This window comes from Vicugna pacos, chromosome 2 (assembly GCF_048564905.1).
Source record: "Vicugna pacos chromosome 2, VicPac4, whole genome shotgun sequence".
Lineage (NCBI taxonomy): Eukaryota > Metazoa > Chordata > Mammalia > Artiodactyla > Camelidae > Vicugna > Vicugna pacos.
This window is the reverse complement of record NC_132988.1, coordinates 110,985,203-111,129,381: the sequence shown is the minus strand read 5'-3', so window position 1 is coordinate 111,129,381 and position 144,179 is coordinate 110,985,203. Positions and strand designations below refer to the sequence as shown.

General features: G+C 43.5%; 1 protein-coding gene across 1 annotated transcript; it reads right to left on the bottom strand.

Annotated features, from left to right (window-relative positions):
* Positions 1-31,721: 31,721 nt before the first annotated feature.
* Positions 31,722-91,130, bottom strand: TAPT1 (transmembrane anterior posterior transformation 1). Its single transcript, XM_072945983.1, has 14 exons — positions 90,332-91,130; positions 79,712-79,842; positions 67,031-67,149; positions 56,536-56,698; positions 53,988-54,123; positions 52,331-52,428; positions 52,081-52,150; positions 46,152-46,232; positions 43,148-43,257; positions 41,670-41,729; positions 41,197-41,265; positions 38,232-38,308; positions 35,005-35,165; positions 31,722-33,840 (listed from the first exon to the last, which is right to left on the bottom strand). Exons 1-14 carry the CDS (start codon positions 91,125-91,127, stop codon positions 33,623-33,625), a joined length of 2,289 nt encoding a protein of 762 aa, XP_072802084.1. The 5' UTR covers positions 91,128-91,130; the 3' UTR covers positions 31,722-33,622.
* Between the last annotated feature and the right edge of the window lie 53,049 nt (positions 91,131-144,179).

Here is a 144,179-nt window from a genome sequence, read left to right as displayed (position 1 = left end):
GCAGCTAAGTTTTGGGGGGGCATTCTCATCTGTCATCTCACACACGTATTTGTCCAGTTCTCTCTTGCCGGCTCCCCCAGGAGAAGGCAGCCCCTGGGGAGCAGGACCTGGTGTCTGCTTGCTGGGTCCCGTGCAGAGCGCCAGCCCATGATATGTGTTGGTTAAATAGCTGAACAATACTTATCGTGCAGGTTTGAGAAGCTTGAGTAATAGACTGATTGTATACATAGTGTTGGGTTCAGTATGTACTTGGCAAATACTTCCTTGTTTCTTTCTACCCTGGTCCCCCAACTTCCAGACTCTCAGTTCAAAGTCCTTCCTGGAACACCTTTCACCCCGGGCCCCCAGTTGCCCCACTAGGCCCTCTGCCCTGCCTGCCGACCCCTGGCTCTGTCCCTGACTGTCCCGCTGCTGGCTTGGCGGCGTCCCTAGAGGAAGTGGGGTGTGTCACGATTGCCACACAGCCTGGCTGAGGCAGTTCGGACGTTAGCAACTCGAGTCATTGTCCTGCTGCCCCTGGACCCTGTGTGGTCAGGGCCTGGGTGTGGCTGTCACTTCAGCCAGCATCGAATGCATGCCAAAACATGTAGAACCGGGACCATTTTGCAGGGACAGAAAAACAAAACCCTTCCTTGAGCCTTGATTGATGGCTTCTTTTCTTCTGCTCTTGACACAGATGGACAGTTTTCACCTGAGTGTTTCCAGCAGTGACCTGGGTCAGGTGCAGAAAGCCTGATGGCCGTCCCCAACCCCTTCCTACAATCTGCCTGCAAGATTCACGGAGGCAGCAAGCTGTCAGCGGGGAGGCTCAGGCGACGTCCGGAAAGGCTCTCTCCTCCTCGCCTCTTACTCAGAACGCATGCAGATTTAAACAATAAGGGCCTACGTGAGAGCATCACTGAGAAACAGAGTCTTAGCTGCCAAGGGGTCTGGACAATCACCCAGATCAGGGGGTTGAACCCAAGGCTCCGGGTTGGCTGAGGGGTTTAGACTTGGGTGCTGAGCCTGTGTGCCAGGTGGTGTGGGCCCCTGTGCAGGTTTGTGGGCAGAGGGTGCTTGATTTTTCAGATTCTCAGAACCGACCTGTGTAAACGTCCGGCCTGGAGAAGAGAAAGAACAACCCACCCGCGATCACAGAGCGATGGCAGCTCAGTCTCCCGGGGCCCCAAGACCGCCACTCGCCAGGTCACTGGCGCTGTTCAGAGCAAAACGAGGGGCAGATAAATGCGAGCAAACACAGAAACAGTACAAACCAAGCTTAGAGAAAACAAAACAAAGCAAAAGGAGCTACACCGACACGTTCACCACAATTGTTTCTGGGACCAGTGGGACAAAGTCTTTTTCTTTTCTAGTCTTAAAAAATGTTCTGTCTTTTCCAGATTTTCTATTTAAAAAGGCTTTGCTTGGAAGCATTATCATTAAAAGAAGAAAACTTTCTTTGAAGGGACAAAAATCACTATAATTGAATTAAAATATCTCCATCCAATCCCTCTTTTTATATTTTTTTAGATTTAAAAGCTTTTTGATTGTTTCGAGTTTGTAAGTGATACATGTGGTAACCAACTTGTCTAGAAAAAAAGATGAAAGTTTAATAATGCATTAGTTTTGGAGGGGAGGGATTAATTAGGAGTTTGGGATTAACCTATATAAAATAGACAGCGAACAAGGGCCTGCTGTACAGCACAGGGAACTGTATTCAATATCTTGTAATAACCTATAATGAAAAAGAATCTGAAAAATAATATATTTATATATATGTATAACTGAATCACTTTGCTGTACACCTGAAACATTATAAATCAGATTTACTTCAATTTAAAAAAAAAGAATGCATTAGTTTTTACTCTGGAAGTATTTAGTTTAAGGGGGTCACAGAAATACTTTAAGTGGGTGGACATAGCTCAGGGGTAGAGCACACGCTTAGCATGCAAGAGGCCCTGGGTTCAATCCCCAGTACTTCCGTTTAAAAAAAAATACATAAATAAACCTAATTACTTCCTCCCCTCCCCCTCAAAAAGAAATATTTTAAAGGGTAATTTTTCTGTTCTAAGTTCTGTAAACATCAGAGCACATTATTTGGAAAGATGCTTTTTTACAGATGGTTTTTAAAAATTTTTCATATAAACTGTTTGTGAAGTTTAATTTCTTCAGGAACTGAACTAAATTCTGTTAGCTAAGTTTGCCCTGAGACACTACTTCCGGGAAACCCTCATATTTTTCTACTCTTAGCTTCAGAGGACATTTTAAAAATAAAATTTTAAATTGTAACTTCAGCTGATGAGTCCAGTGTGAGAGCTGATGAACTTGGTAATTATAAGATTTCCTAGAATAAATTTAAGTGACACATAAATACTTGCAATCAGCTGTTCTTGTTGCTGTAAACATCTCTCTTGCCTCTTCAAACCTGGGTAAAGCTACGCTAGTTGTTTCCACTTGCAGAAAAATGTGAATTAAGCATCACTAATTTATGAGACTTCATTGTAGCCAATTGTTTTGATTCATCTGGGGCAGATGTCTAGCCTCTAAACTGTCCTCTGAAAGTTTTCCTTATTCTAGTGAAGGGATACCTTTTTTTTTTTGGTCACCCTTTGCTAATATTAGAATCAAGCTTCCAAGTCCATGCCTGTTTATATCTAGTTATGTCATCTTCTAGAATTTCATTCTGAATTTATAGGGATAAAAATAATCTGACTAAGGAGGGAGGGTGTCGCTCAAGTGGTAGAGTGCATGTTTAGCATGCACAAGGTCCTAGGTTCAATCCCCAGTACCTCCTCTAAAAATAAATATATAGACCTGATTACCTCCCCCCAACCAAAAAAAATAAAATAAAATATTAAAAAAATTAATAAATAATCTGACTGAATATAAGCCATTGTGTCTTTAAATATATATGTCTGACTTTAAAACTTTGTTCTACTTCTTACTAGCTGTGTAACCCTGGGCAGCTCACACAACTTCTCTGATCCTCATCTATAAAGCAGGGATGGTAATATACATGCCATAAGATGTATATGCTGTCAGATTGCTGTTTGAGGAAATATGGGTTTGGGGAACTAAAAGTATGTGATGGCATTATTACAAAGCACATTTAATTTCTTTTCCTTTTCTCCAGCTAATTCTCAGAGAATAATGCCAATTGTATTCAGTTCCGCAAATATTCATTGAACACTTGTTATATGCAAAGTCCTGGGGATACCAAACCTCCAGTCGAGATGTTTAAGAAGCTTATCATCTTCTAAGAAGGACAGACCCCTCTTATGTCCTAATTACATGAGACTGAAGTCTAAAGAAAGTATTCAGGATTCCCAGGGAAAGGAATATTAGTTTTACCTGGTACAAAAGGGTTTTTACAAAAAAGGTTTCAGAGTCTCAAGCTAGCCCTTGTGGGATGGAGAGTTCTGACCTGAAAGAAGAGCAGGATTTGGAAAATGGAAGGGAGAAGGAACGTTCACTACAAGAGGCAAAAGCACGAGCGAAGGCCAGACGGAAGAAATGCATGTGGTGTGGCTGAGGGTCGCTGCGGGGGACTGGGTCTCCTCGGGGAGAGGACCGAGTGACAGAGAGAGGAAGATGGAAAACAGAGTGGCTAAAGGCCTAGGTAGAAACCACCGTGGCGTGTCCACGTTGCCTCTGCCACGTGCCCGCCCCTTTAAGGCAGCCTGACGTTCCATAAAGGCAGGTCGTGGAACCCGAGTGGCGGCTCAGTAGCACTTATCACCTTCAATTGTTCACTCAACAAAGACTCGGTGAGCATCTACTATGTGCCAGGTCTGTTAGAGAGCCTTAGGAGGCAATATTGAGCAAAGCACAGTTCCTGTCTTCATGGGGTTCCATTCTACCAGGGCAAACAGACAATGATAAATAAACATCCTGTAGGATACAATTTAAGGAATAGTGCCATGAAGTTAAAAAAAAAAAGTATGGGGACAGAAAGAGCTATTTTCCATGGGGTGTTCAGAGATGGCTCTCGGAGGTGATGCTGGAGCAGAGACCAGAGTTAAGTGGATAACTGTGGACCGAGGGTTCCAGGGAGGGCAGCTGGTGCAAAGGCCCTGGTGCAGGACTGCTTCACATGCTCATGCAACATCGAGGGTCCTGGTGGCTGCAGTGCAGTGTGAGGACATGAAGTCAGGGGTTTGAAGATACAGATGAAGGCTTCTAAACCCTAAACTCTATAATCCGCCCCCTAATCATGCTCTGACCTTCTGAGCTTGATCCTCCTGGAATTTGAACTTGGGCTTTCTAAGACAGATTCTCTTGACCCCTTATTGGCTCCCCCTGCCCTTATGGGAACCCCCAACCCTGATGTGGCCCATGGCATATAACCTTGGACACTAGTCTTCAGAAAGGAAACTCATGGGGAAGGGGTTTTATCATCCCGGTAACTGTGCCTCCCTGACAGCTGTCCTCATCAAATTCTTAACTTTGATTCTCCAGGCTGGTGGCCAGGGGGGAGGTTCCCTGGCGGGGAGGGCCATGGCAGTCTCGGCTGTGAGACTCTCCGTTCCCTCGTTCCCTCGGGGTCTCCCTGATGTCACCACACCCCTGCTAGTCCTTTACTTCTCTGACCTAACCCTGAACACAGACACACCCATCAGTTTGCCCCAGCCCAGCTGAGACTGGGCTGGATGGCTTAGCACAGTTTTATAGGGGATTGGGGAGCACCAAAGGGACATGAATAGAGTCACTGACACCGCCACCAACATGGCCGCTCTCAGAACCCTCAAGGTCACCCACAGCTGTCCCGTGCCTGGCTCAGCCTCTTCCCAAGCAGTAGCCACTGCTGAGCCTTAGCACCTGGCACCCCTTCTCCCTACTCCTGGGGTCCAGGTCCCCACAGCGGGGCCCATGGAGAAGCAGGCGGCCAGCTCCTTGCCAGTGGAAGGCCTGCTCTCCAAGCTACTTCCCGTTCCAGCATCTTCCCCTTTCCGCCTCACTGACATCAGGGACGTCCACTCTTACGTGGGTCACCCCGCCCAGCGGCCCAAGGGCTTGCAGCCCCAGCTTTATCACATCAGAGTGAAACCCAGTCCCTCTAAAACCGAGCTCCCTCACTGAGTTTATGATTACCCTCTCTGTCCAAACTCATTCCCTTTCTTGTTCCACTGCTGTTCCGCTCAGGACTGAGGAACATCAAAGAGAAGTGGGGACTGAAACCAAGCAGGACCCTGCGGGGCCTTCCTGAGTACAAAAGCCCCTCCGTGCCCATCTCTTATTTGTAGGAAAAAAGGCTTCTGTCTCCTAGGCCTTCCCCAAGTCCCACAGAACAGACTCAAGCAGTTAGGGATTAGGACAATGGAATCTCAGGCCTCCTGGGTCCTCCTGGAGCTAGATAACCATCTGGTGCATATCTTGCAGTTGTTCTGTAGAAACGACAACTCCTGCCCTGGGTGAGGATGCTGACTACGTGCTGACCACAAGCACGTGGACCCCAGACTGGCTGGAGCCAGAAGGCTGATGATGAAGATTCCTGCAACATCACCCTGTTGCCTGACCAGCCACCAATCAGAAGAATGTCCATGAGCTGATCACATGTCTGATGACCCTCTCCCCTCACACTCTCTTTAAAGCCCTTCCCTGAAAGTCATCAGGGAGTTCAGATCTTTTCAAATTCCAGAAGGACCCATTCTCCTTGCTTGGTACCCTGCAAATGAACCCTTATTTTGCTGCAAACCCCACTGTCAGAGTTTGGCTTTCTTTGCCTCAGTGTTTGACAAGAGCACTGTCCTCTTGGTGTCATTTAGAAATCACAGATTCTCCTGCGGTGGGGGTCTTCACAGCTCCACCTGGTGCCCCTGCCCTGAGCTGCTTAGGGCAGGAATTCCTACCTGGCCTGGCCCCTCAAAGTTCATCTCTGCTCACCAGCCCAGCACAGGGAGCCGGCAGCCTGGCGGGCTGGCCTCTTGCCCGGCACTCTGCCTGTGCTGCCGAGTCTTTGGCTCAAGGGCCCAGGGAGCTCACCATGGATGTCCTGAAGACCAGCTAGTCTCGGGGGAACATGGCTCCTTTGACCCATCATGCCTTGACTGAGGAACTCTCACCCCGTTTACCAGTTAGATGCTAAAGCAAATGGAGCAGAGAAGTTGTCCACTTTTAAAATGGGGCACAAGGCGTGGAGCCTGGATGGGCTCAGGAGGACAGAGACCAAGAGGGACACGCCACATAACACAGGGGTTTACACCGATAGTAAATATCCAAGTACACTTGATAGTGTGAAGGAAAAGCCGGGCTGGTCTAACACGATAACTCACAAGTCTAGGAACGTGAAGGAGAGGCTGGGCTGGGCTAACAAGATAACTCACAGGTCTAAGTATTGGAATACTGATCTGAGTTCTGCTAGACTAACTTGTAAATCTAGGTTAATTAGTGTTGGTTTGCTGTTCATGTTTTTTGCTAGCCAGCTGGGTTTTCAAAGATACATATCTGGCTTTGGAATGTTGGTTTGCTGCCTCCCCGCCTCCACTTTTGTGATGATAATGCTGCTAAAGCTGTTCCATGCCTATTGGCCAAACACCCCAAGCTTGTACTTTACCCTATAAAACCTCATGCGCACGTCTTGGAGGTGCTCAGAGCTTCGGAGCAGAAGCCCCTCTGAGCCCGCCGGTGCCGGTGGCGTAATACATCTGAGTACTCCAACCCTCCGAGTGGTGCTTGTTTCTTGACTGGCCTGTCGTTTCCATAACAATAGAATTGATTCAAGACCACGCTGTTTCCCAGACACAATGTATGTGGCCCACTTTCTTGATTCCCAAGGTGAAGAGACTTGGCAAAATTCCACTGCTGAGGAATGGGGGTGGGGGATTGGGTGTGGATTGGCCTGAATCCGGGCCTGGGATTTTGGCTTCCACCCCAGACTGCTTCTTGAGCAAAGAAGCCTGAAGCTTGGGGACGAGAAAGCAAAAATTCACTAAGCCAGGTGTCTGGGTCCCTGGGACATTTTACGCTGAGCTCATGACCACATCCATCATAGAGTGTACAGTGGAATCGTCTGGAATGCAGCACGGAACCACCCAGCCAGAGTCCTACAAGAGTTGCTTCTACTGCCAAGGCCAGAAGAGAACATTAGAAATGTTGCCAGATCTGCCTCGTCCCTGATGAACCAAATAACTCAGAGACAGGGTCTTGGAGCTTAGAAGGGAAGAGACAGCTTTACTGCTTTGCCGGGTGAAGGGGACTCGCAGCAGGCTGGTGCCTTCTAAACTGTGCACTCGTCTTAGGGATGGGGTGGGGTGGTTATGTAGCCAGAGCTCAGAGCTCAAATATAAACAGTCAACACATTCATTTTCTAAGTGATAAGACTTAGTCATGATGCCTCCAGGTGACCAATTCTATAGAGGCCAAAAGTTACCACTTTTTCAGTCTCTTTATCTTCTAAGAGCCCAAGGCGTGGTCTTCTTGGTATTTAGCCTGCTTTGTAAGGTTACAGTTCTGTGACCTTCTCCCTGGAGAACAAGTCAGAAACCAAGTGTGATTACTACTTTTGATCACTGGAATAAAGCAGAAACAGAATTAATAGCTTTATTTTAACAATGGGCCTGGAGCTGTGAGTAGCAGTCGGTCAGGTCGGTTGACTGTTTGAAGGGCGAGCAAAAGAATAAGCAATCTGTTAGCCTAAGTGTGGCCATTTTATTAATCCTCTTTCAATGTCCCCAAGACCAAGGCTCCCCCGCCTCTAGGAGAGACAAGCGAACACATTTATGAACAGTCACCTCCCCATCTCCTATCAGCATGGCAGCCACCCTGACAGGGTTGAATGGCACCCCCTCCAAATTCATGTTGAAGTCCTTACCCCCTTTTCAGAGGCAGGGTCTTTACAGAGTCATTAGTTAAGATGAGTCATTAGGGTGGCCCCAAATCCAGAATAACTGGTGACCTTATAAAAGGGGGACACTTGGACACAATGACAGACATAGAGAGAAGGTGACCGTCTACAAGCCGAGGAGAGAGGCCTGGGACAGATCCTCCCCTAGCAGTGCGACAGCGCAGAGCGGACACCTGCTGTCTAAGCCACCGGTTTGTGGTCCTTGGTGCCAGCAGCCCTAGCAAACGAGCGCCCGCCCCACGAGGACAGTCGTTGTCTCTATTTTGCAGATGAGGAGAGAGAGGCTCAGAGAGCTTCCGCGTCCCCCTCAAGGGTCCCTGCCTCCAGTAAGAGGCAGAGCTTTGGCTGCCAAGCCTTTCCCACTGCACGGAGCTGCTCCCCCGGGGGCCGCGGGGGCCGGGGAGCCCGGGACAAGCTGCACCCTCGTGCCGCGGCGGAGGACGCCCCGCCGGGAATTATGATCACTCGCTGCCCTCCTGCGGTTGGGGAGCAGCCCTTCCAGTGATCTCCCTGGCGCCCACGGGACAGGGCAGCGCCTTCCCGGAGGCAGGAGGGGCTCTGATTCCTGGCAGCCAGGAGGAAGAAAAAGTTTCTTTATTTACGTTGCAAAACCTTGTTGGGAGGTCCAGTTGTTTAAACCCTGAGCTGAACTCTGGGAAAGTAAATAAAGTGGCTGCAGGACGTTTTTGAAAGTGAAAGTGTTGTGGCCCTGGTGGCCGTCCCCTTTCCCACGCTGGCATCATCCCATCACAGCTCAGGGTTACCGACCCCCTCCCCAGGGCCTGCTGCCCCTCGGCCCTTCGCCCACCCCAGCCCCTCCACGCCTCCGAGAGGTGGGGGCTGCTCTTATTCCCCTGGAGAGCCAAGGAAATCCAAGCTCAAGGAAGCAGAGGAAGAGCCCAACCCACCCAGCCAGGGAGTGGCAGAGCTGAGATTCACGCACCACCTTTCATTGTCGCGCCACAGAAATCGTCTGGAGACGGTTGCTGGGCGCTTGCTGTTTGGAGGAGGGAAGGAGGGGAAATGAAAACACAGTCCAGCCTTTCTAGACTGCCTGGAGGGCCTCTGAGCTCTCTCCTGCTAGCCGCCTCACCAACTCGGTCTCCTAACTGTGGTGTTGAAATTGGAAGCAGGTTGGCCCTGTGACTGGGCCCCAGGGCCACAGAGCAGGTGCAAATGGCCACCAATTCAGGCAGCTTTTCTGGAACAGCCTTCTCTGGAGAGAGAGGCAGCAGAGCCAGGAGCAAATTTCAGGTCCTAAGACTGCTCAGGGCTTGCAGGGGCTGCCTCCTCATTTCCCTCCCGCTGATCCTGAGATGTCAGCTTTCCAGTTTGGTGCTCAGGGAGACTCACTCAACTCAAGGGATGCAGTGGGCTGAAGGGGAAAAATGACTCCCCGCAAATGACCACAGGACAGGTAAAGAGCGAAGATTAAGCCCAGCAAAGGGCCCAGCATCCACGGACCCGCCGCATGCCCTCCCCACCTGCGCCACGCCCTGGGGGCCTCAGCGGGATACGGCTGCATGGCCCCAGGGAGGGGACAGGAACAGAAGGGACAGGCTTTTCAACCGGAAAAGGCCCTCAAGGCTCCAAGGGGCCTCCTCACCCCAGAGGGTGGCGGGGCCCACAACAGGGAGGTGGCCCCTCCCTGAGCATCAGACAAAAACCTCAGGAGGAAGATTTCTCAGCTGAAGCTCCCTCTGTGACGGGGGAGGGGGACAGTCATTCGGCAGATCCAGCCATGGGACAGGAATCAACAGGGCAGAACCGTCTTCTCCTTTTTCAAAAAATTGTAGTAGAACTCACATAACATAAAACTAACCATTTTATACACACACACACACACGTCTGTTACTGAATCACTATGCTGTACACCAGAAACTAACACAACATTGTAAATACTTCAATTTAAAAAATAATTAACCATTTTAAAGTGTACAATTTACTGGCATTTAGGACATTCACAGTCTTGCACAACTACCACCCTGTCTAGTTCCAAAGCATCTTCATCTCCCCCAAACAAAGCTGTGATCCCGTTAAGCAGTTGCTCCCCACCCCTCTGTCCCCAGCCCCTGGCAGCTCCCAGTCTGCATCTGTCTTTGTGGATTCACCTTTCCTAGGTATTTCGCTCAGATCGAAGTGTCCCACCCACTCTTCTCAGTGACCTGCAGAGCATCAGTGGAGGAGGGCGGAACTGTGGTTTTCATTTTCATACATTTTAACCTTTGTTGAGAATTTTTTGTGTGATAATGAGAATTACACATTTTGTGGTAGAAAACCCGGAAACAGAAAATCCCAAAGAAGAAACTTAAAATTGCTCCTAGTCCCATCCCTCAGAATACCTAGACTAATATCTTAGAGACAAGTCTCCCATTTTTCCCCCAAGGAAATGTTGATGGGCATCTAGGTTGCTCTACCGGGCTGTGTGCCTTGGGTTGGTTTCTTAACCTCTCTGTGTCTCATTTCCTCACCTGTACGATGGAGATGATAATAGTACCTGCTTCATAGGTTCATTGAGAGGATAAGTGAGTGAATAATACACGTGAAGCACTGAAAATGGGACAAGCACGGAATAAACTCTTGGCCAATGTGTACACGTCAGCTATGATTATATTTTCCCCACAATTCAAAGTCATGGAGATTATTTTATCTGCAGAAGAAGAAACCGAGGGTCAGAGAGGTCGGGTAAAACTTCCCCAAAGACCAAAGGAAGCAAGTATTCTTTTTTGAGTAGCTGTATGTGCTAGGTCATTATCATTGTCTCATTTTACAGAGAAGGAAACTGAGATGCTGAGAGGTTAAGTGTGTCCAAGGTGTCCAAGGTCACACAGCGAGTTAGGGGCAGAGCTGGTTCGTTGCAGGTCTGGTATCTTCCTCCATCCCGCTCCACTGCCTCCTCCCATGTAATGAAGGCCCCTAATACGGGATTTAGGAACATGCGGCCAGAGGTCCTCACCTCTGTGCGGCTCCAAGCATCCGATTCTGCGTTCCTGGTTCCTCAGAGCTGCCGTTTGCTTCCTCCCTGGCTTCTCGCTCTGGTCATCTCTTGGCTGCACCTGGAGATGCTCAAGCAGTACCTCCAAAAAGCCGAGCAGGGACAAACATGCTGTGGAAGCCGGCTTGTCAGTCCCCAGGTTTCTGCTGCCGGAGCCGCTCAGGTGCTGCTCGGAGACTGTACGGAGCCCTCGGGCGATGCCTCTCCAGAATACACTAGCTGCTGCCTGCTGAGGGCCAGAAACCTGGCCTCGCCTCACAGACGCCATCCATTCAAGCCTCCCAACTCTGCCCTGGAGCAGGGTCAGCCCTGCGATACGTAGGGAAATGCCTCAGCCCTTCCTTCCTCCGCAAGGAAAACCTCTCAGACCTGAGCCAGCAGCCCTGCCAGCTCCCCTTGCTCAGGATTTCACGCTGTTACCAAAACAATTCAGTGGGCCGTGGAGCTTTCCCTGAGATTCCACAAGAGGGCTTCGAGGCTGCAGTCTTTTCCCAGGATGCTAATTAAAAACAGTACCTGACCGATACAGCATCATAAATAATTCAACTTGGAGGAGCACAGGGACCCAGGATTCACCTGCTGCTCAACTCCCCACAGAGCATCCTTGTTCCTGCCGTTTTCAGTCTTTCGGAGATCTCCCAGGATGAGAGTGCGTCTCGGCAGGAGCTGCTCCCTCATCACTGGGACTAGAGGCTGCCTGGGTCCTGGCGACCCTGACAAGCCCCATCTGGGGGTCCTGCCCGGCTTATCAAATGGGAGTTGAGTCTGGAAACAGGACATCCTTCCCTTCAATGAAGCCCGAGTGTCCTCCAGCTTGGGGCTTGGCAGGACTCAGGGAGGCCTTCTGGTTTTTGAGTTCCCAGAGTGTCCACAGGTGAAGCCTTATTTGTGAATTCAGAAATTACAGATGCCTTGGACTCTATCCCTTGAGGATGTCAGGCCCTCACTAGGTGATGAGATGACGGAGCTCATGTGGCACTGTTGGGCTGGGCTGCACAGAGCAGGGACACTGTTGGTGCTATGGGTGTGGCCTTGACACTGGGGAAGGCTTAGAATGTCCTCTGGGGGCCTCTATCTACCCAACCTATTTCTTTGGCCTTTCTGAACTAACGAAAAACTCACTTAATACACCTGGAAAAAATCTCCACCCACCGTGACCCATGGATGAGGTCCCCATGACTTGGACTTTAACTGATGGATCAGAGAACAGAACACCATGATCACTCCAGCCTCTAAATGACACTTCTCTTACACATGTGGCAGACCCTCCTGGCGGTGTTCCACAGCTGACTCTGCCCTCTTCCCCTGCTGGCAAAGCCCAGGTCTGGGCATTCCCTCTCCCACATGCTCAAGAGAGCTGCCCCTCCGTGGCCACAGGCAATGCATGTGGCTTCGTCTGAGCCATTTGTGGTCCCTTCATTCCCTGCATCCATGACCACTTAGGGTGAGCACGGGATGCAGCCTCAGCTTCTGAGGCAGAAGGAGAGATCCTTTGCGGACTTGGGGAAGGATTCCCCTCCTTAATGGAAAGGATATGTGAGGAGAAATTGCCCCTCTTGGACGTAAGTCTATGAAGATATGCATTGGAGGCTAAGGCCACCATCTTGTGACCATGAGACAAATCCTAGCACAGAAGCCAGTAAACCAAGAAGCAGTGTAGAAAGCACCCAGGCCCTTAAGGAAATTAAATTAAACAACCTGCTCCCAGCTAGCTTTGCACTTCTTGTATACAAGCTAATAAATCCTTGTTGCTGAAGCCATTGATTTCCAAATTTAGTGAGCGAGGATCTCTCAGGGAACTTGATGTAACACAGAGATATAAATTCATGGGGCTGGAGTGAGGCCGCTGGCTTTGCCTTTCCCAAAAGCTCCCAGATGATGCTGATGTTGGTCCAGGGACCACACTTTGAGTAGCCAGGGCTGAAAGTAATTTTAGTTGCATGCTCTATCTCTTGCAACCCAAAGCATCCTAGCTGATAGAAGCTTTAGGCCAGTACATGACAATGACTAATTTTACTGTGTATTGACAAAGTTCTGGTCCAGTACTCATTCATTTGATCCTCATCACAGGCCTAGGAGGTGTCTTATTTTGCAGAAGAGGAAACTGAAACTTGGAAAACTGCATTTGCCAGAAGCCTTTTGTTTGTAAGAAACAGAAACCTGGCTCCAAAAGAGTTTACATACAAAAGATGCTGACTTAGGTGTCCAGAAAGGCTAGTGGCAGATCCAGGCACAGCTGGATCCAGTGATTCAGATTCTGTTGCTGGGGCTTCGTTTGTTTCACTCCTCCTGACCAGTGACCGTCTTTCTTCAAGTAGCCAAGAGCCTGACCATCCGCAACCCCAGGCTCCCATCCCCTCCCGTCCCACTGGGTGGAGATCCTCGAGTGGAGGCTTTCTCTCGCGCAGTGTCCACACATGAAACCCCCGAACCACTCGCCGGGAGCGCAGAATGGAAACAGTGAGCATGGTTAGGAAGTGACTCCAATCGCCAGGCAGGAGATGATGCAGTTCTTAACAGGATGGGAGGATCAGGGGCTGTGAAAATCAGTTGGACGTGTTTAAATTCAAATAATTTTGTAAGATTTTTATTTAAATATATTTAAGAATCAGACAAAAATTCTCTACCAGAATCCTTGTTGTAGGGCTTGATGCTGAAAATGTGACTCCTTGTGGTCGTAGCTCTTACTTGACCTTGGAGCTTGGAGATGTTCATTATTACCTCCTCCACTAGTTATAGGGGCCCTGAGAGCCAAAAAATATTTCATTCATTCATTTCCTCAACAAATATTTGTTGGCCCTGCTGTGCACCTGGCTTGAGGAATGGCATCCGGTGAGACTTTGCTGCCGTACATACCTTTCCACCCCAGCCTCTGCCCAGAGACTCTGATGCACCCAACTCCCTACTGGAAATAATTTTACAAGTGATGTTAATGATGGACATGTCTTAAGTAAGATAACAATGTGGAGGCAGGAAAGAAGTGGAGACTAGTTAAGCTAGAAGGCTGATGGTCACATGGGCAGAATCAGGAGAGGGGGAGGTGGCTTGGGCTGATGACATTAGATTTGGAGGTAATTGAGGCATCCATGTGGTGATGCCCTTCCATGCAGTGATGCCCACCAACATGATGATGCCCATCCACATGGTAATGCCCATCCATGCAATGATGCCCATCCACATGGTAATGCCCATTCACATGGTAATGCCCATCCATGCAGTGATGCCCATCCATGTGGTGATGCCCATCAGCCAGTCAGAGCAACCATCCTGGGAGCCTGGGCAGAGAAGCTCTGCTTGAAGACTTGGGATAAAACTGGTGCATCTAGAGAAGAGAGCGGACACAAAAGAGAACTCAACTTGGAGGTACATCCAGGTTTGAAGGGCAGAGAGAAAGTAGAGCAAATGCGAATGGCAGAGACAAAGGATCAACATCTGAAGAAAGGGGCAAACCAGGGCAGCACAGGACAGCTGAGTCCAGGCAGGAGCATTTCTGGAGGGAAGGACAGATGCAGTGGAAGCACCAAGAGGTCAAAGTCAAATGGGACTGACAGCAGCAGAGCAGGCAAGTGGGTCTAGGGTGAAGAAAGCCTACGATACCCACAGAGGGTGCTGCTCAGGGGGTGTGACAGGTGGGACGGATGGCAATTTCATTAAGTCTAAGTCAAAGTAAATAATAATAATAAAAGAGGCAGCTGTGAAAATAAGCCTGATGGATTCGATCATTTCCTGGTAAACAAAGCTTACAACAAGCCCTCACATTTGTGTGATGTTTGATGACTTCCAGGCACGACAGTCTACGCAATTCACAGGGCCTGGTGCAGAACCAAATGTTGGCCCCTTGTTCAAAAATTAGGAAAAACTTCAAGACGGTGACAGCAGAGCATTAAAACAAGTGTGGGGCCCTATCCGGCTGCAGGGTTTGCACGCCTGCTAAGCTGGTCTGCTTCTAAGCGGTTTCCCACTACTTTTTAATCTCAGAGAGGAATGTCTGAGATGGTCTGAGCAGCCAAGTCATTTGGAGTGGATAGCTTCATCTTCCGAGGCTTGGAACACTCTTCCTATTTGGGGGGTGGAGGAATCCCCCATTGTTTGGAGCCAGGTAGGAGGCATGGTCCCTCGACCACAAAAACCCTCTCCAGGCCCCTAGGCAACCAGCGGACAAAGACAGGATCCAGGCTCAGCCAGTCAGATGCTCCCTCCCCAGATTTTGAGACTTGAGGGACTGATGTGAAGATGCAGGATCCTTAGAGACATGACCCCATGCCAGTGGCAGGATGGAGGGGCTGGGGCAGGGGTGAGGGTCCAGGGGGAACCAGAGGTAGTGACCCATTCCACATTTTCTCGCATTTTCTGCCACAGAGCCCTCTCCTATGCTGCCTGTTCTCCAAGTGTAAGTTCAGGGGAGTCTACAAGACCAACCTCAGCTTCAGTAATTCAACAAAAAGACCTGCAGAACCCAGCAAAGCTATCATTCTCACAGTTGTGATTTAGTACAGCCAAAGCTCACAGATCAAAATCAGCAACAAGAAGGGCATGGGGAAGGTTCCAGGATAGGTCCAGGTATGAGCTGCCTCTTGTCCTCTTCCAGTGACATCAGGACAGTGCTTACTTCTCTCAGCCACCACGTGAGACAGAACACACTGGGTGTTGCCAACCAAGGGCACTCATCCAACCCTTGATGTCCAGAGTTTTTATGGGGGTCAGTCGCACAGACACAAAGCAGATTACACACGTGGCTGACTTTCATATCCAGTCCCCTGGGGCAGCTGATAACTGCTTGGTCCCAGGGCTCCACCACAGATCACATTGTCAGTGCAAATTATTTGGCACAGCCCAAGACCCAGGTAAACAAAGGCACTTCTATCAGGTGGACCATCCCAAGGGCTTGGCGGTTAGCTCCCAGAAGCCAGAGATACAGGCCACTCTGTAGGAGCAAAGAACAAATCTGACTGCATATTAGCCCTGTTCCTTTGGCTCTAACCCTGCGCTCTGTTTCCTGGGCTTAGTTGTGCCGGTTCTGCACCTTTTGTAAAAGAATGTTGCCTAGGGCCTGAAATAGACAGTCTACCCATTCTCAAGCTCTGACCTTTAAGGGTATTAACACTTTCCCATTCATATAAAGATAAAAAGTTGCAGAAAAGGAAATAATATTCGTCCTGTTGGAGGTTTGCAGGAACATCATGACCTGACCTACGTGGACAGATGCAAGAACAAAGGATTCTGACACCAAGAAGTTTGCAACAACCAACCATAGCCCCTCCCCTTTTCAGGGTAAAAGCAGCCTGAATTCTGACTTGGGGAAGATGGTTCTCCGGGACATTAGTCTGCCGTCTTCTTGGGCTGCTGGCTTTCCAAGTGAAGTCTTTTATTCCTTGCTCCAACACCTCATCCCCTATTTATTGGTCTGTCTTGCAGTGAGCAGAACGAGTTTAGATTCAGTAATGGCATCTTTCTTTGGGCAAAGTTAATGCCTCCCCCTCCTCCGGCTTCACCAGCCGTCTCCCTGGGTGCCCCGAGCCCTTTCTTAGGAAGTCTTCCGAAGTGCCTGGCTGCTGGACCTTCTCCACGCCTCCCGAGGTGGGCACAGGGACACTGTGATTCCTACTTCCCAAATGGGCAGCTGAGGCCCAGAGAGATGCAGGAACTTCTACAAAGTCACACAGGCTGCTCTAGTGCTTGCGTGTCTGGGACCTCAGCCAGGGTCACCTTGGCTCCGCCCGGCTGCCAGGGGCCGCCATCCCTCCGAGGGGCAGCAGCTGCGCAGAGACTCAGTCATTGGAAAGGTCAGAAGATTGAGGTCAGCTGAACTTCAGCGCAAATATATTGAGTTCCGAATTTTTTTTAAACCCATGTAAGCCTGCTGAAATGAACCATGCAACTTGGCCATCCAGCGGGACTCTCGGGAGAATACAGAGGCCGGGTCTATGGATAAATTTCTGTAGACCATTACAAGTTTCCAAAAATAGTCTTCCTTCTCTGTGTTGGGGAAACCAGCCAGACTTCCTAGGAGACACGTCGATACCAGGGGGCTTCCCCGCAGCCACTAAACGGAAAACAAGCCTTTAAAGCGCTGTTGTGAATTTCCTAAACCACTTGTCCTCCACCCTGAGCTAGAGGTTAAGCCCTTCATGATGCACCCATGTTGTCTCGCAGCCAGGGGACAGTTCTCCCCCAGCCCTACCGCCAGCTGATCCCATCTGCCCCTGGCAGCCTGGGAGAGAGATGATTGCTAAGGTAACCCAAGGCCCCGAGGGCAAGCAGACACAGACACACGGCAGCTGCCACTGCTGGGCACGCAGCCCGTGCCCTGTTCTGGAGGGACTCCCGGGGCCCTCTGCCAGCTGCGGCCTCAGACCCGGTGTGTGCAGGGCTGCCTGGAAAGAGCTGCCCAGAGAGAGACTTCTTTGTCTCTGCAGCAGTCCTGTTCGGTCATGGAGACCCCAGAACCTCAGGGATCATCTCTCCAACCAGGGAGACTGAGGCCAGGAGTGGAACTGACACTTAGCAGCAGAGCTAGGACTTACACCCAATGGTCCTGACACCTGCTCCTCCTCTGGGGCGATGCCTTGACGCAATGGGCTCTCCAGGACCCCATAGAGAGGGGCTGAACACTGCTGCTGTGGATGGCATTCATTCATTCATTCATTCATTGAGCAGAAATTTACTGCATGTCCACTGTACGAGTTTCCCAGGGTGACCATAATAAATTGCCACAAATTTGGTGACTTGAAATACCAGATTATTCTTGTACTGTTCTGGAGGCAAGAAGGCCAAAATCAGGGTGTTGTCAGGGCTGCACTCCCTCTGAAGTCTCTAGGGGTGGACCCTTCCCTAGCTCTTCTGGCTTCCAGTGGCTCCAGGCATCCCTTGGCTTGTGGTCACATCCCTCCAAACTGCCTCCCTCTTCACATGGCCTTCTCGTCTGTGTCTCCTTTCCTTTTCTTCCCTTGTAGGGACACTTGCCATTGTTTTTAGGGCTCACCTTAATTCAGGATGATGTCATCCTAAGATACTTAATTGTATCAGCAAAGAACTTTTCCCCAAATAAGGTCACATAAAGTTTCCAGTGGGCACATCTTCTTTTGGGGGTGGCGCCCTTCAAGCCGCTCCACCTCCCACGTGCTAGACCCTCTTCTGAACCCTGGATGCTGCAGGAGACCCGGCAGACAACGGCGAGCTGCAGGATGCTTATATTCCAGTCGGGAGAGACAAACAACAAACCATAAGTTAATTTAATTTCAGGCAGTCAGAACTGCTCTGAAGCACACTTAGAAAGGGCAAAGGGGCAGAGACTGTCTGGGTAGGGGTGTTCTCTGTAGGATAAAGTGGATGGAGAGCCTTCTTGGAGGACACAGTTGAATGAAAAGGGTTGTGATTGCTCATATCACGTACGTGTGTACAAGTCCCCGTCTATCGAAGTTCAGCGACCTGAGAGGCAATAGACGTGGAAAGAGTCAAAACTTGGAATTTTGTCTTTAGTAGAACATTCTTTGGAGGACCACAGTGTTTCCTGAAGTCTCATGGCTGCAAATGTAGTATGAAATGAAATGACAGAGCATCAGAACCACAGGCACTGGAATTTGGACTTCCAAGCCAGTTATTTACTGAGCATCACTATGAACCAGGCACTGCATCATCCAGGATGCTAAATGAGACTGGTCTAGTCCACTGAGCTTTCCTGAGTCCCCCGGAACCGAAGACAACGGGCTCTCGCACGTTCTGAAAAGAAGTGTTAGAACACCCCCCCCCTCCCCGGGGTGCCTGAATCTGCCAAATCCTGTGACCTGGGCTCGCCACCCTCCTCATACATGACAGAAGATGAGAAATTCGGAGGAGATGGACCAGGGAAGGCTAAAGCACCTACACAGACGTGGAGGATGCTATGGTGCTGCTCCTCCACTTCAGAGGAAAGAGGGGAAGGTGGGCTCACCATCCCAGACCAGAGCGGGGGCAGGAGGAGGAATCTGGGAGGGGTGAGAGGTGCAGGCAGGCCACTCTGGCATCTGACTTGGTGCTGAGCATGTCCTGAGCTGCTGCGGTGTGGCCCGGCACGGCCAGACCAGACCAGAGCAGAGCAACGACCCTGCTGCAGGCAGGTGTGGCCTCTGAACTGCTGAGGCCACAGGTAAGCGGCACTGCTCTCTGGGAACCCTCCTGGATGCACAAGGGGGAGTGGCAGCCAGGGACCAAGGGGACCAAGGAAGGAACCTGATTAGAACTTTCCTGGAAAAAATCCTGCTTGCTGCTGGGCTGGGGGACCTGCAGTGTGAAGCCCTGGGGCCAGAGATGAAGAGAAGCTGGGAGAGGTCAGACAAGGAGGGACCTCCCAGGCCAGGAGGCTCCAGGTGGTGATGAGGGTGGTTGTGAGGAGAGGGTGGTATCCTTGAAGAGCCCACAGGAGCACCTCACCAAAGAAAGAGGAGAAAGAGGGCCGTTCGGGATGAACTGCCTCCACCCACCACAAACACGTTGGCATCCGAACCCCCAGGACCTGGGAGTGTGGCTTTCTTTGGGAATGGGGGTTGCAGCTAACGTAACTGGTTAAGATGAGGTCCCGCCGGAGTCGGGTGGGCTCCTACTCCACTGTGACTGGTGTCCTTATAAGCAGAGGGAAGTCTGGACACGGGCACAGAGAGGAGGAGGCCATGTGACAACGGAGGCACAGAGGCAGTGATGCAGCCATGAGCCCAGGAAGGCTGGTGCCAACCGGAGCTGGAGGAAGCCAGCAAGGAGCCTCCCTTGGGGCTTCAGAGGGAGCGTGGCTCTGCCAACATCTTGATTTTGAACTTCTGGCCTCCAGAGGGTAAGAGAATACATTTCTGTTAATGTAAGCCCCTCAGATTGTGGCACGTCACTACGGCAGCCCTAGGAAATTAACGTGAGGACCAACCTTTGAGCATCCACCGCCTAGCACATTCCAGTAGTCAGCTATTCCAACAGGAATTCAACAGAACCCCCTTATCCTCACATCTTCTCTCCCTTTGCCCACCCTTCTCCTCCAGCTCTAGAGGCACCAGCCACAGCAAGGCAGAGGGGGGAGGGGGAGGAAAAATATGCCCTGAAGGACACACCGTCACCCCCTCTCCTGCTGCTGTTCTGCCTGAACTGGGGGAATGGCGCCGCTTCAGTAGGATATGAGATGATAAAAAGAAGAATAAAGGTGTGGCTTAGACCAGACTGGAGTATTTTTACTATCTGAAAATGACCTGAACAAGCTATGGGATCCATCCACCTATATAATGTGAGATGTTGCCTCCACGAGCCAAGACTGGGCAGGAGCTCGCAGGAAACATGCGGGTGGAAATGACTGATGGGCTCTGACATGAAATATCCCCCACCACGTCTCAGCAGGAGCCAGAGCGCCTCTCTGAAGACTTGAGTGGTGGCAGGAAGTTTTCCTGGATTCCCCGTCATTCCTTGTACTTTTCCAAAATGGGAGGAACACTCAGTTCGGCTTCATAGACACCTTCGAGTCCTCTTCTCCAGGGATCAAAACCTAACCTGGAGCCCAGGTCACTGCCGGGAAGTGATCCAGATTAAGGAATTGGAAAACACCTGCTCAGGCAACAGCTTTAGCTGGAGGCTGGCCCACGAAGGTCACCTATGGGCCAGTGCAACATTCTGCGGTTGGGGAAGTGCTTTCAAGAGAGAGGAAAACCCCTTGAGATGGTAGGTGGTGACACAAACACCGGTGTAAACAAAGCAGGGCTTCCTGGTCGAGGGCATGGGTGCTCGAGGCAGACAGACGGTGGGGGTCTTTGTTCCCGCCGCCTGTGCAGCCTGGGGTTAGAGAATTCAGCATCAGGGTTAACCGCAGGAAACAAAACCCTCTAGTGGTTTCCAGGGAAAAAGAGAATTAGTACAGGGAGTTAGGAGCTTACAAAGTCATCTGCAGGCTGCTGGGGAGCACGAGCCGGAGGGGCTCTAGACTGGGTCTCCAGGAGGGTTTGGAGAGGGGTGAGGGTTTGTTGTAACTGGCACGGCACGCCGTACAAGTGAGGCAGTAACTGCTGTGAAGGAAGAAGTGTGTTATTCTCGCAGATCCCTGGAAACAGGAGGCCTTGCTCAGTAGGTAGGGCCATGTGGGGCAGCACCGTGATCCGCTGGAGGCAGAGGGAGCGAGGGGAAAACACGGGCAAGCGCCTTTAGGATGGCTTCCAGGGGAAGGAGCTTGCTGCAGGGTAAGCCGGCGTGCGACTGGCTGGTGTGAATAATTTCAGCAGACGCTGGGCCGTGGATGCAGTGCCTGGTTGTCTGGTGCCTGGCCTGGGGGTGACGAAGGCAGGTGGGTAGTGGCTCATAGGGTGAGAGCCTAAGGGGAGGTGGCTGGGGGTGTGGGCTCTGGATTGGTCGGTTTGCACAGGAAACACCTGTGCGCAGCCCAGCCATTGGCTGTCTCTGGGAATTAGCTACCTTGGAGGGGCGGCCCCTCCAGGGTCAGCAAGACCCCAAGATGTCAAAGCATCAAAAATACAGAATAAAAAGACTTGATTAATACAGGAATGATTTCTTAATTACTGTAGAACTGACTGACTGGATGAGAAATGGCTTCTGCAATTTTCTGGAAGGTGAGGAAGCAAGCCACAAGGAAGGCACTGAGGTGAGAGGGTATATCAGCTGCTTGCAGCGCCGAAGGCGGTAAGTCCTTGGTTCACAGTGACCGCGGTCATTCTTATCCTTGTTTTGAATTCTGTAACGCGGGTGCACAATGACCAAGTCACTAGGTTTGCACTCAAAAAGGGGAAAAGTTCCTGTCATTTGTCCACTAATACAATACTCCCAGGAGCACAGTTCAGATCTCATGAGTGTACTTGGCATCACTTAGATGCACCACGTGAAACTGAACCTCGGCTTATTGGGGACAAGGGAGTCATTCTGAGCCTCGGCTTTCCATTGAGGGCTTTGGCTTTGCTGGGGGTGATGTGTGCATGAGAGGACCTTAACAAAATCATTTCCCGCATCTTCCTGAAATATCCCAGGAGCGCTTCCATATGAGCAGTGTTGCCCGCTGCCAACCAGGTAAGCAGCAGTGAGGTGAGCCCCAAACTGGGGTGATGAGGAGGCAAACCCCAAATCCAGCCAGGGAGGGCCAGTCCCTGAAGACATTTCCTGGAGTTGCGGAAACGAAATGAGGGAATGGTTCAGAGGCTGGGGCCTCAGAAGACATCAGGGGCAGCAGATCACAGCACCCCCCCAAATGCCCCCAACAGGCCAATGTTGGCTCTTTCAGTCTGGCTTGTCCCACCCAGCTTCCCAGACTGGAACTGCACTTCTTGGCACTGCCACCTGGAAGGGTTTTTACTTTTATGGGTTATTTTAATAACACAATTACAAATTGATAGTCATTCATTATAAAACAGAGAAATGGATAAAATGTCTTTGAAAAAAAGTCACTACACTGACAAGGATGGTTCTACTGAAAAAGATAACAGCAGGTGTTGTGAGGATGTAGGGCGATTAGCGCCCTCATGCCTCGCTGGCGTTTAGTTCAGCTGCTTTGCCAAACAATCTCACAGTTTCTCAAAAGGTTAGAGATGGCCCAGCGATTCCACTCCCAGGGATGTACCCAAGAGACATGACAACATATGTCCACAAAAGAGCTTGCCCGTGAATGTTCATAGCAGAATTATTCATAGTGGCCAAAAAAAGTGAAATCAACCCAAATGTCCATCAACTGATAAATAAGGAAAATGTGGTCTATCCATACAATGAAGAATATTCATTAAAGCAATAAAAAGGAATGAAGTACTGATACATGCTTTAACATGGATGCACCTTGAAAATATTATGCTACGTGAAAGAAGTCACAAAAGACATACATTGTAAGAAATATCCAGAATTGGCAAATCTATAGACAGAAAGTGTATTAATGGTTGCCTGGGGCCAGAGTGGATGAGATGCGGAGTGACTACTAAAAGGTATGGGGTTTCTTGTGTAGTTACAAAAATGTTCTAAAACTGACTGTGGTAATGGTTGCATGACTCTATAAATATACTCGAAATCATTGAATCCTATTCTTTAAATGGGTAGATTTTATGATATGTGAATTATATCTCAATAAATCTGTTATAAAAATTAGTCATGAAAAATTATGTCTACACAAAAACCTGTCTAGCAGCTTTATTCATAACTGCCAAAACATGGAAGCAACCAAAACGTCTTACAGTCGGTGAATGGATAAATAAACTGTGTTCCATCCAGATAATGAAATATTATTCAGTGCTAAAAGGAAGTGAGCCATCAAGGCATAGAAAGACCTGAAGGAGAAAACTTCAATGCATTTTACTAAGTGAAAGAAGCCATTCTGAGAAGGCTGCACAGTGTATGATTCCAACAATCTGACTTTCTGGAAAAGGCAAGATTATGAAGACAGTAAGAAGATCAGTGGTTGAGCCCTCATGAACACTGTGGATTTTGGGTAGGCATGATGTGTCCATGTCCATGTGGGCTCGTCCATTGCAGCAAATGTACCACTCACTGGGGGAGGTTGATAGTGGGGCGGAGATTGTGCAGGTCAGGGGCCAGGGCGCATATGGGAACTCAGTTTTGATGTGAACTTGAACTGGCCTTAAAAAACAAGGCCTATCCAAAAAATAAAATCAGTTGAAGGAAAAAAATCACTTAGAATCTGATTGAAACAGGAGGGAAGCGGGCAGGGCACTACCACTGAAGGAATGACACAGTAATTGAGGACAGGACAAACTGGTTAGGACCAAGATGGCGGAAGATTCTACTTCGAGGAGACCTTGAGCCTCATGGCATAACCATAGGTGCCATGACAGTTCCTAGGCTGACCATAGAGGTCAAGAAGTGGGTGGGGCCCAGTTCATGGAAATCCCTGCCCCTTCCCCGCAAAGAATTGGAAGAATCCTCCTGCTCATTAGCATATGAAATTACCCAGCCTATAAAACCCATCAGCTCTGCACCTCTTGGTCGCTCACTCTTGCCTTCTGAGGCAGCCTGCACTCTGCCTATGGAGTGTGTATCTCTCTAAATAAATTTGCTTTCATTTTACTATGTCTTGCTCTTAAATTCTTTCCTGCGCAAAGCAAGAACCTTTTCTCTGACATGATCACACACATGATCATTCAACAGTTTAAATTATGTAATTGAAGTCTTTGTAAAGACTTTTTATACAGTTTCATGTTCTAGTATTTTCGCACGTTTTTCTTCACTTAGCAATATACTGTAAACATTTTTCTACGTCAGTAAAGATTTTATTACACTTTAAATATCTGCGTGGAAATCCATTATGTAGATGAATGATGATTTATTTAAACATTCCACATTTTAAGGCATCCTTTTAATTTGCATTAGTATATAAAGAATACTGGTAAACAGCACATGTTCTTTGAATAGATTCTTTTTTTTTTTTTTGAATAGATTCTTAATGACAATAAAACAGTGACTATTTGTTGAGTGCTTAGTAACGGCCAGTTACCGACCAAGTGCTTTACAAACGTCTTGATAAACAAATGCTCAGAGAAACTTGGGAAGCAGGTACCATAATTAATTCCATTTTACAGCTACAGTGTCAGAGGTTTGGAGATATTAAATGACTTGTCCAAAGTGACACAGCTAGTAAATAGCAAAGCTGCAATCAAACTTAGGTTTATCTGATTCCAGAGCTTGAGCTGTTGTTTCTGACGCCTGAACATACTGATTTCATTTCTGTAACTTTTCATTCTTCTGATACCTTCTGTCAAATGGTCCTCCAGAGAATTCATCATGATTTGTAGTTCCCACCAAAAATGCAGGAAAATACTCACGATGCTCATCAGCACTGGCTTTACAGTTCTTTGTAAGCTGTGTGTTAACTTGAGAGGCAAAAAACGACTTCCTGTTCTTGTTTCCATGTGTAAAGAGATGGTGTATTTTTGTTGATTGGCTCATCCGTTGATTTTCTCAAGAATCAACTTTGTATATACTTTTTTCCTCTTCCACTGGGCTTTTTTCTTACTGAGTTGTTTAGCAATATCCCAGTCGTTACAGAATTTCCAACTGTTTTCACATTCCATGCTTTTTTTATTGTAACTTGTCAATTTCCAATATTTTTTAACTGATTTTTATTTTTAGACTTTCAAGGTGTTCCCTTACTAACTCCTCCAAGCCTGAGTACAGGAGCAGTGAAGTTCCACCACGAGCAAGCTGACAACAGCTCGTCAGAGGGCCAGCTCCTGGGATGGTTTAAAACCAGTCTCTGCTCTTATTTTCTCTCCAGTCAAATCCAGAGTAAATATCTATGCTCTATGCTCTCTACTGTGAAAGGGCAGAACACACATCAACTACAGGAGGCCAGTATCAAAAGTGCAATTTGGAGCTGAAATTTGGTCTGTAAGACGATAAACATCACAGCAAAGTCCTCCTTGTACATTTGCTGATTAATAAAAATTTTTAAGATATAATTTATGTACCGTAAAATCCACCATTTAAAAGTGTAAAATACAGTAGCTTCTATTATATTTACAAGATGGTACAACTATCTAACTTCAGAATGTTATCCCCTAAGAGACACTCCATACCCATTAAGGAGTCATACCCTTCCTTCCCCTTCCCCCGAGCCCTGGGAACCAATAATGTAATTTCTGTCTCTACAGATGTGCCAATTCCAGACATTTCATGTAAATGGAATCCTACAACACGAGGGCTTTGTGTCTGGTTTCTTGCACTTAGCGTGATGTTTTTAAGGTTCATCTATGTTGTAGCTTTGTTTCTTTTTGTAGCCGGATGATAGTCCATTGTATGGAATTTTGTTTCTCCATTTAATGTTGATGGATCATATGGTTGTTTCCACTTTTTGGCTATTATGAATCATGCTGCTATGAAAATTCATGTACAAATTTTCATGCAGACATATGTTTTCATTTCTCTTGGGTTTACATCCAGGAGAACGGCTGCATCATACAGTAACTCTGTTTAACATTTTGGAAAACTGCTCAACTTTTCCACAGCGCCGGCACCATTTCTCATTCCCACCAGCAACATGTGAGGGTTCTGATTTCTCTACATCCCTGCCAACACCTGTTATTTTAAAATTGATTTGTTTTTATTATGGCCATCCTGGTGGGAGAGACTTTTACACTGGATGAACTTTGAATCAGCTTAAACAAAGACAAACATTCTGAGTGGGTCTTCCAGGGAACTACTGCACAGGTCACACAATGATAATTCTTTGGGAATGACGTTTGGAAAGAATTCCAGGTCTGTTCTGCTCCATCCGGTACTGGGAAGGCAGACTGTTATTTTTCAAGGCTACTGCTGAACTAGAGAGTTGGGTGTGGGACTAGAGCAAGTTAAAAACCAGAAATTATATTTTTATGCCAAATTGTCTGATTTTTAAAACACCTTTTGATGGTCCCAACTGAAAACACTTGCAGGTCAAAATCAAGTGTATGCCCCAGTCAGGGTCCTTGGACGTAGAGAGGTGGCTTGGGTAGGAATAGAATGGTTTTCAATTGTTCTAAAGCAGGAAAAATGTTTTATCAGATAAAATTTTATTCAGGACCCAGAGTGATCTGGAAAATATTTCACAATCCAAATCCTAGCATCACCCATCAGAACAGACTCGTGTCTTCGCTGTGCCAGGAGTCGCCTTTAGAATGGCCAGATTGCGAGGAGCTGGCAGGGTGTCCAGAAGAGGAGCCCTCCTGGAGGAGCCCCCGGAGGAGAAATGATGCAAGTGCAGCTTCCTTTCAAGTGGGGGTGTCCACTGAACCCCGCTGTGCCCCAGACCTTCTGCAATGCAGACTCCCTGTGACCCCTTGGAGATCCTCGGTCCCCACACCTGACCCCCTAGACCCTCCTCTGGTCCCCGAATCCCTGCCAATCCCCAGCATCCTTCACCTGAGCCACTCCCCTTCTCTCCTGATCCACTGTCCCCCCTGGCCCTGGTATCCCAACTCCCTTGTTCCTGGGCCCCTGCACCCCTTCACCCGCCCCACCTCCTGCAGCAGCCCTGAGCTCTGCAGAGGAGTTAAGACTTCCTGCTGGAGGATAAAGAATGTAGCCGGTGCCTGGGCTTCCCATGATTTGCTCGTTGGGGGCCACCACCTCAGTCCACGGATCCTCCCCAACCCCGCTCTCGATGGCAGGGGTGGGTGGGGCTCCCCGGGGTGGGTGGGGCTCCCTCCACCCCCGCGTCATTCCCCAAATCCTATTTTAGGCTCTTCAGTCTTTACCTTGGGAAAAGCAGATGGAGTTGGTTTTGGCGCCGAACTTCTGAGGTCCAGATCCTAGACAGGGGATGGTTCTTGGCCACGGGGCCTCAAACTTGAACGTGCATGCCCATCACCTGGAGGGCTGTAAAAAGATTGTCGGGCCCCTCTCCCAGAGTTTTGGATTCAGCAGGGCTGGGAAGGGGCCAAGAATCTGCATTTCTAACATGTTCCCAGGTGATGGGATGCAGCTGGTCTGGCGCCAGACTTTGAGGACCACTCATCCGGGCTGTGAGACCTCGGGGAATGATGGGTGGCACAGCTTAGGTTTGTATAGCGCTTTATCATTTACACACTAAGTTTTAGATGCATTATCTTCTTCGCTCCTCCAAACAACCCTGAGAAGATGATCAAGCCCGATTTACAGATGAGCAGACTGAGGTTTGCAGTGTCACACAGGAGTCCCTGACCCAACACCGCTCAGCCAGCTAGCCCTCCTCGGACTTCCTAGAGGGGTCAACATCCTAGACATCCAACATCACAAGGTCACCACACTCCCCATCCCTTACCCCCTGCTCCTCTGGTGTGGAGGACCGCAGTTGCCTGCTGAAGGGGTCTCTCTGCCTCTGCTTCTCCCTCTTTTCACAGCAGCAGAGAGCACAGAGGTTGAAAGCACGGGTTTTCTAGTTAGGGGAGGGGTTTAACTTCCTGCTCTGATAATGTGCTACCTGTGTGATCTTGGGCAAGTTATATAACACTTTGTTGTTTACAAAGTATGCCGGCGCTTCGGAGATTTTTTTCCTGCAGTTTCAGTGCTGGATCGCCGCAGTGAAGCCAGTCCCTCAATAAACCGAGGCACACATTTTTTGGTTTCCCAGTAAATCTAAAAGTTATGTTTATTTTATACTGTAGTCTACTAAGTGTGCAATAGCAGTGTATTAAAAAAAAGATTGTATGCATATTTATGACTGAAACATGATGTACGCTAGAAATTGACACACTGTCAACTGACTATACCTCAGTAAAAAAATGAAAAAATGTGCATACCTTAATTAAAAAACATTTTATTGCTAGAAAATGCTAACCATAATCTGAGCCTCCAGCAAGTTGTAATCTTTTTGGTGAAGGGTTTGAAATATTTTGAGAATTACCAAAATGTGACACAGAGACATGAAGTGAGCAAATACTGTTGGAAAAATGGTGCTGATAGACTCACTTGTTGCACGGCCCAAACCTTCAATTTGTAAAAAATGCAGTATCTGCGAGGCACAATAAAACGATGTATGCCTGCAGTTTTGTTTTTTCATTTGGGTTTTTTTTTTTCTTTCATTTTCCATCTCATTTGATAGTTAGAACAATGCAATTTAAAGCTGCACTTGAGCTCCCCCCTTTGCCTACAGGATCAAGTTAAGATTCCTGGTAAGGCATTAAAATCTCTCCAAGATCTAGCGACTGCTTCCTTCTCCAAGTTCCCCCCAGGACGAAGCTATTCTTCCTCAAATTCTCAGCGTGATGGTTGGCACCTACTAGGCGCTCAGATACAGATCCCTGTAACGGAGCAGGACCCTGTGGGGCCTTCCAGGTTCAGACTCCTCCCCTATATGCTCTGCTGCAGCTCCTCTCTGAAGCACCTGGATAATAGTATCTCATGTATATTTCCTGAGTTTTTCAGAAGCTTAAAACCATCACTAAAGGGAAGAAATTACTTGATGATTGAGAAGGCGTAGCCCCCAGACCTTCCGGCGCCCAGGGGTTGATAGTGTTGACTGCCCTGTTCCCTCCACATCAACCAATCAGAGATTTGTGCATGAGCTGATCATGCACCCTGCGACCCCCTCCCTCATCTGGTCTATAAATATGCTTTGCTGAAACCCTTCAGGGAGTTCGGGGTTTTCTTGGGCATAAGCAACCCCATCCTCCTTGCTCAACCCTGCAATAAACCTTTCTCTGCTCCAGATTTCGATGTTTCAGTTTGTTTGGCCTCATGGAGCGGCGGGCACACGAACTTGCCTTCGGTAACATCCCGAGTGGGTGAAGACATGTGCCGGAAGACATTGCTGTGCTCTTTCCTCCTTTGTTTATTTCTGGCTTGCCCTACCTTTCTTTTTTTTAAACCCACTTAATTCCAACTCTTTTTCAAAGCTGCCCAAGTGCACATCCTCCACAGTGAGGTGATGCATCCAATACATTTATTCATTCAATGAATATTCATTGGCCGCATCCATGTGCCGGGAACTGTACAAGATGCTGGGCTGCAGTGAACACGGCGAAACGTCTGAATGAGACGTTCTGCTGCCACCTGCACTGATGTTTGTGGTAGCACTTACCTCAGCAGGTGGTCCCCCCACCAGACAGCGGACAAACTCTGAGCAGAGAGCACAACTCATTCAGTTCTGTGCTGTGCACGGTGACTGTGCCAGTGACATCTGTCACATCAAGTCCACCAAGCTATTTGTGTGTTTGTCATATTTCGCTTATATCTAGTTAACCCCCTGACGTTATAGCTATCTCTGACTTTCCCTGGTATTTAGATTTTTATGTCGAATACCTAAAATGAAATGGAAATATGCTTGTTGAAAGTACTTGCAGTTTCAAAAGTAACATGTTTTGCAGGGGATTCACTCCTCAAGAGCTTATATACGGTCATTCCTGATTTAATTCCCTTAAAAATGTGCCAAGTGTACCCTCAAGACCTTCAGTTTCCTCATCTGCCAAAAAGAAGGCTGTTAAAAGGCAAAGTACATTGTGCAGATACCTTCCCTTCTTTTTTAAGGGATGCAGTTGAAACGACTTTCAACCTGCCATGCGCATTGACTTCCTTTTCTTACTGAGACTGGGAAGAGCGAGGTCGTGTTTGCTCCGTGCAGCTGCACCCACTGCTCCTAAGCAAACTTCTCAGAACTGCCAACTCCCTTACCACATCGATTTCCTTTTTTTAATGACTTCCCCTCTCAACTGTTCCCATTCCTCCTTAATCAGATTCAACATAATCTAAACCACCCCAGGTGCCTCGGGCACACTGGGTGCCGAGTAGCACCCTGCACTGACACAGGGATCGCGTCTCAGCCGCCACGTGCACAGTACCATTTGCCTCAAACTGGCCCCAGATGATCATGATTTTGCTGATTGATACATGAACTTTTATTTCCAAATTTCTATGCTGTCAGGCTGTACTCACAGTCTACGCTTACTGTATACACAACTTCCTGAGAGACAAGGGGCAAGGCCCGCCTGCTCTGTAGAGACGCGAACAAACAGTACTTGGCCACTTGTCAACACTGTGATGTTCAGGTCGTGATGGCCCAGGGTGCTGGAGGTCCGACCGCTGAGTAAGAGGGGCGCGGTCGTTTTACCTTTTTCCCTATAAACAACTAATAGTAAACATCCAAAGAGTATTTTCAGAAGCATGTGTTCAAGGACGTTAGGTCTCACATCCACTCCTTTATGTGAAGCTCCCGAAATAGCCCTTCTAGATTTCCATGTATGAATGTGGGCTGTGATACAGAACTTTCAGATTCAGTGGCTCAGAGCCAAAGGCATGTAGATCTCTCTCTCGTACAGTCTAATCTGAGGGCTCCAAGCTGATGACAACTCCACTCGCAAAGGCGTTCTGGGACCCAGGAGGCCCCATGCGTGGATCTGCAAGGCTGGGGTGAGGGCACACCTCCTCTAGGGTCCAGCTGGTGGGACGGGGACTGGTGGAGGGGCCTCGTGATGGTATATGCCCTTCAGCTTCCATCTCTTGGTGAGATTAGTCACCTGGCCACATGTCTCAGCAAGAGGGACAAGGGAACGCAGTCCCCAGCCAGGCAGCTGCGAGCCCAGTGACAACTCTGCTTATGCAACAGAAGATGCTGGTGGACAACCAGCAGTATTTAGTGCAAAAGTGTTTTTGTCTTTGTTTTATAGAAGCAGTGTGAAACTGCTATACTAGTGCTTGATTTTAAGCAAATCCAATAGGAAAAAAAATCAGATTTTTGTTAAAAAGTTAAAGAAATATATTTCAAAACGGAAATAAACCCGAGGGGCCTTTGGTCATCACCCGACTTGCCTCCAGCAGCGGTTACCTCTGCCTTGTTACTCCCAGTCTCCCCTGGGAGGGAGGGACTTGCCCACTGCTGGTTCCAGCACCTAGAGCAATTCCCGACACTCAGATGACTGACAAACCTCCATGGATAGATGGGACTGAAACCTATCGAAATGCAGTGACTTTAAGTTATTTTGTGACTTTACATCCTTCTCTGCTGGGTTACCAGAAATGGCAGGAACATTTCTGAAGCTCTAAATATACATAACAAGATTCTTGCATGTATATGTATAGAGCAGAAAGTCTAAATGCCAGCCAGACTACAAAAGTACAAAGTACAAAGAAAATCTGGACCAGTTCTGAAAGACCCTTGGTATTTATACTTCTATCCCAAAGAAACAGCTAATGAATGTGACTTCGGTTTTTTTTTTAACCAAAGCACTGTCAACTTTGACTCCCAGATGTGGAAAAGCACAGTGTGACATTCAAAACACCTGTAAAATGAAGTACCTTAATTTGCTGAGAGACATTAAATTGCCTATGATCAAGAACAAGCCTATTTTTTTTAAAGACAAAAATCAAACATTTTGCTCCCATTAAAACCAAAAGAATAATGTGAATTAGTCCTGTCACTTGGAAATGAATTCTTACCAGAGTGGGAAATTTACTCCAGCAAATATAGCAGTAAATACTATTAAAATAAATTCAGTGACCTTTTTAAAAAAGATTACAAAATTGAATTTATTGAGTTTCACACAAGATGCACTTATAAAATTAGTACTGAATGCCATTTTAACAGAAGAAATGAACATCATTCCAAACTCCCAATATATTCTGGAAAAGAAAAAAATCTCCCGAAAATGACAGCACAACAGAGTAATTCAAGCTGAATTGGAAGATATACCCAAATCATATTCTTGCTCTGATGAGGGCTATGTTTGGCCAAGTTTTCCCCAGACTATTCCCATTCCTCATGGATACTGTTCCTTATGGTGAAGAGAAGACGGAAAAGAGACTAATTTAAAAATGGGGCTTCACTGACACATACAGAGCAATTTAAAGTCTTTCATTTTTAACTTAAAATACTTCCTGGTTTCACAAAACTGTTTTTGTACAATTTCCTCTTTTTACCCTATGTGAACATTAATCTTCAGATTTCTTCAGCTTTAATGCAAAACATTAAAATTCACTTTTGTTTTTCAAATGAACAAGCCAAATTAAAGCTTGCTTTGCATTTCATCCAGGAAATAGACAAATCACCTAAACTTAACCTTCTGCACGTCATATGCCAGAAATAATCAGCATGAGAGCTGAACTTCAAAATGGAAAAACATCAAAGGGAGTAACAGTTAACAGTGACATCTGGATGTCCTGAAATTAGACATCGTAGAATTTTTATAAAAATGCAGAAAGGTTTCTCAAGATAAAATGTGGTGGAAAGTAACTTGTCCTATAATGCAGGCCACAGACTAGTAATTAAGCAGAAATGGAATCTTGATCTCAAATAAAACCAAAAATCATCTTTTAGCTGCTGTTCCCAACATCCACACACATACACAGACACATGTCCCAAACACTCCATTTACTTCCCCCCCAACACAGCTTGCCCATCCCCAGCACATGTGCACAGATGGAAAGCCGAGCACATTCTCTAAGCCCAAGAGAGACGATGTCCCGTCCACTTAGGATATTGACTGTAAAACTTACTTTGAAAACCCAGTTAAAGTTGATACCTTTGAATTCTGTACACTGACAGCCTGTTCAACACCAAATCCTTTTAACTGTAACAATTTATGAAGCAATTAGTTTTGAAGTGAAACCAGTTAATTATACATTAAAGTTAACACTGCTCTGCTTTTTCAGTATAAAAAGTGCCTTTTTTAAAGGGAATTTCTATTTTAGCCACTGTAATTAAACAATACACAGCTCATGTTTGGCTGTACAGAGTATGAAACATTTTCTCAGTGATGCATAACCTTCATTACTGAATATTTTTTAAATAAACTGGCTTAAAGTTTTTTTTTCTCCTATAAAATGCTACTATTCATTATGTCTTATTTAAGGTAGCCTTTTATTCTGATTAATTCAGATACATCTTCAAAGATTATTCTGGTGGTAAGAACATTTATCTTGACTTAAGTTTATTCTTTTTTTAACGCTTTGGCAGATGAAATGACGTCTGAAAACTGCTTGTGGAAATAGAGTGAGGCTGGCAAGGGAGCGCCGTGGTAAGAGCTTCACAGGTTTCCAGGAATATCCTTATACTGAAAGGGACTCAAGGCAAAATCTGATGTTCTGGAAGCACAGACCGACAAAGCAGAAGTGATTCTGAGGCTGCTCCCGTCGGGCCGGGGGTGACTCTGCCACTTCGCCAAGCAGGAGCAACTTTTCCCCGTGTGTCAAGTTTTCCAGAGTCAAGGCCGGAGGTCACTGCCGGCTGGCCCACGTGACCCGACCTTCAGCCGGACCACGCGACTGGAGGAAGGACACTGAGATTTGCTTTCCATTAATAACTTAAGTTTTTAAATAAATATGTAAGTGCCACTTTTAGCATCTGTCCGTCCTGGTATTACAGCATTTGCCACCCCAGGACTCTGCCTCTTTGGCACAAGGAGCCACAGAATTCAGTCAATTCGGTTTCCACAAATTGTGAACCTGTCTATCTCTAACAAATCTTTCTTTGAGGATCTGTGTTTTAGCTCAGAGTTTTCTTGTGTTATGTCCTTCTCATCACCATCTGGCGTCGTCAGAAACTGATCAGAATTGCTTGTCACAAGCAGTGGTACGACATTTTCCTTTTGATGAATAGGCTGGCTGGTGACCGAAGCAGACAGGTTTTCTTCTGTGGAAAAACAGATTCACATAATTAGAGGATTTTCCCCCAACTTAAAATAAACACAGGTTTACCAATATAGTTAAAAAAGGCGTCTATCAGTCACGCTTTTGGATCAGGCGAGTAATAGCCAAACAGCACGCTGCACAAGCACCGCAGTCAGTGAGGAAACTCAGAGGCTGCACTCCGTCTGTCTGTCACCCAGAGTTTTACACAGAAGCTATTAATTATGTGGATCATATCGCACAAATAACACCCTTAGCTGTGTAACAAACGCCGTCCCATAAAACCAAGCCCCAATACGATCGCTGCCAGACCTGAGCAGTGAACACTGGCCCCTGCTCTCCCGGAGGCGGAGTCCGGGCTCCCGCTCACGCGCTGACCCGAGCTCCGCGCCCGGCAGCCTCCCCGCCGGCCTCCGCCTTTGGGCTCGCCTTCCTTGAGTCTGTTTTCCACCAAGACTGAGAAATAACCCTTTAAAAATGTCTGCTGGGCCGCGTCACTCCTCTGCTCCAAGCCCTGCAACGACTCCTTCTCATGCAGTCAAAGCCAAGGTCCTCACAAGAGCCTGGGTGACCCGGAGCCCTGGGCGGCCCCTTCGACGCCTCCTCCAGACGCCACTCCACCCTCCCTGTCCCCTGCTGTCCCTCGACGTGCCAGGCACGCCCCACCCTGGGCCCGTGCAGGTGCGTGCTGGCCTCTGCCTGGGCGGCTCCTCCCGGGAAGGCTCCGCCATCTCTGCTCGGACGTCCTCTCCTCGGCCGGGGAGTGCCCCCGGTTCCCCCTCCCGCGTCCCCTTTCCCGACCCCCTTTAGCTTCCCGACAGCACTTCCCGCCACCGCGCACATTGACCCACCCTTTCTGCCCAGCTCCCGGCAGCCGAGCTCGGCCCTTCCCCCAGGCCGCATCCCTGGACCGGCCAGGTGACAGCGGCCCAACAGCCCCTCTGCGCGGCGAGGATGAACGTAAAGGCGGAGCGGTGCGCAGGGGCACCTGCCAGGACCTCTGCGGCGTAAACACTAACAGTCGGCAACCAAGCAAAGTGAAGTCAAATCTTGAAAGCGCTGCTAGAAGCTGACTGAAAAGTGATTTTTCTTTTCTTATGATGTAGAGTTCCGACAATTAATTCTTTAGATAATGTTTCACAGGAGTGGTAAGAAGGACTCAACCTACCTTGAGAGGGTTTACATTTACTTTGCGATTTACTGCACGGTTTGCCCGCAGCGCCGGCTGGGGGAGGGTTGAACAACTTTTCTTCCATCTTGGCTTCCTTCACGTACTGGCAGGACTTTCCCAGCAGGACAATGCTGTTAAGTACTTTCAGGGAGATCAACCTAAAACCAGAAGGAAACACCCATCCACTGCTGGAACTCATCTCAGCCTCGGTGAACGCCATGACCTCCACCGCTGATGAGAGGGCGGAGGGCGCGGGGAGGGGCCGGGCATCGCTGGGCGGAGTCTGAGACGGACGAGGTCCGTACGCAAAGCCCTCTCCCGAGGCGTCTTTGACAACGGGGGAAAATTTCTGATAAACTCCTTAGTTCTCATTTTAAGAAGAAACTTATCTCACTCAGAAGTCCTATTTGTACTAAGTTATTTAACATTTATTCCCTTATTAAAAAACAAATACAGTTAGCAAATGCAGACTAACCAAGAAAAAACTCACAATCCCACAGTCCACTGCTAATCACTGCGACGTTTAGTTTATTATCTTCCAGTTATTTCTGCTCTGAGTGCACATCTATTTGCACTGTTCAGAAATGGGTCCCTTTAGAAGACAGTAGGGGACTGGAGTTTAGAGTAAAGACTCAGGGCCAAGTGTATGAGTTTGAATCCTGACTCCACTGCTTAGGTACGGTGTGGACCTGAGTGGATTTCTTGACCAGTTAATCCTTAAAGGGGGGGTGTATTTCAGTCAGGTGCTCAGAACAGTGCTGGGCACACAGAAATGCCAACTAGTTTGTACCTTACTACCACAAGACAACACATCATGAGCATTCTCCCAGCCTGCTGGTGTTCCTCGGTGCCATGATCTTAATGGTCTCAGAACATTTCACTGTCCTGGTTATCATATAACAAAGGCCCCCAAAGCCCTTAATTTCTGATTCTTTAGGTTATTTCTAATATTTAGCTTCTATTAAAAAGTTTCTGGCTAACAGAACTTTATTAAATCCATGTTTCCTTAAGATAAATTCCAAAATACCAATAATCACAGAAGTGGGATTTCTGGGCCAAAAGGTACACAACATTTTTAGGCATTTGAAACAAATCTGGCAAAAAATTTTGAAAAAATTCTTCACATTGCTATTTTCTCACAAATAGGGGCCTGTGAATGACACAGCACCAAGGACCCCATGGCTAGTTCAGCAAGTGAAGACGTGGGTGGCCATTTCTTACTCTTGAGATGAACTCCAGGCAATAACAGGACATTGAAGGTCGGTGAGGGCAAGTCTGAGGAGGAGCCTGGCAGAAGGTCAAAGCAAGATGCAAACAGGCTTCCTTCACTGTCCCCGGCCTCCCAACTCCAAGGGTACGGATGCAAACACAGATCCAAGGCTGAGCGGACCCTCCGCTTGCGGGCGTCACACCTCCAGACTGACCGCCAATCCCAACTTCCCCCTGAACTCATCCCTCAGCCCTGCCACCGCGTCCTCGACACTGCCTAAGGAGTGGCTAGTAGGACTGCAAGGTAGTAAAGCCAAATCGGAACTCTCGATCCCAATTCCAATCCTCCAAAAAACCCAACCCAGTCCCACGTGTATCTCTCAGAGGCTTCCCCCTCCCAGTAAGTGGTACTTCCTCTACCCTGACTGCTTGGGCCACAAACTCTAATCACATTTGATTTTTCCTGTTTCCCCACCTCCCACCCAATCAATTCATCAGCAGGTCTCGTCCACCTCCGCTTTCACATAAACACCAGCTGACAGATTCTTGCCACCCAAACCCAGCCACGGTCCTCTCCCTGGACGACTGTACAGCTCATGACTTGGCTGACCTTGCTTCTCTTCTCGCTACACTCCAGTCATTCTCAGCACACCAGCCAGGGTGGCCCTTGCAAAAAGCCAGATGGACCCTGCCCCTCCTCTGCTCAGAAGCCTCCAGGGGTTCCCTCCCTTCTCATCACTGCCAGCCCCTTCCTGGGCTGTCCCTGCCCACTCTATGCCCAGTAGAGCAGAGATAAACCAGGAACAACGCTGAGAAGAACTCTGGAGGGCGGAGGGAGCATTTGTGCCAGGAAGGAGGACCTCGTGTTTTTTCATGGCAAAAAACTGAAAAGAGTCTCCTTAACCTAGTAAAGGATTTCTATGTTCATTCAGACGGAAACCAGTAAATGGCACACAGTCTGATCTGAACTCTTTCTTGCTCTGGGCATCACTGAAATCAGCCGTGCTGCCTGAACGGGGCACTGAAGCTGTGGGAAGCTTCTTCCCGACCTACGGGCTCGGTGTAGACAGTAAGAAGTGACTGTCCTGCCAGGCCAGTTATTGGGCAGAGGGCAGTGTAGAAAACACACTCCAAACATGAAGCAGGAGATACCCAGAGGTCTCTGGAAAGCAGACTTCGTCCCCGGGGCAGATTCTGGGTGCATTTCCGGCTGAGGTCACCACCGCGAGGCTTATTCTCTCCTCACCTTCCCCCCTCGAGGGACGACTCAGTTCTGACAATCACCCAGACCCTGAGCACAGCTCCTGGTGCGTCACTGCCCGCGAGCGCAGGGACGGACCCCTTTCTGCCTCGGAAGTAAGTGAATCTAAAGCTCGGCTGGGCTACTGTCATAAATTCACACCTTGAGAAAACTAGTGGCGGCAAAAACGCCTTTTTATATTATTTTCTTCACACTGCTTATTACTATTTTAGTGTTTTAGTCGTGAATTTGTTACCGTTTGTCATTCCCAGGCAGACATAAGCTGCAGGAGACCAACAAGTCTGCAGATAAAAGTTCAGCCAGTCACAGGCTGAGAACTACAGTCCTGCATCTCCTTTGGGTTTATGATGACATACGCCTAGAGTGTGCTAAATAACTCATGTAGCAAACAGAGTAGAAACAAAGAGTTTTTTTTTAAACATAGAAAAATGTCTGACTGCAATGGCAGATTTTATCATAAAAGAAAATGAGTGAAACTTAAAATTCTAAGCACAAAAGGGTTTTAAAGTAAATGATTACATTAAAAGATTAAAATAAAATCTAAAGTGCTGTTAATCCTACTACCGAATAGCAGATTTAATTTAACCAGAATTAACTGAGTCACAAATGCATCTGGAGATACACGCTCTCAAGGGAGACCCCCAGGACAGTTGGGATGGGTCCAATATGATTTGGTTGCTATTAACTTCCATTACACCTTGCATTTAAACTTTACTGTATGACCCAAAGCATATTCAAGAGTAGTTAATCTTACCCAAAATAGAAGAGTATGACACAGGCGTAAGACAGGATTCCTTGCACTTTAATTGAGCTTGTAACAACTCTGATGAGCTAGCCAAAAACAAACCAAAACAACAAAACATAAAACCACAGTTATTAGTTAATATTTAAATAAATAAATAAATATATATATATTTAACACTTCAGGCACATACTTGTGACCTTTGTCTAAATCCAAATTTGTTGATTCATATCAAAATCTGGCTACCTGTGGCTATTGCCACGTTCAACTGTTAACTCTAAACGCAGACACTATACCTAATTCATAAATGACATGTTGACTTGTACCTAATAGAGATGCAAATCAGCTGATTTTTAAAGTAAAAAATTATTCTGGAAAATACAAATGAACTCATCTTGCTACACGTGGCCCTACCAGAGCTGGAAGCACTGAGCGGGCGTTTCCCTAATTCCTGCTTTTTCTGTCCTTTGTTCCTTGACTCTTTTAAGAACCCCCAATGACTTGCAGGGAGAGAGAGAAAAGGGAGCCTTAGGTGGTTTGTACTGTTAAAAAAAAACTAAGTATTATTACAAAATTAATTACTTGAAGGCCAGAAGATTTGTTTCTTTTGGATAGTTATGATTAAATAGCTATTTTCTTACTTATCTCACATAAACATGTGTAATAGCACTATTTTTGGAAGTCTGCTGAATGAATCTGGTGGGATCTATTGATGGGAAATGTTTACACATCATAGGTTCAGCTTAATAACGTGCCCATATATTGGGATATAGGAGGACTGCTATGTGAAAACAGAAAATCAAGGAAAATGACTGACTTTACCCAGTAATGTTATCATCAAATGGAAGAATCTCTTAATAAATATCACAAGATACATTTAAAATATTTTAAAAATGCTTAATAAAAGAACAATTGGGAGGAGACAGACAGAGCAGACTGCCATATGTTCAGTAAAATTTCCTGATGAGAAAACTGATACAGAAGTCCCCATCTCTGTCACAGTCTCTAACGGGGAAATGACCTGTTGTACGAACATCTGTGATGGAATTAACATGGCTCTAGAACTTTACTCATTAATATGAAAGGCAAACCAATGATCACATTCAAGGCTTAAATGACTTCACTTTTATCGAGCATACTATTAGGTAACTTTAAGATACATATGTCCAAATCTAATTTCCATGAGACCTTAATACATGATTTATTCCACTCTTCTTGGCTATGAATTCATTCTAGGATCTAAGGTAACATTTAGAAGGAAACACTGCCACTCTCGAGTCTTAGTTAAAGAATTAACTCGGCTACTGAGGCCTCTGCATATTCCTCAGGCCCCCGGACGTCTGCCAAAGCTGCAGCGCTGCACTGGCGCTGCGAGAAACAAGCTGTGAAACAGACCTGCTGCACTGCTGCGTAACTACACAGTCCCCTTCAAGGCTGCAGGAGATTTTCCAGAAGTGTTTTGCTAATCAATTATTAATTAAGCTTAAATCTTTTTGTATAACAACTATAAAAACTCATTTAAAGAATAAAACAAAGACTGAAAAAAAATCTAAAAAATAGGAATTTAAAAAATTCATACTAATTATGAATAGAGGCTTTGGGCAAAAATGTTACTGGATAAATAATTATTATTTGGCAAAGCAGGGCCACATTTAAATCCAACCACTTAACCAATCCCTTAAAAAATAAGTAAAGTCAGGCAACCATGTTTGTCCTCACACTGCACATATCCTTTCTCCAGTTGCAGGAAACAAACGTAGAGAAATTCAAAATTCTATTTTATCAATCTCTTAAATTTTTAACATATAATTTTACCCTATAAAATCCCCTGTTTTTCTAAAATTCTAGGAGTTCCTTTTCCCAAGCAAAAGAAATCTATATTATCATATAACAAATAAGCTACTAATACAGTTGAAAACACTTAGGATGTTTTCTGGAGAGTCATGCTGAAATTTAAATAACAAATCTATTGGTCACTGATCCTCTAAAAAAAAAGTTAGGCAAGCTGGTCTAAAATACAGTTAATATGACCTACAACTTCTTTATACATCTCTTAGTTGATTTCCATGAGACTCTGCATTATAGGAGAACTCCAGGTGTCCTTTGGGAAAAAGATGGTTGCATTTGTTTTGATGCGAAAATAGGTAGCCAAAAAGGAATATAATCAAATTTAAGTGCAGCCAGCAAATCTTCTTAATTAACATTATGACAGCCTGATGTGGCTAGTAACTATTTGCTGGCTGTTCTGAGCAATTCATTAAAATATTTGAAGTTGATGAAGTTGAAGAAGATGATTTTTTTTGGTGGACCTAGTAAATTTCAGTGCTATTATTTAAAAATATATGATATTTCCTGTGTATATCAGTAGAAACTGTCCTTGTAAAAACTTTGAAAAAATTTAATAAGTAGTAATTATAATGAATACAGAATATTTCTTCATTTGAACATACTATATTTATTTAATCTATTCCATTTGTTTCCAAATTTTTACTACTATCAATGCCGCTGCAGTGCATAATCTTGCCTATAAATCATCATGTACCTTCTGTAACTATTTTCTTAGGTAAATTCCTAGAACTGGAATTAATTCATCAAAGTGTGACACTGTCACACTGCCCCTTAGGAGTGTTGGGTCAACTTACATTTCCACACATATGCATTACAGTGGTCACATCAATGCTTACCACTAGGTATTTCCAGTCAAAAAGAAGAATCTTTGCCAAATGAGTGAGCAAAAATGAATATTCTCACTTTTGGGAAAGCCATCACATAAAATAATGCCTTAATATGACTTAAAATCCAAAAGGATAGTACTATTTACATTTCAAATTTAAAACAGAATTTCCTTCTAAGTCATTTACCTTTCATTTTTATATCAAGTCCTTCCGAAACAAGCTTATTGATAATCCATTCACTGATATTCTGTATGTAATGATAGTCATCTCATCATAAAAAAGGGAAAAAAGTCTGGACTTACTAGAACAGCCAGTGGGAGAGGAATGAACCCCATCCTCCGTGCCACGGAGTCACTGTAATCAGTATACGCCTAGACGGAGAAAGGAGAACAGGATTTATGGGATTTAAACAGCATTTAAAAAGTACTATTCACTCACCACCAGTAAATGTTCTAAACAGGTGAGGCCATGAGCAAGAAGAGAACCTAGCACCTACTACGTAATTTAGTGAAGTGATATGGAAATCTGAATGTTTATAAGAAGTTTAAAATACAAAGTTGCATAACTGTTCCAGAGCTGCAGAAATCATACCCTATTTAATGTTAAGTATTAGTAAGTATTAGTATTATTTTTATTATTTCATAAACATTTAGTGTCAAGAACAGAGATAAGTAGGAAGTTTAAATTTACGATAGCTTTCCCTTAAATAATATCCCATGCTAAATCAAACCACTGTTTGGTTAATTTCAGACTACGTCTTTGATATAATGCTCACATTCTTCTGTCGACTGCTAACAAGGTCAAAAGCGAGGCTGGCTCTATATTCACTGTAGACCTAAAGGCAAGTAAGAGTGAAGCATTAATACAGTGCAAATATACAACGTGGAAAGATTTACTCTGTAGATGAAATGTTCAATAGCTAGCCAGGAGGAGTGTGTAATGACCAAGCCGCATCCGGGTAGTGTTTCTCTATTTGCTTTCCTACAAAAAGGGTAAAACATAGCCTCAATTCCCCAACTGTTATGTTCTCAGGCCTTTTAAAGGTTTCTCTTCAAAGAGGGATAAATATTCAATGATTATGATCCTGAGAGTTCAGAATTTTGGGAAGAATGTTTCTTTTAAGTAGTGTAAGATATACAAAATAATTCTGAAATTTTAAATTAAATGAACAGTTTAAACATTTATTATTGTATATCTAACAATAATGATGTCTTCTTAGAAAAATGAATGTTAAGCCTGATGTAAACCTGAGTTAGGGAACACAGTGGTTATGAAGGCACTTGTAAACTATCATTTCCACTGAAAACTGCACTAAGTATTTAAGTCAAGCCTATTGATTTTGACTTCAGATGCTGAGAAAATGATTCCATGAAAAGGGATTTCTACTTTGAGGAAGCTGAGAAGAGTAAAGGGTGAAATTACTTTATCAGTGCTTTGCAAAAAAAGTGCAAAATCATATTTTACTCAAGTATATGAAAACATTCAAAAACCCCATAATCCAATCATCATATTGATGCAGTTGCAACTGCATTACAACTTAAATTTTTGCCTTTTGAAATAAAACAAAAAGCATCAGAGTAAGACAAAGTACAATCCAAATCAAATCTAGACAACTGGTGACATTACTGTTCATTTTGGGCCTGAGGTAGGATTGAGAAATGCACTAGAAAACTAGCTGATGTTTTGTTTACAATGAGCCTAGAGCCACATATCTATTTCTGGAAATTCTACAGACTATCTGGTTACAATAGAAAACAAATTTCTCAATGTTCCATCAAATGTTTCCACTAGTAAAACGTAAGGCTCTTGTCTTCTAGAGCTTATCAGAAACCTATTCTTAATCACACACAAAAAACAATTTTTAAACATAAAATATTAAAAAAAATCTAGCCAGAGAGAAAAGTTTTGATTGATGTTTTAAATAGAAACAATGTGATTTTTAAAAGCTTAAGTAAACAGACTATGATGGTATTATCAGTTTATAATGATTTTCAGTTAGCCACACCCTAACCTCAGCTACTGGCCAATCTATTTCTCCATCCAAAGGTATGGAACCACTGTTTAATACTGAAACAATGTACTTTCAGTAGTATATTTATTTTTAGAAATTAAAAATTATAATTCTAACTTTAAAGTGGTAGTACTCTCCTACTATCTTCATAAATGCAGTAAATTTAAACTGGCTACTCTACAGCTTTCTATTATTAATCAGAAGTCAACACTAAACATTGAATTGCTTATTGAAATACTTACATCTGCAGTAATGTCATTAAACTTTGTGATAAAGGCATGTTTTACAATATCCACAGCGATTTCCGATGCAATCACCATACAGACATCTGGAAACAACACCCAGAGATGATCTATAAAGTGGAGGGAAAAGAGACAATTAAATCTCTTAGAATGAACAGAGTCCATAATATCCCATCACAGGCCACCATGGCAGATGTCAGAAATCTCCACAGGGCAAGACTGTAATGTTTTCAACAAGTGGTAACAGAGAGAACCAGCATTCAATTAATCATCAAAAAAGCCAAATTTAAAAGATAAGTCATTTCCCTACTTCAGGATGACACCTGCACCCCAATGTACACAGCAGCACTGTTTACAATAGCCAAGACACGGATGTCCATCAACAGATGACTGGATAGAGAAGAGGTGGTATATTTATAGAACGGAATACTATTCAGCCATAAAAACCGACAACATAACGCCATTTGCAGCAACATGGATGGTCCTGGAGAATGTCAGTCTAAGTGAAGTAAGCCAGAGAGAGAAAGAAAAATACCATATGAGATCGCTCATATATGTGGAATCTAAAAAAAAAAACCCAAAAACATAAATACAAATCAGAAACAGAATCATAGACATAGAATACAAACTTGTGGTTGCCAAGGGGGCGGGGGGTGGGAAGGGACAGGCTGGGATTTCAAAATGTAGAATAGATAAACAAGATTATACTGTATAGCACAGGGAAATATACACAAGATCTTATGGTAGCTCACAGAGAAAAAAATGTGACAATGAATATAATATGTTCATGTATAACTGAAAAATTGTGCTCTTCGACACAACATTGAAAAATGATTGTAGCTCAATAAAAACTGTTAAAAAATAAAAAAAAACCCTCAATGCTAAAAAAAAAAAAAGGGTAAGTCATTCAACAAGTATTTATCCTGTGCCTTCTCTGTGTCAAGCACCACCTGAGGGGCCCAGCGGTGAGCAGGGCACTGGCTGCCTTCCCGGGCCAGCAGGGGACGATTGCTGTCATGACCAGGCTCCTTGTAAAATCCTGTGACCCTCTGGCTGCCTCAGTGTGACAGTAAATAACTAGTAGGAACATGTGCTTAAGTCAAGTGGACAATATTTTTTCCCTCCCTGGTCACTATGACTTAAAGATATTGATCAATTATTTGTTTCACTGTCTTATAGATATAATTTATCAAATTTGCTCACCTTTACCATATGTATTAAAACTTCAACTTAGTACCAAGTACCTGATAAAAGATGCAAACAAATAACCTCCTTAGACCTTGAAAAAGGATATAAAAGTGGGACAGAGAAAGAAAAAGGTCAGAAATGTTGACGAGGACCAGGCAGTCCGGGACCTGGGCAGCTGGGAGGCGGTGGTGACAGGCAGTGGTGCGGGACAGGCGAGGACGTCTCAGCGAGTCTGACGCCACGCTGAGGTTTGGGGAATCAGGGAGCCTCTTTCAACAGTAAATTCTGCCACCGACGGGCTAGATGACATGGGCCATTATCTAAGTGCCAGTCTCCTCAGCTACAAGATAAAATACCTACACGTCACCATCAGGAGAATTAGATGAGACGACGATGTACATGCAGAGCAGTGGGCCCGGCACACAAAAAGCTAGTGCTGGTTTTATATGTTCAGCACCATCTTGGGAGCTTAGGCAAGATTACATAAGTGGTATTTTGGTTTAAAAAATTTTTTTAAGAAAAACTAAAAAAGAATGGAAGAAAGATGAATTTATCAACAAAGATGTGTTCCTCTTATCAGACTCTGTGCACATTAGTGATGAAGAAAATGTAAGATAATTTGTTGAAAGTTAAGTACAAGTGAGAACATGACTTCAAACATCCAGCTGTCAGCAGGCTTTGGGATTGCTGTCCTCCGGCACCATACCCCTGCTTCGGGACTGCTGACCCCTGTGGGCTCTGCTGGGACCAGCCACACACGCCCACTACTCTGTCTGCCATGGACATTTTGTTAGCTGCCTTGGTTACAAACTCAGGATTCAGATACGCATAGAATCTGGGTGTGTGTGTGGAGGAGGGGCTTTGCCTCCACAAGTCAAGTAGCCTTTGGACCTGTTCCGATTAGAATTCAAGCCACTGTAAGATACATCATTTGAGTTTAGGTTTCTATAAGAAAACAATGTCTGGAAATGTATTTCTAAGATCATTTATCTCATTCTGCATCTGTTTCTGATTTTTCACACATACTTGAAAACTAGCAATGAATCTAAATAAATTAATAAGAAGGTATTAAATCCCTTAACATGCATGGTATTGGGAGTATTAAATAAACTGCAAAACTATCTCGTCCTTAAGAACAAGGCTGTACAAAAATGTCAGACATAAAAAATTCTCGGATCATTTCCACCGAGCTCACTTCAGTGCCACCAGACTGCGATGACCTGTCTACTTCGTCTATGAGCCCGAGTCCCTCACTATCTCAGTCCCCTGCACCTGCGCCACAGCGCCCAGCACGGACTGTACATGGTGAATGTCTGCTGGCTGAAGAACTGACGAAAATTCATGGAATCACAACTACTTCTGGTCAGCCTTGATTCAGAGATGTATAAGTAACAAAGTTTACTGCTTACATTCTATTTATCTTCATTCAAAATGCTAATTCATAGGCAGTGAATGAGTAAAAGACAAATGTTAGGGGCTCCTGGTGAACCCCTAAAACGAGAAAGAGCAGACTGTACTCACAGAGCCACAGCACACCACGGACAAAAAATAAGCCGAGAGGCTTGGCGGCTGCAGTGCCCAGCAGGGTCCACCCGACCCTGGGACGCAGCTCTAGAGACGTCGGGTGGTTCGTGGGAAACGAGGAGCCAAAGGTCCCCACCACCCACGGAGCACACTCAACCCACCTACTGGACCGAGAGAGTGCAACAGCTAAAGGTTTTTGAAGTTTTCTGCAACACTCACTTTATTCCATGAAAAGTATGCTTTTTGGTTCGAGGAAAATTAGAAGGCATTGTATTTGTTAAGAGTTACTTACCTGGGTTCCAAGAAAACTGTTCCATGTTTCTTAGACACACTATTAGCAAAAGCACGTAATTTGTGAATCGTTCCTTAATATCTGAAAAAAATTTAACAAATACTATAGTGCATATAAATAACATAATAATTTAGTACATATGTAAAATAATTTTCCTTTAGTCAGAACATGATAAAGTTATTATTTTATGTGTAAATGTCTGTAAAATAAATATACTATTTTAAATACAGGTGGTGCTACCCTGGTTAAGCCATTTACTTCTTTCACTAACATAATTCTAGTATGGAAATTCCAGTTTTCTACAAACTTCATAAAATACTCAAACCATCAATCTGCTCAGATTGAGTCAGATTCCTCCAACAGTCTTCAGGGACATATGGAAAGTTTTCATTTTACAGACAAAGGAAAAAATAGAAGCAGAAAGCAAAATACAAGACTCTGGGTAATATAAAACCCCTGCTTTCTACATTATTTCCAATCTGGTGAATAGTAAATACCCAAGTACCAACCTGTAAATTCTTTAGCCAAGAAAGCATCAGTATTACAATAGCATTTCTTAGGGTGTATGTGGAATTACGGGAGTGAAACAAGCTCAAAATTAGATTTCAAGAGGATATTTACCATAAGTTACTAAGTACTCTGAGCTTAGCCTGAATGAATTTAAAAAAAGCAAATAACTAAATTCCTGCTAAAGGCTAGTTTACACAGTTCACTCTTTAAGCTGTTACCTTATCACTGTCTAAGATACGCTGTAATAGAGAAATGGAATGAAATAAATCCACGTCTGCAGTGAGCGTCTTGTCTTATATGTCAGTCTTTAAGCCATTCTGAGTTTATCCCTGTGTGCGGTGTGAGGGAGTGTTCTAGCTTCACTGATTTACATGCTGCTGTCCAGTTACCCCAACATCACTTGCTGAAGAGGCTCTTCTCCATTGTACATTCTTGCCTCCTTTGTAGAAGGTTAATTAACCAAAAGTCTGTGGGTTCATTTCTGGGCTCTCTATTCTGTTCCATTGATCCATGTCTGTTTTTACCACGCTGTTCTGATTTTTTGTAGCTCTGTAGTATTTTTTGTTTGTTTGCTGGTTTATTTTATTTTTTTAATTGAAGTACAGTCAGTTGCCATGCCCACGTGCTGTGTCTATGCAGCGATGGGAGCTGTGGCTAGAAGCCATCACGTGCCTAGGAACCATCTCGAACACCTGTATGTATCTGTTGTCATTCCCCTAATAGCCCAGCACCTCGGTCATCCAGGGCCTCCCATGGGGCCCCAGAGCCCTCTGCATTTCAGCTTCACCTTGAAGCCCTTCCTGGGACTGCTCTCCGTTGCTCTACAGCAAATGATCTGGACTCTTATCTACAGCTACACCCAGTCTCCGCAAGCAAGCTGTGTGCCTTCCCGAAATGCCTAACTGCTTCCCAGTCAGTCGCAACACCTCTTTTCTAGGGGAGCTCAGATCCCAGCCCTTGTCTATAAGGAGTCTGAGCTGTCTCCTTAATTCTTCAAAAGCCAGTGGGCACAACTTGCTGTTCTAGTATGAAAACTGGAGAGTCACTTCCTGTGAAATACCATATTTTGGGGTATAAACTCACAGCACAGGAGTCTCGAGGTGAAGAGCACAGGCATGCCCCCTTGAAGGAAGCACGTGCAGGAGTTTAACGAACACGTGTTACAGACAACAAGGTCCAACTGTACAGCACAGGGAACCCTGTAACAGCTGTGTAACTGAATCACCGCGCTGTCCCCAGAAATTAACGCAACACTGTAAATCAACTGTACTTCAATAAAAAAAAAAGTACACATGGTGTGACTAGTTCTAGATCACATGTTCAACTTATTTTGTGATGTCAAAAGGGAACACTGGTTAAAGGAAGCTAGGAAAAGTCTGTCCTAAAACAATTTCCACCATAATCTAAAACAAAATTTATCCTCTGCTATTTATGTATAGTCAACTGTGGAACTTACTTCATGGGATTAAGTAAATCTGTCAAAGTACCTTTAATGGAATTCTGTAAAATCATTCACAAAGCTGCATCAATACTGTGTTAAGTCCCCTGAATTTCTAATTTCTATAAACAAATTTAGCAAAGAAATGTACTTATTTCTGACCCTCCTACTAAGTAGGGACATATGATACTGATTTGGTTCACTGTAGAATTATCTGGAAAGAAATCACCTTGAGAAACTGAAAACATTATTTGAGACAAGCCAACATAATTTTAAAAACTCTAATAAAACAAAAACAATAGCAGTGTTTAAATCAATCACATCTGACTCTTGGACACAGGGCAGGTGGCAGCATAGAGGAAACCCATAATCATTTCAATTCTAAGGACACCATAAAAGGAGTGAAAGTCCATCTTAGGGGAATATTCAAGGCAAAATAGATTTTAGAAAAGCAGACTATTTCAAAATACTGTAGAGATTAATAAAAACTGGCAACTTTTGGTAGATAAATGCAATTTTATACTATGAGGGATATGAAAAGTGGTTTAAGTTTAAAGATTAAAAAGAAAAGCAGCACAAAAAAGCACTTATTTATCAATCTAACTACAAAAATGAGGTTGTTATGCAAATATTTAAAAAGTTTCATTTTTGTACTTTCACAATTTACTTTTTTTTTACATTTAAATGATTTACATACATTTTGAAGCCAAGATTTGACTTTTAAAATTTGAGCATTATTAAAGCATACTAGAATTCTGAAAAAGTTATTCCAGAATGAAATAAAACCTTACATAAGGAAATGAAGTTTTTTTTGAAAATAACAGATTCTAATGATAATCTAACATTTTTACTAGATAAACAAGGCAATTAACAACTTATTTACATCATATCTCATCTTCAGAACAAAGTTTTGACTTGGACAGAACTCTTACATTAATTAAAAAATGAAAACTTCTATCAAAATGGAAATGTTTTCTCTCAACCATTATTAAGGAGCTTAAAAACACTGGTGACTAATACTTTAAAAAAATTTCTGATCTGCAGATTATGAAGCTCCCTTTTCTCTTCTATGTTACCACTAGGGGGATATACTTTAACGTAGTTACAATTGCATTTTACATGGGAAATAAGTAACTATTTCACTTTCAACAGTCATTCAAGTTAATGCAGTTATACAGGCTTATGCTGAGTGAAACAGAAGCACCCTGGGATGGGACCTGAGTGCAGATCAATGTAACTCCTGCAGGATCTTTCTGAATGTACAGTTCACATTATCAATAGGTTATTACGGCATAAAAATTTTCATTTTAAGAATGCAAATCGGAAAGGCCTAGGTTCCATACTCTGGTACACACACTAACATGAAGTGAAAGAAAAAATAAACTGTTGAAAGCTGGGTTTTATTAACTAAACTCCATTTCATGTGTCCTCAGGCAATTCCCTTAAAGAAACCGTACAGTCAGGTAATAAGCTGAAATAGATAAAGTCACTAAAATTTCCAAACCAAGTTTTCAACAGTAAACTAGCATGAGGCACTGAATTTGATCCTACACACACAGCAGCTCAGTGTCTCAGAGAAATTCACAGGAAAAGAAGGAGCTGGTGTGTGACCAGCGGCATCCTTTGGGCTGGTTCTCATCTCACAGCTGCTAATGCAGGTGGAGGAGGCAATAAACTCAGTCACCTTGTGAAAAGCAGGCTTCAGTGACTCCTTATCCACCCCTTTAGTATCTGAGCACCACATGCAACACCAGCGAGATTGTCTAGGACGGATTTTTCCTTCTTACTTGGGAATGGGTTTTAAAAGCTACCCGAGGTAAAATTAATTTCTTATAAAACTTGCTGAAGACAGAAGGCAGCACAATGCAGAGCACCCTGCACTGTAACATGAACTACTTTACCTTTAATAAAAAGTAAAACTTTTCATGCTGGTTACTAACCATTCTAAGCCAAAATATACTCCTGAATTTCTGGTAAACTGATACGCACTGCCTGGTCCACATGCGCTGTTGTCAGAGTTTTCTTAAAATTGAAATATTGAGTCTCTAATCCTTCTAAAGTAAGAAATTATAATCTGGGGGACCAGCTCATAAAAGAAAGAAAAGGGGATATTAATTACATCAACATATAAGTGATAAGGTTAAAAATCGTTCATAATCTCCTCCTCATGATATATAAAGGCTGAAAACACTTAAAACTTAAAGAACTGCTTGTCTAGTTTAAAGCTCTATAAAGAGACCCTACTAAAATCAGGGTACTAATAAAAGTAATGATTTCTGCTACAAGTGAAATTTTTATAGTTGAATTAACATATTGTATAATTGATTCTTGAAGCTGAGAAAAAAAAATCCTATAACATAGCCCTCCCCTCCTCTCCTCTCTCGTTTCAGGTTCACAGGGCTGGGCAGCGCACACCTGAGGAAGAACGCTGCTGCACAGAGAGACACAGCCCAGACTGCCCCTCAGAGCTCTGTGACCTACGTTCTGTCGCTGTCCCGCAGAACCGTCGGAAGTTCTTCATTTCTTCTTTTTGTTTCTAGCCTAGTTTTCAAATCTCCTATAGCTCTAAACATTCATTCGCTTTAATTTATTCATACGCCATTATTTTCCTTGTCTAACACAGAGGTAAAGTTTATACACAGTGAAATTTTACTCTTAAGTGTACAATCTGATAAGTTTTGATGAATACATACCCTAGGTCACCATCCCCATAATTAAAACACAGAGCGGTTCCATCACTACAGCACGTTCCCTTGTACCGCCCCTGTCCCGGCCTATCCCCGCCCTAGGAAGCAAGCACTCTTCTTCGTCTATCATCATAAATTCATTGTCTGATCATAAACCTCGTATATATGAAACCACACAGTATGCACTCTGTGTGTCCGGCCTCTTCTCACTCAGCGTAAGGCTTCTGAGACACGTCCACACAGATGAGTGTACCAGTAGTTTTTTCTAATTGCTGAAGAGCGTGGACATAACAAAATTTATTTATCTACTTTCTTCTTAATAGGAGGATTTGGGTTGTTGCCAGTTTCTGGTTATGAGCGAAGCTGCCATAATAACTCTTGTACAAGTCTTTTAGTGAAAATGTGTCCTCACTGATGAGAACACAGGATAGGTGAATATTTAAACATACAAGAAACAGCCGGAAGGTTTTCCAGAGTAGCTGCAGTATTTTACACTCGCGCCATCCAACACGTGAGAATGCCAGTCACTCCCCAAGCTCACTGACGCTCAGCATCGTCAGGCTACAGGGCCAGCTATTCCAGTGGGTGTGTGGTGACCTCTCTCTGGCTTCCACTCCCCACTGACCCCCCATTTTTACCACAGTGCAAATGGCAACATGGTGAAAGAGATAAATAATATCCTCATATTCTTATGAAAACAGTTTTGATTTTGCAGACTTCCCTCCAGGGACTCAGGGACTCCCCTTCAGGGTTCCATGGGCCATACTTTGAGAACTAAGACACTATGCTCCTCTGATTTTCCTAACTATGTAAGATAATGTTTCCAGGGATAAATTTTGTGCCTTCACACTTCTTAGAAAGGAGGAAGGAAGGTCAAACTGAAAAAGCCAAGAACCAAGAGACAACCTGAAGTTTACTGTCACAGTTTTGCTCTTAGTAGCTAAGTGAGTGACCTTGGCGAAGTCAAATTACTTTCTCTGTGTTTCAGTTTCCACAGCCATAAAGTGAAATAGTATTAACTGTTTCCAAGGAATTTCTGAGATTAATGAGAAGCTTCTGCAAGTATGGTAAAGTGCTACACAAATGCCTGTGATTTTTAAACATTATCTTAAACATCCTGAGATTACAATAAGCAAAGTAATAGTAATTAAAAAAAAACTTAGTAAAGATGTTGAGAGAATGAGAAAGCACAACTTAGGTCAGAGAAACAGTGGCCCACAGGACTGTGGCATCAGAGTTTTAGAATGACTTACAATGCTGCAAAACGCTGCTGGTAGGATCTAATTGTACATACCGCTATTTGACATCTGAAAAAGATTGTTCTTTTCAAACTTCTTGAAAACACTTCCTTTAATTTCAACAAACTGAAATAGTAAACACAGACATCATTGTCATCAGTATAACAGTTTTAAAATGGACATGCTACTCATAGAGCTACCTAGAGAATAAATAACATTTAGAAAAAGTAATTTTGTCCCATCTAGAATATTGCCGTTAAAGTGCCCATATATCCTCAAAAATGTGAAATAAAATCTCATACTTACATTATTAGACATCATGATAGTAAGCAGGGACTTGTTGTGTGAGTTGAAAGCTACGTTGAGAGTTGTTGCTTGAACCATTATAAGAATTGCATGCAAAACTAGCAGTAAGTGATGTCAAGGAGAAAACTTAAGTCTGTTTTCAGTTTATGTTAATAGGTAATACTATAAAATCTTAAAAGTTTATAATGGGGAAAAAGGTGACTATGCTTTCTAAATCAAGTCTTACAGAAGCATTTTATTCTCTTTGTAATTTCCCCATCAGCTCTAGTTGATATAAATCTGATGGGACAAGATATATGCAACCCATTTTGAAATAAACAAAAGCAGAAATGAACCTCTGTGCCTCCAACCACTTAGACTGTGAGTTCTGGAAAATGGCTATGTTGATCTTTCTAGAGCTCTGGCATTTCGTACAATGCTTGGGAAATAGGACCTCAGAAAAGTTTATTAAATAAAACGAATAAATTCTGGTAAATACTGAAAGAAGAGACTTAGATATACACATTTCGAATTAAGAAAATTTGCATTTTAAGAGAGAAAAGAACACAAAGTAAAAGTTATTCTGGAAGTGATTTTCCTCTCCGGTTCTTCAAGGATGGGGAGAGTGAGATAATAAGGAATGTCTGACAATTAAGACTCTTCCTCAGATGTCCTTTTTGAAGCAGCCACAAGCTGTAGAATTATACTCATACTACATATGGAATAGTTTACTTTAATTAGAACAGTACTTTTTACTCCATTTACACTTAGAACAAGCTTCTACTCTCAAAGAAATCTTCCCACATGGTCCTTTAACTTCCCAAATACTAGTCCAATTCTCTCAAGCATCGCTCTTTCAGAGACAGTACAAAAAAAATCACATGACACCGTCCTATGAACGAGTCCTGACTCCACATGGAACGTAAGTGTAGGCTGCACGTGTGTGTAAATACAGATGCATGGACACACACATTTGCACACCGGGTTACAGACTAAAGCATCTCCTCTCCAGAAGAAAAGCTTTCAGATGCGGGTGCTGGAGGGGAAAATCAAATCTCCAAAATTCCTCCCCAATCAATTCAAATTTTACTTTAGAAGAACTGTATACATTTTAAGCTGAAAGTTATAACAAAGAAGTCACAGGCTTAAAGATAATGTCAAAAAAGTTCTAATATAAGTATGGAAAAGTTACATAGATTTATACAATGTAAAGTATGTACAAATAGACTAACCCTTTATTCTAAAACCCTACCTTACAATCAGTTACACTGAGAAGAGAACTATTTTCTAGCAGTTCAAGGGTCCTGCACACATGAGGCTCTTCAAATTAACTGACAGTCACGGTTGACCCACGAGCAACATGGGCCTGAGCTGCATGGGCCCACTTACACGCATGTATTTTTCAGTGGTGATTACTGAGCTACTATATGGTCCGTGGTTGGCTGAATCCTCAGATATGGAGGGCTGATTATTAGTTATACTTGGATTAACCCACGTTGTTCAAGGTCTACTGTACTGCTAGAACCAATTTCTCAAAAGAGAGCAGACATTTCACATTTATCTTTAACACACACACACACACACACACACACCTTCAGAACTGAGAAATAGCTAACCAAAAAGAACGATGTAGACTACACGTTGATGCTTGGGATTTCCAAGAAGTCTAAAAGGATACAGACATAGAGAACGGCCATGAAAAAGTGAGGAATCACCCCGATGTGGGCTCTTTTTCTTTCTTTGGGCTCTGTTGCGGTCCAATAGAGAGCATCTAATATATCTTGTCCAAATGATGAAAACAGACGATCTGCCACCTAGAGAGAAAAATTTTGGAAAGGTGTTTCTTAATATTCCATTTGAATATTTGACTAAACTTCAGAGGTAACTCAAATACTGGAGATGTGACTTTCTATTTATTTATTTTTTGTTGTTTTCTTTTTTTTCCCCCTGACTTTTTAAATCCCACTAGAAGGTAAGCTCTAAAAGAGAACAGGGATCTTTGTTTACTTACTTAAATTTTCTTATTCTCTGACACAAAATGTGTGCTCAAATTTTATATTATTTAAGTTACACTGTCTAATTAGCTATGTTTGTAACAAGGAAAGTCTTACGTAGTAGCAAAAATAAAAGGGAGACAATATATCAAAATCATAGCTCCTCTGGTTTTAACTCTTTAAATTCAAATTCAGGATTCAAACTTGAATCCTTTAGGATAAGCATATCATTTGACCCATTCTACACACACCTAGTATCTGTAAACAACAATTTGTTTAAGGTTTATCACACAGCATACAGTATGCAGCCTTGCTTCCTAAAGACATTTTCAAGTACTGACCTCCATGCATATAGTGTGATAAATAAAAAGGCACATAACAGAGAAAGGAGGGCATAGCATTCAGGATTCAGCTGGAATGTCACATTCTAAGACAGGACTTCCCAGACCCTCCAATCTCGGGGCTCCCATGGTGTCTAATGTGTCAACCCTGTTCTTCATCTTCATGGTAATTATCATTTCCAAATACCTCCTAGTTTACTGTCCTCTACCAGCTGTAGAGTACAAGACTAGGGTTTGTTCACATCTGGACCTTCAGGGTCTAAGGCAGTGCCTGGCAAGCACAAAGTGTTGATGGCATAGTTGCTGAATGAAGGAGTAAGAGCTGCCCTTCAGGGACCTCTTACCACATGCCCGGCATTGTGCTAAGCCCTCTCGGTGTGCTGTCTCACTTAATCCTTCTAATTCCCCTGGCATCTCCATTTCACAAGTGAGAAGCTGGGGGTTAGAGTCGTTCAGCAGCCGTGTGCTGGATAACCAGGATGGGAGGGGGTCTACCTCCAGACGAAGCCCTGGACTCTCGTCCACTGTGCCTAAACCACCTCAACTGTAGTCTACAAAGTGGGTACGTATTTAAACCATTTTCATCAGGAATTCATTTCCTGGTCTATTTCCTAGTAACAGTAATGACACCACCTTGCAGAGGACTTTGTAAACCAGGAGGCAGGTGTGTTAAGGTTCAGGGTAGGGAGAAGCCCCATCACCGGCGATCCTCTCAGAGAGAAGGCAGGAAAGGAGACCAGCGGGGCACCGGTGTGAAGATCGGCTCCCAGCCAGCGAGCACCGGAGGCTTAGGCTTTTCTTCCTTGGGGGGAGGGGAGGGGAGGTCGGTGGGGGAGGGCAGGGAGAGCAGCCCGGCTACTCTGCTTCACAAACTGCACCCATGGCCGTCGTCTGCATCTCACTCGATGGGGCAAAGCGAGTGTACAGCAACGAGCCTACGATCAGGATGCTGTGGTGTGGTTTTCAACCACCTCAGTCAATGAGTGTGGGGTAACCAGGATGGCTAGGGTTCTGTGGCCTCTGTGAAGAGACGGAAGGCCCTCATCCCCTCAGCGGAGCAGAGAGGCCAGCCGCCCCCACCTCACCCCGTGTGTTCATTCATTAGGGAACACTCATTTGTGACTAAGTTAAAAGACAGGTAGACCTTACTTGTGTCCCTAAAAAGCAGTATAGCAAAGCGCAATTTGAATCTCAAAAGTTAACTATATAGCCTAGGGTAGTTTACTATTTTAAAAACTTACTAAGATTCTGTCTATAAAGTAAGGCATTTCTTTTGCTTTGAGTAACTGCTTATTTTTTGTATAAATGTAGGCTTTCACATGATGACTACTTTAACATGACATATTGTATTACAAATGTTAAGCACTAACAGAAATTGGGAAACTTACATTTACTTGCTCTCTGTAAAAATTTAAAAGAAATTAAAAAGGTAAATCTATTATTGCCAACATACACATAATCCTAATATTTTCTTCATAAATTTGAAAGTTTTAGCATAAAGTATACCTACGTTTCCAATGAATTTGCAAAATAATTTCCCTAGCATTTGACAGTGTACATTCTAAAGCGGTACAGACTCAGAAATGTCTGGGCGACACGTCCCTTCTCCCTACTTGAGGACACGTCATGCCCGGAGGACCTGCTGCCCTAAGTGTGTCCCAGGTCCAGCAGCACAGGCACCACCTCGTTAGACAGATTCTCCAGCCTCAGCCCAGATCTTCCAAATCAGAATCTGCACTTTAACAAGGTCCCCCGGACCGTACAAACACCATTCCCAGGGGTGGCAGGAAAGCACTCTACACTGGAAGACCTGAGGCTGTGTGCCGCCCATCAGCCCCGTGCAGGCGGGGGGCCGGGCAGACCGGGCGGGTGGACGCGCGTCCTCACACACCTCGAGCATGTTGTAGATGATGTAGAGCTTGATGACCGACTGTCCCCGAATCAGGTGGTACATCATGGAGTAGTCCACGTAGTGCATCATGAAATAGCAAATGACCAAAATGACGCCCTTCAAGATGTCACACACCTGGGCAGGCTGGAGCAGACGTCTGTCCCTGAAACATACGAGAAGTAATAAAAACGTGAGTCTTACTACCTTGTATGTTCTTGAATAAATAATCTTTACTGGACACACACTGGCACACTGAAGTAATGGGAATGAGGGTGACCTTTTAAAAATTTCAAACAAACAAGGAAAGTTATGCTAACTGACTACTCAGCAGCACCAAGCTTTCTGCCCAAGTACAGAGTATAAAGACGTGAAACCAGAGTTACCACTAGAAGTGGGGAACACAGAGGGCAGGTGGCGGATAGAGCGCTTTGAAGCAATGGATTTTCTCAGTTAAGACACAAGCCTGTCACCTTGTCAGGAAGCCTTATAGCCCGCTGATCAGCTCTTCTCACACAATGTTAGCATTCTGTGCACACTGCTCTGTATTTCATACTTTTTATTTAACAGCATAATAGATTTTTCCGTATCTGTTCAAAGGAGCTCGTGTTTCCATGGCAGTGCAGTGCTCCACCGTGCGGATCAGAATTTATTTAACACATCACTGACAGATTTCCAGCCTTTGCAACTGCAAATCATGATGCACTGTGCGTGTCATGTCTCGTAAGTGAAAGTGCCATCTATTCTAAACTTGGAATTTCAAGGCTACGCTCACTTGACCTTCTGGTAACAGCAGCTGTATTGCCCTCTGCAGGGGTTGAACCAACTTATACTTGCACTAGAAACGTGCGAGCCCATGGGCTCCGTGTTCGATTGGCTCTGGGATCTTTGCCAATCCCACTGGTGAAAAATCGGACCTAGCAGTTTCAGAGTTAATTTCTCTCATCAGGAGACTGACATCTTCATGCATTTAAGTTACTTATACTTTATGTGAATTCTCTCCTCATATCGTTTTCTTACTGGTTTGTAGAACAGCTTTTATATTCCAGAAGTTAGCCCTCCGTGACATGAGTTGAAAGTACTTGGGAATAACACAAGTTTGAACTACCTGGGTCAGCTTATAGATAAATTTTCTTCAATAAACACGTGCTACAGTACTACATGGTCTGCGGTTGGTTGAATCCATGGAAGTGAAAACACGGATGCGACGGAATCTTGGATACGGAGGGACCATGTATTTAGAGGGCTGGTTATAAAGTCACACACAGATTTTCAACTGGGTGTAGGGTCAGGACCCCTCACCCCTGGCTCCTTAAGGTTCAACTACAGCTTTTCCTACTTAATATGAGCTGAATCATTCCTTATTTCTGAGGTCAGAGTATTAAGGGCTAACCTAAACTGTCAATGGAAATGTCTTCCTAAGACTCAGCAAAAAGCAAGTAAGAAAAGAAGAAAGTTAAGGTTACTTTCACTGGATATAAAACTCTTGGGACAGGAACGGGAGAGGTGCTTTCTCTGTCTCCTGCAGGCTCATTCCTCAAAGCAGAAGATGCTCAGTCTCCCGCTCTGGCCACTGCGTGAACAGTACGGTCAACACACAGCCCGGATATCTTCACTAGGGGCCACAGAGCCTCTTCACTGCCACCTGTCGTTACGACATTTTGGCAAACACCCCAGGGGCGAGTTGGCTCTCGGGGGCCGTCGGCCTCCTGAGCTCTGACTTACTTGGTATCATTCCTTGGCTCCCTATTCTCTGGCGCTCCTTCCAAGCCCTGGTCCACATTCAGATCAGGGGCGCCTTTCTTCCAAAGATCCTAGTAGGGTTCAACAAGGAATCTGTATTTCTTCCGAACCACCACCCAGAACACTGTTTTATAGGATGACGGGGAGGCATACAATGCCAATCCTGTGAGCAGTGATACAGACCTACCCTCGCTTTCTACAGTGCACACTGCACGTGGCTTTCAGTCAGGTATGAATCTGATCTGTTCACAGAGAGAACACGGAATACTGCTAAAGTCCTGAAAAGAGGCAGGTTTGGTGAAGACTGTGTCCAGGAAGGGCTAGAAGCAGATGAGACACTGGGCTGAACCAACGAGCCTAAATGGGGACGGGTCCGAATGGTCCCGGTCAGACCATGTGTCCTCAGACGAGCGCCAATAAACCAAGGGAAGTTATTCTTAGCGGTTGAAGTTGAAATTCTGGGTAAAACCACATCGAGAGTAAAGTTGACCAATCTCTCTATCACCATTTCTCTGTCCCTTTCTGTCTGCAGTGCTGTCCCTCTCCCTGCCAGACAGACTTTGGCCCTTTTCTCCTTATGAAAACCACAGTGAGCCTTATCTCCCATCTCCAAACACACAACTCTGCCGAGGGCTATTCAGCTATCAAGGTAATTTCGGCCCTGACTCCAAGATTAAAAACAGAAGAGGTATTACATTTGTCAAAAGTTGGAGCTACATGTATTTTCAATTCAAACAATGAGAAGAGGAGACATCTGAACACTCTTGGGCTCCTGGCCTGTGTGCCTGTCTCCCCGGGATGGCCCGGGGACAAACTGAAGCATTAGCAAGGAGAACACACCCACCTCCCCCTCAGAATTACAGACACAGCGGAGCACACGCTGAAAATCCCAAATCGCCCACACAGTGTAGGCCTTTGTAATTAGGAACTATAGGTCATGTTTTATGAATTAAAAAAAAAATGACAGGAACAAAAAGTAGGGTGGTATTAATGAATTTTCATTAATTACCGAAAAGATTTAGAAAGCTAATTAAACTAGAAATCTATACTTAGAGCTTTCGGTACTAGATTGGCATCTACTTAGTTAAATGATCTCAGGCAAAGCATCTAATTTAAGAGATAAAAGGATTATATATATATATATATATATACACACACACACACACACATATATATATACATGTGTGAATATATATGCATATATATCCAATTGTGCTTCTTTATAAACATGTGCAACAAAGGAACAATGTGCTAGTGTATCTCTGGAGGAGTATTATATTTAACACAAGTCACTGTTAGAATTTAGAGCTACAAAACATTGGAAAGATATATCCCCAAATAACATAATACTACACATTTTGAACCAAGATGACAATTAATTAAATTTGAAAATTTAGCATAAATACCTTGAATTTAGCTTTATTTTGCCTGGGATTAAATCAGGTTGTAAAAATGACAGAAGAGTTGTAGAAGCACCTTATGGTACAATCCACAGTTACTCTGTGGCAGGTATTATTCTAGGCACTTCGTATATATACCTGTTTTATTTTTCACTATAATCCTATGAGGAAGGTACCACACCATCTCAATTTCACAGATGATGCAAAGAGTAGTCAAGAATGTGCCTGCAGCTGCAGAGTTAAGAATCAGGAAGTGAGGGGAGCAGGGATCTGACCTTTGGCTCCAGAAGGCATGTGCTCACTCCTATCTACCATTCTAGACTTTTCTTTAAAAGAACTTTTAAACTTACAGGAATCAGCAACTCAGCACCTTTTATGTTTTCAGCAAAATGTAATACTGTATAATTTATCACTGTACTGTCACTTCACTTGGAAAAATTATTGTGCTAAAAAACAAATTAGCTATAATTTTTATGCTTTATTTCTAAAAAGAGAATAAACAAGACTATTTCTATTAGAGTCACTGCCTTCTGTGCACTCTCTCTGGTGAAAATTTTCCATTGCTTATATCATAACTGGTTGCTACAAAGATGGCTCTGATTTTCAAAATTAAGGAGATTTATTCAAATAAAAAATAAAAGCAGCAGAACTCTTAAGAAACAAGGGTCTTGCTTTCATATAAATGTCCCTGCTAATGAAAAATGAAAGCTGCAATAATAAAAAAACTGTTTCTAAGGTGGGATCACATGTATCACAGCCTCTCTGAGTAAGAAAAAGAACCAATCTCAAAATGAGTTGACCTGTTTAAAACAACTTGAGCCAGTCCCAGTATCGGCTTCCTCTTCTGCCGGGGTATTTCTGCATGACTATACAATAAGCTGCTTATGGGGCTGGAAATGCTCATCTACAGCACTGCCAATCAACTCCAAATCGGCTTTTGAACAATACTTCCAGGCCAAACTTCTTCCTTATAAATGCCTCTTTAACAGTAGTTACTGGTAATTCATTGTGCAAATGCTGAAAATCCCACACTAACACATAAAGAAGTGGAGGAAGCCGTTGGACCAAGCGAAAAACCCATGAATCTAGTTTACAGGTTGGCTGCCAGTTACCATGAGACAAGTCATATTAAACACTATTCAGGAGAACTTAAAAATTCTTAAATTTTCAAGTTAAGCCACTCTTACAGAATTTAAATTTTCTGCATATCTAAATTTTATCTTTCGGTCATTCAAATACTTCCATTGGATTTGCACAATTATCAAATAAAGTGACCCAGTTGCTTCAAAGGATGCTTTATGGGAATAAGAAAGATGTAGCAGAAAAAGACGACCAAGGCTTTTCCTTGCACATTTAGCAGGAGATAATATGCCAACTAAGACTAAAGTAAAAACTGGTAGTAAATGGAAAGATCAGGAAGGAAGAAGAGGCAACACAAATGACCAAGCAAATGAAGTAATCCCTGCCGAGCAAATTTTCCGATCGGCGCTGAAACATGCCACGGTGCCAGCACGAGGTGTTTCATTACAAAAGACACAGGCTGGCTCGCTCTTTCTCTTTCTCTTTTAATGTTTTTAGCTATTTGTGGTATAACTGAAAGAATGAAGAAATACAAGCACTACTGGAAAAAAATGTAAAATAATAAAAATGGTCCCCATTTTTGGAAGAAAAGTCATTTTATAATTTTAAAGTAGAATAAAGTATTGAGGTGAAGATGTTTTCCTTAATTAGAGAACTGAAATTTTTAAGTCTTAAGTTTCTGTGGCATACAGTAGAAAAATAGTTACAAATGCTTAAATGGAATGATTAAAGTATTCTTTCGGCTTTACAATAATTTCAAACTATCAGAAGAAGTACTGGTTTTATAAAGCTGTATTTGGTGCTTGGAATGATGCAAAATAAAAACTGCTTATATTGAAGGTGAGTGATGGGGCATTGGAAATGACCTATTTGCTGTCAAATCTAGACCGATGCATAGAATTAAAGATCATTTTATCAAGCGATTTTCCTGTTAGGTGAGATCATGCTCAAATCCTGACCAAATGTGGACAAAGTAATGTTAAGACCAAGTAAGAATGGGGGACCCACATTGCTTCAGTATGTGCCAATCCCCAAATGGCTGTATCTGCTGATTTTTTTTTCATCATGATAAATATACGTTTGTACTGATGTCAATTTGGCCAAGAGTATAGAAGGAAAAGTCAGGGTTTACTCACCACAAGGAGTCCCTGTGACACCACATTCCATCCTATAAAGGAAGTGAAAGTGCTCCTCCCTCCGGTCTGATTCACGAGAGAGAAAGAGAGAGAGAAGGTTGTCATGTTGCCACGCTGCTTAGAGCGTCCCGGTGAGGAGACGGGGGAGGACACAACCTGAGGTTATGAAGACTCTCTAATCAATGTGCTGCTCCCTACAAACCAGCCACACAGATCAGCCCTGGTAAGAGGAAATAACAGCCATGCTCGTTTCCCCAGAGAAAGCTACCAAGAGCTCTCCCTACACGTGCGACAGGGGGTGGCACTGGTCACTCAGGCCAAAATCAAGGCTTATGTCTAAAAAGGGGAAAATCTACTATATATGTATATGTGTGTGTTTATGTACGTGAAGTTAATTTTGGGTAGAACTACCTTGAAGGAGGTAAGGCATACGGAGGAAAACCCAATGGGTTAAGAAACTCAAGCATTTGAAATTCATAATTCTGCAGGGAGATAAGAGCTTTCTAAGGGTAAATTCTCAAAAGAAAAAGACACCATTGCCTCTTAAAAACAAAAAAGTACTTTAAGCCTCAAGTAAGAGTTATGCCTAAAACCATGGCATGAGATCCATAAAATTTCCTTGCACATATTTTATTTACTCTAATAGCAAAAGAAAAATATGCCAGCATTTCTTACTTAAACCTACTCTACACTATTACTGTCTAAAATATTTTAGCAAGGTTTTCAAAACTATCTGTTCTTGGCACTAGATAGTATCATTTTTCTCTACAATCTCCCTCAACTTTTAACTCAAATATGAAAAATCTGAAACACAAAACGAAATTGCAGGTTTGAGGAGGAAAAAGGATTCACAGAAATGCCAGGTAAATTAAAACCACACGTACAGTTGGTTATTACTTATTTATTCTATAATTTTGGAAAAAAGATGTTGGATACCTCTTTAGCATAATAGAGAGCATTCTATTTTTCTAAAAAACAAAATGCTTTCATTCTCCCATGAATACAGAGACCTCATATAATGAATCAAATTTCAATTCTGATTTCCATGTCCTCCTCATTAAAAAAATTATCCTAATTCAGTAAGTTTCTCAAATGTTTTTCCAAATTATACTACCCTATTGGGGAAAGAGGGAAGAAGTACTTTAATGAATCAGCTTTTAAAGAATCTGGATGTATTTCTTTATTTATTTTGGTCTACAGCAAAATATTTGGCGGCAAAGATTTTTCAAGATTGTTAATTCATTAGCAATAGCTTTCACTTAAATGTTCTTGATATTACTAAGGACAGGTATAAACTTTTTATGGAAACAGTGCATCCTTTGCAGACAACACATATACAACTCTGTAAAAAATACAGAGCCAAGAAAATCACCCTGCCAACATTTCAAAATGAAAAACTTTTAACAGAGCCAAAAGTTGGCAAAATGCTCACCAGTGGAGCCAATCACAATGAAGGCTGGGTTTCCTTGAGAGGTGGCAGAACCACTCTGGTCCTCAGCCTTAATGAAAGGCAGCGAGACTACTTGGCTGTCAGCACTTTAAAGCCCAAAGCCAAAACCAAACACCATGGCAAGTCTGCGAAAGATTTGGAAATAGGTTTAAAGAATCAATTCTAAAGCAGAAAATCTGGGAGACTGTCAGCTTTCAGAAGCCTCTTGCAAATGCTGTACCAGATCTAACTGTGCAAGTAGCGGAGGCGGGAACACTAATCTCACTTCTGGAAGGAGGGCGCTAACAGCGCTCTGCTGCCGGCACGACGCTACCACCACCGCACTGGAGACTGCAAACAGCTCCTGCTTCCAAGTCAGCATCTCGGTTACTTGGACAAATATCTCCTTTTTCCCCCTTTTGGGGAATACTTTCAAAGAACTAAGGAACTAGGAAGACAGTAACTTTAAAGAAAAAACAAAAACAGCAAGAAGACTAAAATCCAGGAGTGTGAGAAAAAGAAAACAGACAAAAGGATACAACCAACTTCTTTGCTGGTCTCTTTAATTCCTTCTTATCCCTTTGAAAAAGTAAAGTCAGACTGGAGGAAAGAGCACTTCTTGCTTGCTGAAAAAGATGGAACGTGGTACAGCCACAGGCAAGACAAATCAAATAATCTTTCATGGAAGTAGACAATGTTGGAAGAAAAGCTATAAGAAGGCAAAATTTGGCTGATTAATAATTTTGTTCATATTCCTAAAAATATGTGAAAGGTCTTAGACTTAATATGAACAACAGCTTTGCTAATATAATTGCTAATATAATTTTTCACATTACATTTCAAGTTTCAAATATTCCAAGTTTGGTGCTTTAAAAAAATAATGCTCAAAAATACATTGTTTTATAAATTGCTCAAAGAAAATATAAACTGCAGCTCACACTGCTGTAAGTAGAAAGCACTTAATTCTGATAAATTATACTTTAGGCATTAAGGCAGGAAGGCAGTATCTTAATATTCTATATCTACACTCACACTGAGCATTTAAAAGTGCTGAAATTCTGTTATAATAACAATTTTAACTGCATGTTACGTTTTACATTATCATATATTTATTAGTGGTGGCATAAAATGTAATTTTTCAGTTGATCCAAACTGCAGAAACAGTAAGAACTGTTTCCACAGGAAACAGTGTTAACAGGCTGCCCTCTGGTGTCAGTTAAGCCATAACACCTTGAAAATAGAATGTATTTGAATTCTGTTTTAAAATGTTACTCAGATTAATTTAGATTGAAAAATATTTTAAAGTGATCCACAAAAGTTATCATCTTTACTTTATATGCTTTAAAATATCTTAAAATACCTAGAAATGGCTGGCTCAGGGACAACCAACCACGCACTCCAGCGTATGCGAGTAGCGGGCGCCGGCTTCCCCGCGCTGCAGCACCTCTGTGTTCTCAGAACAAACACTGAAAGACTGCTCCAATGTTACTTTGGTGTCTTGCTCCCCCAAGTGACAAGAGACACAGTTTAGATGCCCGTGCAACAAGACTGCTCTTCAGATAAGGACCTAAAATAAGAGGCCCTTGGGAACATTTCAAATCTCTCAGCCAGCGAACGTCCACTAACACACCCAAGAAGGAGCCCCCCCGGAAGGGTGTTTCTGGGTACACATCCTCCTAATGTTCTAGCTCATCATGCCAACAGTCATTAGAACATGCTCTGTCTTTAAAGGCTACTTGTGCCAAGACGGCTAGAACGTGATCTGCCTCACACTGTTGATCAAACAACAGCTAAAAAGTAATCTCACTTGTAGTGCAGACGTGAGAATCTCCACACGGCACGAGCTGTCTTATGTCAGGTACTTGCACCTGGCTTTACCCAATTTTCCGGGTGTCCATCCTTGTCACGCAATCGCACATGAAGATTTATATTTAGTAATGTCTTACTAGACTTCCTTCCTGCTCTTCTTAAAATAGCCACGATTTTATTGGGCTCCCAATGATGATAAAGGAACAGTGACAGAATACGGCATCAGGCTTTGTTAACACTGAAGTGCCATGCTCCAAATGTCTTTAAAAAAGGTGTGCTGATATGAACAAAGCCTTCTTAAAAATTCCCCCAAGGGCATAAAGTATGTACCTGAATTTCTTAAAGTTAATGGTGAATTCCTAAAAAAGATTCTCCCATTTGATTAACATGTAATTAATAAAATACGTAACATAATTCTCTCATTCTGGAAGGACAGTAAGATTACAGAACATAAAGTATCACATAAAACAATGATGTGATCTTATTCTTATCATTGTTTTACTCCATGCAATCTTGCAAAGAAGTTTTCCTCTTACCACAATATGATCATCATGATCAATAAATAAATTCTTCCAATTTATACTACAAGGATATCTTTCTTATTAAAACTAAGGCTCATTTTAAAAATGAATGCATGTGTTAATCAGAGCTTACTAAATATTAAGTATATGTTCATTTACTACATTAAAAGAGAATCTTCCATGACTTTAAAGTCTTTAAAAAACTTCAACATATAGTTCTGTATATTGACTAATAATTTTTAAGTTATCCATTATCATGTTATTAATTATATATGTTATATACCATGGATGAATCATCTACTTTATAGTTAAATACAGTTTCACGTATTATTGTCCATTTCAGTATTTTAAAACTTTTTCAGAATGAAATGTATTTAGAACCGTGATGCATGCTAGACACCTCCCTTGGGCAGCTGGAGCGAGAGCTCTGCAGCAACGTTACAGGGAGTGACCATCCCGAGCGGACGTACGTTGACATAACAACACAGAGGAAAACCTGTCAACTCCAAATTTCTAACCTCAAGATCAACAAAGCATGAAGAGTCACGTTAGTTTTACATTTTCATCTTCCTGTGTCTACTTTTGGTAGAGAAGGAAGGAAATAGTATTTGTTCCTGTCTACTGCACCAGGCACTACACTGAGTATTCTTTTTACACCTCAGTCTTTGCGGTAAAAGATACTGGTTCTCAACATCCCCTTTCTACTGACGGAGACACGGGCTTGGAGAAGTCAGGCAGTTGCCCACAGCTCACCAGCTAATCAGCGTTTGACCAGGCTGGTGATCCTTCCCAGCAGGACAACGGTCTTCAAGAGTTTGCCCCTCTCACAAATCAGAGGGCGTCTCACCTGTAAGCAGTAACTAAGGCTCGCTAGGCCACGCGCACGGTGACTGTCAAGTGAGATGGAGGAGAAACCCTGCAGTTAAGAGCTCCCTGGGAGATTCTGATGCCACTCGCCCTCGCCTCTCAGACCAGAACAAAGCCTTCACTTTACAGATGATGCCCAGGAGGCCGAGAGATGCCAAGAAAATAAAGGCACTGGGTGAGGCGGCAGAGTGGCAATGAGGTCCTTGACCCAGTGCTGGGTCCTTCCTATTCTTCCACACAGGCTCCTGCATTGCTAACATTAGGTCACTGGCCGGAGCAAAGCTCTGGTTCAAAACCATTTGGAAAGAAAAATGTGCATATAAAAAGCAGAAATACTATATAATATTCACTAAAAAGACAAAAACATTAGTTTATATAGTAAGGGCCAAAGTGTGAATGCAACTTTATGAATTATCCCCATTCTAAAAAAATCTATCCAAGTGATTATTTATTTTAACTACAAGCAGTAAAAATAATCTAGACATTTGAAATAGTTCATGATCTGAAACTTACCTTAAGCCGTAGCAAGGCAGCGTGAAGAGCCTGAACAGTGCCAGGAAAACTCTTAAAGGAAGCAGGGTGAACACGTACAGAAACGCATCCAGGCACAGGAAGATCCCAAACACCATGAGCTGGATTTTAAAAGGAGAGAAGAATACAAAAAAACAAAAGATCAAATAAATATCCTTTAAAATACTGCAGATGAAAATTTCAAACAATCAAGGAATTTCTAAACTTTGTAGGAAATTCATTTCTCATAACTATGAGAATAACAAGTTAATAGTTCTCCTCGTGTATATGAGACATATTTCAAAGAAGAAATCCTTTTTCAAAATGCAACTCTGTAGTTCTTCTTCCAGAGTTCACCACCTACACAGGTCCATTACTCAGCTGAGCACAGCTGCGAAACGTCAGACGCGGCTTTGTGAGTACTTCCTCAAACTTGGGCTGACAGAGAACCTTCCAGATGAAACTTTGAAACTAACTTTATGCTTCATAATTTTGTTGTTTCCTGTTTATCAGAGTACTTCATGGATGAGAAAGATTGTAAATATACTGACTTAAAGTACTGTTTATGTTAAAAATATGTAAAGTGGTCACCATTTGGACACAATTTCATATATACTCCAACTTGCTGTACTCGGAAGGCATTATTCTTTTCCCTTAAAACTGAAGCATAGTTGATTTACAATATTGTGTTAGTTTCAGGTATATCGTAAAGTCATTCAGTTATATGTATATGTATTTTCATTATTGGTCATTACAAGATACTGAATATAGTTCCAGAAGGCATTATGCTTAACTGGAGGAGTAGCCACTGATGTCTGCATCTCTCCCTCTTTTGTGTGTACTCGCACATCCTCCCTATTTTTCTGTGACTGTCCATTTTTACCTGTTAGATTTAGGTCTAGATCTCACAGGAGGAAGACAGAGTCTTTTGATGGTCTAGAGAAGAAGCCACACCCAGACTACCAACTCTTTCAAGGATGGTGACTTTGTCTAGTCTGACACACAAACATGCCATGCTATGTGTGCCCTCACACATAACACTCCATGGAATCTCAGTTAATAAACTGCCCTACAGAAGTACACTAAGTAGTTAAAATCCACAGGTACTCAGAGAATTGCATGTCCTCAAATTCATATGCTGAAGGCCTAACCCACAGCACCTCCAAACGTGAGTGTATTTGAAGACAAGAGGTAATTAAGTTAAAATGAGGTGATGAGGGTGGGCCCTAATCCAGCATGACTGCTGTGCTTCTAAGAAGAGGGCACAGACGTGCGCAGAGGAAAGACACACACAAAGACACGAGGAAAGACGGCCATCTGCAAGCCAAGGAGAGGCCTCCGAAGAAACCAGTCCTGCTGACACTTTGACCTTGGACTTCCAGCCATTAAAACTGTGAGAACACAAACTTCTGTCCTTTAAGACAGTCTGAGGTATTTTGTTACAGCAGCCGTAGCCAACTAACAACACGCCTTTAAAAGAAAGGGCACATTTTATTAATTTTTTGCAAGATGTCTCAAAGAAAACAATACACACACACACACACACACACACACAAACGCCAGGCTTCTTAACAGATGGTCAGTCAGTTGCCCTGTCTCTGTCCTCAGCACAGTCACAGTCCCGTATCTGTCTCCTTGTTCTGCACAGGGGAGTGTCGTAGAAGACTGAGCATGGGCCACCTAAAACTAGTGGTCCGTCCTTATTCCTCTCCTGTCACCAGGAATCCTCTCCCAGTTTACTGGCGGACTGCCAGTTGTACCCCAAAGGCAGGAAACACAGACACCTGACGCCCCAGAAGGCACGTGGTGTGTGTGCACAAGCAGACAGCACGCTGGGAAGGAGAGGATGCAGCTGTCTCTCCCATGGCCTCACACTGGGGATGAACGCACCGTCCATTCATCCAGCATCTGCTAAGCTGTTAATATGGGTCAAGTGACATGCTCGGCCAGGCGGGCCAAGCCAGGCAGGACACCAGGACGGGGTTCCTGCCCTCAGCAAGCTTCTTCGGCTTTTCACAAAAAAAGACACCAGCATGTAGATAAAGGAGGTCCAGGGAGAGCTGGCTGCTGCTGTGACAGAACTAAGGCTACAAGGAACAGGGGAGCCACAGGGAGGGAATGGCCAACCCAACTTGGGGAGATTTGGAAAAAGATCCAAAGAAGAGGGGATTCTTAATGACATTTGAGATGAGGGCTACTGACATGTGCAGAGGGTGGACTGGGCAGCACAGAGGGTGGACTGGGCAGTGGAGAGGGTGGAGGAAGGGAAGGCAGCTTTCCCCGGGGAGGAAGCCTGAGCAGGAACACGGGTGAGAAAAGTGACTGCGCAGACTGAAATTTCCTCTTAAAGAATAGACGTTTCTCTTAGAGAATATAGTTGCCTTTCTTAGGCTTAGAGGAATCTGTATGAATAGTGTTTATGGTTTACAGTAAATAGCAGTAACAGAAGTCTAATGGGCCTTCCCCTCACATTTTAAACCAGCCCCACAAACTCCGTGGGTAAACAAAAATCTGCCACTGCATGCTGACCACGGAGCGACCACCTGGAGCTGTCAATACACTAGAGCTTGACATTTAAACGGGAGAAAAGCAAGTGGCTGTGATCTAAAGAAACTTCAGCTGGGCAGAAAGACAGCATCCATCTAGGAGAGAACACAACATACACAAGAAAAGCAGCAGAAGTGCCTTGTAGGGTTAGAAACATAAAAAAGTGACTCAACTACTGTACCTATTGTTCAGATGTTGCACTTTTCCACAAAGCACAGCATTCCTTTTAAATTGTTTACAAACGAAAATGAGAAAATTTCCTTAAAAAAGTAAACAGGATGTAATCCTGAAAACATCCATCCTCAAAGGAGGCAGAGACGGCGGTGCTGGGCTGAGTGGAAGCCTGGTGCCCTGCTGCATGCTCCAGGGCGTCGTGTTTCATTCACCTGGCCACCCAGAGCCTGAAGCAGCCGTGCCAAGAACGACCCCTGTGTTCTGTACACAGTGCTGACTGCTTACTAATTAATCCCCCAATAGCTTTTGAGCTAGTGATTATCACCCCTGCCTGACATAGGAGGAAACCTCGACTCTGGAGGCCGAATGCTTGCCCGAGGCTGTGGGTCAAGTAAAGGAACTGGCAGTCACACCTGTGTCTGCCCCACCCAAGGCCCTACACGCTCTCCTTGACACAGTCTGAGCACCGTAAAGAGATCTGACTCCCTATTTTTACCAAGCATAGGAGTTAACATAGGAGTTAACAAAATTTTCTCTGTGCTATAACTAGTCTTTTGCCACTTTGCCTAATGTCATAAAAAATGCAGAATTAAAACGCATTTAAACTTACAAGAGGCATTAAAATTTCACATATATAGATTTATAGCTAGCTTTGAAAATATGTCAATAAAATTAAAAGATTTGAGGATACATTGGTAACCAAAATAATGTATACTCTCACAACTTCAGTTAATTTGTACGGCATCTTGATAAAATAGGCAAGGACTATCTCCTTTTTATTTGGATCAAATAACCATAACGTGTTCAAGCAATCTTAAGTAACATCCAATGGAAGTTTCCCTGAAATACACAATATGTGACAATAAGGTAATGAAATCAGCCTCATATATACCACTCTCTGTTTCCCTTTCGAGAAACTTCAAAATAAATTCAACGTGGTGACTAAAATCAAAGAAGCACGATGCTTTTGAAATATGCCTCCTTAAATCACGGGTGAACAGCTGTCCTGTTAGATGACAGTCATGCCATGCACATCCTTGCCACACTCTTGTCCCATTTGCCCATTTGTCTCTGCTCAGGTGCTGCCTCTCCAGCCTCACCTCGCTTTCCCCATCCTGTAGAACGTGGCATCTTACTTCACCTGCGTCTCACCTTCACAATGAGTATGTCATCCCTCTGAACTGGCAATTACACGAATAACAAAACACAGAAAACCAAAGCACACTCAACGTACTTCAAGAAGAAATTCTACACTGGAGTTTTCGGCCTTCACTTCTTACTCATTCTGTGTATTTTTTCCAGGGATGAAAGACAAAAATGCTATACATGGTCTTACGTGAAAACTTCCCAGAGCTAGCTCAGTCTTTGATTTGTCCCTCTTTCTTTCTCTGGACCACACGCTTATCGTACGCTCTACTGTCACAGGGAGACCTTGTGTGGAGGGGCCTCAGAAGCCTTTTACAGGTACCGGGCAGTACGGCCAGGTGCTGGCCAGGTGCTGTGTGCAGGGCTTCCGTCCATCCTCACCGCGCCCCGCCCCGCCCCTGCGGTGAGACTCGGGAGCTGGCCCAGCTCACGTGCAGCAGAGGCAGGGGCGGACTTCAGTCTGCAGGAGACAAGGCTTTGAAACTGAAGCACTACTTCTACTAAAGACAACTGTCAATCAGCCTCAACCTTGCCAGTGGGCTTAGCCTTACGTATTAAAAAAAAAAAAAAGAAACAAAAACAAAGATTTAACCTAAGTTTTTAACATCTGAACTTCAATGTTAAAACTACAAAATGGCAACAATTCTGTAACAGTTGGTCAACAAAACATCACACTCTAGTGAAAATTTCCACAACCAGCTCTTACCACATTCATCTCGAACCAACTACTCACTCTTAATCAAATGAAAACTACTTGCCTCAAAAGACATAGATAAATGAAAATGCTGGCCTCTTTCTGTAGAGTGGAACAAGGTTTCCTAACTTTTAAAAAAATGTTTTCCCTTTTTGACAAAAATCTCCTGCCTTCCTTTTAATGCCATTTGAAATGTCAAAATAAATAAAGTGGTATGGCTAAAATTAAAGGACCACAGTGATTCCAGGCTATGTCTCTCTGAATTGCACAAAGTGTCTCCTGGCAACTCTGAATCCATCTCCACCACCATCACCAACAACTAGTGCCCGCCAGCCAAGCACGGCTGCTCTGGGGTGGAAGCTGGGAAGCAGGGGTCAAGTGGGAAGCATGCTCCCCTCCGTACAAGGCTCTGGGTCTACTGCTTCACTCGTCATGCTAACTCCACACGGGGTACAAGGTCATTAAGAAGGGCACCGTCCCCCGGGAGTTCAAATCTAGTGCACGGGACACAGACCCCAAAGTAAGGGCCAGAAGGCTAAGCACGAGGGTGGGCACTGGGGAGTGTGCCTGGGGTGCGGGGGAGGAACAGCACTGGCAAAGATCTGCCAGGAGGAGACAGGGCGGGCACTAGATGCTGCCAGGCACAGCAAGGAGGAACAGCATGGCAAAGACAAGAGTACGCACAGGAGCAGTGTGAGCGGGAGGCCGCGGGGGTCAGCGGTCCCTTCAGTTAATCACTCAGGAGCACAAATCCTCATCCTGGGTTCTAGAAATTCTCGACAAACCCACATGCAGGAAGCCATCGTTAGAAGAATGTCAAGGCGAATGAGTTACTAATAAGGAAGCTTACAAATGCTTGATTCTGAAAGCAATTACTTCTTCAAGGTCAGCTCTATAACAAAATAATTTTTATTCACCTGAATTCAAAAATTCACACCCCAGGGAAGTCTCTACCCTAGGGGACGAGAGACAAAGGGATTACCGTAAGCCAGGTACCTTCGCCGTAAGCAAGGTCACAGAAACATACGTAACCGCGGGAAACAAAGCCGTTTTGATAAAAGGCTTCGTAATTATCAACCTACACCTGACATATTTAACACAAGGAATCTATTTCTTAGGAGGTAAATACATAAATCAAAGATTTTAATTTGTAGAAAGACTATGTGCATGGAGAGGTCTTGAGATTTTCTTACTTCTCTTATTTTTAATCCATGTTGAACATTGTTATACCCTAAGCACTTGACCCACATTAACTTATTGGTCCTCACAACGACCCTGGAGGCCGAGGCCACTCCTTGGCCTTTTGCAAGGACACAGAGATCTGCGATGCACGAGGCTGGTGTGCCCTGGGGACCCGACAGCACGTTTGAGAGGTCCTAGCAGCCGCTGCGGGCTTGTGGAGCTGTTGCGGGCTGTGATAAACACCCTCCAGGCTGGGGTCTCCTGTTCTAGGGGCTGACGAGCAGTACCGCGGCGGGCTGAGCGTCAGCACAGATGACAGTTAAGGAGGAGAATACTAATCTGAGTGAGAGATCACAGGGCCTGATGTGGCACAAGGGAGAGAGAGGAAGAGAGATTTAAGGCTGTTTCCAAAGCTAATGTGACAGAAATAAGTCACTTGATTCAAAAAGATGAACAAAGCACCGCAGTGCCAAGATCACACACTGTCCCCTACACACACCGTCTCCTACACACACCAGGGATCGGGGTGGAGGCCGGAAGTCTTCGGCGGGCTGCCCCAGAACTATCTGACGGGTCCTACATGCCCACGAGGGCGCAAGGCCAGCGCTGGGCCACTCCCTGCTCACCCCAGGCCCCACTTCTGAAGGGGGGTGCTGGTGCTGCCGCCAAACCGGCCCTGCTTCCGAGGAGAGGGAAGGAAGACAGCTGGAGGTTATGGAAGCTGCTGTCACTGCCGCTACAAGCCAGGGGTGACAAGCCTCAGACGGGACGAGAGGAACCCCAGCCACGGTTGCTGGGATGCTGAGAAGTGCGGCTCCCCATGGCTTTCCTGGGTCTCCTTAGCTGCAGGACTGAACATCTGAGTCACAGTGTGTCACAAACAAGAGCTGCATCACGAGAACAATATAGGGGAGTGAGTCCCCAAACATGTTTTCAGGAAACCATAAACTGAGCAGGATGCCCAAGAAACCACCACCAGAAACACAGATCTAAGTGCTCGCTCTTAGATTCACGATGAAATCCTGGGGTGTTTTACTGAAATAAAGGGGAAACGATGGCCACGACTACCTCTTTTTAATACTCACTCACACCGAGAAGCAAAGCTGCTTCACGTGATAGTTTGATAAAGTTCATCATTCTGCAAGGAACTTTTTGAATGATTTTTCCCACATGCTATTATTACCCGATCTGACCCTCAAAAAAGCAGAACTAAGTCCCCCCCCAGGAGACGTGAGATGTCCCTTTCTGTGACTCTTCCCACAGTTCCCCCTTTCCCTGCTCCTTGGAGACAAACTCATTCACAGGGCGGTGGGCTAGCAACCCTCTTGAGATGACCCAGTCCAACCTCCGAATCTTAGATGAAGAAGGTCAAAGCCAAAGGAACGCCTCAGTCAGGCCGCTGGGCTTTTCCCTGAACACCTGGCATGAGAAGCTACGTCTGCTGAATCTCGACCCCAGACTCCCAAGTGGCGGGAGCCTCTCCCTTTCAGTCAGGACAACCGTCCACGCCCCAACACACTATTCCATACCTAGCGTGACACCTGGATCTTCAACCTGATGAATTTAAAACTTATAAAAATTTATTAGACTCTTAAGATAACTACGTAGTTCTATTCAAGACTAAGTTGAATTCAATTTAAAAATACACAAAATAACTATAATGTACACAGCATGGTAACAATGAAATAAAGGACTGCCAAAAAGCCCAGAATTACAAGGTAAAGAAAAGTCAAAAATATACTTTCATTTTATTTCAACCTCTTAGGATAGGCAAGGTCACATAAACATATGTAACCACAGAAAAGTAATTTTGATAAAAGTCTTCATAATAATCACAACCTACATCTGACACGTATTTAACTTGAGGAATAAATTTCTTAAGAGGTAAAATAAATAACTCAGTGGATTTTAACCTGAAGGAAGACCACGCACCTAGAGGGCTCGTGAGCTCCCCACGCGTCTCTTCCCCCTCGCCCACGCTGAGCACCCCTGTGCCCCGGGAGCAGAGCCTTGGGGTGGGTACCACCGTCAGTCTGCTCCTGCCTTTGCTGGAAAAGCATGACAGTCACTGTCCCAGTCCCCATGCAGCTGGGATGGCTGTGGAACTCCACTGGGCCAATGAGACACAAGACGAAGGAAGCATGCTGAGACACTTAAAGCTCTTTATAAAAGGGACAGTGGAAAAGGCGGCATGGTCATCTCCTCTGGTTTCTGATTATAATGCAGATGTAATGCCTGAGGTTGCAGCTGTCATCCTTCTATAAAAAGGCAGCAAGCAAGAGGACCAAAAGCCAATTTGCCAACCATGGGATGGTGAAGTAGAAAGATAAAAAGGACTTGAGTCCACGCTGGCTTCATTAATCTGCTGGAACGACTGAGACCTCCTTCCTCTAGACTCGTTAAAAAAAATTCTTAAAAGCCTTTTTGTTTAAGTCACTGTTAGGTATTCTGTTACATGCACAGCTAAAAGTATGTTTCAGAAATAAATTTTAATTTCCTCCCAAAGTTAGTCTAAACTTTTTAGGCTAACCATTCAAAGTAGCTTGGATCCAGCGTATCCTTCCAGCATACCTGAACTTCCTTGTGTGTTCCTAATAATTCCCACCCCCTGCCCCTCTCTGATCTCCCTAGCATACCCAAGGGCTAATTTTGTACATGGTCCGGGGTAAATTGTTTGTATGGGGTTGAAATGTAGTACACTAGCACGTTTCCACTAACACATAGGTTAAAGGGAGCTCAATCTGGACGTCTGTATGGGACTGCACGTCTGTATGGGACTGCACGGTGCGGCAGGCGGAGGACGCGAAACTTTAAGACTACACGTATGTCAGGAGGCTGTGAACGGGATTTAATGTTAACTCATTTCAAGTGCTCAGACTTGTGTCTAGCATTAATCTTTATTTGGTAAATGCTATTTGTTTTATTTATTTTTAGTGTTTTTTTTTAAATCATACTTTTGTATTGAAATGTAGTCAATTTACAATGTTAGTTTTATGTTGTATAGCAAAGCGATTCAGCTATACATATACATATATATATATATTTTCAGATTCTTTTCCATTACAGCTCATTACAAGAAACTGAATTTAGTTTCCTATTTGTTTTATTATTAACACAGAAATGGAAGCCAGAGGTGGAATATAACTGGCCAAGCCAAGTAGGGTATGGAGCAGTATAAATCACTCACCAGGAATCTCCTCTCCAGGAAACTGGTGATCCCTGCCTGGTTCCACCAAGCACCTGGTTAAAGTGACCATTGCCTGCCCTAACTGTAAGCTCCAGCCATGGGGCTGCTGAGGCCAGTCCTGAGGGCTTGGCAGAAAATGTCAGGGTGGTAGGGTGTGCTATCTCTATGGCCATCAGCTCATGAAAGAGATAAGCTTTACCCTAAGACAGCTGGCTAAAAGGAAGAAGAGAAGAAAATAGTTTTCTCTAAAGGTTCTTTCTGCCTGAGGTCAGCAAAACCAAGAAGGCTGAGGGTCAGAAAACCATGCCCCTTGCAGGGTTAGAAAAATCAAGTTTATTAGCAAGCAAAGCAGGAAGATTAAAAGTATAACGTAAGCTCAAAGTGGGGCATAGGGGAACCTTGAAAACCAGTCCTCTCCCTATCACTTCCTGCTGTCCTTGGCCCAAGGCGACAGCTACCTCTACTGCAAGCAAGACCTCCTCTGGAATGCATCCTGAGGACAAGAAACCTTTCAGACGTCCCTGTTCTCCCAGAATTGCTGAAGCAAGGCTGGTAAAACACTTTTAAAACACCTATATAAGGCTTACCACATAATTAACATACAGGTGAGAAAACTGAGGCGCACGGACAGAAGTGAATTGGTCAAAGCCTCAAGGAACTTGAGCCAAGATTCAAATCCAGGCAGCTCAGCTTTAGAATTCATGCCCTCAATCTCTCCGCTATCCTGGCTCTCAGTACAGGATGCAGATAAAGTACAGTTCAGCCTTCTCGGTTGTATCAAAGAGAAACACACAGCCCCTGAAAGGGACCACGTAAGCAATTAGCAGATCCAGGACAAGAACCCAAAAGGTGTGTGTGCAGAAGGGAAAAGGGATTTGCAGAGAAAAAAAGAAATGCTGCCCCAAAGTCAACAAAATACTCCAAAATTTCACACCCTTACATTAGATTGAGAAGTTCAAATGTAAAGAAGTGATAATAATTAGAAATACTACTTTAAATATATGAGAAATTCATCTTTATTAAATGTCAAGTATAACGTGTTTATCCACTGACAATATTACACAAAAACCTTGGGATTTTTTTTTTTTTTACAATCATTAAACAGCTCTAGTAAGAGATACTGAGTTGACCTTTCTCTTGACTTCAAAGTATAAGCATTAATTACACGTTTTACCATATTTGCAACCCCTGAACAAGCAAAGTACTCCTTGATTATCAAGTTTCTCTTCCCAAAAAGGTTAGGTGAAAATGCCATGCGTTTACCCAAAAGAAACACGAACAACAACAAAAGTGAGTGAGGCATTACGTTTAGAGTAGACAACGTAAACACAAAGGAAACAGGAAAAGTCAGTTAGGTTGCTATCGTAACAGAAGCCTGAAGTGGACCCCCTCATAGAAAATAAAGGCCATGGGGATGGCAGAGTGAATTCATGCTGTTAAGACAGATATTTAAGCCTGGAATTAAACAGAGATCTATCTAACTCTGTTTTCCTCTGTGCCTCAGTGAGTCCTAGAAGAAAAAACTGCTCTAAACTGAAAAAGATAACATTCTTTCATACATTCAAGCAATGAAACTTCTAAAGTGCTGTTCTAAGAGACTACACCAAAATTTCCCAAATAGGACTAAAGCCAAAAGCCCCTCTCATGGAAAGCAGGATTAGAGAACAATCACAACTGTGCATAAGCAGTGTTCCTTCAGCTTTTCTGACGGGATGCATTTTACCCACATACAAACGAAACCAAAGTTCCAAGAAAAAACACTTACCCTTAGGATGGGCAATGAATGTAATCTGACACTTTTTCTATTCTTTAAAAACGAAAAAAAAAAGCCTAATTGATTACAATTGACCATGCAGGTTACTCCCCCATCAGTGGTCCCACAACAGACCACAGGTAGAAAAACTGGTTTTTACTGAAGCCTCATCAAGACCCGCAGGGATTTTCCCCAGAAGACATCTTAACACTCAGAATAAAACACACGAAATGCATACAAATGTCTGTAAGGAAGCTACCCAGAAACGTGCTTATTTCAATGTTGCTAATAAAGAAGAGAGAAGGATGTGTGTGTTGAACCTGCCTTTGAAGAGGTGACAAAATTCTGAGGGCTCATTTTCCTGTCACAGGTGGGCAGTACAAGAGGGAGGACGGACAACTGCCTGCTTTGAGGCAGCCCCCTGGGTGTGTCCATAAAGTTTGGCTGTGGATTGTGGGCAAATCCCCCTGTGCTCTCCCCAGAGGAAAATGGGAGTACACACCTGCTCAGACAGGTGGGGGGAAAAAACGTCCCTCCTGGAGGCTGACACCAGGGGGTGAAAACTGCACTAGGCTGGCACTGCCCTGTCCGAGAGCCCGGCAGTGCCCTCTGCAGCATCCTCACACTTCCTGCCCGGGGCTTACCACTGGAAAAAGTGAGCTCGAAAAGCTGGTTGAAGTGTTTAAAGAAAGACACATGAATAACTTAATTTTCTGTTTTGTTTTGTTTTTTGCAAGCAGAAGAACACTGTCCCCGAGGCCCCTCCTGGACAAAATCTTACAGCAACTCCAATGATAAAGATGCTGCTGCACTTGCAGAGGAGGGTCACCGGGACGCCCCCCTCATTTCCAGCCCGTCTGCTCCTCCACAGAACCCCAGAACTCCCTAGAAAAGCAGCAAGACAATAATAAAAGCACATTTAATGATCTTGACCAAAGGCAACAAACTGTTTCACAGTCTCAAATGTCAGCCTGACCCCCAGCTCTCTAAATCCCACCTTAACACAGAACTTCCCAAAGCTTCCGCAGGCAGCACGCCACTGAGAGTGTACGTAAAGCCTCATTTCTCAAGCTGTCACTCCAAATCTGACTCTCTTCCTTCCACCAAACTGATGGACTTCCAGAAATAAAGAACATCAGCCAAACCACCTGCATCCTTCTGCACATTGTCCACCGCACCTCCTGTTACGACAATGCACGGAGTGAGCAAACCAACACAGCTCTCTGAGAGCTGCTCCAATAGAGAGCATGATTCTAAGGAAGCGGTTGGAACATCACAAGTTTTGTGTTACTATAAAAGTATGAAAATGTACTGCAATATAGCTGCAGCTGAATTATTTCTTAATTCTCTGCTTCTTATAAGGAATTTCAGAATTGTTCAGACTCGACTCTAGCGACACAGAGGGAAAAGAGCCACCTTCCTGTCTGACGGGTCCTGATGCGCTGAGATGCAGTCGAGGGAGGACGGTGTGTAGCAGTTAGTGTCGCGGTTACTGAGCTCGTCCTGTGCCGTGATGTTTTCTGTGAGGAAGGTCAAGTGAATCTCCTTTTTTCTTTTTTGGGGGAAGAGACTGTCATTTAATGTTTCTGAATATGAGGGCTTTTGGAGAAACTGAAGTCTTAAAAAACAGCTGAAATAATTTATATCACGTTGAATGGAAAAACAAAAAAACCCTGATTCTAGTAAAACAAAATTGAAGAGAACTAAAGAAGTGAGTGGAGAGTAATTCCATGGAAAAAGCTATTTGGATGGGACACAAACGGAAATATGGTAAGTTTAATAAGTAGCAAAGTTACAAATCATTGGATGTAACACTAAAAATACACTTTTAAAAGACTCTTCCTGTGTGGGAATTCCTATCCCCCAATATATTTAATTACTTACGATCACATTATTTCCAATATTTTAAAAGCCAACTCAAGCTGTTCACAAATTTTTTTAATAGAATTAACATGTTGACATAACTTTCAAAATGATGTCCAGTAATTTAAAAAAAAGTACCTTTTCCAATTCTCTTGGTATTCGCATACAAGTGTACACTCTTTCTCTTCTTTCTGTATACTTGGCCTCATTATGTTCAAGGAAGTACCCTCTGGTTAGTTCAGCACCGAGGAACCTCAACAATGAAAGCTCTATGGGAAAAAAAATGACACAAAACAAAAAGGACAGTGTTTATCAAGGAACTTACATGCTAGCTGGGGCCACAGGTAATACATACGCATAACAACAGAATAAAACAAAGTCATCTGTAATTCCGTGCCCAAAAACGAACTGCACACAAACCATTAGCAAAGATTGTTGAGAAAAGCGCTGCTCTGTGTGATATAAACTGAAAATGTCACAGGAATGTAGAAGGGACGATTACCATGACCCAGAATAGTCAGAAAAGGGTTTTGTGAGAGCCTAGTCCTGGGCCTCTGCAGGTGATACGGGACCTGGACTGATGGAGAGATCAAGTAATGTTCAAGTAAAAACAGTACCTGTCAAGTATACATAAAATAGAGATATTCACACACACGCACACACAAAATCAAAAGGGAGCCAAGTCACCTAAAAGGCGTTGCTCCAGTCCAGGAACTATCCTGGGTGAACTACATGGATGCTGGTGCAAGTTCGTCCTTCTTCAGCTTCTGAGATTGTGCAAGTGCCTAAAGAATGCCGTTTCTCTAGGTGACGGCTTCCCAGCATGACGATGATCCTAAGTCATACAGGGCAGACCCTCAACCCACTCTGAAAGGCCTCCCTTTCCTTGGATTCGTCCACCTGTTTCCTCCGTTTCTCTGATGTTCACCCACCGTCATCTTGTCTCAGATGAGGCAAGAAAGGTCAAGGAGGTTGAATACTTTCCACCCGGCTGCATCTGGCAGACTTGAGATGAGAAGGTAAGGTTGTTAATGCCTAACCCCAATTATTCCCAACATGTGGCACTCCCCCGATGGCCATCACCTCCGTGGCCTCTCAGTACTCCTGACTCCATGTACTTCTTCCTACTCTCACTCTCTCTGAGGCCACACTCTCCTCCAGAACTCAGGATGCCGAGGGTTTCACACTGTCCTCTTTGCTATAAGTTGGCCTTGTGGTCCTTTTGCCAAATACAGTATTGGTGTTCCCTCCAAAAAATGACAGAGAAGAAGCTGATTTCCTTTATGACTATTGACCTAAGGAGTTCTGTTTTATGTGAGCGCTAGGATTTAAGGCGGCAGAGGTGGGGAAGAGAATGTAGAGACAAAAATACACTCAGAAGCAGACCACTGTCCCCCAGTGGGCCCAAAACGCTTGCTTCCGCCAGTGCTGGGACAGACCAACAGTTCTTTAAGGATCATGTGAAGTGGCTTGCTTGTGTACAGAGGTTATAGCTTCTCCCCCAAATTACACATATACACACGTTTCTTTAAATACAAGATTCATAATCTATTTAGAGAGTTAGCGGTACCTTGAGAGCTACGTGGAGCCTGAAACAGATGGAGAGGAAAGCGGACGTCCGCCCCCTCCAGCCCAGAGCAGGGGCAGGCCAAGTCGCCCAGCGCGCCAGGGGCTCTCAGTGCATTCACTCAGGACACAGCTCTCTGAACTATCCCCTGCACTCTGAGCGTGCCCCGTACACAAGATGTGAACGTTACTGCAGATACTACAGATGTTCAGATTAAAAGGCCTCAGTATAACAGAATCCGTGTAGAGTAAAACTTCCAGTTAGGAAACTTCTAATATGTTGCTGGCTGGCTATATCCAGAATACGATCTGCATGTGAAGGAGAGAAAAACTCTTTTGAGCTGCAAACAAGAACAGCTATAACTAAAAAAAATGATCGAACAATTATACTCTTACTCAGCTCATTTTTCAAATAGAAAGGGATGTTCCAATTACCTAAAATCTATAAATATCAATTCTTTCATGTAAAAATCAGGAAGCAAGATGACATTCAGAAGGCAGAAGAAACACCAATTTTCACTGACGCCAGTGAGCTGAGTCACGAGCCCCAAAAGCCACTCCACCAGAACCCCGAGCAGCACCCGCCCGGCGGCGGGGCTCCCACGGCCTGGCACCTCCCCCAGCGGCGTTCTGCTCTTTGACTCGCCTCTTCTCACTTAAGTCTCTCTGGCAGCTCCTCCTCCTCCACCTGACCCTTAAGTGTTTGCTGGCAGGTGCTCTATTCACTCCATCCTGTCAAAGCACAGGTTACCCTGAAACCAGCCAGCCCTTAAGGCCATATTCTCTGATGTGCTGTCAGCCACTTCCTCTTTCTTCTTTTCTTTTTTCCTATACATACTCTCCTTGGGCAGTCCAAGCTCAAAACCACCATCTAAATCCTTAAGTCACCCTACTTCAGCTCTGACTCCTGAGCCTGGACCCGTATTTCCAACTGCCCTGTGGGCAACTCCATGAAATCCCAAAGGCACCTTTAATCTGCAAATCTAAACTCTGCATCTTCCCTGTTAGCCCTGCCCCTACCCCACCCTCACTGGCTCTTGCAGCCCTGACTAGCTCAGGGCTTCACCAGTGATACAGTTCCACGGGCCAATTCTGTCCATCCCCACCCCTCTCTCCCCAAGCCCTAATGACTCTTCCTCCAAACAGTTATGAACTCTGCCCTCCCGCTCTTCACCTGCATTTGGTCCTCATCCTCTCTCTCCAGGTTACTGCAAAGGCTTCCCAACTGGCATCTTTTTTCCAATCCTTCCTCCCCTCAGCCCTGCTTGGCTTGGCTGCTGGTCAGCACGTTCACTGGTGGGCTACGGAAACCATCAGGCAACTCCTGGCCACGTCCAGGTGAGGTCTGCACCTCTGGTGTCTGGGGACACCAGACCCCTTCCCACTTGGCCCGGGGCTGTTGTTTCAAGAGAGCCTCACACCCGCCTCCCAGAACCTTGAGGTCATAATTCTCCAGTTACACCACTCTTCACTCCTTGCAGTTGGCTCACGCTGCTCGAGGCTCAAGATCCCTTCCCGTTTCCACCGGTGAACACACGCGGGCGCCCCCTGCTCCGTGGAGACTTCCCCACGTCCCCATCCTCTCCCCCACTCGGCCCCCACAGCACCTGCACCTGCCCGCACTGCCCGGAGCTGCGCTACGCCTGCTTCTCGTCTGGTTTTCTTCTGTACCTCTGCATCCTGGGGCACCGCACATCACACGCGCTCAACAAAGGCTTGCCAAGAGAACAGATGGATCAGGAAAGAGGCAGGAAAATCACAGAGGAGGGTGTGGCAGAGATAGGAGCAGAATCAGAAATTAGAAGCGGCAAAAGCAGAACTTAGTGGATCCTCGAGAAGAGGGCTCGTGGCTGAGACAGACTTGTTCTGAGATGGGGAGGAATCAGCGAGGCAGGAGTGCAGAGTTCCGGGTGTCTCACTGGATAAACGCAGCAGCCGCTGGAGATAAGGAGCCTCCTCTCAGTGTGTGTCCAAACGACTGCAAAGGTCACCCATCAGTGGACAGGGTGCCACGATGCAGTCACAGCCAGTGGGCCCGGGGGTGGGGGCGGGGCTCACTAGTATCTCAGTGTGTGAAGGAGACAAACAGCTTACAGCACAATTTTAAATTTTAAAAAGCAAATTAAAACCAAAAGGTGGAGATAGCTGTACCCCCTGTTTGTTTAGAAAATTGTCCTCCACAGAAATGCCTCCCCAGTGACAGCAGAGGACTGGGCTTTTACCATAACAAGGGTTTGCTCTGGGCCGCAAGAGCAGGGACCAGCGATCAGAGGAGGGGCCCCAGGCCTGTGACTCAGTCTCTCAGAAGAGAAAACCGTGGCACCTGTCACCTGCTCATCTTCCACAAACCACGTGTGAGGGACCGGGGGAGGGTTCGTATGAGGACACGAGACTGCGAAGCACAACACCATGTCCTGAACCACTTACTGTTAATGCCACATGAGCTACAGTGGGGCCCACCGATGACTGGTGGTCACCTAGCGCTTACTGATGCTACTTCTGCAGCCCTGTTTCCATAGAGAAAAGGCAACATGTCAAATAAGCATATTTAACAAACTACATAGCCTGAGTAAGTCGTTTTCTGTAAACTAGTTACACAAAATAAAACTATGAGAGTCTTACTATACTGTAAATATGAAACACTGTTGTGTCAGGATCCTACCTCTAGAAATGCAGCACTTCTAGTTATAAACATCAGTTTAGATTCTCCAATGGAGAAGTTAAAACACTTTTAAAAAATCAAATGATAAAACACGTTTCGAGCGCACAGCTCTCATAACTAGGACATCGGTTCTGTCATTATGCCCATTCTATGGATGAAGAAACCAAGGCACAAAGAAGTTAAGGAGGCCTCCAAGGTCACAGAGGAAGCAAATGGTAGAGCCAGCCTTCAAAATCAAGCAGTCTATCCCTAACTCGTGTGCCTGCTGGCACTAGAATGCTGTGTTTAGCACTGCCTCACACAGTCCACACTGTGCTCTGGGAAACCGGGACCCCATCGTCCTGTTCCTGTGCCCCCATAGCACCCTGAACCCTGGTTTACTTCTCCGAAGGAACACTGGTAACGAGTCAGAGCTCCCTTACCAGACCATGAGCTTTTCAAAAGCAAGCACCATGTGCCCTGATCTCCCCGTGTCCAGGCCCCAGAGAGTTCTGAATGTAAGGCTAGTGTCTGCTATGAGCAACGCCACACCAATGGGCTGGGAATGATTTCAAAAGACACATGAAAGCAATACTGACAAAAAACCCCAAGCTGTATAGGGTGAAATATTTCCAAAGCCTTATCTTACCGCCCCCGCCCCTGCTCCCGGAGACCCAGCCCTGCTTGAGGGCGGGGGAGTCTCCCACTTTACGTCGTGAGGGAGGTGACAAAGGTCCTGCACACACGACTTCGTGAAACCCTCACAACAGTTCTGAGAGCAAAAGAGAGCAGTTAACGGCGATCACATTTTGCAAACGAAGGATGTGGAGCTCACAGAGGTTGGGAGACCTGTCCGAAGTCACTGAAAAACTAAGGGGCAAACTGGGATTAGCACCTAGAGCTCTGCGCTCTGCACCCAGTGTGCTCTCTCCCCGGACCACAATTACCACCTGTCTATCTGACAGTCATATGAGAGAAGATGACCTGGCCCTGACCTGGTTTCAACCTGTCAGAAAAAGCCTTCTGAGTCACACTGAAGAAGAGGAGTCTGCTACCCAGCGGCCGGAGCCACCAAGACAGCCTTCTGCCGTGTCTGGTCTGCCCCATCTTTTCCTGGCACAGATATATTTTGCAGGATGCTACTCAATCTTCTGTTCGGAAGTGTAGGTGTGTTTCAGGGTTTCTGTTTGCTGTTGCTGTTTTAAACATTGTTCTCTAGCATTCCACAGTCTCACCTGAACTCACCTGTCCTGTGATACTGGGGACAGCACCTGGCTAATTATTTAGGAAGGCTACTGTTCTTTGACCCCTCTCTTCAAGAATTCTGCTAGCTAGGTGTACCTTAACTTTTTCCATACCGTGGTGGTATTTCATTCCTTCTTAGCAAGAATCACTTTCATTTGTTATGCTAAACATGTGTCTTTATAGTCTAAGAGCAAATTATATTCTAAAATAAAGTAACTGACATGTTTGCTTTCTGAACTTTTCAGATGTCAACCAATTTTAGTTAATTTCTCCAGTTCTCACCAAGAAGGAATATCATTCAGTGAAAGTCTTTTAAAAAAAATAGCAGCATTTTACTATTTAATTGTAATATAAATAAGAGCTTCTACATTTGAATAAGTAAGTCTTACCAACTGTAAATACTTGACACTAGGAAAACAGTACCAATAATAATAAATCCAAGTCAGTTCCTCCAGAGAATTTTTAACCAACATTCATCTACCACAGAATTGCCCTGTGATCTAGTATCTTACATTGAGGAAAAGTACAGTGGTATAAATGGTTTCTTTCTCATCCCTAAACAAAGAAATAGTATGTTTAATTACCTTCTGAGAAGTTTTAGAAATAGGAACCCAGGATAAAAAAGTATTAATTCAAAGTAATGAGGAATCATAAATACATTTACATGTTGGGTAATATGCCCAAATATATCTTTCTTAAAATAGCACTGACCATTAAAAAAATTGGAAAGTAATACTGGTTAAGTGTTAGGACAATACTATGAAATATGCAAATCTCCACAGTCCTAAACAATGTCAAACTTTAATAAGCTTTACTAAGGCTACACTACAAGATTAACTGTAAATTTATTACACAAATATAAAGGCTCACCCTTGCACAAGGCCAACGAGGAATCAATACAACACCAATTCTGCTTTCCTAAGTCAAATATAGTAAAGGCACCATTCAAGCTTTTAAGGCCTTCAAACTGTTTATAAATAGTCTCATCAAGGGAAGTAAAGAACAGGCAGAATATTTATAAACTTATAGATCAAAAACAGATTCAAAAAGAGCAGTGATTCTTTCCCAAAGTCACAAGGTTACAAAGTAAAGGACTAAACATGGGAGCAGAGCACCATTAATGTGCCAGTGAACGCTGCACAGCCTTTCCAAAGACCTCTTGTATTCAACTGTTCCCCAAAGTGGGCCACAAATGAGCTGCGAGCACTGAATTCTGGAGGGTGAACTTGGTTGATGTTAAACATTTTTAAAAAGCCAAGGTACTGAACCGGTCAAAGATCAAAATAAGTACCTTCTCACCGCTTGTTTAGTTTACAAGTATTAAAGTAAAGCAAGTGAGAATTTTAAAAACAGAGCAGTAGTTGGTCCAAAGAAGCTCATTTTACATTACCTGTATCAGGGCTGGGGTTACTTCAGGTAATTTCCCAGCCAGCTTTATAGTTATTCTTATTTTCCTTTGCAAATGAGAAACTGACTGGCTCTACAGCTTAGTTTTCAGAATCACAGCCTTTAATCATGCCTCAGGAGAAGTCTGGGAAGCCACAGGAGTAACTGTAACACTCTGTGGAGGATGAAGATGGGTTCAACGTAAACGTATTTTAATAAAAATATGTTGTTTGTAAGAAGAACTTAAATTTTCAATTACACAAATAATAGGACACGGGGAATGTGAACAGCAAAAACCCTTGTCCCACTGGAAACCTTTTGTGGGAACCACTAAAAAGGAGACCGGCTGGCTTTTCTGGGGTTTAGTCTTTCTTCCTGCCTCGGTTCATTTCATGGGGGTAGGGCAAGAGTCCTCAAATGGGTAAATAAAGAGAAGAGCGACAGATAAAAGGCTCAAGCTCTAGAAGTGAAGAGTCACCACTTAAAAGGGAAAACAATGGGCCGCAGGGCACGAGAACAGTCAGACACAACACTGCTTGCTCACTGCTTCCTTCAGGCTCTTTGTTTTACAAGCGACCCCCAGCCCGGTGCGCACTCCGGCACCCGCACTGCACAGGTGCTGTCCTCCTCCCCGGGCGGCGTTTCACTTCTTTCACACCGACTCCTCTACCGTGAAGTTTCCATGATCACTGGACCCCACTGAGACACTGCAGATACTAAGCCATTTAGCAGTGGCGTTATGAAACAGAGCCAAGTGGATTAGGCAAGCATGGAGTACAAAGCAACCAAATCAAGCCAAGGACAGATTGCCCAACTCAGTCCAAAGTTGACTTGTTGGACCTGGATTCCTAAATGGGAATACGGCTAGAAGGGAAATCTCCCCTTCAGAACTTTTATAGACGAGTGAGGTGGGGGACAAGCACAGAGACATTGTTAACATGTGCTTATTATGTGCTCTTATGTCAGAAAGGTCAAGAGAAGTTGGCCGTTTTTTGAAGAGTAGGAAAAAAAGAAGACAGAAGAGATGAATCTGCACTTTTCGGTGACTACCACACCCAGAGTACAAGACAGGTGAGCAGCTAAGGCAGTGGTCGAATGCACAATGGCCATCTTGAGAGAGAGAATGAAGACAGGAGTGACAAGTGGGATACCCATCTCTAACTAGGTTAAGGTTTAAGCACCAGCACCCTGGAAAAGTCTCAGCCCACTGCCAGGCTACATGTAAGTAAAAGACGGAGTTCAGAGACCAATGTGATCATAAGAGTTTGAAAAGAGAAACAAAAAGAACGCTCACACTTGATGCAGACACGTGTATACGGTATATGTAGCTGTATATACACTGATGTTCATCTATATTCCATAAACCTATAGAAGAACAAGGACAGGTATAAAACAAATATGGGAACCTCAAACACTGTGTTATTTTACTTGGATTGGGAGAGTTTGGCTAATCATCTAATCTGTATATTCATTTATGGGATCCGAGGTGGTTAGGACAGGTCAACAAATGTCTAATTCATAAGAGCCCTAAATTCCTTGGGAGAAATAATAAAGGGGATTTTGGAACTAACTAATGGTTAAGGCTACCAAGACATTAAGATTATGACTTTCAAAAGGAAAGACAAAGGTTGCCCTAAATTGGAGGTGTGCAGGGTTGGGGGGGGTGTGTGTGGAGAGGACTAGAGGCAGCACCAGAATACAAAAAAATGTACAAGTAACAAGTGCAAGCACCTTGGCTTGGAAGATGTTTGATTCAGGAAGAAATGCTCCTCACATGACACTAGGTGGTGCCACTCTAAGGCCCTCTGGCCCAGGCCAGCCCCTGGGGAAGAGCTTTCTACATTCTGGACAGGAGAGGAAGGGAAGGTTACAGAGCAGCGGAAGGGAGCAGTGCTGGATAGTAAGGATGAACACAGAAGCCACTTAGCAGCCAAGGGCATTTAACAATGGCTGAAAGAATTCTAATCTCTAGCGAGGATGCTCTGACCAGTGCTGCATCAGAGTCAGAGAGCCCTCACCAGCAGTAGCAAGAGCTGTGTGACCAGCAGAGAAGGGACAGATACCCGGGGGGAAGGCTGGGAAGCCCAGATGGAACAACACCGACTGGCGACTCCAGCTGAAATACTCCTGGGATTCTCACCTACACCCTAATCCCCAAGAGGTGCCATTGACATCTCTCCTCACGCGTAATGGATGGAACTGGGGGAACAATAAGGACTACCCCAACAACTAAAGCTGAAAGTGTGCCCTGACAACGACTTTCTGTAACTATGGGTTAAAAGTCCAGCTTCAAATAAGTTAAGTAAACCTTGCTCAGTATCCCATGATGAAGAATGCATGTGCAGCATGAAGTCTAGAGAAGTCCACGGTACCAGGTATCCAGACCCATGCTGGGAAGGGCCAGGGAAGGGGTGTTGAGGATTTATCCAGGAGCCTAATATCTGCTTCTGACAAGATTCCTGACAACGTCATTTTCTGTGCATGCAACCAACCAAAAAAAGCTTTAATGAAGGTGGATTTCCTAAAACTCAGAAATATTTCAAAGATATTGGAGTGACATTTGGCCACATTTGTTTCTATTAGCACCACAGTGCTTTTAATGTTTAAGTCTATGTAAGTAAACAGACAGTTGAGAGATTTAATACTCTAACTTAGATCCTGCCACTTCTGAAAGTATATACTCTCACAAGTATGTAACTGACAACTTAACCAAAATAGAGTTGAGAATTTTTAAATGGTTCAATGAAAAGCACAGTCTGTACTTAATTTTTCGAAGATAAGGACCTCTTCAAAATCTAACCAACGTCTAATTCTGAAAATTAGCAAATCATTCAGGATCTCACCTGACTGGCGTTAAGGCATTTAATAACTCTTACATCCTCAATACCCAGGTACATCCAATGATGCAGTAAGCCTCACGACTTAAACATTTATTCTGACGAACTAGAGGAAGTAACAGCTAATGCAGCTCCTACTGTGTACCAGAAGCAATTTTTTTAGCTGGAAGAAATTTAATGGAATTGCGGTTCAGCTGCTGTTCGAAACTTAGAATTATGCAAGAATTAAAATGCTGTGATCACTTTGTAGTCAATCTGAAACATGCATCTCAAAGTCTTCCTTATTCTTAAGCCCAATACACAACTGCAGTATGAGTACAAATGCAAGTTTTAAGAAATCCTCTAACAACAAGGATAAAATTCCTATAGCTTGAAGAAATAATATTATAACAACATGCTTAAAACCGGTCACTGAAAGTAGGAGTCACAAGTGTATCTTTTTTTATGCAGTTTTCTTTTTTTTTTTTTTTTTTGAAGTGGCCTAAGTTTCGGTTTAGGAAAAGTTCACTGGTAACATTCGGAGAAGTGCTAAGTATTCCTGTTCTGGACAAAAGAACTGAACTTCACGGTCATTATTACCACTGTCAGCTGCGGCAGAGAAACACGTATTTGGAGGGCAGGTTAACAGGTTTCTATGGCTCAAGTTCGCTTAAAATACAGAACAAAAGTCACCTTGGCACGAACATAATGAAGAGATCAGCCTCGCGCTTCCCTGAGACGTGGGAGATGCTAGCCAGCGTGATCGAGGCTCGAGAATACCCCAGGCTTTTCTTTTTTTTAAAAAAAGATCTTTCAGAAGCAGTAAAGTGACCCGGGACGGAACTTCCCGGCCGCAGCGCTGTCGCTCGGACGCACCTGGCCGGGCGCCTGCCGCGGGGGCCTCGGTGCCGCGCGGACCCGCCCGCGGAGCTGTCAGTGGCCGCCGAGCCCTGGGAGCCGCGGCGGCTCCGCGCGCCCACAGCCCGGGCGGCCCCGGAGGCGGCGGCGGCCGCGGGGTTCGCGGCCGGGAGTCCCACGGCGCCCCCCGCCGCCCTCGGCGCCCTCTCCGCGGCCTAGCGCCGCCCGTTCGCCCGCCCGCCTCACCTGCACGGCTGCGGCGCCGCTCCCGCCGCCGGTCGCTCTCGTAGAAGCCCAGCGTCTCCGTGTGCTGAGGCGCCGGCGGGGGCCCGTGACCGCCGCCGCCGCCGCCCGGCTGCTCCGCCTCGCCGCGGCCGTCCCGCTCCGGGCCGTCCGCGCCGACACCGCCGCCTCCTCCCGGGGCGGCCGCGTCGCCGACGCCCGCCATGTTCCGAGCACAACAAACCGTCCCCACCGCCTCCCTCCAGGCTCCCGCCCGGCCTCCGCCTCCGGCCGGCCCCCTTCCCGCCTCGCCCCGCCCCTCGCCGGAGCCCGGGCCGCCGCCGCCGCCATCCGCGGCCCGCCGGCCGGCGCGCGCCATTGGCGTCAGCGGCGTGTGCGAGGCCGCCGCCGCCGCCGCCGCCGCCACGGCCGCCGCCATCTTCTTCCTGCCGTCGCCGTGGCGCGCGCTGGCTTCCCGCACCGCCGCGGGCTCCGCCGTCCGGGACCCCGTGCCCGGCTCCATGCCGCCGGGCCGCGCGGCCGGGGAGAGAGAGCGCCTCCGGGGTTCGGGTCGGGGGCCCGGCGGGAACGGGCCGAGCGCGGCGGCGGGCGGAGGGTCGGCCGAGGAGCCCCGGGGCGGCGGCCGCTGCGCCCGCTGCCCGCCGTCTGCGAGGTGGCCGGCCGCTCGCTCCGCGCCCCTTTTGCAGGCTCCGTGCCCGGAGTGCGCCGGCGCCGCCCGCCCGGTCTTGGCACCGCTCGCGCGGCCGCGGCGGTGAGGGCCCGGCTCCAGCTCCCCGACCCCCGTGAGGCCCGGCCCCATAGGTCCGCTATTTGGGTCCCAGCTCTTCTGCATAGTTCTGGGCGCCCTTCACATTCCCTGGCCTCTGGGTTTCCGTTGACAGTTTCCAAAGCACTTGGGCAAGAAGGAGCCCGGGGATGCTGTCCAACAGGTGGGGGTGCGACGGGCCCAGGGACTCAGCCTGAGGAGCAGGATGCTTTATACGTTTTCCGCGCCCGCAGACACACTAGACTGGCCTTCGGCATTAGGGTTAGGATACGGCTCTTGGCCGCCGCGGTGCCCTTGCTCCATCACCTGGGCGGCCTCTTTACTTGGGGTGACCGTCCTTTGCAGCTGTGGCATGTGATTCCGCACCGAGAGCGGTGTCGAGACCACTGACCACCGCCGCAGCAGGGTTCGGGGACGGGGCCGGGGCTCCGATTAGTGGGACGGTGGCAGGTCGATTTCTCGTATGCCAGCTTCACCTGTGCCTCTGATACCCTCTTGATTAGCAAAAAGCAAACTGTAATTCTTCCTTTAACTTAAGCTGTCTGGAAATTCCCCTAGACATAAACTTGAGACCCATATGTAAATGGGTATAACTAGAGCAAAATAAACCTCGTGTTAATTCATCAGAGGCCTTGAGAGCTCTGTTGTCACTAGCGAGTACCTACCTGGTTGCAAACTCAGAGTGGGCTGTTTTTGGTACCATGCTGAGGGCAGCCGCCTAACAGTGTAACAGAAGGGCAGAGGCGGGGGCGAGGGACCAAGATGGACCAAAAAAGGCCCTGTCGTTGGGAACTCACCCTTGGCCGCCTGGTGAAAGGAGGAACTAATGCCTTTGAAACATCCCTATCCTCCTTCATAAAACAGCGGTTTTCAGGATCACATTTCTAAACATTCCTGTGACCATGAGATTCTCTGTTTTGGTTATATTTGGACAAAGCTGAGTCTTAATGAGTCAGTCAAAAACAAATGCTCTGGTCAAATCTTCAGAATCATTTTGAAAATCAAAAGCTACTGAAAATTTTATGACCTCTAAGCTTCCTTACAGCTTAAATTCTATTATTCTCTGATCTTTTGTAGTGTAAAACCAGCCCATTTCATTATTTACTGATTGTCAAGGAGGAAGTAGGCTTTTATTGCTTGTTTATGTCAGTTCGCAATTACTGTCTCACCACATTTATTGGCTTATGGCCCCTGCTTTTAACTCAACAGGAGCTAGAAGGGACAGAATCTGAAATTCTGTTTCCTAAGGCAGCCAGTTGTGGAGTGGATTTCTCTCATTTTCTGTATGGGCCTGTGGAAGAACATGGTGTTCCAAAGGCAGTGTGTATGCTTTAAAATAGTCAGCAAAGAGAGGGAGGGAGCAGTGTTTCCAGGCCAGGAGTGAAGGTGTTAACAGCAGTGGAGCAAAGCAGAAATGGGAAAGCTGAATGTCTTGTAGTTTTTCATCAGTTGGGTCTTTTCACTGGAGCTGCATTATTTTACCTGATGCTTTGTGAAACTGCACAATTTCAAACAAACTTGTCATGAAGTCAACATACTAAAAAGCATTTTTGAAGCAAACATTAATTGAAATAATTTTTTCAATTAACGCTATTCTTCCCTTACCTAGGTGTTAATAATTAGATAATCAAGCATCTTATCATAAATGAGAAGTTGCTTTCTTTGAGTTAATTCAACCCATTGCAAATTTTTCAGAATCCAGGAAAGGATATTATCAAATTTGTATTCTAAATTATCAGAATGGTAAATGACAAATTTTAAGAGATAGTTACAAAGCATAGAAGGACAAACAGTTCCCTAAGAAAAATAAACAACTTAAAATACGATAATGTTCTTTACAACAGTTGTAGAAAGAAAGATATAAGCTTAGATTTATAATATCACCATTAGGAAATAAGGGAAATAGTTAAAAAAAAAACCAAACATGACAACTCTCACCATTAAAGAGACACCCAAAAGTGTTCTGAGATAAGTTATCAGATAAAAACGGAATTTGGATAACAATAAGCTACAGGAATTGAACTTAAAACAGTAATTCAGAAACAGTGAGATGGTGTGCAGTTAACATGTTTCTGTACTAGCTGTTCGTCAAAGTAATCTTTGGTGGGAAATAGTTTCAATAGAGGAAAGTGAAGAGCAAGAATGAGAAGTTAAGAAGAGTCTTACATGTAAACAGTACAGAAGGACAGAAATTTAGTGAGTTAAGAAAACTTTCTTAAATAAGAAAGGGATTTATTTGGCTATGATTATATAAATTCAGTTAAGAGTTTGTAAAATTGCTACACGTATTCGTAACTGACTGTATTTTTTACGTGACGGTAGTAAGACCTACCACGTAGCTATTGTATTTTGAAAAAAGCAAAATGCAAGAGATTGTTTTTAAAAAAAAAGAGAATTGGGTGAGTAGTGCACAATTTAAAAAAATGAATTGCATAACTTTATATTTTGGTAATTTAAGATTTAATAATTGAGATCTTGTGATTATACAAAATACATTGAACCGACTGTGTATGAACCATGGATGCAAACTCCAGAAGATGATCTGACGAAGCCTATGCACTCTGGTTGTGTCTTTCACTGGTAAATGGGGCAATACCTATACTATAATAGGAGCTAGAAAAATTTTCCATTTTTTTTTTCCTCCTTAGTGCTAACTTTGACTATTCCTTTTGTTTAGACTGAGTAGCTTTTACTTTTCAACTACAAAGCAACTGATCTCTTGATAGCATTTCTAGTATAACGCCCCTAAAATATGTTTGAAATTAGTTCCGTATGCATTTCCTGAGTAACCAACACCTCAAGTACTTTGATGACTTGAAAGGACCCTGAATCAGGAGAAGGCCTGGACTCCTTGACTCTCCATCAGGGAGTCTTTTGACCTCAGGTAACAGGTATGACCTCTCTCTGCTTCATTTTCCCCTCTGTTAGAGTATTACACTAGATTATCCTGATGGCCTCTTCCAAATATTTGTAATAAAATTCTTACAAACCCTTTTCAGATTTTTGGGCCCCTGGGTTAAAAAAAAGCTAGATATTTGCCAACACTATGAAGATTTGTGGAGAAGTATGAAGTCCTTAATTACAGAAGGGCTTTGTAATTGAGTCTAAAATTTGAATGCCAAGAATTCAAATGCAGTTGCTTTATTGATACCACATCTAAGGCGGGCCATCTTTAACGTACCTTCATTATGATCTTTGCGATAGTTCTTCATTGCTTTGTGTGACAAAGACTAATGGGCTCGCACTGAACTTTCCACTTCTCAGCCCAGGACTCAGGGTTTCTGTATCCTTTACAAGTTTCCCATGTTGTACCTGTGTATACCTAAATCTAAAAACACCACTTTAAAGTGGCTTTTACCAGCAACTGAAATGGTATTTGAGATTATTACTGTCGTACCATTAATTTGGTAGTGTAGATTCAGTATAGACTGAATAGAGTACAGTCTAAATTAATTCTATATTTCTTAGTTGGAAAATTTATTTTAGCGGTATATGACTTCTATTTTCCAAACCATAAATACCACGTTTCTAATTCACAAAATGTAGTGCTGAGTTTAATTTATTCAGCATTGTTTTCAGAGAGGAAAGTATGAGTTGATGCTTTTAAAAAATTCGAAAAGCTTTGCAACTGATGTGCTAAAGAAATAAAATACACTGTGGGGCCCAGAGCAAGCCTTTGCAGTAAATTTATGTGAGCTTATTGAATCTCCAGGTTGCAGTAATAATATTTTCAGTCTTCAGCAGTCATTTCTGGACCGATACTTATTATGTTTTATCCTGTCTGGGCTTTATTCCATGGGTTTCTAAAGGACATCGACTCAGTTTGTTTCTGGAAGATGTAGCACAAATTGAATAATGTGCTTTTGATCCTAATGTACCTGTTACAACTTAACTAAAATGGTCATGAGCAAAATCTTACTTCTAAAAGCATTTCTCTGGCACAGGAATATAGGACTGAAACCATTTTAAATAGGACCTACTGAAAATTGTATTTTGTTACAAGAGATGTTTTATAAAAGATATTTTGTTCTGAAGTGGGTTCTGTTTATGTAATAAAAGTATATGAACATAAATCCATCCATGCGTTATTGGCTAATGGGACCTTTTCTTCATGATCAGATACAAAGTTTGTTTCATATTAAATTTTAAATTTCTGGAAAATTCCAAAATACTGATGAAAGAGACTGTGGGGATGGCTTAGCAAGCTTTCCAGTCCAGATTTCTCTCTTTGAGGAGAAAGAACATTGTTCATTTTTCATTATCCCCATTACAAAAAAAAAAATAGACATACCATGTTTAGAAGGGTTTTAATCATCGGGTCAGTTAATTAACGAGAATCCACTTGCAGAATGAACTCAGACTTTCTAGTAAATTTTGATAACTTTCAAAACCCTTCCTTATAATTGCAGCTAGCAAAGGCTTTAATGCTAGGATTTATGCAGCAGAGAAGATTGTATTAATCACTTGCTTCATGTTACCTGCCCTTTCGGGTTTTGCCTTTCAGAACTTTTTATTGTCTTGTTTTTATTATTCCCTGGTGGTGAATTATTTATTGCTTCTTCTGGCCACTTGTCAAGTAGTAGTTGGTAGTCAGATTTTACATGCTATTTAGGATAAATTTTTACTTTCTTCTAGTGTTTCTGGGTAAACTCTCTTGGATCAAAATAACTGAATACTTTTTCTCTTGACTTCCATGCCCTTTAAGTTCTTCTGGGCGGTGATCATGCACTCCACCCCTTGTAGTTAGCTTCCCTTCTGCTCATGAATCAGTGTTTCCATTCTAACAGTTTTTCTATTTCTCCTTTTTGTTTCTGAGATAGTTAAAAATGAATGTACTCCTTGGGTCTTATAAACATCTATTTAAATTTTCTCCCTTCTGCAAACTCAAGTTTCTCTCTCTCTTTTGTCTTTGTTACCAAATTGTGTTACAAATGCATAATGGATTTTTAGATTCTCAAAATAATCCTTTCTTTTAGGGTTTCTGCTATCCAGGTTTTAGAAGTTTATTTATATGAGTTCAAGGCCTTGGATTTTCCAATTGCTCTTTTATAAGCATCTGTTACAGTCTCGTCTTCTTTTCAATAGTCTGAGTTTATGTTTATACGTAAAATCCTTCTGTTGTTTCTGACATTTTCTAATTTAGTATCAATTTCAAATAGTGAACGGCTTTTACTTCATCTTCCATATGGATACTTAATAAACACTATAACTTAGACATACGGTTTCATGGAGGAGAACAGTACTGTGGCTAATTTTTCAAAATAGCAATAAAAAGAAAACATTTATTGTGTCTTTAGCAAGCATTATTTTCTTGGGACAGTTTTATCCTCCTAATTATGCTTTGCCTAAGCTGATGCTAGCATTGATTCACATGCCCGTGAGCTTATGCCCACTGATGACAGATATATGCTGGGGTTAAAAACACAGCATGGCTAATTCACACATGAATGTCTGATTGCTAAGGAAATTGAGGCTAAATCAGACGCTGGTCACTTTTTATCATCTCTTTGCTTTCACTCTAACCTTTCATCCATATTCTTAGCTCTGTAATAACACCAAATATATAAATAAAAATTCATTTCTAGTGCTGCAAATCATTTTTAAATACTCAATATTTATTATGCTGGGATTTATGATCTGACATGGTTAGCTAGATACCCCTTTTCTGGATAATATTAAGTTTCATGCAATTTGATTTGATTTTTACAAGCTTGTTAATGCTCTTTCATAGTTTCTAGTTTATCTTGGTGCAGACAATAAAATCAATCTTGTACAAGTAATTACAGGTTCAAAAATAAGTTGATTCCACTGAGTTTGGGCAACTTAATGTTCACTCTAAATCTTCTGCCATGTGTTTCCCTTTAACATTTTAATAATGTTCCGTAGAGCAAGTCTAATTGGTATGATATGGTCTCTTTGCTGGCATTTTATAGTGTTTTGTTTTATGGAGAGTAGTGTAATTGGCTTTTCCTTTGAAAGCAAATAATTTTCTTTGTATTTGTAAAGATTGTAAGGGTATATATTTTTTAAATAGCATGCCAGCCAAGATTTGTTTTCTTCTGAGTCTATAATTTTTTAACTGAATTTTCAGATAGGCAGTATCCGTTAATTCTTAAGGGAGCTATGCAAGCACACAGGTGGATTCACCCATGCAAACATTTACTTCTAGCTAACAGATGGTTTTCTCAAAACAGGTTTTTTTTTTTTGCTTCTATGCCACAGTGGGTAACATATTTGTTTGGGACAAGACTCTACAATCTAATATCAAGTGTCTAGAAAATGTCTTCAGATGGAGAGGCAGCAGATTGAATGGAGAAAGCTGTACACTTGGAGTCAGGAAGCCTGAGTTAGGATTCTGTGTGGCCACTTACTTACTGGTCATGATTCTTGGGATGAGCTCTGGGTCTTAGCTCCCTGATCCACATAGCGGAGGATGGCCTAGATTGTCTCGAAGTTTCCTTTCGGTTCTAGAATTAGGAGATTTTAGGTACCTCTTAGGGTATTTTAAGCTGAAGTTAAATGTTGACCTGGCATAAGCTTGTAATATTTCTCTCCTGGTAAACTCAAGTTCCCTGTTCTAAATTATAACATTTACCTTAAATTGCTTCCCTTTAATCAACAGACTTTAATATTTCTTATTCAGCAACTATTTGTTGAATGTTTTTTATGTGTCAGGTACTATACACAGCCCTGGAGTAACAAAGAAAAATGAGGCGTGTTTCCTGTCCACAAATGATCACACTGCAGTGTGGTAAGTGTCACAGTAGAGGAACAAATGTGTCGCGGTAGCTCAAAGGGGAGACCGAGTCATTCTGCTCTGGGGGAACAGCTTAGAAGGAAGTCGCAAGTGGAATGAGGAGTTAGAAGATTAAAAGGTTGCTAACACTGCCTCTCGGCTTTCTTGACAAGTTGAAGAAAAATTCATAGCTTTTTTTGAACCTCCTGTATCGTGAGATTCGCTTGCACTTCTACCCACAGTAGTTCAGTAGAACAGTTAGAAAGTTGGTCTGTGTTTATGGGCATTTACTGTGTACTCTTATTCTAAATGCCCAAGTCCCACATCTAGTTAAGAACTTTTACCAACATCTTTTCTTCTGAAAATTTATCTCAATATAACATTTGTAGAACAAACGTTTTTAAAAGTTTGTCCTGTTTGGCTGTAAGACAAAGGATTAGACTTTCGACAGGGACACACGGATAGAGTTTAACAGTAAGCAATGCATTCTTCACATACAGAATGTCACATTTCACCTCAAAATCTCGAATCTCAGATCATTTCAGTCTATTGAAAGGGTGAAATGGGATGACGGCTTGGAAATGGGTTTTTGTTAACTTCGAAGTTCTGGATTGTTTTGAATAACTCTAAGTATCAGAATACACTATTAAAGTTTATGTCTGCATCTCCATCCTCTCCCCCTACAATTATGGGTGGTAAGAACTGTACGTCAACTTGGAATCAGGCTGTTTTGAGCCATTTAATTTAGACACTTATTATTTTAACATAAGCACTTTTACTTTGGCAGTCAGCACACAATTTTAATTAGCACTCGGAACACAACGGAATAGGTGCATGAGGTACAAGACAGGAAGAAATATGTTCATGATGGCCCGCCTGCCTGAGGACTGGCAGCATCCGAGAAGGACGCTTTCAGCATAATGCTCAGCGCTGCTGAGAAATCATCCTTACTGGCACTTAAACGCGTATACATTTAATCACTTCAGTGTTTTGAAATGTCAAAACATTGGCATTAGCTGCTTTGTCATCCAAACTACACGCAGAGAGAATATTAATTTCTTAAGCTGATTCTGATGCAGTGACTGATACATGAGAAAACTAAGCTCATTTTCTACATCGGCCCAGGATCTGCTTCCCAACTTTGCCAGTCAAGCTTTTACTCATCCTTAAACCCTAGTGGGAATGTCCCCCTCACAGTCTTCCCAAAGCTCCCTTCCCGCCACGGCCGCTCTCTCTTCCGTATATGCCCGCTGTCCGTGCACGTGCGACTGCGTGACCATACTGTGTTCCTAGTCTTTAATGCATCATTCTCCCTGTTGACTCTCAGTGCCGTATTTGTAGGAATTGTCTCCACATCTGTATTTTTTTTTGTTGAAGTACAGTCAGTTACAGTGTGTCAATTTCTGGTGTACAGCACAATGTCCTAGCATGTCTGTATTTTGGTTGCATCTAATTAAAAGACATCACATGGTGAAATGAAGAGAATATGCACTTTATAGTTAAACTGTTATGAGTTTAATCTTAACTGCTACTTACTTTCAATGGGCACTTGGACAAGTTACCTAGCTTCTTTGTGCTTCTTTAAATAAGGGTAGTAATACCTCCTGGGCAAGATTGTTGTGAAGATTAAATATGATCCATCCATTTGACAAATACATAGAGAGGTCCTATTACACGTCAGCCACTGTACTTGGTACGAAGAAATATAATGGTGAACAAGACATGAGTCTGCCCTGAGAACTTCATAATTCTTGAAGACAAGAAAACAGACGATTGCAATATAATTCTTGGAGAACAAGTAGGAATTCACCAACACAGCGATTCTTGGGGTTGGGTGAAGGCAGCAGGGTTTGGGGGAGTAGGGAAGGTGTGTGGGATGCTCTTCAGGCAGAGAGAGGATGGCAAGTCAAGATGCAGAGAGAGGAATCATCTGGCAGGGGCTGTGGGGTTGAGGCTGTGGATGTAAACACCATGAGGGGCCATGCCAGCCGGGCACGGGCAGAGGGAACCATGAAGAATGTACGACCAGATGTGCATTTCAGGAAGATCTCCTTCCTTGGCAGCGTATGGAGTGGTTTGAGATAGAGGAACCAGTATGACCAATTAAGAGGCTGCTGTCTAGAGGTGACGGTGGCCTCCATAGCAGGAATCACAGTGGGAATGGGGCCATGATGACACGAGAGAGGTTTAGGAACCAGAAAAGGCAGGACGTGATCAGGTGCGGCTTGTGGGGAGAGGAGTCAGGCAGAGGAGACACAAGTGGTTTGGGATGTAGGTGGGCAAGGAACAGCGAGTCCAGTTTGGAAACTGGGCCTGGGTCTCAGGTAACCATGGGGAGGGTGGGACACTTCTATGTCATCGTTTGGAGCTCTTGTGTATTTTGACCCTGCTGGTTTTTTGTTTTGGAACACGGATGTCAACACTGATGAACGTTGTGGCAAAGTTTCATCCTGGGGTGGGCTCCTCTGAGGCCCTTTCACTCCTGATCCATTTTCCATACAGCATATTAGGACTGTTTCCAGTTGTCTCCACTTTCATTTTTGTTTTACCAACATTATTTCCATCAGGATAAAATCTTGTGTACATTACAAAGAAGGCTTGATTTTTAAATTTCTTTTTCTTCATCTTTGTCAAATTTTTATAGATTATAGCTTTTTCCATGGCAAGCTTCCTTCTAAAACCACTGTTTTTGCCATATCAGATTTTGTACATGTACATTTTTATCAAATCTTTTTCGTTTTTCATTAATCTGTGAGCAATAAATTTTTTTTTTTTACCATTTTTTGTTTTTGCTATTGTCCACTGTAGTTTACTTTTCTTTTTTTAACCAAGCCCAATATTTTCCTAAAACAATCTTTGCTGTAGCATGGGGAAATACTTACAGGATCTTGTGGTGGCTCACAGCGAAAGAGAATGTGACAATGAATGTATGCATGCTCATATATAACTGAAAAATTGTGCTCTACACCGGAATTTGACACAACATTGTAAAATGATTGTAACTCAATAAAAAAAGTTTATTAAAAAAAACCAATCTTTGCAGTTTTAAAATCTACCAATCATATGTGATCCTCAAGTCAGCTTTTGCATCTATAACAGGCTTTACTGTATATCGTTTTGGCCCTTGACAGTTTCATTCTGGTCCTTAAATCAAACTGCCTCCCAATGACAGAATCAAAATGGGACATTTCAGCCCACTGAGGGCCAGGGGGAGGTGTCCAGGAAGTAGGGTATGTATGCAGGTAGGGTGATTTGAAGAGAAGTTGGAGTCAAATATAGATTTGGGAGTCATTTGCATCTGAATGTTGAGGACGACAGAATGGTGACATCTCACAGAAGGGTATACAGCCTGAGAGAACGGCCTCCAGGAAAAAATTGGAAGGAGCACCAACATTCCAGAAAGATGTGGCCTGAGGAGGAGGAGTCCGTGAAGGAGAGGCAAGAGGGGGGAGGACACCCACGGGAGGGCACTGTCATGGAGCTCAGGTCAAGGGAGAGCAGTGGTCAGTGTCGATGGACGCTGCAGAGGGCATGTAGGATACATACTGAAACGTGGCCTTCGGATTTGGCAACGACACCGTCACTAGCCTCAGTGAGAGCCGCCTCACCAGCGGGGAGAGACCCACCCGGCTGGGTGCACTCACAAGAGGCGTGAGATGGACGTGAAGACCTGGAGGCGGTTGCACAGCCAACACTGCTGTCAGAGGGGAGCTCGTCTGCCTCTTCACTGACTGGTTTATTTATCTCCTTTTAGCAGGAGAGAGGCTTCAGCATGGTTAAGTGCTGATGGGGTGGAAGGAGAGGATGAACACACAGGAGAGTTGGAATGGGTCCCCAAGGGCACAGCGGGACCACAGTCCTTCCCAGGAGGTGGCTTCTGTTGTCAGTCTTGCTGCCTAAAGCTCGCTATCCAGTGAGTCATCAGCAGCCAAGTCCCCGGGGGATGTGACCATCATAAATAAATTGGCCCATCCAGCTGGGCTTCTACTGTGTCCGTTACTGTTCTGATTCCTTAGTGGCATGGAGCTCTGCCTTGAACAATCACTATTTGATTAACAAAATCCTTAGTCAAGGGGATTTTATCTGCTGTCCCTAAACCCATGATACTGTCATCTGCCCGGGCCTGCCTTTGAGAAAGTTCTGCGGCCACATATTGCCCACGACATTGGATACACTTTGACGCCCTTGCTGCCCGGGTGTGAGCGGGGGGTTGGGACATCAACTTAGTTCCACCAGGCACAGGGCAGGGCGCTATGACCCTGCCCACTGCCCGCTCCTTTCATTTGTGCTCAGACTGCACAATACGTGTGTGCGGGCAGTAGCCAGCACACATCACCTGTCCATCCACTGAGCTCCCCCAGCCATCCACCCATCTCTTCCCTTCCTATCTGTTGGATGCTTACCTGTACCAAGCACCATGGTGAGCAGTAGGGTTAAAACGTGTAGAGACCCTGTCCCGGCGCTCTCGGAGCTCACGGTCTGGCAGGTGAGTTAGTTGTTGCAATGATGTGTGAAAGGTGGACGAGCTGGCGAGCCAGTTAGCCTAGCTAGGCAGGGACCAGTAGGTGGCCTTAATTATTGTTGCTTTTTATTGGTAGAACCTATGATAATCTTAAAATCTTAAGAAAGCAATTGAACATATGAAATGCACGCTCCTTATCCTAATGTAATCATTTCACTTGCCAGTTCACACAGCTCCAAAGGTTACCTTTGTTTTGTGAAGTTGGACAGGTTTCAGGATTGCGATTACCTTAAAGAAAACACGTCTCCTGTAGCTACTGAGATCGGCTACCGAATCTCCAGGATGTTGAAGAAACCGTGTTCTCTTTGAATCCCTGATATTTATAGCTAGCATCCCCTTCCACCCCGTCCCTGTTCTGACCTTTTTGTTTTGTTTTGGTTTTGCCGTCAGGACAAAGTGCAGGACAATTTTGTTGGCTGTTCCTGAGGCATATTTGTTTGACCTCTGTGGAATTCTGGGCACACAAATTAAATAAAGGTGGACCGAGCAGTCCTGACCCCTCCCTGACAAGTTCTCCAAGCCTCTGCCTTGGCTTGCTGCTTCCAGATCCCACTGACATGCCGTGGCCTCTGGATCCCAACGCTGGCACTCTGAGTGGGTCGGACACTGCAGTGGGACGGCAAGGGTCTGGGGGAGCCCAGGGAAAGCTTGGTTTCCCTGCACTCAGCCACTGTTCCCCTTGGGGTACGTGTGTCTAATTAGGTTGGGAGAGAATCAGAGATACTGGGCCTATATCTCATCCCCAAAATTGATGTGGGAGATAAACATTGCATGAAAATGACCTGTAGACTAATAAAATACTAACTTCAGCCTCGCGTTACAGTAGGCTGTCAGAAAAAGGAAAACAAAGAAATCCTCACCCCTTCCCAGGGCTCGCTCTCTCCCTGACATGTGTCACAGCTCCCGGATTTTGTCCCCTGCCAGAGAGTGGGTGCGGTCTGCTCTGGGCTTTCTTCACAGTCCGTCTCCACAGGTCTCCCTCTGCGCGGTCCTCTACACCACGTGGGTCTCACTCCGTTTCCCTGCTTGGAGCACAGGACTGGGGCTGGGCTCTGCCTGGAGGGGCCTGGCCACGTGGCCATTCCTGGCACAAGTCTTCTACTCTCTGCGGGGAATGCTGGATGGATCCTCTCATTCGTGGGGCCCCAGATGTCATCTTCTCCCTCTACTTCCCCCTTTCCTGGTGCGGGGGGTGGGGCAGTGAGTGTTGGACAGACGGGCCTTTGTGTTCTACCCTTTACACCTGCTCCCTGAGGCAGTGAACACACAGGTACCTCCATGCTCCCGTGGGAGGGGGAGTAGAGAGAAAAAGAGGAACAGCCCTGGAGGAAAAAGACATGGTTTAGTGTCCTAATTTGGTGTCCTGCCACACAAGCCAAAACAAAACAAAGAAACCTAATAGAGAAGAGCATCTCCCCCAGATATTTAGAAAAAGAATTCTAACCTTAAAAAAAAGTATTGGAGAATGACAAAGGTTTCTGGCACGATTGAAGGAGACGTCCTTGCCGGCCAGTGGTGGAGGTGGTTTGGAGAAGTGATGTCTTGCCATGATGCTCCTCCCTTCCTGCTCTCTGGTCACTTCCTCTTGACTGCTCTCTTCTTGAGCCATATTGTCTCCCCTTCTCTGTCGCCTCCCCATCTTTCCCTGCCACTGTCCTTCCCTCTCATCTTATACGCATCCTAGAAAGCCATTTAGAAAGGACTGGCCAGGCCCTGGTTGGTCCCCCTACCTTGGAGGTTTGCTCAGAGGGCCGTATACCACAACTGGCTGTCTCCCTGTGGATTGCTTCTGCAAAATAGCTCTCTTTTTCATTTCCACATGCATGAGATACTTTCATTGATTTTTTTTTTACATTTGATTATGCTTTTTGAAGGTAAGATCTGTGTGATTCCAAAGTCAAGATTAGACAGCTGTTCCTCAGGCCCCGCTGCTTCCATCCATGCCCTCCACCCTGTTTGCCTCCTGCTGTCTGCAGGTAGCTAATGTTGTTTCTGGTTTACTCTTCCAATATTTCTTTTCACAAATATAAGAACATATACAGGAAAGGTGGCTTATGACTTCCCAGTTTGCACCTTGCTTTGTGCACTTGATGTATTTCAGTGTCCACACTGTGCGTAGGAGTCTTCCTCATCTTTCGCCAAGTCTGAATATACATAATTATGGGAACGTATCATCACCTATAATATTCATAGACGTTTGGATTGGGTCCAAATGTCTGCCATTGTAGATAATGACACGATGAATAGTCTTTTGCATTTGTCCATGACTTTCTTGTAGTAAAAACAGCTAAGATTGAGGGGAGGAGGGTGGTAGGGAGGGGGGAAAGGAGATGAAGAGATAGAGAGATGCTGATTTTTTAAAAAGATGGTCCCTTGGACAAAAACATTTTTGAAAGAAGCCCTGAATGCTCTTGGGAATTAGTTAACATTCCAAAGTGTCCTCTCTTCCCGATGGATTTGGGCCGTGTGAGAGGACCCTGAGAGCTACCCCAGCCTGTCCACAGCCACTGAATCCATGGAGACCCGGATCTGCTTGGAAGTGTGGATTTGTCCTGGCAGGTGGGACTGACCTTCAGCTACTTCAGCAAGTCAGGGTTTCCGTGGTGCCGGGAAGCCTCCTCTCCAGTATAGTCTCTTGATTTTTAACTGACTCCTTTGATAGGAATAAGTCTCTCATTTACGATCACAGACGCCTAGTAAGAAAGAACTCACTGGCCTTAGTGTGTCAATGGCATCTGTCCCAGGCACTTTTTTTTTTTAATTTAAATTAAAAAAAAATTGAAGTTTAGTTGGTTTACAATGTTGTGTTAATTTCTGGTGCACAGCATGGTGATTCAGTTATACATGTATGTTCCTTTTCATCCTCTTTTTCTTTATAGCTATTACAAGGTGTTGAATATGGTTCCCTGGGCTCTACAGTAGGACTTTCTTGAGAACACACTTGATAGAGCAAAGGACGGAGCAAGTGTGACGATGCGAGGGGGGAAGACGGGAGAGGGAGGAAGGGGAGGGAACGTTTTGCCAGGATACGTCCTAATCCCTGCCAGCTTCGCATGTCTCACACATACATGGTGTTTTCACCAAGGGAGCTGCTATTCCCTCTCTAATCAATTCAAATCCCCTCCCCTTGGTTCACTGAAACTAGGAACCTCAGTTATTTATACTATCTCATCTTCCCACCTAGTAACCCTGCAAAACAGAAAATGTTTGTTTTGTTCCCCCTTCTCTATTCCGGCTACTGTTGCCCTAGGACAGACCCTCAACATTTTCACCCTGGAGGAGTTCAGAACAGGGGAGCAGAAAAGCCTGCCAACCCCGGAGCCAGACTCCCGGGTTTAATTCCCAGCTCTGGGCTTACTAGCCCTGACTCCCTGGACAGCTTACCCCCTGCGCCTTAGTTTCCTCCCATCATTTGAGATGCACGATAGTATCGGTCACATTCAGCCACAGTGAGGATCAAGTGAAATGAAATGTGGCAAATGCTTGGAACAGTGCCTGGCATGTGCTAAGTACACAATTAGCACTAGAGATCATTTCAAAAGCCTCCTAACTGGTTTCACTGCTTCTCACCGCTCCCTCTCCATTCCCCTCTAATCTCGTCCCCACGTGGTGGGCAGGTGGGTCTTCATAATCCATATGAATGAAATACTTCCCCTCGGACCTCCTCAAGCTGGTTCCAAGCCATCTTCCCAGTCTCATCTCCTGCCACAGCCCTGCAGGAGTCTGGGCTTCCCTGGTCCGACCACAGCCACCTGTGTCCACCCGTCCACGGGGCTCTCCACTGCGATCTCCTTCTTTCTCCTGTTCTCCTTGGTAATCCACTCCGCACTCCTCCAGATCAGATGTCATAAGCTCAGTGACAACTTTGCTGACCTTCCCCTTCTCATTACAAGTCATGTTGATTGCTTTCTTTCCTGCCATCCCACAGCCATTTGTACAGCCCTCTGATGTAGCCCACCGGCCCCAGCAGTGAGGATATGTCAGCCATGCCCCCTCCCCCAGAGGGGGACGCCATGCCCTTCCTGCCCATCTCAGCTCCCACAGGAGTTCCTCGTGGCCAGATCCCCTTCTCCCTTCCCTCACGGTGTCACATATTCCTCTTTGTGGCACTTGTCACCATCCCTAAAGGAACTGAAGGAAGTGTGCTTTATTTTGTGCATACAAGTGGTCGGGAAAGGAAACAAGAGGAATGAGTTTGAGGGGAAGGGCAGAGCTATAAGAGCTAAATGATCTGGTTGCTGTGCCCTGTGTCTGCCCCTACAACTTTCAGAAACTTCCTAATACAAGGGTCAAACTCTGGGAAGTTCCTATGCCAAGAATTTGCTGCCCTCTTCTTCCTATGCACCCTTCCTTCCCTGGAGGCAGTTGAGAGAGGGCAGAATAAAAGCCTCTGAAACCATGAAAATTGATGTGATTTTATCCTGTTGTCCTGTATGGAGACAAGGGTCCCTACCTTGTGGCTTTTCACTCTGATGCGCTTGTTTTAACAATGTAGCGCTAAGCTCAGCTCTGAATTGTTGCTGCTCTATGTTGGGTTCTCATTCCCCTTCAGGAAAAAAATCTGCTAAACCCAACTGTGTTGGTTCGGGATGGCCAGAAGCAGAGCCTGAGTCGGGGACTGTTGTGACAGTGATGATTGAGGGAAGGCTCCCGGGGGAAGGGGAGTGAGAGGACTGGAGCAAGGAGGAGAGGAAAGCCCGGCATGGATGTGTAAGGTATTGAAAGGATGATGACCTCAGAAGACAAAGACACTTAGCGAAAGTGAAGCAGCAGACATTCGTTTTTTGATAGTCTAGGGTTTATTTAAAAGACCAGAGCTATGCTATGTCCAAATGCTATGTCTAGGTCTAGCAGAGGGGGTATAGCTCAGCGGAAGAGCATTTGACTGCAAATCTAGGTCTAGCAGAAATTGCTTATGGTGATGTGTTGTGCTTTCTACTTAATTTAACTAATTCACTTGGACTTTCTACGTAGGCTTTGCAGAATTTAATCCATATAAACAAGGCAGCTCCGAAAAGGAAGTGAATGCTGCCAAACCCTTTAGTTGGGGAGTTACTGCAGAGAGCTCAGGATTGAGCTCTGAGAGCTAACACAAAAATGGGGTGTGTTAGGTTATAAGGGTCTGTTATTTCGGGAGGGGGAAAGAAAGTGTCATGTGAAGAAAGACACAAAGCTTTATTAACCTCTCCCAATAATCTCAAACCAAACGGGCGGGACACATGCCTAACTTGGGTGGCCTTGTTCCTGGCCCGAAGCTCCTCTCACAGGTTCTAGAGCTGCCTAATGTCCTTAAGGAAGTTCCTTGTCTGCTTCAACTTGTGAGAATGGATGAACTCAGAAAGATGGAGGACTTGAAGATAGTCATGTGGTCAACTCCATATTTTTATATATTTAAGGATCTTTAAAAAGACCATGGCTTCCTGGTTGACTGTATGTCTGTGGGTCCTGATGATAATTTTACTGACGTCAGAAAGTCCAGCATTATATTTCTAGAGTGTTTCCCATATAGTCTTCAATGGACATTCTGATCTCTGCAGTCACCATTTTCCAGATGCCCGAGTAAGATCCCCCAAGAGGCAGGGTTACTCATGGTGAAACGGCTTGAGCGGGTCAAGTTTGAAAACCTTGCCTTCCAAAGAGTCACTCGATCCTAAGAACTGTAGACGCTGCATTTTTCCTGGGTGTATGTGTGACTGAGATTTGCAGATGCAGAAGCTGCTTCAGTAGCACCTGAAAATGATCTCTGACAAATCTGATTATTCACTTCTTTCCTTCTTTCTTTTAGAAGTCTGGGAAAGAAGAAATGATTAACAATTGACTGAGATGCTTCGTTCATTTGGGTTCTGATTAAAGTCAGAGAAGGCTCCAATCTTAGTGTTACTGACTCTGGGAAATGAGCTGTCAGACCACCTATAAAGCAGCAATAATATTATGAAAGGATGTTTTCAGAAAAGTAATTTTCTAAGCAGTGATATAAAGGTTTGTCATCTATGTGTGCTTTTATCTATAGTGAGTTCCTGGTGTGGTGAAATTTTTTATTTAGAGGTGAACATAGTCACATTAGCATTACATCCTTTATGTAAATATAAGAATCGAGGCATGACTTGGCTTTGGAAAATGGCATGCAACTAGCTCTTTCCTTTTTAAGTCTCATGGTTTAGCTAAAGCTTCTCCTCATTTTGCAGAAGTTTGGAGACAAAGACGATGTATTTGCATAAGAATCCTAAAAGCCTTCTGAGAAGGAAAGAAATGAGGTACCAACCCCTTCCACCAAGACTTAAAATTAGGAAAACTTGCTACAGTGGATGGTGGTGGTTCTGACCAAGGTGCAGTGACAGAAGAGGACATTGTGGTTCCCCAGTGGGAGACTCGCCACAAGAGAGAGTGGAGTGTGGCAGTGATCTGCGCTCCACACATTGGTCCCAAGTGCAGGTTTTGAAAAGCTTTGTCTGGTACACCACGAGCAGGAGTTAGAAGATCCACAGGTAGCAGCCAGGAAACCAGACATCTTTGATGACTTACTAAAGAGCTCAAACATTCCATGTTGCATTAAGGGCCATTGAAGGGTTTTAAGCAAGGCAATGGCTTGGTTTTCACGTTAGAGAGCTCATTCCAGTGGCCAACGTAGAGGGTACCCCTGAGAGGAACAAGAGTAGGGCCTGGGAGGCTGTTGTCATGGCCCAGGGAAAGAAATGGGGCCTGAATGAGCCAGAGGTAGATTCAAGCAGTGGGAGGTAAAGCCATCGTGTTGGTAATTGATTAGCTCAGTGGGAACAGTACTTAATTTGTTTGCTATTTGTGCTGTGTATTACTATTATAAATGGTGGGAACTGGAATAAGTGGCCAATTAGTCTTTTCCAGATTCCACTTGTTTCAGCTGTTGGTCTCAAAATTTTCAAAAGAAAATTACGACAATGGGGCTGTGCTTAGCTTCACTTATTTCATAATGACTGTGGTTATCATTCCCAGTTTGTTGAGTGGAGTCATTGTTTTAATTTGCATAAGTGGCTTTTGGATATGCAAAGATCCAATTAATTAAAAGCTAGATATCAACTGATAGAGGAGAGTAAGTATCTCAATGTGGCCATGATGTTAAAGAGAACAAATATCTGCCTGGAGAGTTTGCCAATATTTTCATTGAGTTAATTCTAGCTGCCAAAGATTGACGGGAAGAAGAGAACATAAAGAAAAAAAGAAGAAATATAGACGGTCTTGGCCAAATGACACCTCTGCCGATTAGAAGCATGGGGGGGTGTCATTACTTTTTAACAAAAATGTTTAAAATTAGAAAACCAACACATATTTGTTTTAAAATACCAAGAACAGTAACCTAAAACAATAATGGTGTGTATGGTATAAATGAATAAACAGCCTCACACCCCACACCCAACCTCCTACCATCCTGGACCCACTTAGTAACCACTGTTAGTAGACTGATGTGGATTCTTCCAGGTCAAAGGTGTCCTGAAAGAGATTCTGTTCATTTTACAGACTCTGACAACATGTGTTTCACTAAGGTAACTTTTGACCTATTTCGTTATCTGATGAAGTTTACCTGATGATTCAGTTTGTAGCTTGCTGGTTGGCTGAATTCTGGAATTGTTGGCAGGAGATGTCATCATGTTGGGACAGCAGACAGTGGGAGTAAGAGAGACGGGACAGAAAGCCAGGAAAAAGCGGTCAAGTGAAGGTTGAATGCAAATGGAGATGCCAGGCAGGAACATAGAACGCGATCGGGATTGAAGGCTTGCAAGTCACCTTCTCTGTCTTCACTTTCTGTCTCTGGTCCTAGTCACCCTAACCCCTTGCTGCTGACTTTCACCCCCAGGCTTCTAAATTATTCTCCCAAGGGGCACCAAGGGACCATTTGGTCACTACATTTGATGACATTCCCCCAAATTTGACCTTCCTTAACCTCGCTCAGCATTTGACATTGCCAACCACACTCTCCTTCATGAATCTTCCCTGGTCCTTGGCTACGGTGATGGTGTACTTTTCCAGTTCTTAATGTCCCTGAACCTTCTTGTCCTGACTTCTGTCCTCTGCTCCTCTTCCAGGCCTCAAGTTGTGGGCATCACTTACAACTCTATTCCTTTCTTGTATCTCTTTTCTCTGCATTTCCTGCTTCCTGGACATTCAATTCACGTCTGTGTCTTCAACAGTGATCTCTGTGAGGGAGATGCTATAATATTATAGCTATAGATAGAAAGAGAAATATAATCTGGCCCTGACCCTCCCTGGGATTCTGGTCTTCCATTCTCTATTACCCTCTAGACATGTCCCATTTGTATCTCAAACTCAACATTTCTAGAGCTGAACTTGTCTTCTTCCCCATCCAGCAGACTCCTTAGCCTGGCCTGGAGGGGTCTCCATGACCCATCCCTGCCCACCGGTCCAGTCCTATCTCTGGCCACTCTCCCACCAGCATCCTCTTTTCCAGTCATTTCTAAATCACTGCAGGTGCATGGTCATGCTGAGCTGTCGGGTGACCCCATGCTGTTAACTACATTCCCTCCACCTGAAATGCCCTTCTCCTTGGGTTTGGATTTTTCTCTCCCCAGACAACCCTTCTTCAATTCTCAAAACCTCTCTTGGGCATCACCTTCTTGGGGAAGTCTTCCTTGAATTCCTGGATCCAGAATCCCCTTGCGGTTTCCTATAACCACCCCGGAAATTCCTGTTATAGACCTTACCATGCTATAGTCTGATGGGTTCTTTGCTTGTATTCCTGACGAGCTGTGGGCCCTTTGAAGAAAAGGACTATGTCTTTGGTCTCTGCAGCGCCAGGGCCTAGGGAAGTACTTCACACACAATAAATGCTCAGTAAATACTGGAGAAGTAGAAGAACCAACTTCTCCCCTGTGGCTTCTCTATTTTTGGTGATGGCTAAGCCATCTGCAATTCACATCTCTAGTCCTGACTTCTCCCCCGACTCCAGAATCATACCCTTCCCTTGCAGCATCTCCACTTGGATGCGCAGCAGGTTTAACAGCGATAGCAGATTCTCAGCAAAGCTCTTGATGCCTTTGCCCACTCCCCACCCCCATTTCACAAGGACACACTGTCTACCCAACCACTCAGGACAAAAGCCTTGGAAACATCCTAATGTCTCCTTTTCTTCTACTCTGCATCAACTCCAAAAAAAAAAAAAAAATCCCGCAAGCCTTACTTTATCATATCCTGGGAATCTGGCTGCTTTCCGTCTAACAGTATTGCATTAGGCCAAGCCATCATCATCTCCTGCCTGGACTCCTGTAGTGCCTTCCCACTGCTCTCTGAACATCCACATTTGTTCCTCTATGAATGACTCTTCCACACGATGACCAGAGGTCCTGAGCCTGGCTTAGAAGACGCTTCTGGATCCGGTCTGTGGCTATCGCTCTAGACTCACTTCCCACCACCTCCTCCTTGCAGACTCTGCTCTGCCCACACACGTCTCCTAGCTTCTTGCTAAACACACAGGACTGGTGCCCACTTCTGGGTTTTCCCTTATATTCTTTCTTTCAGATCTTCGTTTGGATCCCTGCCCCACACACTGCTGGTCTCTGTGCAGAAGTCACTCCGAGAAAGAGGACTTCACTATTGACAAAAGTACCTCCCTGCCCCTCCGTGCTCTTACCCTGATTTATTTTTCCTTTACCCCGTGATATTGTATGTTTCTTTATATATCTATTGATGATCTCTTATCACTAGTATAGAAGCTGCCTGAGGATTTATCAAATTTTTGGCTGCAGCCCAGGATCTGGAACAGTTCCTGGTATAATAGTAAGTGCTCAATAAAGATTTGATGAATGAATGAATGACTCTAGTTCTTGAAGGCTATGAGTCATCTTTGTTTCCTGACTTGCCTTCCTTCCTGTGTATAATCACCAAGTTCTTTAGAGTCTTCCTGGTGTTAATTCGGTTTAAACTTATTGATGCAAACTGACTGCCTTGCAGTGTGTTACTGACTTATCTCCCACAATTGCCACAACAAGTGAGATAACTGATGGATAAGAACTTTGTAAACTCTCAGGCACCACACAAATCTCATTTGCCTTCCAGCCTCACTGCGATGACCCTGACAAATGTTACTTCCACGCCAACCTGTGCAGGTACCTCTAACTGATCTTCCTACTTCCAAACCCTCTCCAGACAATGGATTCTGAACTCTACTGCCGACTGAATTTTCTTAAAGCATTGCTATAAATATGTCCCTCTCCTACTCAAAAACTTTGAGTGTCTTCCAATTCCTGACCAAATAATACACAAACCCCTTGGCTCGCAACCAAGATCCTCCCCAACCTGACTCCAGATGGCCTTCCCACTGTCTCCTTCTGCCCCTCAGGGAAGCGCTTGCTCTTCAAGTCCATCTAGACCACTCAGTTCTCCCCGAGGACAGCTGCTCTCCTCCCTGCCTGTTTTCACTTCCAGGTGATCTTCCTCTGCTCTCTAAATTTTTAAAGCATTGAGTTCTTCCTGTGGGGGTTGGGGTAGGCACTCATCTTCCAGCTACATTTCCTTAAAGGAGGAAGAAAGGAAAAAGAGGCAAGGAACACTTTCAGTATCTCTCCCTTCTCTCATCATTCTGATTTGGAAGGTAGGGAAATTGGACATCCATTTGTCCAGGCTTCTCTGATTGTTTGCCCCTTTCTTCCAAATGGGCCGCGCGGCTCTCTGTCTGGGATCTGCCTTTCAGAAACCAGTGTGCACCCACAGCTCCTGCTCCTTCTATCTGGTAGATTTCCAGGACAGGTTTTCATCTTGCTGGATGTAGCCGCCTGCCTTTCGGAGTTGGTGGAGGAGCGGGGGGAGTCGTGGGACGCCTACATTTGCTACAGGATAAGCCACTTTCTCCAACATAGCCTTTCTGAATCACAATTTTGATGTTTTGGTCTCCCTGCCTCTGATTCAATTTCTTAATTGGTCCTGGACTCTGAAGAGATGGAGCAATTAATTATCACTCTCCCTTCAACTCACACATCACTCGGATGATGCTTTTTATGAACTCCTTTACAGTACAGATTTTATAATGTCTCTTTCAGGCTTGTAACCCAATATTATAAGCATATAGAAAGAAGAGGCGCTGTTATACACTGTTATCTTTCCTAAATCTCTTTCGACTTCAGGTGCATGGCCAGTATTGATTTGCTTGGAGGTCATAATGGGATAATAAATCAGACACTAAGAAAAAAATTAAAAATAAAATAAAGATGATGAGAAATGGGATGTTTCCTGTAGGAATTTTGGCTGGAATTCAAAGCTAGTTAAAAGGTATGACAAACTCTCTGTGTTATGCAAAGCAATGCTAAACACATTTCTGAGATGTGAGGAAACAGATTCTTTGACTGGCAACTCCATCAACCACCTTCAACTGTATAAGAAAAAGCTGTAGGATGCTTTAGATAGAATTCATGGCATTTTGCCTGATCTTCACTCTGGAGTAATAAAGGAGGGCTGTCCCCTTAAGCCAAGTTAGAGTGGTCCTTAAAGCAAACCTAGAAAGGAAGAAAGTCTGCCAGGAGGAGTACTGACATCCCATCCCTTGAGACTGAGAACTTCCCCCTTGCCCAGGGAGCCCTGCAGGTGGGAGGCTGGCCGGAGCTGCCTGAGATGGCAGCTGAGGACTTGAGGCAGGGGTCAACTGGCCAGGACTTGCAGAGTTCGATGGAGAAGCATGCCTGAGTGGCCATGTAGAAGACGTCCAGTTGTCTTGAGACGGTCATACCCAAAGTGAGTGTGAAGGCAGTTGTGTGAGAAACATAACCTAGTTACAGTGATACTCTCGGAGTGCTTGGCTAGGACTAGGGTACACGGGGTGTTGTATTAATCCTCACAGCAAACCTAAGAAGTGGTACTTTCATTCCTATTTTATAGATGAGAAAATGGAAGCATGAAGAGGTTGTTACTTGTGCAAGATTGTAGAATAAGTGAGGTTCCGACGGATGTTGAGAGAAACAGATCCTCGTATATTAGCCTGGTTTTGATACCATCCATCTTTGGTGATATGCACATTTAATACTTCTAGCTGTGATCTCTCTCTCTGTCTCTGGAATTCAAGGTTTGTATTTCCAATTGCTTACATTGATATCCCCATTTGGATATTTAATAGTCAATGGAAAATAATATATACAAAATAAAAACCCTTGGTTGAAACCTGTTCCTACTTCCTCTTCACCACCTCAGTTGCTTAAGCCACATCCTTTCCTTCCCCCTCCTACAGCTGCATCGAATTCTTTCCATTTCCTCTGCCACCTTCTTAGTCCAAGCCCCATCACCTCCTGCCTTTCTTCTTTCCTCTTCAGTCCACAGGAGACAGAAAATTCTCTTCAATCCCCTTCATTGGTCTTGCATTCCTCTGAGAATAAAAGTCCAGCTCTGTACCATGGAGCCCTGTGAAGCCTGGCTTCCCCTCCTCTTAATCTTTCCCCATTTCTCATAGGGTTTTGGCAGCACCAGACTCCTTTCTGTTCCCCAGGAGCCCAGGCATTTGCACGTGCTCTTCTCTCTGCCTAGGACGCAAATGTCCCATCGTTTTGCATGGGCAGATCATACTCACCTTTCGATCTCAACCCAAAGGTCACCTTCTCATTGCTGTCCATAGTTACCCCATCTCTCTTCCCTGTTAATTTTTTTCAGAGCCCTCCATACAATTGGTAATTATTTTGTGTATTCTTTTTTGAGTCATTTTTTGGGAGGCATTCATTTCAACCTCCTCCCCACCAACTAGGACGTAAGCTTCCTGGAGAAGGAAACTTGCTTACCTTCTTCCTCACTGTATTCCAGAATCTAGCATATTTAATAGGTGCTCAACACATACCAGTTAAATAAAAGAGTAAAAATTTCAGTAAATGTTTATGGTATGGAAGATCAAAGGGAGAACCATGAGTCAGATGCCGTATACTGGATACAGTGAAGTTTTTACTTGGTGGGAGTGGGACGTTTGCTGGGGAAGCCAAAGCATGTGGTCATCACGATCAGACAACTGTCTCTTTTGAAGACATTTAAAAAGCACCACCACTCACCCATACTTATTCCTGCTCTCAAACAATATTTATTATTTTCTCGTGTTCTAAGTACTAGCATAGTGGCCAGGGGTGCAATGAAATAGGCACAGTCTCTGTCCCCAAAGCTTATGGTCTAGCATTCACCATGAGAGGAGAGCAGGAGAGGTGGGGGTGGGGCGTGATCAGAGCAAGTCTCCAGTAGCCCCTTGACTCTACAATATCCCCAGAAAGTTGAAATTTCAGTTTTTTCATTTTAAGTACAAGGTGAAAGAAAAATCCAGAAAGAGTCTCTAAGGGATAGAAAAATGCCCATCCTTGGAAGGTAAGATTGCCAATGAACAACTGGAGCAGAACTTCATCTAGAGACCAGTTAGATCAGTTGGTATGTTTTCTAATGTGAAAGATAGAAGCTGGCGATCCTACAGCTGGAAGTTAGAGCTCGAGATACTTAGAGCCTTTCAGAAATTACAACAGCCCTGCTATTCAAGACTTCTGCCAATATCAACTTCTAACACAAGGGAACAGGGAACAATGGAGAAAGCAGTGGAAAAGTTGGGCTTGAAAAGCCTGAATGAGAGTTCTTGCTTTGTTCCTACCAGCTCACTAGTCATAAGGATGTTACTTAATCTTTTTCAGTCCCAGTTGACATATCTACACATTGGTGATGAAAAAAGCATATCTCTTATGATCTTGTTGTAGATTAAGTGAGCTAACCCGTGTAAAGTGCTTAGCACATCGCCAGTCATCCAGCACACAGAATGTTAGCTAATGCTAACGTGGTTTGGGGGAAAAATTGTTGTTGTGGCATCTAAGTCACAGGGTTATCATGAGGAGTAAATAATGTGTGTGTGTGTGTGTGTGTGTGTATAAATACCTATTACAGCGCTTGGAATGTGGTAAAAGTCAATAAATAGTTGTTAAATAGACCAATGTATTGGAAGAGCAACAAAGTGTAGATTGCTATAAAAATGCTCCTGTTTTAATTTTATTATTTATTTTCTCAGCAAAAATAGATTGGGTAATTAAAAGCCTTTGTGTGAAAAAAAAGGTGTTCAGAACTCTCCCAACCAACAAGGCATGATATTTAGAAAATTTAGCAATTGGTAGGGCATGGGTGCTGACCAACTGAACAGATAATTGGATGCTGGCAGCAGCTACAAAGAGTGGGGTTCAAGGGTCCCCACCCTGCCAAGCATTATCCCTTTAGCTAGAAATTGTGAGAAGACCTTGGAGGAGCCCCAAGGAGGGACAAGAGAAAAAGAAGAGAGGGAACTGGTGGAGAGGTTTGCACAGGGTAGCAGGCATTTTCTGACAAGTATAAAACAATTTCACTACGGACTTAGGGAGTATTAAGTTTAGTGAAATGAGTCAGACAGAGAAAGACAAATGCTCTGTGTTATCACTTATATGTGGAGTCTAAAAAATAGAACAAAGGAATATATCTAACAAAACAGAAACAGACTCACAGATATATAGAAAACAAACTAGTGGTTACCAGTGGGGAGAGGGGAGGAGGGAGGAGCAAGATAGGGATTTGGGATTAATGAGTACAAACCACTCTGTATAAAATAGATAAGCAATGATGATATACTGTACAACACAGGGAAATACAGTCATTGTTTTGCGATAACTTTAAAGGGAGTATAATCTATAAAAATATGGAAGCACTATGCTGTACACCTGAAAAAATTTAATATTGTAATTTAATTATATTTCAGTAAGAAACAATTTTGCTATTTTAATCTCTGGGTCAGCTTAATGCCTATGCTCTGATGCAGCTCTGCCCTCTAAACTACACTCCGTGTGAACTGGAGTTGAGAAGAGAGAGAATATATCCTGTGCATTATACTGTTCTCCCATTCACTTCCCATCCTAAACTAGGGTTTGTTTGCTTGAAAGTAATGCTCTGTCAAAGAACTGGATCAAAGAAGAGACCCCGAGAACTCCGCATCAGGGGAAGGGTGTGAGTGTTCTATCGGGGATCTGTAAAAAAGTGCTCTGTTTTTGGTAACATGTGGGTGAGTTGCCAACTGCATCATCCCTAGCTGCTGCTGCTCTTGATGATACATTATTAGTCACCTTTATTCCAACAGAATCCTCATCATTCTCGGTGGGTTTGATGCTGAATTTTAGCCCCACTTTAGTAATAATATTTATAACTGGTATGTTAGAAACCCTGCCTTATTTGTATAAAAGCAGATTATTTGAAGATTCCAGAGGAAATAGTGGGGAATAAACAAACTTCTAGTCACTATTTTTTTCAAAGTGCTACTAAGGAATTGAGCCTTAACATTCTTCTATATAACTCTTTTAAGATCTCTATTGATATACTGGATTTCATGAAAAGTCAGTGGCCTCTGTGGGATTTGGGTTTTGGAAATTACAGTTAGTGAGGCAATGTGAAGGAAGGACCACAAATCTTTATGTTCCTTTCCAAGTGAAAGATGTTTGAAAAGGCTATGTAAGCTGATTAGCACAAATGACGTCCACAATACACCTACCGGAGAGCTTATGTGAAAGGACTTTTTGTAAAGTGTGTTGGCCAAGATTTTCTAGAGAGTTAGGCCAACAGGATGTTTCTGCCTCTGACTCAATCTCTATATCTAATCTTTGTATCTATCCATCCGTCAGTCTATCTATCTATCTATCTATCTATCTATCTATCTATCTATCTATCTATCTATCTATTTATCTATTTACCTATCTATCAAGAGATTTATTTTAAGGAATTGGTTCATGCAATTATGGAGGCTTGGAATTGGTTCATGCAATTATGGAGGCTTGGGGAGGGAGTCCAAATTCTAATAGGGTAGACCAACAGGCTGGAGACAGGGCAAGAGTTGCAGTTTAAATCCCAATGCAGTCTGTTGGCAGAAGTCCCCCTTTCATGAGTGAGATCAGTCAGTTTCTATTAAAGCCTTCAACTGATTGCACGAATCCTACCCACATTGTGGAGGGCACTCTGCTTTACCCAAAGTCCACCAATTTAAATGTTAATGTCATCCAAAAAAGTGCCTTCACAGAAACCTCTAGAATAATGTCCAACCAAATATATGGGAACTGTGGCCCAGAGAAGTTGGCATAAAATTAACCCTCATATAAGGTAATGTGAAGAATGACTCATGTTTTGTTGTTATTTGTCTATTTCTAAGAGAAAGCCGCCCAGATGGCAAAACAATTGCTATTGGAGGAATAGCTGCAGATTGAGATGTTAAACTGGAAAGAAGACCTTGGGGCATATAGTAATACAAATACGGCAATACCTCTCAATGTTCTCACAACCCAGAGATATATAATATGTGGGTAAGATATGTATATATATGCGTATATATATATATTCTGCATTTTCAAAATGCTCAAATACCTGCATGTGAAGGGCAGAGCACAGAAACAGGACTGTCAGAGGAGATGAATTTTGACACAAGACTAATTGGAACCATCAATAAGTGATGACTTCTGACCACAGCTGGTCCCGAGCAGACTCATTCCCGACCTTCTGTGGTGAGCTAATTTCCAATTCCTCGCAGTGGCTGCCACAGACTTTTCTCTTTTCCCTCAAGCTCCTCCCCCCACCCACTTTGTCCCCTACTTGCAGAGGCAAAAGGCCACCAACTCCATAGCATCCTTCTCAAACATCTCCATTTTTAGCCCTTCTTTTTTTCTATCTCAGTGAATAGGTTTGCTGGATTTCTCCCGAGGCCAGTTTGCCTGCTTTGTGTACTTGGCCCTATCCTTTCCACCACCTCCAGGTCCTTGCTTAGTTGATGAAAATAAAACTCTTTTTTTTTAAAAAAATTAACTTTTATTGGCGTGTAGTTGATTTATAATGTTAGTGTCAGGTGTACAGCAAAGTGATTCTTTTCCATTACAGCTCATTAAGAAATTGAATATCGTTCCCTGTGCCATATAGTAGGTACTTGTTGTTTATGTATTCTATGTATAAAAATACAACTCTTTAGAAATAAATATGAGATGCTCTCTTCACTTAATATTTTGTAGCAATTGGGCTTTTTAGTCTCAATGTCTGCTGTGCTATGCTGGGCTTGTGGCGGATAGGATTTATATGTAATCCAGATGAGTGAGAAAATCTATCTGTCTATCTATCTATCTATCTATCTATCTATCTATCTATCTATCTATCTATCTATCTGCATTGGTATGTTTGGACTAGTGCAGGAGTGAGGATGACAGAAAGAAAAGCAGATGTACAAAATAAGAACAATATAGTGTGAAGTATTTGTAGGTGGAGGGACTGAAAATTCTATGCTATTTGTGCTGAATTCTTAACGCATAGTGCAGAAAGCGTGGTACACAGCGACCAGAATCACCCACTTATCATACATTAAAGGCAAGTTTCAGGCAACAGCGACACTTAGCATTTACTGGGCCTTCTCCCTGCCATGTCTCCCTACCCTCACTGCTGTGCCCACTACCTTGTTCATCTCAAGGCATAATTTACAGAAAATAATTCCTTCCTCTTAAATGCACAGTTTGATGTGTTTTGAAATATCTATACAGTTACGTAATCACCAGCACACTCAAGATACAGTTTTGATTCCATTAACCCCCAAAGTCCCCTTATGTCCCTTTGCATTCAGTGTCCCCTACTCCCGGTCCCAGGAAACCACTGATCTGGTTTCTCTTAGTGTTACGGACAGCATGCTTGTGTGTCCCCAAAATGGATATGTTGAAATCCTAACCCCCAATAGGATGGTGTTAGGAGATGGGGCCTTTGGGGGATAATTAGATTATGAGGGTGGGGCTGACATGATGGCATTTGTGCCCTTATCAGCAAGCTCTCTGCTTTCCCTACCATGTGAGGATATGGGAGAAGTTGTGCTTCTGCAGGAAAAGAGCTCTCACCAGACACCAGATCCGCCTGTGCCTTGCTCACCAGACACCAGATCCGCCTGTGCCTTGACCTGGAATCGCCAGCCTCAAGACCTATGAGAAATAAATGTTTGTTGTTTAAGTCTGTGTTAGTTTTGTTATAGTAGCCTGAGCTGACTAAGACACTTGGTATAGACTAGAGTTGCCTTTTCTAGTACTGAATCACATATTAGTTTTGACTGTTTATGTAAATGGTGATATACAATTTTACTCTTTTACGTTTGACTTCTTTTCCTCAACAAAATATTTTTGAGATTCATCTATGTTGCTGCATGTATCAGTAGTTTGTTCCTTTTAATTTCTTAGTGGTATTTTATTGTATAAATATACCATCATCTCTTTTATCCAATCAGACCACACATTTGGGTTGTTTCCAGTGTTTGTCTATTATGAATAAAGCTACTATGAACATACATTTTAATATTTGAGAGGGTGCATACTCAGCAGTGAGATGCTAAGTATATATTTAACTTTATAAGGAATTGCTGAACTGTTTTCCACCAGTAATATTGCTTCATATCTTCTGTTGCCAGTCTTTTAAATTTTATCCACTCTAATAGATGTATAGTTGTATTTTAATTTGGTTTTAGTTTTTTGCATTATCCTAATGACTAATGATGTCACTTGTCTTTTCATGGGTTTATTGGGTATTCATATATCTTCATTTTTGTGAAGTAGCTGTTTAAACTTTTGACTATTTTTTTATCGGGTTTTTATCTTTTATATTTATATTCAGCTGTAAGAACTTTTTATATATTCTGAATTCAAATACTTTCTCAGATCTGTTCACTGCAAATTTTTCCTCCCAATCTGTGGCTTGTCCTTACATTTTCTTAATAGTGTCTTTTGAAGGCAAGTTTTTAATTTTGTTTAAGTCAAATTTATCAATTTTTCTTTTATAGTACGTCCTTCTGTGTTCTACCTAAGAAATCTTTGCCTATCTCCAAAGTTGTGAAGATCTTCTTTTATGCTTTTTTATAGATGTTTTTCTTTTATGTTTGCATCTCATCTATTTTAAGCTAATTTTTATGTATGCTGTGAATTAAGAGTTGAGGTTAATTTTTTGTGTCTAGATACTCAGTTGTCCAGTACCATTTATTGAAAAGACCATACCGATTGTTTTATCTTGGCATTTCAGCAAAAATCAATGGACCGTATAAGTTTGCTTCTATTTCTTAACTCTTTATTCTGTTCTGTTGATTTATGTCAGTCTTTGCACAGATATCACACTGTCTTGGTTACTGAAGCTTTAGAGTTAGTTTTTGACATTAGGTAGTGTAAGTACTGTAACTTTGTTTTTTCATTTCAAAATAGTTTTGGCGATTCTAAGTCATTGAGATTTACCAAAAAACTGTGGAATCAGCTCATAAACCTTTAGAAAAACTGCCTGCTGCAATTTTGATTGGGTAGAATTGACGTCTTAACAGTATTAAGTCTTTTAATCTGTGAATATGACTCTCCATTAATTTAGTTCTCCTTTAATTTCTACCATCAATATTTTGTATTTTTCAAGGAACATATCATATATGTATAGTTAAATTTGTCATTAACTAGTTTGTATTTTTTGATGCTATCATAAGTGGCTTATTTTTGAAGTTTGTTGCTAATATATAGAAATACAATTTGTATATTGGCCTTGTATCTATGTTAACTCCATTTCTTAATTCTATTAGTTTTTGTTACGTTTTAGATTCTTAGGGTTCTCTATGTATGATTCCCTTTAAAATCAGCTCCATATCCCTGAATGCTTTCCTTAGAAAGCTGGACTATGATCCTACTTCTTTGAATTTGTTGTCTCTCTGTGTCTGGACCCTTCTAGGTTCTTCTAGGTTCTGACCTCACCAGCTTCTCTGATCTTGGAGTCTTTCATTGTCTTGGTGGAAATGCCTTACGCTCACTCCAGCTCCAGTGTTAACTTCAAGAAGCCTAACTTCCTGGACACTTCTGGAATGGCGGATCATTCCACATTCCTTAGGATCATCACCTATAAAAGTATGGAATGTGGAGATGCTTATATGGTGAGACAGAATCAGAGCAATTAAAGAAGAAAATAATCTGGAAGAAAATAACAGTGCTTGTCTGGAGAGAGACAAGCACTGTTCATCGAGCACCGTTCACGAGGAGTTTTACCAGTGCGCAGTGAAGTGGCATTAAAACGTGGTGCGGACAGAACCAGCTGCGGTCAAATTATGCAACGTAACAGACTAGCACAAGTGCTCAGTGCAACCTGCATCTGGGGTAGCTGGCCATGGCTAGTGCGGCTGGGGAGGTGCAGCTCTACTCCACCTGTTTCTTGTCTTCCAACAGGCCAGCCTCGGCATGTCCTCACGGTCATGACAGAGGCACAGGAGAGAGCAAACCCCAGTGTGCAATCTCATTTCAAGCCTGTGTGTCTGTCATGGCTGCTCACATCCACTGGCAAAGTTAAGGGTTAAGGGTAAGCCCAAGGTCAAGGAATGCAGCAATGTACCCACTGTGGGCGGGCGCTTCGGAGCCACGTGGCAATGGCTATGCGTACAGGGAGGTGGTAATACTGGGGCCAGAGGAATCTACTGCATTGCCAGAAACTCACTGAGTATTATTTTGTATAATTTGTATGCTCCAGTTAGGGGCTGAATAAACCACACGCCATTCTCAGCTGATGATATATGTTCAGACAACTTTAAAAAATCAGGAGCACATAATGCTTCTTTAATGAAGTTCTGATTTATCCAATTCAAATGTTATCTTAAATATCTGGAATTGGTAAGCACTCGTGACTGTTACTTACCATTTTGGTACTTGGAGCCAAAAAACCAACTACCTTCCACAGAGACATCAGAGTAGTTAAATAAATCTGTAAGTGAAGTACCTAGGGCACTGTTTGTCCTTTGGTGAATAAGTGCTGGTTATTTATATTCTTATTACGTACCCAAACCTAAGTCTTATCATGACACTTCCCTGCTAATCTTCCCTGTGGCTCCATCTTGCCCGAAACTCTGGTTCTCAATCTTCAGTTTGCCTCAGAATCAGCTGGACAGCTTGATAAACACGCACAATTCTGCATTCCATTCCTATAGGCTCTGGGATGGGGTCCAGAAATCTTTACTTCTACGAGTGCACAGATCAACCAGATGCAAGTCGTACTTGCGTCACACTGAAAGGCACATGGACCCACAGGATATAAATGCAGGCTCTTTAGCATTGCACGCAAGCCCCTCTTCTGAAGCCTTATTTCCAACCACAGGAAGCGTTAACATTTAGTAAATGAATGAAAGGTCCTTATGCCATGCCTATTCTTTGTTTTCTGAAAAGGCTGTCTTTCAAGTTATCTTAAGCAAATGAGGACCTTCTGCATTTTAAGCATCCCTAAGAAAGGGCACATTATCTTTTTTTTTCTCTTGTTTATGTATATAAATCTCATCAGTTTGCCCTTTTTCCCTCTAAGCTGTTTGCATCACAGAAAACTACATTTCTCAGGCTCCCTTGCCCTCTGAGTTCCTGAAGTTTTGGCCAATGGGAAACCTTGGTGGAAACTGGAGGATGGAAAGGGGACAGTACCAGGCATTTCTCTTCCTTTTCTTCAGCACCCCCACCCCCAAATGTGGCAGCTCTGCCACCTGCTGTGTCTCCTCTGTGGTCCCAGCTCTTACCAGGAGGTTCCCACCGTGTTTCCCACCATCTGGACTCAGTAAACCACATCATCTCAGTGCTCCCCGGGCCTGAGTGCTGGAACTGACTCTTGCTATCCATAATATGATGGTCAGTTTTATGTGTCAGAAAGGCTATATTATAGTACTTTGTTATTCATCAAACACTCACCTAGGCATTGTGAACTTATTTTATAGATGTGATTAAAATCTGCAATCACTTGACTTTAAGTGAACATCTAAGAAGATGATTATCAATAATTTGGGTGGGCCTGATCCAAGGCCATTCAGTTGAAAGGTCTTGAGAACAGAACTGAGGTTTCCTTGAGGAAGAACTGATGTCTCACCCATGGAACTGTGGACTGCAGCCTCACCTCCTGCCCAGGAGTTCCCAGGCTATGCTTTTTGGCTTTTTGACAGCCTGCCTTATGGATTTCTGGATTTGCCTAGCCAACCTCCACAATCACATAAGCTAACTTTTTACAATACATAATATGTATTCTATCTATCTATCTATCTATCTATCTATCTATCTATCCCTCTATCATGCTGGTCCTGCTTCTCTGGTAGAACCCTGATGATACAGATCATCTCTGGGTTATCTTTCCAATCTCTGAGCCCTCACGGGTATAGCATATTTGAAAGAAGCTCTTTGAAGGACATCATTTAGAGACTATGCCAATATTACCTTAAAAATTGATGTATGTCATAGATCAATGGAACAGAATAGAGAGCCCAGAAATAAACCCACATGCTTATGGTCAATTAATCTCTGACAAAGGAAGTAAGAATATACAATGGAGAAAAGACAGTCTCTTTAATAAGTGGTGCTGGGAAAACTGGACAGTTACATGTAAAAGAATGAAATTAGAACATTTTCTCACACCACATGCAAAGATAAACTTAAAATGGATTAAAGACCTAAATGTAAGACCAGAAACCATAAAACCCCTGGAAGAAAACATAGGCAGAACATTCTTTGACATATATTGTAGCAATAGTTTTTTGGAATCTGTCTCTCAAAGCAAAAGCAATAAAGGCAAAAATAAACAAATTGGACCTAATTAAGCTTAAAAGCTTTTGCACGGTAAAGGAAACCATCAACAAAATGAAAAGACAGCCTACTGAATGGGACAAAGTATGTGCTAATGATATGAAAAATAAGGGGTTAATATCCAAAATATAAAAACCGCTCATACAACTCAACATCAAGAAGACAAACAACCTTATTTAAAAATGGTCATAAGACCCGAGTAGATATTTTTTCCAAAGAAGACAAATAGATGGCCAACAAGTACATGAAAAGATGCTCTACGTTGCTAATCATCAGGGAAATGAAAATTAAAACCACAATGAGGTATCATCTCCCACCTGTCAAAATGGCTGTTACCAAAAAGAATACAAATAACAAATGTTGGTGAGGATGTGGAAAAAAGGGAACCCTGGTACACTGTTAGTGGTCATGTGAATTGGTGCAGCCACTGTGGAAAATAGTATGATTTCTCAGAAAACTAAAAATAGAACTACCATAGAGCCCAGCAATTTCATTCCTGGGTATCTATCCCCCCCAAAATGCTAATTCGAAAAGATACATGCACCCTAATGTTCATAGCAGTGTATTTACAACAGCCTAAGTGTCCATCAACAAGTGAATGGATAAAGATGTGGCATATATGTATATGTATATGTATATGTATATGTACATGTACATGTACATGTACACATATATATAATGAAATATACTCAGCCATAAAAAAGAATGAAATCTTGCCATTTACAACAACATGGATGGACCTAGACGGTATTATGTCAAGTGAAATAATTCAGACAGAAAAAGACAGATATGACAAATACTGTATGACATTACTTATATGTCGAATCGAAAAAATAAAACAGCATAGTATAATATCACAAAAAGGAAACAGCCGCACAGATATAGAGAACAAACTAATGGCTACCAGTGGAAAGAGGGAAGGCGGGAGGGGCAAGATGGGTAAGAGGTACAAACTATTTTGTATAAAATAAACAAGCTACAAGGGTATATTGTACAACACAGGGAATACAGCCAACATTTCATAATAACTATAAATGGAGTATAACCTTTAAAAATTGTGAATCAGTATGTTGAAAGCCTATATCTTATATAATATTGTACATCAACTATATCTCAATAAAAATTGAAGTGTGTATATAATTAATGGGTGAGGAGAATTTTATGATTTATTAAGTATCAACACAAATTATACCATGCAACCATCTCTCCCTATTTATATCCCAGTGAGCTGCATATTATAACTCTGAATTTCAGGGAAGACACTGAATCTCAGTGAGGTTAAACAATTTGACCCATGTCATACATCTGGGAGATGGAGGTGTTGTGGTTGGAGCCCTGGTCCTTGACACCAAATTGTGTACAATTTCCAACACTTCTTGTAGCCACACGAATGCTAGTCACATGAACGACCCCAGAGGTGGGTATTTGAGAACACAAACTATCTGTGTGACTGGTGACAACTTTTTTACATTATCTGTGCTTGGTCTTCATGCCTATAAAATAAAAGTAGCATCTACTTCACAAGTAGATCTTGAGGACTAGAGGAAACAATATGTATAAAGAGCTAGAAAAATACTTGGCAGGGGCACATAATAATTCCACAAAAGTTAGTTCTTGTAACTGTAGCAATATTTATGATTCGAGTCTATAAGTCATTTGCATTAAAAATATGCTTGATTTAATGCCATTTGCCATAACAATGATGGACCTGGAGATTGTCATTCTAAATGAAGTAAGACAGAAACAAAAAGAAAAATACCATATGATATCACTCATATGTGGAAACTAAAAAAAAAAAAAAGACAAATAAACTTATTTACAAAACAGAAACAGACTCACAGATATAGAAGACAAACTTATGGTTAACAGGAGGGAAAGGGGTGGGAAGGGATAAACTGGGAGTTTGAGATTTGCAGATACTAATATATATAAAATAGATAAACAAGTTCATACTGTATAGCACAAGGAACTGTATTCAATATCTTGTAGTAACTTATGGTGAAAAAGAATATGAAAATGAATATATGTACGTTCCTATGTGACTGAAGTATTGTGCTGTATACCAGAAATTGACACAACATTACTTCAATAAAAATATATATAAAAAGTTAAAAAAAACAGAAATATGCTTGATGAATGAACGATTTTTAGCTTTGTGTAGTTAGTGGGATGGTAGTTGTCCATGAACAAAATTTAGAAACCTTTAGAGCCATCTTACATTGCTCCAATATCCAAGGACATCAGCGGTGAACTCATTTTATTTTGACAGCATTTTACAAAATGATCAGTCTGTGACGACTTGGGGAAGGAGGTTTCTTCCCCATGGATAGTTTGAGGAACTATCTCGGGAACCCCAAAGACTGAGGCCACCAAAGTCAAGAGGGAAGGGAGAAGTAGCAGTGATGAGCCACTGGCCACATGACAGCCATTGGCCACATGACAGGCACTTTAAACCGGGGGGTCCGGTTTAAAGCAGGGGCACAAACTGAAACTGATGTCAGTCAAGGGGCCTGGGTCGAAAAAAAGTCCGTTCCATTTTGATATGAAAACTACAGGGACATTTTTCTTGTTGTTCTCAAACTATATGGCCTTTCTACTTTTCATTGTCTCAACTTTTGATAGAAATGTGTCATAGAGATGTTTCAATTTCCTTTCCATTCTGAAAGAATAGAATTTCTGGAGAAAGCTGGATTTTTGTATGAAATATGAAATCTGTATTCAAATATGAATATGGGCGAAACTTCGTACACTCGCGCACACACACACGCACACGCACTTCTGGCCAGGAAAATCACGTTCAGCCCCTCAATCTGTAGAATGCCTGTTTGCTACACATGGCCTTAAATTTCTCAGTTGCCTTAAATTTCTCATTAGCGCTGGAATGTTCCCTTAGAGTTAAAATGTCGATTTTCTTTTCTAGATTATTAATTGCCAAATCAATGTCAAGATCTGACTTTAAGAAAAGCTTCATTATCACTGGCTTTTGGTGTCTATTGACAGCTCTTTTGGCTTAGAGGTGCGTTTTCATCTCCTTTAGTTAAATATTAATGGAGGAAAGATGTCTCAGAGAAACCAACCCTTTTCTCCGTCATTCTTTAGTCTCAAGAATTTTTACCTGAATTGGAATATGTGAGTGTGTAGAATTCAGTAATGCCTCTACTGGATCCACCGTCCTTTAAGGTTAAGCTGAAAAAGGACTGAAGTTCTTTCTGTTGTTTTAGAATCTTTGTGAGGCTGACATTTATTATTAAAGTAGCTTTGCAGTTTTCTTTATTACCATGTAATATCATTATTTGTTATTACATGCTGCCACCTAGTGAAATAGGAGAAGGGCTGTGCTGGGGATTTCAGATTTTGTGCTTTTTGTATCTGAATTTTAGTCAGTATTGTGATTCCCAAATTACGTAACACTTTAGAGTGGAAGCATTGGTGTAGACTAGACGTCCTAGAAAATGGGGTCCATGTAGCATGTATGTTCCTAGTCTTTTTTTTTTTTTAACAGATAGACAGTTGTTTGTTAGATTCTTGGAGGACTAAAATGAATTTCAAAAGCATGTTCACGTGTTTTATCCTTATGTATAGCTTGCTTTGTTTTGAAAATTGTCATGTTTCTTTTTTTAGAGAAGTGGAAGTTCACAGAAGAGGAGGATTTCTGGGAAAACAAGTCATCGTTAGTTTGAGTGTTTGTTTAAAGAAAATTGTTCCTGCTCCGCCAGGCTCCACCCTAGTAAATATTTTTTTTTCATATGAATGCCTCTCCCATCACTCCCCTTCATGGCACCGTCTTGTTTCCGGTTCTGGGGATTTGTTTGCTTAATTTCTCAGCAAAACATTTGAAATTTCCAATACATTAAAAGCAGGTCACCTATTGCAGTAAGACTCAGATTCATAGCATTCCCTTTGCTAGAAATGACTTCAGACTTTAAAAAATGTACCTCCTGCTCTTTATAGAAGAGACATACACCCAGCCGGGCCATGTGGTTTTTCTCTGATCTCAGAGCTTCTTCCTGGCAGAGCTGACAAGAGGCTCAAGTGTTTTGATGGCCATCGAGTGCCCTAGACACTCAGAAGTGCTCCTTGTCCTGGTAGAAGAGCTCGATAGGGCTGAGCTGGGATGGAGAGGAGGGGCCATTCAGTAGCAGGGACAGGAGGATCTGGTCAGAAGAAGGAAACTCAGCTCTGGAGCGTATGGAATGGTCTGCAGCCAGGGAAGACGTGTTTATCAACAAACTGTCATTCACCCAGTCTGTGGGGCCTCACTCACCCCTTTCCAGGTCACACAGGGCAAGGAGAGACGAGACTGACGTTACTGGGAGTGTGTCTACCCTCCCTCAGAGGGATGCTCAGCTCCCGAGCTGGCAGCTTGCCTGAATGGGGGTGAGCCCACACGCCCCTCTGTGACTCCCTAAAGACACTTTTCTATCTGAGGAAGAAGGGAAACAAGCTATTATAATGATATTATTATAGTATTGCTAGTTATTAACTACTACTAATTAATTATTAGTCTAATTATTATTATTATTAATATTAGCTTAATTTTATATTAAGAATTAGTACTATCTTTTTCATAGGAGTAACATCAATGTTAGAGGTAAAGGAGGTCAGCACATAATCCACCAGGAAACTGCGGCAGTTCTGAGCTCATCTGCAACTAACAGTACTGTTTTCAAAATATTTAAATAAACTTTGAAAGCATTTTAAGGAAGTATGGGTGTATTTCTACTAATGGTAAGAAAGCTTAACCATATCTTTTTCAGAATCTGCTAAATAAGGTAGGAAGTATTCTTTTTAAAAGGATTTAGAAAATTTAAACCATACAACAAAATGGGCATACTAGAACCACTTTGTTCTCATCAATTAAAGAATAAATTATATAAAGAGCCACAAAAAAGACTCAGCAAACACCTGGAAACAAATATACTATAGATCATGTTGCCCTATTAAATTGCAATCAAACTAGCAATATTACAAAACAATCCCCATAGTTTTAAAAATTAAAAAAAAACCCATAGTGGTCAATAAACAAAATATATCTTAAAAAGAAATTATAATAAAAGTTACAAAATACTTAGAACTGAATAACAATAGAAACACTACAAATAAAGATAATGGGGTTTAGTGATTGCAATACTTTAAATTTATGGAGTTAATACATTATTAGAGAAAAGAAAATGTAAAATTACAAAAAATTTATTGAATTCAAGAAGTTAGAAAAAGAATGAAAAAGTAAACTCAAAGCAAGAGAAATAGGCAGTACTAAAGAGCAGAAATAAATTAAATAGGAAGCAAGAAATGATAGACAGCAAACATAAAAATGAGTTCTTTGAAAAGACTAACAGAAAAACTTTCAGCAAAGGTGATTGATATTAATATCTAAAGTAAATAATATTTATTATTAGGAATGAAAAAAAGAATCAGAGTGACAGATTCAGAAGAGATTAGAAATATTTACAAGAGAATATTGTGAACAATTTTATGCCAATAAATTTGGAAATAGTTGATTAAGCTTGTAGACAAATGAAGAGTACCAAAAATGACTGAAGAAGACACAGAAAATCTGAAAAGTCTTCTGAATGTTGAAGAAATTTAATCACTGTTCAAAAATATATACACCCACACACACTCTCCATCACTCACCTGGATCAGACTCTCAATCAGATCACGAAGGAGGTCTCTCCACTAGCTTATGCAAGCTGTTCCAGTGATTGAGAAAGACAGAAAGCGCCTAAGTTCCTTTTATGAGGCTGGTATTCCCTCAAAACAAAACACAGACAATAGGAGAAATAAAAATATAGGCCAACTTTCTTTAAGAATATACATTTTCGGGGGAGGGTATAGCTCAAGTGATAGAGCACATGCTTAGCATGCACAAGATCCTGGGTTCAAGCCCCAGTATCTCTAAAAATAAATAAGCCTAGTTACCGCCCCCCCCAAAATAAAAAACAATTAAGTAATATAATAAATAAATAAAATATTAAAAAAGAATATATATTTTCAAAACTTGAAATAAAGCATTAATGCATGTAATTCAGTACTGTGTATATGCGAACAAATTTAGTAGTTAAGGAAGGAGAAAGTATAAAATGCTGGGAAATAAAAACCGCTAATTTATACCAGCTTAAATTTAGCAACATTGCTGAAGATGTGATCACTGAGACAGATTTCTTGTTACTGTCTTCTCCTCCTTCTCCTCCTCTTAGGAAGCTTTTTATTCCTAAAGTTTATTAATCTTGAATTTGTCCTGTTCATCTTTTTACTGTCACAGGGGATGGATCTCCCATTCATTCATTCATTCAGTCATTCATTCAACAAACTTTTCTCCTAAGTTTTAGGTATTGTGCTGGCTCTGAATAGCTTCCCGCATCCTCTCCAACAAGTGGAACCTCCCCGTTTTTTAAGATTCAACTCAAATGTCAAATTTTACCAATATGAAGGAGATTAAAAGTGAGTAAGAGGCATTATTTTCCTTCCATGAACTTCCCAGTAATTGGAGGGCAGGGAGGGACAAGTCAAATTTTAAAAATATTACAGTAAAAAAGGAAAGTAAAGGAGTCCTAATAAGAGAAATACACAATCCTTCAAGGCTGAGAGAATGTCTAAGCTTTACTTTGCACATTTCTGCATTGTTTTATTTTTTTGTATTATTTTAAAAACTCAAAAGGTACAAATTTTAAGTACAAACCAAAAACAGACTCATGAACACAGAAAACAAACTGTGGTTACCAGGGGGGAAAGTGGTGGGGTACAGATTAGGAGTTTGGGATTAATGGATACACATTACTGTATATAAAATAGATAAAGAGTCTACTGTGCAGCACAGGGAACTATATTCAATTTCTTATAATGAGCTATAATGGAAAAGAATCCGAGAAAAAAATATATATTTATGTATAACTGAATCACTTTGCTGTACACCTGAAACTAACATTGTAAATTGACTACACTTCAATAAAAAATAAGAATTATTTAAGAAAACTCCTCAAACCCCAAAAGCAGAGAGCAAAAACCAAAACAACCAAACCAAACAGTGCCATAGGGATTTGGTGATTCAGAGAAGGGTCAGATATGAGGCCTTTTTGGGCAGGACGGGATGGGAATGGGCAAGACCACCGCGGAAGCGTAGTCTGCTTACCTCTGAACACCGCGAGGTTTCTTTTCCACGGAGCTCCCTAAACATCTAATCATGTTCAATTTTGTGTGGCTAGTGTTTTAACTATGCATTTTATATCTGTGAATAGATTTAAAAAATTATGGGTGAAAAATAAGGGAGAAAGGGATCATGATTGTCACTTTGTTTCAACTTAGAAGCTGAGTATAGCAGGACAGGAGGAAAATGTCTGTGTCTCCTAGAGTCTCCCCCTGAAGACTTACAGATTTTTTTATGGGACTCTTCCTGAACAAATATTTATCCAGCTCCTGTTGGGTGAGAGGCAGTGTCCTGGGTGCCAGAGTAAAACGGCGAACTGGACCCATCGTCCCTGTCTTCAGAAGAAGAGAGGCCAGGCTGGAACCTTACGATACCTAAATTTCCTCCCACTCAAGCCCTGCGTTAACCTCCGCTCTGCCCCTAACCTGTTTTTATATCAGCATGTGGCCCGAGGTGGTGATTTCTCTCTGTTGAAATGGCCCTGCTCAGTAAGCATTTTAAGGAGAAAGGCCATTACGCCCACATCTGGCGGTGCTCAGAACTCGGACTGTCAGCTCGGACTGGCACCTCTGCCGGCAGGGAGAGGAACTCAGTGCCACAATTGTGGAGGAAGAAAGACCCACAGCCCCCCGCCCCCCGCTGAACCCGCTGGGCGCAGCCTGGTAAGTGCTGCGGAAGTCTCCCCGGGGCCTTCCAACCCTGACGCCCCTTGCGAGTGGGCCTCCTCCACGACTGTCTGCCTCCGTTTCAGGGCCCGCTTCCCCTGCAACAGCGGAGATTTCCCTGCTGGGAGCTCACCACGAGACACCCTCCACGGCAGCCCTGTTTCTGAGCAGCCCTGCTTTGGCTGCGGGGCATCACCATCCCCTGTTCCCAAGCCTCTTGTCGCTCAGTGAGCTGTACTTGGAGCCCACGGCCCCTGCTGGTGTCAGAGACGACCTCTCTCTGAGGTTGTAGGGAACCAAATGAGCTTTCATCTACTTGGGCTCAGGGTCTTTTCAGGGACTGCATCACTGGTGAGCCAGCAGCCCATGACCTAAGAGGAGGGAACCACTTGTGTCCACTACTGGGCTTGGTGACGAAGGGCAAGGTCAGCTTCTCCCCTCTGATTCAGACTTATTTTGAAATACACCTGTGCCTTGATGATATCCACCACCATCACAGCTCAACCAAGACATCTCTAGGCACCAGGAAGTCCTGAGTGCAAAGTACAGTGTGTGATGGAGTCTGGGACTGAGATTCATAGACTTTTTGATTGCCTGCTCTCCTTGGCAGCTGGGAGCTCAAGTATCTCACCCAAGAGTATGAATTGCCCCACTATCTTCAAATCCAGAGCTGTGTAGAGGGTTAAACTTTTAGAGTCTCCTGATGGACTCTCAAACACCCAGTGGATCCAGCTCCTGGGAACAGGTTCAAGTTAATGTGCATCAGAGTGGCTGCCTTTGGAGAACCTCTCAGAATGCTTTGGGCAGGGCCTGGGAGGCATCCCACTCCAGCCCTGGGGAAGGGCCAGGAGGCGGAGCAGCAGCAGAAGCAGGTACTGACCAAGGTTTTCTAGGAGAAGTAGGATGAGGCAGTGAGGCAGGAACCTCTCCTCGGACTGAGACTTCCTTGGAAGCCATCTAAGAGCCCAGCAGGGGACAGGAGGAGACTTGTGGTCCTGCACTGGGGAGTCTACTGTCAGACAAGCACTTAGGTGTTCTGCAGGACTGGTTTCCCTGAGTCAGAGGGCCTGAGAGAGCAAAGATTCATGCAGTTTAATTTTTCGGCATGGTGTGAGTGACCGCTGGGAGGAATGGTCAGGCATAGTCTGTACACGCTCATTACTCACACACTCATAGTATCTGCAGCAAAGGCAATCAAACCTATCTATGCTTGGCAGGCTCTAAATAAAGCTCTAAAGGAGAAATACTGGGAAAAAAACCCCAAAACTGAATAAAGGCAGTATCACGGGAGTATCTGTCGCCCCAGGAGGACTGCTTTGGACGCTATAGAACTCCTTGTACACAGATGCCAAGTAAGTGTATTGAGTCATTATTTAAAAAATCTCATTTGCCTACCCACATAAGCTGTTTTTCAGAAGCCTTAGTAATCACATTTTCCGTGCTTACATTGCTTGCTGGTGTCAGGCTCGGCTCTGTGCATTCCGCACGTATAACTCACTCATCCTCCCAGTCTTCCTGGAAGGAGTGTATTCCTGCTGTCTTCGTTTTTCACTTGTAAGCAGTTTGCCCAAGGTCATGCCGCCCTGAAGGGAGTAAGTGAGGTTCCAGGCCACGTACATGTTCTGGGTTTGGAGCTTGGCTCTTAACCGCTACCTCCACTGTGGCTGGTGATGGCATCCACTCACAGGATATTTTCAAATTGAAACTGACCACAAACAATCTGAAGAAACAGCTCCAATTTACCAGATAACCATTACCTTCTCCCCACCCTCCCCCACAGCGAATGCCGTGCAGATCTGGCTTAGAATTCTTAGAGACGTGTATCCAACTAGGGGTCTTTTTTGGGTAGGATCATGTAAAGGAGAATTTATTCAAGGGATGCTGTGTGGATCGGGGAATGAAAGGGAAGCTGGAGAATCTGACCTAAAGACAGGATGGGAGGAGCCACAAACACAAATCCTGTCCGCTGTGGGCGTATAAGCAGCAGGAATGCCTCAAAATTTTGGGAACTGCTGCTGGAATAATGGACTCCATTTACATGAGTCTTGGGGAAAGCAATCTGATTGTCCAAGCTCAGGTCACATGCCCTTCCAGTGGTCGCACAGAATGGAGAGAAAGGTTTTGATGGAAGGAGACTTTGGGTACTCCTGCCCTGAGCTAGAAAGTGCGGGACTTCAGCTGTGGGAAGAAGGGGCCTCTGTCTCCCTACAGCATGGCCTGGGCACGGGGTCTGAAGGGGGCAGTGGACAGAGAGAGAAGGAGGCAAATTCGAAAGCGATTCTAATAGAACACGTGGGTGACAAAGTAAGACTGAAACTTGGGTAATAGAAGAGAGATGGGTGAGAACAAACAAGTATTTATGAGGAAGACTTACGAGGAAGTTTGCTTCCTCTTTGTCTTCCTTTATTCTTCAGGTTCTGAGCCATTGGCTCCCGCCCCAGGTATATTTGGGCAACTCTGAGAATGAAAGATTGTCTATTTCCATGTCTATCTTCTGGCCTGAAGACCCTCAAACATGGACCATTTTTCTCAAGTTCTAAATCTCATCTTGGTATGATTTTGTTCCCCAGTATTTTCAATCCCAAGTCATTTTACTTCTGATAGAGACTGCAGCAAGAACAGTTTATCTTTTTAGCAGAAATGTAATTTCAGACACAGACCATGCCCCTTGATTATAAGCAAAATCAAACCTAATATTAGCTTGGATTTATTTTACTGTTAATATTATTTACTTTCTGAAAACAGACTAACCCCAATTAGCATCGTGAATTGTCTGCCCTGTAATGACCGGCGATTCCATTCTATTACATTACTGAAATCATTTGCATAGTAATTATGGTTTAGCTATATTGGTAAGTGGAATTGTTTCCCTTCTAGTAATGTGGTGCGATGGTCTCTCATTAATCACATGGAAAACCTTGCCAGATGGCAGAATTAAGGAAGTACAGTAATACACTCCCACTGAACTCATGGTCATTTGAGGCTCGAAACCAGTGTTTCAGTTTGCTCCATCATCTTCCCTCTAATGCGTTTTAGTTTCTCAACCACTCATGCAACGGATAAACAACCTGAGTTGCAAATGTGATTGGTCTCGGGAAATTTTATCTAAAAATTCAGTAATGCAAATTACCCATCTCATCCTCCCCTCTCTGCACCTCTCCCTCCTCCAATATGATCAGTGAAGCCTGGGAGCAAATATCGCAGGCTATCAAGACAATTGAGACATATTTATCTGTGTGTGTGTGTGTGTGTGTGTGTGTGTGTGTGTGTATCATCTCCTCTAAGTAACCTAAATGCAGTGTAGGGAATCTGAGCTTGCATAACAAAACAAAGCAAAACTGGGACTTAGCCCTCACCTTACAGAAAGATTCTTTTAAAAATGTCTTTGAATCCCAAGAGCCCAAGGTGCAATTAAAATATTACTTAATCTCTAGAGTTTTAATTTTTTTGAAACATTAATTCAACAAAACAATCTACATTCATGTACACACACCACATGCATGCACACACAGGCACAGACACTCACGGATGCGTATACATCACCTGAACATTACCCAAGGTGGGAAGGCGTAATGGAAAGAAAGCAGACACGGAACCAGGAAGGGGTGGTCCGTCCTTGGCTATGATTTTGTGGAAGTCGTTCTATCTGTCTGACCACTTGTTTCCTCATCTGTGAAACAGCAATAATAACCTATCAGTATTAGTTGGGATAATACTGTGTCCTCACGTGGCCTTGCTTCTTGGAGAGAAAAAATATCTTTGATGTCTCCTCCTCTTCTTACAGAAAGCCTCTGTGTGTGTGTGTGTGTGTGTGTGTGTGTGTGTGTGTGTGTGTGTGTGTGTGTGTGTGTTGCAGAGCTGTGGGACACAGTTCAGTCCACAACAAAAGGCCTAACTGGACTTCCAGGCATACTTCTTTCTTGTTCAAGCCAGTTGGAGTTACAGTCTGCAGTTACTTGCAGCCAAAACCCTCCTAAGTGATAAAATTATCACATTAAAACACCTTTACCTGAAGAGTTCAAATTGGATGCAGATTTTTGTGTTTATGTATATTTTCAGAACTACCATCAGGTTACAAATGGACCTCTGACCTTGAAAAGAGTAAAAGTCACTGATGGACTGTCACAATCTGGGTGAACAGCCTCTTAGTCATCTATTTCTCTTTGATCCGTCCACATCGGGCCTGTAATCTCCCTTCAGATCCAAGGAATGTAAACGAGTGAAGCTGGCAAATGTAAAGCAAAGGACACTGATGATAATATTTGGGACCTGGAGAGCTCATGCCCCCTCTGCTTCCAAAGACAGAACCACTTCTCAAATCCACTCAGTTGTCCCTCGTGGAAGACAAGAATCTGGATTATCATGCAAAAGTCTCCAATTATTTTAAAATATTGCTTAGGCAAACAAAATGGTCATCATGTTAAACATAACCCTTGGGCTTCCACATTTCAACCACTGGTTTAAAATTTTTAGAGGAAATTTCAGACCAGGTAACAATAACTCCTTGAATAAAAGTCACAGAATGTGGCCTTATTAATGAATCATTGTAAAATCTCCTGTCTCAATTTCTTGTGCTCCAGCATCCAGCACAGTGTTTGACTTAGAGCATATCCTCAAAAATATTTTCTTTTCTTTTCTTTTTATCTTTTTAGTTTTTTAAGGAATCTCCATACTGTTTCCCACAATGGCTGCACCAAACCACATTCTCATCAACAGTGTAGGAGGGCTCCCTTCTCTCCACACCGTCTCCAGCATTTATTGTTTGTGGGCTTTTTAATGGTGGCCATTCTGATGGGTGTGAGGTGATACCTCATTGTAGTTTTTTTTCTGTTTTTTTTTCTTTTTTTAAAATTAAAGTATAATCAGTTTACAACATTGTGTCAATTTCTGGTGGACAGCGTAATGTGCCAGTCATACATATACATACATATATTCCTTTTCATATTCTTTTTCATTATAGGTTACTACAAGATATTGAATATAGTTCCCTGTGCTATACAGTAGAAACTTTTTGTTTATTTTATATATAATAGTTAGCATCTGCAAATCTCAAGCTCCCCCAAATATTTTCTAATGAGTGAATAAATTAGTGACTACCTTAAGGACTCAAGAGTCAAAGCATTGCTTGTATCCTTTGTTCCCTATGCTGTTTCTTATTTCTTTGCTTTTTAGGGAGATCACAAAATAACAAAATAATTGTAACAGGATAACCCCTCATCTCTGTGGTACTTTACAGTTTACAGAGCACTTTTGGGTAGAGCATTTCAGTCAGGAGAGGTGGTCACTGCAAGAAAGACTGGCAGCATCTTGTAAGCACAAAGGGAAGAAGCATTAGGAAGAAGACTTTGCTGAGACCTGTGGGGTGGAGACGTGGCGAAATCCGTGGTCCTTAATGACATCACTGAGCCACTGAGGGTACCATTGCCTGCATCGTTGCCTGTCCATGGACTCCCATGTATATATCCTCCTTATTTGAAGCGGTTGAGTTTGGGTCCTCCACTAATTACAGCTAAACCCCTCTTAAGTGATACAACTATCGTGTCACGGAGATCTTACCTGGGGGGATCTTTACCTGGGTGATTTACTAGAGGGAAGGAGTAGATGTTAAGCAAGGGAAAAGCTAGACTATCTCTCGGACAAAGTTAGCAAGAGGTAGAAACGTGACTGAAATTGTTTCTGACTCCAGCCTGAAGTTCTCTACACTACTAGAAGAGTGGGCAAACATTATGTAAAGTTCAAAATAGTAAATATTTTAGGTTTTCAGGCCTTAGGTTTCTGCCACAGCTGCTCAACTCTGCAGCGGTAGTGACAGCATCAATGAACAACACATAAATAAACGCTGGGCTGTGATCCCGCGTGTGTTACAGATGAAACGAGGACTCCAGTCCCAAGTCCCCTTGTTTCCTTGGCCTATTATTCAACAATAACTTTGAAAATGATATTTATATACTGGGAAAACCATTAGCCTGGAAGGTAGGAATCTTAGCTTCTTTTCCTGGATTTCTGACAATCTGCCTGGTGATCTTGGACAAGTCTTTTTGCCTCTCGAGACCTCAGTTTGTTTACATGCAAGTTGAAGGAGGTGCAGAAGGAGACTGTAGATGTCCTTTCTAATTCCCAATCCCTGTTTATTTATTTCTCTTCTTCACTAGAGAGTAAATTCATGGAGGGTGGATACCACACCTACCTTGTTCATCATTTTATCCCAACACTGAGCAGCAATGTTCAGTAGACCAGTGGGCACCCAATTAAATCTTACAGAACACGTAAATGAACTTCAACTCCAGGTAAGTTTGCTTCAGTGGCCGTTTTTTCCTCCATCAACTGGTCTCTAAATTCCTTTCATTCTTTGGTTCTGTGAGGCAGCTACAGAATAATAATGGAGTGAGTCCTAGAATTGGTGTCAGGATTGACTCTTTTCTGCTTGCAACTTGGATAACGACTCTGAACCTCAGTTTCCTTATCTCCAAATTAATAAAATAATTTCCACTTCATAGATTTGTAATATTGAGTAAGTTTGACAATTTATGTGAAAATGCTTTTGTAAGCTCAAAAATATGATATGAGCTACGATTAGAATGATACTGAACATTGTAAAGTTCTTGGCATAAGCAGTGAGTTCTAGGTTTAATTTAATTTTATATCTATTAATAATAGGCATCTTGAATTATTACTGAGATGTAATGATGGCAACAATCTTCCTTAGATAAAAAGTGGTTGCTTCTTCAGGCAAAATGTGAACACTTAAGACTATAAATAAATTATATCTTTTTATCCTCATAAAATATTAAAGAGAATCACTAATATTATTTTTAATTTAGAACAACTGAAAGACAATGAAAAATTCTATGCTGGGTTCTGGAAAATTAAGAAAAAGAAAAATCATTTATGTTGGAACAAGAGAAGTAATAGTAGAAAATTAAACATTATGAAAGAGTATATTTTAAAAGCCATCAGTGGGAGAGGGTATAGTTCAAGCAGTAGAGTGCATGCATGAGGTCCTGGGTTCAATCCCCAGTACTACCATTAAAAATAAAGAAACCTAATTACCTCCCCTAGCCGAATTAAAAAAAAAAGCTGTCAGCCATAATTCAATTCAGTTGATTAGTAATGGCACTGGTGAGAGGTCACACTCTGCAGAGCATGTCCTACTAATGTTCTAAAAATCTACTAGAAGGGTCTGAGAAAAGATATGTAGGTATTGTTAACAAATGAAAAGACAGAAGGAAAAATAGTGAATCTAAAAAATCTTTTAGAGAAGATTGCGAATTTCACAAAAGCAGAGAATAATGTCATGAAAGGGTAAAAAGAAGTTTTTGAATATAGGTGTATTACAAAGATATTTCTTTAAGTCAAAGGAGGTAGAAAATGTAAGTTGACTTACCAAGATGACTTTCAGCACTGAGATGTCTTTATTACAAGGAAGAAATGACATATACAAATTTTATTTACATGTCATTTCCAAATAGAGGGGGGGCATCAAGGTTGGGAATACCCAGATTGATGAATAACCTAGGTTATCTCTGAAAGGTCCATAAAATGAAATTTCTTATCTTGAATCTCATTTTCAGTGCTTTCCATTATATAACTGGAGACTCATTTTGACTAAAGGCCAATAATTCATGCAACAGATACGTAAATGTGTTGCCCACAGTTTGCAGGGAACAGTTCTAGATGTGAAGCTACAGCAGCAAGCAGAATGGATGGACCTTGCTTTCCCACAGCACCTCATCTCAGGTGTTCATTCATTGGCCAATTCCCTGGGGAGCTTAGTCTTTCCCAGGACTTGAAGTTCAAAGGAGGAAAAGTCGGCCACAGTCCCAGCCTCCTTCGTCCATACAGATGAGTGAGGATAGCGCAGCCATCAACTCTAGTCACTGCTTATGGGGCCAGACACCGTGCTCAACAGCTACGTTTTATACTAATTCTCACAGCACTCCGATGTTAATGCTAATCGATGAATGAGGAAACTAAGGCTTAGAAATGGTAAAGCAAACTGCCCAAGGTCATATGGCTCACAAGTGGCAGTCCTGGGGTTCAAAGCCAAATCTCATTGACTCAAAGGCAACACTCTCACCTACTCTGCTGTTCCACTTCCCGTTGCTGAAACTATTTCTGGGAAATGAGAATGGAGAGCCATGGTGGCTGATGTAATTTTCTGGCTACGCTACCATTCACTAAATTGACAGGGAAGAAGTGAGATGAAAGGCAAAGAATTTACCTTTGGGGTCTAACATTTATTGAATATCTGTTAGCTTCAAAGTAATTTACATACAGGATCTCATTTAATTCTTTCAATATCCTTATCAATCTCATTTTATAAGTATGGAATTCATTGTTTTGGATAGAATAAAAAATTTTTTTGCTTGTTTTTTTTCTTTTTTTAAGGGGGGGAAGTAATTAGGTTTATTTATTTTAATAGAGGTACTGGGGATTGACCCCAGGACCTTGTGCATGCTAGCATGGGCTCTACTGCTGAGCTATACCTTGCCCCCTAGAAATGCTTTTAACTAAAAAATTCTGAAAAACTGCCTATGGTAGATGAAACCAGTAGGGGTATGTTTTTCTCGCATAAGTTTGGTATTGACTCAGGAGTTCAACAATGTCAGGGTTGGCATCTGTGCAATTCTCTTGGCCTTCTCCTCATGACTGCAAGACGGCTGCCACAGTTTCAGCCATCACAGCTGCACTCAAGGCAGGAGGAAGGAGAGAGAGGTATGCTAGGTTTGTTGTTGTTGTTGTTGTTTTTTAATTAGAAGAGTGGAATATTCCCCGGAGGCACCCTCCAGCCCCAGAAGACTTTCATTTACATGCCAGAACATTCTCATGTGGCTATATCAAGCTGCAAGGGAAGTTAGACAAGTGAACATTTAGCTTTCCATTCATGGCAATGGAAGATGGAAAAAGAGACAAGAGACAAAAATAGATACTGGATTGGCTAAACAGAGCATCTGCCAGAGTGTACCAGAGAGGCTGAGTAACTGATACAATGTCACAGAGCCATTCAAACTCATACCTGCTGACTTCCAAAGGGTATGCTTTCACTAAGTCACCGGTCCTGGTTGGACTCTCCTAACAATCCACGGCAATGCCTTCACAGGGAAATTAATAGACAAGATGAATCCAATAGCCATTCGTCTCACAGCCGTGGAGTTGCAGTTATGAAGTTCTCCATGAGGGGCCACATGAGCAGGTGTAGGAACTGGCTTAGACAAAAGAAGTACCTGGAGTGGAGGTGTTCACCTCCCCAGGTGTCAACCCCTCATTGAGTTCTCCCTGTTCCGTAACTGGTTTTCCAAGCCAACATGAAGATTGTTAGAACTAGATAAAAGAGAAAGCTCACGTAGAAATGAATAGCCAACATTTATGGAGCGCTTAGCGTCACACGCTGTTATAAGACTTTTATATTTTGTCTCATTTAAACCTTATAACAACCCTAAGGGATAGAAACTATTATTATTTCATTTTTCTTTTTTTTTTTAAGAAACGGAAAAAGAGACACAGACTGTCCTGAGTCAGACAGCTGTACGTGGTGGAGCTGAAATTCCAACCTACCATCTTAGCCATATGATTTAATTGCTCAGTGCTGCCCCCATGGCAGGGTGCCAGTGGGTCGAAGAAGCTGCACCTGTCATGGAGAATACCTCCTCCAGTTTCTCACCAGGCCCCAAACCTCCTTCAACAGCAGACAAATGCTGCCATGTCCCAATAATAAGAATTAATTAAATGGATGTAGTTCTCAAAGCAACCCCTAGAAGTAGCTTTGGTTGGACTATGATCATCTGAGTAAAATCAAGTCAGTTTTACAGGAGAACTCAGGTAGTAAGCACTGGAGGTGGAACTAAAACCCAGGCCATTTGATTCCGGCCTGAAGGACCCAGGGAGGGAGGCTGGAGATGCCAAAGGTAGACTTTGCCAGTTTCTAACTTGGGCTAGAAATAGTATCAACAATTGCCTGGATGGGGGTTGGCACGTGTGCCCTACCAATTTCCCCCTTGCCCGGGCATGGCAGGCATAATTAATCGATGTGCTGGGATTCCAGCTCTGTCACTGACAAGGCGCTCCAGGCAACCACTACCATTTAAATGCTGTTCTGTGAAATCACACCTTGTTGCCATCCCTACTTTGAAGAGTCAAAAACATCACTGCAGGTTCTTGGTCAAGAAAAGAAGCATAATGAGAGAAATACAAGAATATTCTTAGAGTATTTGGGCGTTTTACTAAAATAGCTAAGCTCAGTTTCCTTATTTATAAAACGAGAATAATAGTGCTTGCTTCAGAAGGCTGCTGAAGGATTTAAAGCCATGATCCCCACCTAATATTTGGCAGGTGCCTGTTTCCTATCTTTATTGTCAGTTCTAGTTGCTGGGGAATTACTGCCTCCTCACAAAATCTGTAAGTACCAATGTAAGGAAAAGACAGATCTGGTCTCTAATTTGGTTCCCAATAGAGAACCAAATACACTCATTCATTCATTCATTCATTCATTCGTTATTGAGTGGCTCCAATGTCCAGGCACCTTGTTGGACATGGGAAATACAATGCTGAACAGACAGTGGGGTTTGACGTCAGCCTCTTGGGGTGATACCACCGTGTAACAGAGGACTGATGAGGGTTTTTCTTTACCCTCTGCTGCCAGTGACTAGGACCCAAGCTGAAGACAAAGAAGTACAGAGTATATCCTGTTGTAAAGAGGGATCCAACCTCGACTGGGATCTGATGGCTCCTGCCAGGAATTACGTAGATGTGGACAAAGCCGGCTTTACCACTGTTAGTCATGCTTCACCCCTTCAGCTCAGTGCAGGGCTGTTGGTCTTGCAGGGAGGAGAAGGACCCTTGCCTCCCCCAGATCCCCACGCAGTGGATGCTTTTAGAAACTCACGTAGGGATCAGAGATGTCTGATTACCATCTTGTTCCCCCATTGGTCGCTTGCTGAAGGGCAGCAGAAACCTGGTGCTGCCGTAAGGGTGGAATGAACTGTGGTGATGTGCCATGTGGACGGTGGTGACATGTCACGTCTCCTAGAGGCACACATGATCAAAGGTCCCGTGAACTGATTTGCTTCTACATTCTTGAAGGCAAGAGGCTTGCTGGAGCCTTGTGTACCAGCAAGACAGGTACCTGGGAGGAAAAGAAGGAGACAAGCCCTTGCCCCCGTTTCCTCAGAGGGTGACCCGGAGGATGGAGAAGTGGTACTCACAGCCCTTCCGGCTCACTTGAGGGAAACAGTAGTTAGAGGGTGAGGCAGGAGCAGAGGGGCTCAGTGAGAGGACACCCGCTCAGGAAGGGGGCTGGGCATCTCCCAGACACCACTCCCTCCAAAAGTATCTCTCCTCCTTGCTTCCCACTAACCCAGGGAGAGCAAACCCAAAGAGAGGGAGAGAAAAGGGTTTTATGTTTCAGGACTGACCACCTTCAGGGCTCTGAGAAAAGAGTGGACCACGCCCCAGCCTTC

Bases quoted from the DNA above. Each gene is read 5' to 3' on its own strand.
- TAPT1 (XM_072945983.1), bottom strand. From the start codon at position 91,127: ATGGGGCCGGGCCTCACGGGGGTCGGGGAGCTGGAGCCGGGCCCTCAC. The intron at 38,309-41,196 runs GTAAGTCCAGAC...GTTTTTGGCTAG, and splicing joins CTCTCCCACTGGCTGTTCTA to CTCATCAGAGTTGTTACAAG. The intron at 33,841-35,004 runs GTAGGTTGAGTC...GTTTTTCCACAG, and splicing joins TAAATGTAAACCCTCTCAAG to AAGAAAACCTGTCTGCTTCG.